General features: G+C 42.9%; 4 protein-coding genes and 1 long non-coding RNA gene across 14 annotated transcripts in view; 4 read left to right on the top strand and 1 right to left on the bottom strand.

The window, feature by feature from the left end:
• The window catches only part of rassf5 (Ras association domain family member 5), a 43,590-nt gene extending 3,914 nt beyond the window's left edge, over positions 1-39,676 (top strand). The window contains exons 1-6 of one of the 3 annotated variants that reach the window (XM_015959577.3): positions 5,560-6,116; positions 20,688-20,815; positions 34,413-34,526; positions 37,005-37,320; positions 39,232-39,347; positions 39,482-39,676. In XM_015959577.3, the coding sequence (XP_015815063.1) occupies positions 5,840-6,116; positions 20,688-20,815; positions 34,413-34,526; positions 37,005-37,320; positions 39,232-39,347; positions 39,482-39,625 (1,095 nt within the window). In that variant the 5' untranslated portion in view covers positions 5,560-5,839 and the 3' untranslated portion in view covers positions 39,626-39,676. Of the gene's footprint in view, positions 1-5,559; positions 6,117-20,687; positions 20,816-23,808; positions 24,092-34,412; positions 34,527-37,004; positions 37,321-39,231; positions 39,348-39,481 lie in introns of those variants that run through there. The other 2 variants (XM_015959576.3, XM_015959578.3) reach the window with 2 other exon arrangements.
• A 5,360-nt stretch (positions 39,677-45,036) lies between these two features.
• Positions 45,037-51,636, top strand: dyrk3 (dual specificity tyrosine phosphorylation regulated kinase 3). 8 transcript variants are annotated; one of them, XM_015959584.3, is made up of 7 exons: positions 45,181-45,310; positions 46,677-46,753; positions 46,874-46,983; positions 49,692-49,885; positions 49,970-50,273; positions 50,363-50,779; positions 50,866-51,636. In XM_015959584.3, exons 3-7 carry the CDS (start codon positions 46,906-46,908, stop codon positions 51,589-51,591), a joined length of 1,719 nt encoding a protein of 572 aa, XP_015815070.1. In that variant the 5' UTR covers positions 45,181-45,310; positions 46,677-46,753; positions 46,874-46,905; the 3' UTR covers positions 51,592-51,636. The 8 variants fall into 8 exon arrangements, with proteins under 8 accessions (XP_015815068.1, XP_015815067.1, XP_015815070.1 ...); XM_070549301.1 differs by lacking the exon at positions 45,181-45,310 and adding an exon at positions 45,618-45,635; XM_015959582.3 differs by lacking the exon at positions 46,677-46,753 and having other exon boundaries at positions 45,037-45,310; positions 49,973-50,273.
• Positions 51,637-69,904: 18,268 nt separating this feature from the next.
• On the top strand, positions 69,905-71,064 carry LOC139068930 (uncharacterized). Its single transcript, XR_011520179.1, has 2 exons — positions 69,905-70,320; positions 70,392-71,064. It is a non-coding gene; the product is annotated as an uncharacterized lncRNA (long non-coding RNA).
• Positions 71,065-79,792: 8,728 nt separating this feature from the next.
• Positions 79,793-131,389, top strand: mapkapk2a (MAPK activated protein kinase 2a). The gene is made up of 10 exons (XM_015959588.3): positions 79,793-80,270; positions 113,297-113,436; positions 126,622-126,686; positions 126,841-126,920; positions 127,019-127,145; positions 127,227-127,302; positions 127,385-127,509; positions 128,445-128,530; positions 128,611-128,691; positions 131,009-131,389. The coding sequence occupies exons 1-10, from the start codon at positions 80,025-80,027 to the stop codon at positions 131,156-131,158; spliced, it is 1,176 nt and encodes a 391-aa protein (XP_015815074.1). The 5' UTR covers positions 79,793-80,024; the 3' UTR covers positions 131,159-131,389.
• A 12,736-nt stretch (positions 131,390-144,125) lies between these two features.
• Positions 144,126-144,179, bottom strand: part of il10 (interleukin 10) — a 1,840-nt gene continuing 1,786 nt past the window's right edge. The window contains exon 5 of the mRNA XM_015960096.3: positions 144,126-144,179. This exon is cut by the window's right edge and continues 359 nt beyond it. The gene's annotated coding sequence lies outside the window, so the exon portion shown is untranslated.

Raw genomic sequence — 144,179 nt, 5'->3', positions numbered from 1 at the left:
GAATGAGCTACTTCTCGTTTCTTCAACAACCATGTGGAAAGACACATCTGGTGGTCATGGAAAAGATGTTAGTCTGTTTGAGAAGGGTCAGATCATGGGTATGCTTCAAGTAGAGAAAACATCTAAGGAGGTTGTAGAAATTACTGAAACTGGGTTAACCCTCCCATTGTCTTTATGGGTGACACCACGAGGAAAGTTGACCAGTGAGCAGGATTAATGGTTTATCCCTTGGGTCCATGTGGCAGGTGAGCACCACCTCACCCCAGCCACACCCATTAGGACAGTGGGAGGGTTAAGAATTGTCCAACACATTGCTAAGAACAGGTCTGATGGGTTCAGATGGACCCTGTTCCAGAGTGATGGTGCATCAAGGTAAGAAGAGAGACAGTAAGTCAGACTGGTTTCTGGCGAGAGTTGGACTCCACCAAGGCTGCCCTTTGTCACCGATTCTGTTCATAACTTTTATGGACAGGATTTCTCACATGCAAGGTGTTGAGGGGATCCTTTTTGTTGGCCTAAGGATCAGGTCTCTGCTTTTTGCAGATGATGTGGTCCTGTTGGCTTCATCAGAACGTGATCTCCGGCTCTCACTGGAGCGGTTCGCAGCCTAGTGTGAAGCAGCTGGGAAGGGAATCAGCTCCTCCAAATCTGAAACCACGGTCTTGAGTTAAAGCTTTCTCTGGGTCAGGGATGGGGTCCTGCCTCAAGTGGAGGAATTTCAGTATCTCGGGGTCTTGTTCATGAGTGAGGGAAAGATGGAGCGCAAGATTGACTGGCGGATTGGTGCTGCATATGCAGTGATGCGGGCGTTTTACTGGTCTGTCGTGGTGAAGAGAGAGAAGGTGATGCTCTCGATTTGCCGGTGGATCTATGTTCCTACCCTCACCTATGGTCACAAACTTTGGGTGGTGACCGGAGGGAATGAAATTGAGGATACAGGTGGCCAAAATAAATTTTCTCCACAGGGTGGGCTCTTCCTTAGAGATAGGGTGTGAGGCTTGGTCATCTGGGAGGGGCTTGGAGCAGACCCGCTGCTCTTTCACATTGAGAGGAGCCAGTTGAGGTGGCTCGGGCATCTGGTCAGGATGCCTCCTGGACGCCTCCCTGATGAGGTTTTCCTAGCACGTCCAACCGGGAGAAGAGCTAAAGGTAGACCCAGGACACACTGGAAGGACTATGTCTCTCGCTGGCCAGGGAATGTCTTGGGATTCCCCTGGAAGAGGTGGCCCAAGTGGCTGGGGAGAGGGAAGTGTGGGCCTCCCTGCTTAGGCCCAGACTCAACCCGACCCTGGATAAGCGGCCATAAATGGATGGATGTGTTTTTGGCCGGGCAGTGTATAAAACAACATTCCAAACAAAAGCAGGCTATTAGGCAAATATAATTAAGGTTATGAAAAGTTTTTAAACTGTAATTTAAAAACTACAGAGATTACTTTAAAATTTACAAATGAATTTTTCCGAGCAAAATCTCTGAAAAAATCTCTAAATTTGTCAAATTGTAAATGGATGGTGCTGATGCTAGAAATACCCATCTCTGTTATTAAATTATGATAGGATCTAATTAAAATGTTGTTCCCAAATATTTGTGTTGCTATGAAATGTAGCATGTGACTCTAATATTATTTAGACAGTAAAAGAACATTTGTATTAGTGTTTAAAACTTAAAGCTCCCTCTCCCATCCTCCTACTCCTCCCCTCCCATACATGATGTAAGCAGGGTTATGCAGATCCTCCTCATGGCAGAAGGAGGGGAGCCTGCAGAACTTTTCCTTTTAAATGACAGAGTCAGCTGTGTGGGAATTTTTTAGAATGGTAATTTTAGCATGTCAGTTGTTATTATACGTAAAAGCCTGATCAACTTTCTGCTTAGACTAATAATCTGGCTAATTTAGACACTAACATTAATAAATTAACCTCAATATGACAGAAAAGTAGCATTTTTCTGCAAAAATTTTTCTCTTTAGTAATAAATTATGACTTCACGTAATTATTCTATTATCTATTATTGTTCACAAATATAAAAAATGAAAAAATGATTTTAAAAGTGCCTTCCATTGCAGCTTTGCAAATTTATTTTAGTTCATGTTTCAAATAGTTTCTAGTTGTTGTGTAAAATTGGAACCGGTTGTTTGCACCCTACCCGCATTACTGTGTACTTTGTTGTGGGTCTGGTATTTTGTGTATTTCTGCTTCTTTTGTAGATGCTGTGTGTGACAAGGCGAGCACCTGAGGGGTCAGAGCCATTTGAAACATAATTTCACATAAAGAAAGTACTAGAGATTTAAGACAACATTCATACACTGAAATATCACAAAATGGAATGTTATGATACTGAATCTGTATTTAAAAGCAGTGGATTGATTTTATTTGAGAATTTATGTGCTGCAAGTCAAACTCCGACTGCTAGGTGGTAGCACTTGTTATCGCCCGTGTTCTGATGGAATAACGAGATCTCACGATAACGCTGGAGGTGTCTTGGAATTGTTTTGTCTGAGTTTTTGTCTGGCTTTTAGTATCGCAATTTGTTGTAACACCAGATTCTTTCCAGTAAATACATCTACACACAACAGTAAATTAGGTCAAAAAGGAATAGGATGAGGCATTTCTTATGTTTCCTTCCCTAAATTAAATTAAGACACCTACAGTATAGTAGTAGTAGTAGTAGTAGGAGTAGTAGGAGTAGTAGTAGTAGTAGTAGAGAGCATAAATCCAAAGTATCAGCAGGGTCTTAAAATGAAAATGATTTAACTAGTAGGTTTACAGATACCACTTTTACTAATATTTTTTTAAATAATTGATCACTTTGGATTTTTCATGCAGGCTGAACTTGAAAATAGTCTCCTACACCTATCTCCTGCATTATCTTCTGATAGAAATTAGATGATGAAACTAGGATTTGAAAACCCTCGCATATCCACGTCACACTGTCACTTAACATTCATCAACTCACCCATCTTGACTCTAGACATCTAGAGTCCAGTAATCAGCAGAGAACATCTCGACTAATAGAAGCTAATCGGTAGCATTAGCAACTCCACAACTGTGCATGTTATTTGTGGAGATAAAACATCAATGTTGCAAAGAAAACTTGAGTCAGAGGTAGAGTTGTGTTGCTGTTGTCCAATCAGAGTTGAGATGTCAAAATATCAGGAAAGAAGACTTCAAATTAAGTTATCTTCTAGTTCCTGAAACAGGAGCACCAGAGCTTTTTTCTCCTAGAAAGCAACTTACAAGGCATTGATTCCTACTAGAGGCCACTGCAGATGTAATAAAATATGGGTGAAGTTGACTTTTAAGTTAAATTAAGACCCTTAAAAAGTTTTGAAATGTCTTCAATACATTTTGTAAAGTGTTCCGTGTGGTTAGTTTCGAAATCTTGTCTGAATATGTCTATAAAAATAGATAAAATAAAGCATTGTTTTCTTTTATGCCAGATGTTTGGCTGGGGTTCAGTACTACATGACTTAATACCATACCACTTTATTTATATAGCATATATAAAATATTGTGTGAGCACTGACCAAAGTTCTGCACAGGCAGGTTCATGAAAAACCAACAGGTCAGTCTGACACCATGGTGCCAATAGGACGTGGCGCACCAGTTCATCTCATCCTATTGGCTCCACGGTGTCAGATTGACCTGTAGGGAGAAATAGTTCAGGCCTGCAAGTTAAAGGTTAACTTCTGGTCATTTTTGATGAATTACTTGGCCTTTTGGTACGCTACATATCAAAGTAAAACCGTCAGTGCAAAACAGTAAAATCAAGTAGAAGCAGTAAAAACAAAAATAGCAATAAGAGAAGACAATAAACGACGTCCTAAATCACTTCAGACATGGATCTGAATCACAAACTATAATTGTTTTTAAAACGGAACTAGGCAGTTTTGACTTGTTTTTGGCACCCTCTATTGACCATTTGTAGAACTGAAAGCAAAATTTATCTCCTCGCTGTTCGTTCATCTTTTTAACATCTTAATCTAACAGGTGAAATGCCTCCCCAGCCTTCATTAGTGTCTACAGGAGTGATTAATCATTAAATTAAATCAGCTGTGTCATCAGTGTTTATGATCTAAAACATGCAGGAAATGTGCTGGAAGCAGACCTCAGCTCCAACAGAGTGACCCGCCAGTCTGAAGTTGCAAGTGTGACATTCTGGCCACAGGGGACGAAAGGAGCTGGTTGGCCTTTCAAGAAAATGTTTTAAGTGTGAAAAAGTCACAAAGGATCCCTTTAAGGTTGCATTTTGAAGCATCTACTTCCAAAAAAATTCAGTCTTAAAAATTGCTCATATCATCGTATTGCAATACATCGTAAAATTCTTGCCAATGCACACCCCCAGAAATAACTTCAAGTAAAACACGGTGTGTCCCTGACAAATCAAAGCTCTGATTTTGTGCTCCTCACATCATCTTCTGCAGATCTTTGTGGTCTCTTTGTACCTCATGACATTCCCAGTGTCTCTTTAGGGAGTTTAAAGCCTCTAAATGTTTCACAAGCCATCTCAGCGGTTCACCTCATCCAGATCTCCATGGAAGATGTATAACTGACGCTTTTCTTCAACTGGTTTTCTTGTCCCAACAAACCGCATTGTCAGACCAACTAAGACTCTAAAAAGACGTTTCTTCAGACCTCGCGTGCCTTTGTGTGGATCAGCCACACATGAACTCAGTTGTGTTTTACCATAATTTAGCTACAGTGAGACGTTCCACAGTCACAGGAAATGCAGATATCTTGAAGATTGACAACCTGAATGTTATTTTTGGTCCTTTTCTTGGTGTTTCTCTGCAGCTCTGGTTGTTCCTGTGGAGATGTTTTATTGAGGCTATATTTAGTTTGGCCTTGGTACTGATCCCAGGGCTGCAGAGGCAGATGTGGTTCAGTACAGAAATGCACAATTCAGGACATTCTAGCAAAGAAATATCTGATGGTATTTGCTTTAGAAACAACAACATCAATAAAAAAATGCCTCTGTCACAGCCAGAACCTTCTTCTGACGGCATGTTTGTGAGTGAAGCAGGTGAGCACGTCCTGTTCTCCCAGCTGCCTCTGTTTCAGAAGTAGGACAGGAGAGGATCTCGCTGTAGCTCTTCATCTCTCTCTTTTTCTCAGAGCATATTAATAACCGACGTTTCATCGCGTCACTTCAACCCACACAGACTGGGGGTGATGCATCCTCTTCACACAGACCAGATATGTCTCCGCTGTGGGGTTAGAGATTGGCTGAGTCACTTCCCATCCTTAGAGGAGCCTTAAAACGGGGCTTAGAGGAGAGGATGCAGTGCTTGTCTGTGACAATGCCCTCCAAGTGAAAGTCAGCCACCGGGGAAGAGGAACAGAGGAAGGCTCCTGTTACAAAAAACAAAGAGGAGAAAAAGTGGTAGTTTTCGGGGTCTCTGTCTCTTTAAGCTGACTGGTTGTTGCTGCAGAGCGTGTGGGTGCTGCAGCAGACACACACACACACACACACAGAGGTAAGAGAGAAACAGCAGGGCGAGAGAGGAACGAGGCAAACCGCAGAGATTCCAGTCTCTGATCTGAGGCGTGAAACGTGTAGACCAGAGTAAAGACAGGACAGAGAAGAGGTGAGACTATAGGGGAGTGTGTGAGGAGAACAGGTGGAGGGGTGGCAGAGCGTCCGGAGAGGGGGCTGTTTACACGGAGCGTGGCACCGGTGGCAGAGTGGCTCCGCTGGGATGGGAAAGGGGGGCAGTGGGTGGGCTGGCGCTGGGGCAGTCCGCAGAGGGACAGGGGTGGCCGGCGACAGGACAGAAGGTCCAGCGACAGCTACGCACACAAGACCGTGCCAGTGGGATGGTGCCAACATGTGCCAACGCCATCCATGGCACAGATAGCACCTCTCTGCTCTGGGCAGGGGGAGGCCAAGGGGGCAACAGGGAGAGCTGACGGGGCGGGAAGGACATTCCTTGGCCAGGTGTCGCTGTGTCTGGAGGAGGTCAGGGGCGACTCGGAGGGCGAAGCCAGCAGCGCCTGCTTCGGTCAGGTGTCACGGCGGCTGGGGAGGCTGCTGAAGAGGCTGCCCAAGTCCCGCTCCTGGAGCGACAGCCTGAGAATCCTCCGGCGGTCGGCATCCAACGGATCTCTGCTCAACTCCTCAGGTAGGAACATGCCAAGGAGAGGTGCAGCAGGGATTGTAAAAAGCTACAGTTTGAGCTGCAGAAATACTGAGTTGTTGTGCAAAAGGAGAAAGATGATGAGTGGACAGGTTGAGCTGGGTTGGCCTCAACCTCCGGAGCCAAAATATCTGTGTATTGTGTCTGTCACTGAACAGCGTTGTCCCCGAGCTCTTTAGAGTTTGCCTACTGGCTCAGTTCTCTGGTCCCTTTGTGTGTGTGTGTGTGTGTGTGTGTGTGTGTGTGTGTGTGTGTGTGTGTGTGTGTGTGTGTGTGTGTGTGTGTGTGTGTGTGTGTGTGTGTGTGTGTGTGTGTGTGTGTGTGTGTGTGTGTGTGTGTGTGTGTAAGATTACGTGCAAATAAAAGAAAGTACATTAAACAAGTCAGAAGACAAACTGCAGCATCTAAAGTTTTTCTGCTGCTCCATAAAGTTTCCTCCCAAAGAAATCTTCATATAAAGAAACATTTTCAGATTGTTCCTAAAATCCTTCATAATTTAATGATCATATCGACTTTCTTATTTGTAGCTGAAACACGAGAAAGGAGGGAGCCTGCTCTATGATGCCCCAATTGATTTTTCCCCATTTTTTTCCTAATAAAGAACCGAGCTAATGCTTTTTTTCTCTTCTCATCGGGCGATGAATACATAATGTAACATTAGCACATAGTGTGGTGCCGGGGTGGGGGGCAAGAGGGCTGTCTGCTGCAGATTCATTGATTTACTCACACAGACAGAGACTGACGGGCGAGTTAAAAGCAAATGTGGCTCAGTTTTGTTTGTTTTTGTTAGTGTTTCTTTCTGTAAGAGCCTGATAAGGCTGGATCAAAACATAACTCAGAAATCACTTCATCAGGAGTTCTTCCATCAACCTGAGTGACGTCATGCTGCGGCCTTCAAAGCTGGAGAAGCAGCATCGGTGGTGCAGCTTGCTGCTGACTGATAAGGGCTATTTTTAGAAGGTGTTCCCTGTCATCAGCAAACCCAGCTAATCCTTTTAAAGAATAAACTGGGATAAAGTGTTTTTTCTTCTTGTTGTTTCTCACTGATAGAGCTGTTGCTGCAGTGTTTGTAGAAATGATCAAAGCGGATCTTCGTCAGCTCGAGTTTGTTATAACCTTTGATCAACATGAAGAAAGTCTGAGGCGCTTACATTTGAGAAGGTAATCCCAGTGATCTGATCAGCCTTACACGCGACTTTAAACATGGTGACAATGTTGGAGCCAGACAACCTGGCCTGAGGATTTCAGGAACTGTTGATCTTCTGGGACTTTAATCCACAACCCTCTCAAGGGGTTTGAATGGTCTGAAAAGGGGAGAGGAGGCTGTGTGGATAAAATGTCTCGTTGATGTCAGATATGTTTCAGGTGATCGAGACTCAACAGTAGGGCTGTCGCGATTGAGGAATTCCCCCTGCGGTGAATCAGGGCAGCTCAATATTGCGATATGCGATATTATTGCAGCCCGTTTTTATTTATGTACTTAGCAAATTTGTTTGTTAATTACTAAACTCATGGCAATATTTCCTTTGAAACATTGTGCTTACACATTTAAAAAATGTTAGAAAAAAATACATGGCCATTTTTAACACTTTATTGAAAGCAGATCAAAGGGCAGTAACGGCATTCTCTGACTGAACTTAAAAGCAACACATTCAGGAGGTTTAACTTTGAAATGCAAATTTGGCTGCAACATCTAACAGAAATTTAAAAAAAAGTGCCCTACTATCTCCTCGATCAGCGCGGACTTTACCTCTCAGCATGCGCTGTCGCGAGATTTAATCAAGTGCGGTAATTGCGGTGGCACCTCATGCAGCATGGTGGGTTTCTTAATATCGCAATATATTGTTCTTGCGATTATTGCGACAGCCCTACTCAACAGCAACCTAAAATACAACTGGTACCAACCAAGGAGATCACATCCTCTGAACCTCAACATGATGAGCCTCAAAGCTCCTGGTGTCTTGTCAGCCAAGAACAGGGATGTGATTCACACAAGATCATCAGAACTGGACCGCATGAGTCTCGATTTCTGCCTTTATTAGCGCCCTCAGTGACCAAAAGGTGCCCAAGATGCTGAACATAAAATGAGACAGCAGATGACCTGTAAAAGACGTTCATAAGAAACTTTTACAAGTTGCTAGAACAGAAGAGAAGCCAACTAAGATCATCAGGTGTCCACAAAAGCATCAATGAGTCTTCAGCCAGTTTGGCCAGTTTGGTGTCAACAGCATGAAGCGTGTGTTGTAAAGGTGTGCGTGTGTGTGTGTGTGGGGGGGGGGGGGGGTCATGGTCCACTTGGGACCCCCTAGTGCGACCTTTGCCTGGTTTCATGGTCTTGTTCACAAAGAAACCATAAAATACTTCTTGAAAATTCTTTTTGAAATATGATCAGTCCCTCTGAGTTGAAAATGCATGCTGAGCCTGAAAATTATCGCCCACATTAAGCATTAGTAAATGTCAAAATATTCCAGTTCCTTTAGGTGTTCTTATTTGTATCTGTTGATCGTGTTTTATTTTGTTTTATTGGTCTTTATTTGGTTTTGTAAAGACCCATTACTAGGAGCTGGCTTTCAGATAGAATCTTCATTTTATTTGATTTTTATCTTAATGCTCTTTTAGGTGTTTTATTTGTATTTATTGATAATGTTTTATTGGCCTTTGTATGGTTTTGTGGCGTACAGCGCTTTGGTCAGCTCACACTCTGTGTTTAGATGCGCTTTTAGAAATAAAGTTGGTATGGTATCAGTGTTTCCCCTAGGAATCTTTCCAGCTGTGGCGGTGGGGGCGGGGGGTGGGGGGTGCGGGGGTGCTTGGGGAGAAATTATGACACGTCTCTAAATAAAGTAAAAATTTCTAGTGCAGAGAGGAGACAACCCAAAGAAGCACTAATTTGATCTCATTTCAGAGAAAAATAGAACAGGTCAGATGCACCTAATAAATAAAATTACTAACAAACTCAGGAATCTGTTTCTTTGCTTCACTGTTCTGGTGCTGAAAATATCACTAATGCGGATCAAAGGAGATACACTGATGAATGCACCTCTTATTTATTATTTGGAGACTACATTTACTGCAGCTGGCAGAGGCAGAGATTTGATACACGGAATTTGCAGAATCATTATAAATTTTTATAGGGGAAGACTGCAGGAGGGAGCGGTAAAATACAGGGGGTCCCCAGCAAAAACAAGAAACTTTACGAGTGTGATGAATCCTGCTGGTTTTCTATCAGGCAGTCATGGGGCAGCTCCAACGACCCAGTGGCTGTGCTGGGTCAATGTTATCGAGCTCAGTCCGGTGTCGGTACAAGATCTGCTCGGTGCAAGATCGGCTCGGGGTCCGTCGACTGCCGATGACGTCAAAGTAGTTGATTGGCTGAACATGAACCTTACGGAATTACGTAATCACGTTACGTTGTTACCACGTTACGTTGGTCCAGGCAAATCTTTCTGTTGGAAGATGGACAACTTTTACAAAGCAATCCATCATTACCTCTTTGAAAATACACTTTTAGCATAGAGCTGCATGTATATTAGGGCTAAACGATTAACTGCATGTGCAATTAAATTGCGATGTGACAAAAGGAGATTTTTTAATCGCAAAGGCTGCAATTTGGCAGCGAGTGGTTAGCGTAATGCTAATATACATGGAAAAACCCATAGGAATGCTAATGATAATATCACCGATTACATTATTACAAATTATGAATTAGAAACGTGCCAAATGATTAAATTTGGAGTCTAATAGAAAGTAAAACTACCATCAATCAACTAAGTACAGACAGGTATTTAAGTAAAGCCAGAAAACTTTTAACTCCAGAGTTTTGGCTATAGCAGCTATGAGCGTAACTGAACTACGCATGGACAAGACGTCAAAAACTAAACACAAAATACTTCAATAAATGGGACACACTTCTTTCCTGCAAATACAATTTCACAGGTGTTGCTAATACCTATGATCCTTCAAGGGATGTGCTCAAAGAGGAGTTCAACATTATGAATACAATATAGTGTTTTATTTTACAAATACCATTATAAACACAAACTTACTTCTTAAGAAACATTATTTTAATAACGAAACTGCAAAATTCTTTCCAACAGTATAGATGTGTAGTGTATTTTGTCCAAGTGAGTTTGCCGTACTTTGACGTCATCGGCAGTCGAAGGACCCCGAGCCGATCTTGCACCCGAGCAGATCCTGTACCGACACCGGCTTGGCCGTGAACGAGCCGAGGCGACGTCGTGCTCTGCTTAAGTAGAGGTGTTATTTTCCCGCTTCAGAAGAAGCGTCCAACGTGTTTTTACGCTTTCTCCGAGACATGTCACGTCGCTAAGTTGTTAGCGCCACGCGCTAACACGTCAATAATGCAACTTAGCCTGCTGGAGGTTTTAAGGGTTCCGATGAAAACACCCGACCTCTCAGGCTGCTCACACATCGATCTTAAGTTGTCGCTGTTGCGCTCACGCCGTAATACAGTAATAGATGCGGTTAAAGTCAGACATGAAAAAATAAATACATTTTACATGAATAAGTGATGCTTAGCCTGGCGGGGGGAGGAAAACCTGGCCTAATAAGCACTGGAGGAAACCCTGTCAAGATCGTCAACACTCATTTATCTTAATGCTATTGAAACATGTAAACCAAAAAGCATTATATCCACTGCTACCGTTCTAATTTTAAACTCAGTAACTTATGCTGTAACTTCACCTTGCCCTGCCTGCTCCTCCATGATGCCTGCCCGGCTGTGATCACAAGCGACAACATAGTAGTTCCTGCTGCTTCTTTGGGAAACAGCGCAAAAAAAAAAAAAAACTTGGGATCTTGTAGGCGTGGCGGTGGGATTTCAGCCGTGGCGGGCCACCACAGCTACGCCTATGTAAGGGGAAACCCTGGGTATGGTGTTGTATGGTCAGAAAAAGCCAGTCTCTTTTACATCACAAGGACAGTTAGCAGTCATAAACTCACCGACATTGGCTTACGACCGGGAAAGGCTGTGTTGATTTTGCATCCAGGAGAGAGCAGAGCCAGTCTCCGCTGGTTGAGGCTAACCGTTAACCGGAATTAGCAATGCCAAAACATGGCGGAACACATTTAGGCTTGTGCTATTTGTGCAGATTACACTTTAATGTTGCATTTATACTAAAGAAAATATTTTAAGTGAATTTTGTTAATGAAGGCAGCAAAAGAGTCACATTGCTGTTAGCCAATCAGAGGTGAGACGTAATCATTCTTCACTGACAAAGTGGCAGCTATAAGCAAACAGTTTACTCAACTGTCCACTCCTGAACATTCGCTACCACAAACTCCTTCTAGCGCAACCATCTCAAGCCCTACTGCTTCATTTTTCTCTTTTTCCACTCTCACTGAGAACTGTGTACCCAAACTTCTCACGTGCAGCCGCCCTACTACATGCCCACTCGACCCCATTCCGACTAAGCTGCTCCAAGCTATTGCTCAGTAGCCACAGCAGTCACACATGTGATCAACGCTACACTGACATACGGTACATTTCCCTCCTCTCTCAAGCATGCTCAGGTTAAACCGTTGCTAAAAAAAAACCCATCTCTTCCTCCAAATCATGTGGAGAACTACTGACCTATCTCTCTCCTCCCTTTTCTGTCCAAAATCATTGAAAGGGTGGCTTTCAAGCAGATCACAGAATACCTCTCACAAAACTGTCTGCTTGACCCTTACCAATCTGGGTTCAAAAAGGGCCACTCCACTGAAACTGCTCTGTTAGTAGTTGCAATGACGGAATCCTTAAAAGAAGCTAGAGCGACTGCCAAATCCTCAGTGCTTATCCTGCTCGACTTATCAGCTGCATTTGACACTGTCAACCATGGCTTCCTTTTGTCCACACTCTCTAGCATGGGCATCACAGACAAAGCACACGCCTGGTTTGAACCGTACCTCACAGGACGATCATTCAGTGTATCTTGGCTTGGACAATCCTCTACCGTGCACCATCTTGCCACAGGAGTCCCCCAGGGCTTTGTACTAGGACCTCTTCTCTTTGCCATATACACCACCTCACTGGGTGAGATCATTCGATCACATGGCTTCTCCTACCACTGCTATGCAGACGACACCCAGCTCTATCTGTCATTTCCACCGGACGACCACACTGTTTCTGCACGAATATCAAACTGTCTCTCTGACATATCAAAATGCATGAAATCCCACCATCTCCAACTCAGCCTCTCTAAAACTGAACCACTTGTCATCCCAGCAAACCATCCATACAGCACAATATCTCAATCCAAAATGACTTCCTATCTCTGGCTCCTTCAAAGGCAGTTCGAAATCTGGGTGTTGTGATTGATGAACACCTGACCTTTAAAGATCATGTTGCCTCTGTTGCTCATCATGCCGCTTTGCGCTGTATAACATACGAAAGATCAGACCATACCTAACACAACATGCCACCCAGCTCCTGGTGCAATCTACTGTCATCTCCCGCCTCGATTACTGCAATGCCCTTCTACCTGGTCTTCCAGGCTGTACTGTGAGACCTCATCAAATGGTCTAGAACACAGCGGCGCATCTGGTCTTCAATCAGCCAAAAAGAGCACACGTCACCCCCCTGTTCATTGAGCTCCACTGGCTACCGCTAGCTGCACACATCTAATTCAAATTGCTAACACTAGCATACAAAGTCTGAGATGGTACGGCTCCCATCTACCTGAATCCTCTTGCAAAGGCTTACGTCTCGGCCCGGCCCGGCCGCTCCGGTCATCACAGGATCGTCGGCTAGCAGTGTCTACACCACGCTCAGGACAATCCAGACTCTTCTCATGCATCGTTCCACAAATGTGGAATGACCTTCCAAGCACTACCAGAACAGGTGCTTCCTTTTCAATTTTCAAGAAACTCCTGAAGACCCTGCTCTTCAGAGAGCATCTTCTTAACTAGCACCCTCCCTGCACCTGTCCCCCCTCTCTACTGTCCACTCCTTGTTCCCTCCTCTCCATGATTCATCATGCTGCCTCACTGCCACCTATGACTGACTGGAAATTGTTTGTTGTTGTTGTTGTTGCTGCTGTTATTGTTGTTGTTAGCCTCAAGGGCAACATGCCGATTATAACTTGTTAGTCGCTTTGGACAAAAGCGTCTGCTAAATACATTAACATAAACATATAATCCTGCCATTTTCGTCCCCCAGCCCTCAAAATTCTGCTTCCCAAAACAGGAGCACCAGAGCTCTTTTTCCAAAGAAAACAACTCACAAGTGCATTCATCATTACTAGAAACTACAGCAAATGCACTGAAAAAACAAGAGGAGACCTTTAAGTAGTGCAGTCAGACTGTCAGGCATGGCTCAGGTAGGCTGATTAATGCTGAGTGAACAGAGAGCAAGTTTGAGAACCTGAGCGAATAAACCAGACAGCCACAATCTGTTATTGCTCCCAAAAATGAATTCTAATGTAAACATCTAGATGAGGTGGCTTTTGGCTGTGTCTAAAGAGTCTTCTGCAGATATGGTTCTTTAATAGCACAGATGTAAAGATGAATTTACACCATGTTTTTTTTTTTTTTTTTTTTTTTTACTTCCTGAAGCTTTCACTGATGTTGTCGGTCCACAAAAACATTCTCACGAAGCAAACTAATTTTACCCAGCTGTGTTTGTTTGCAGACAGTAAATAAATCAAGATTTGCAGGATGTTTGTTTGGTTCGTTTAGGGAGCATCTGTAGCTGCACAGATGGAGCTCTAAAGAGAGGACGCAAGACTCTTCTGATGGAGATTAGCAGCGTCAAACGTAAAACACAAACACACACAGATTTGGGAGGGTGTGTGTGTGTGTAATCTTTTATGTATTTCTGGGATTAGACATGTTCAGTTCTGTCTAGTGGGTCAGAAGAATATTATCCTGGTGAGGATGGAAAGACTGAGTTAAAGGGTGTTCTTTCTTCCAAGGTTTACACAAAGGAGAGCAGATATAACTGCTCCAAATCAGCTGTGACAGGATCAGACGTGCTAAAGCCCCCAAAGACCCCCAAAGCTGCTTTAAACTCCTCCTTAGACCTGCGCAGCCTGCTTTAGGTTCATTAGAGACTGTGTTAATACATTTGCTCTCATGTTAAAGCTACCTAACCCCTCTATCCCAAACCAGACAGCCCCTCTCTATCTGCTGCCATACAGACATCCTCTGTGACCCGAGAAAGTCTCCTAATCAGTGTTTTCCACACTCTTCTGTCTGCCTCACACCCACTGTCTCAGAAATAAAAACAACCACCCATATCACCTATCTGGTCATTCCTGTCTTAGTACAGGTTGTGATTGCACACACAGGAACATCTCAGGTTACATTAAAATGAAGCTGATGAGAGAAAACATTCTGGCTTCATATAAAGACAATAATGAACAGAAATGAGAGGCAGTGTCCTTGAGTTGCTAAATATTTTCTTTCTGCAGCCGCTGCTGTTGATCTCTGCAGCAGTGGATGTTAAAGGGACCATATCGTGGAAAATCTACTTTTTTGTAGCTTTTTGCCATGTGATATTGTTATTTCCTCATGAAAACAATCCCCAAACCCATTTTTGACTGCATTCATGTATTTTCCTGTATCAGCTGCAAATTTGGAGTTTTCCTTAACTTCTGCATCGGGGGCAAAACACCACCATAAAGACTGTGCATCCTGTCTACTTAGATGCATGCAATGGCCAGCACAGGATGTCTGTGTTAGGCAGCTATTGTTTTATAAGATACATTATAGTCTAGTGGTTAAGATGCTGGTGATTTTTTTTTCTTTTGGGGTGGGACCATCGACATATACATATATGGACAATGGGTTTCCATAGACTCCAATAACACGTTTTTGAAGAAAAATGGGAGGTAGCTACCACCGCCATTTTGACCGTGTCACAGGTTCCGTCAAGCCCAGACAATTCCACAAAAGGGAAGAGAGGTGGAGCTGAGGGTGGGGCTGTAAGGCTGGGATCAACTGATGACACCCAGTCGAACTAGCTACAAGCTAACCTGAAGCTAACCCAAAGCTAACGCAGAGGTGGGAGCTAAGCTAACGGAGGTAGCAACCTAGCTACAACCGGAGTTAACTGTGCACAACACCAGAGCTTCTGAGTCAGAGATACGCCGGGCTGACCGCTGGGTAAAACCGGGTGGAACACAGAGGTCACCCGAGAGCTCAACAAGCCGGCAGCCGCACAGCAGACAAGCGCCGCTGCGATCTGAGATGCGCAGAGCTGCCGCTGGGGAGAACCGGGTGGAAAGGTTTCCATCCCAGAGCTCCACAAGCCGTCAGCCCGCGCAGCACACAGAAGCCGCGATCAGAGATGCGCCGAGCTGCGGGGAGGGGAGAACCGGGTGGAAAACATCTGTCTCCCGAGAGCTCCACAAGCCGATAGTCGGAACCCAGCTCCACCAACACGTTATATTTCAACCCATTTTCTAAAGTGCAGCATTATGTTAAATGCACTGGGTTTTACCCTATTACATTTAAATTTCATGGTTAAACAGTACATGTTAAAATCTAAGCTCAGCTCGGCAGTGACCTAAAATACATAAATATAATTTTACTTACTGAAATAAATGAAGTGGAGACTCCTTGGATGCTCTATTAGTGCAATTAATGCCACAACAAGTCATTTTGTCCAACAATTGCACAAAAAACATCCAAAAAAGGATACGCAAACGGCACAACTAATGGTCTAAGTTGAGAGACTGAAAATGACCGAACAGTTTTCAGGCGAGGCTGAGGCTCAGACTGAAGCCTTTCCCCGGAGCTAGCTCTGTGGTCACGTGGGTCGGATGCTCATTAATTGTACAGAATTTTAAGCTTTTAATACACTTAAACAGAAGAGTGAGAAAAAAATTCACCCCCCTCAGAGTTGTCATGAGTGTAAACTAGATCATTTAAACCAAAAACATGTTTTGGTACCAGGCTGTAAACGTGTTTATTTATGCTGTGAAATTGGTATTTTTAACATGGGAGTCAATGAGGATTAGCTCACTTCTGACACCAGCCCCCAGCGGATGAGGGTGGAACTGCAATTTATTTCACTTTCGCATTGGACTCAATTTCTGTCCCGCATTGTGGGGGCTTGGGTGGGACACACTTAGATGTTAGATGTGCTAACCACATATCGCCACTGGGGGTGCCAAATTATCATTCTTATGAATCGACAATGGCACCAAATTAAAAAGACTGAAAAAAGCAAAATACACATATCAAGAAAAACACACATTAGCAACAATGAAACATGATCCCATCCACAGAAGCAGCTATTTAAATTATAGCTTAGATTGTCCTCTTTACACTAATATGAGTACCATTACTCTACCTGCAAAACTCATAGAGCAACGCAAAGCAAACAAAACTAATGTCATGAAGTCAAAAGCATAAATTCAATGTTACATTTGCTGGTTTTTAGTCATAATAATCTGTGTTATTGTAAAAAAAAAAACTACTTGGTTCCTGTCATCCAATGTCCCAACGTCACACTAAGGTGATTCATGACGGTCTTGTGCTTTTTTTTTAACTGCTTTAGAGGGTTTACACATCTCTGATGCAGCATTCCATAATTTTCTGGTTTTTCATAATTAAAAAACTAGGGATGGACAGTATATCGGCATCAATATCGGTATCGGTCGATGTTAGTCATTTTTTTAACATATTGGTATCGGTTCGATAAATAAAACCGGGCCGATATTAACAACCAATATTTTTTCCATCTCGTCTCCATTTGATTGCCTGTTTCAGAGGGTGGGTGGGGGTGGGGGTGATGTGTAATTGTTTAGTCATGTCAACAGTGAATGAAATCTTCTCAGAAACGTAAATGTGTGTGGTGTGTGTACATAATAACATAAATTCAGTTTTAATAATTTTCATTCTATACAAAATCTGCTGATTTTAGAAGCATTGATGTCAGTATATTGGTATCGATATCGGCCATAACAGTGATCTTTATATCGGTTATCGGTATCGGCCCAAAAATGTCATCTCGGTGCATCATTAAAAAAAACTACACAAGGTGTACTCAGCTGTTCTAAAACAAAGAACAGTGAACAAAAAAAAAGATGAAGTGTGGAGAGCTTCCGGTTCAGGGTGAACATCCTGAACTGAGCTGAGCTGAGACTCCACCCGGTTTTGGTCACAAAACCTTTGCACCCAAAGGTTCTCCTATTCTTTGTAGTGGGGGGGATCCAGTGCACATGCACCAGTTAGCGTAGATCAGTGGTAGCGTTTGCTGCGCCAGAAAGTAACAGGAAATATGTCACAAGATGATTCGGTGAAATAACATTTTTAAACTACACTTAAATGCAGATTATACACAGCACTTATAGTCTGTATGATGTATCGATCACTTAGTTTATTTTTCATGTTTTTTTTTTTGTATCCATTTGTGATTCCTATCTTCTTCTTGTAAGACTAGTGGAGTGGCATCTTAGCGCCCCCCAATGGACCATTTCACCATTGATGAAAACCCATTTAACCTACCCCCGTTGAGGTCATTAGCATCTATTGTTTGGGAGTAGTATTGATTAGATGCTAGAGAGTGCGATCTAGTCCTATACTGAAACTTGGAATTAGGTTCAGAGCTGCATTATAGCTGCTGGAAAGGTGAAACCTGAGTCCTCCTCTTTTATTTAATGTCGGCTTTTCTCATTTGACATAGAAGTCTTCCTGTACTCCTCTCTCAAACCATCTGTCTTCTCTGTTCTGAATGTGTACCTTTCTCACCTTCAGTAGCATCAGTATTCCAGTCAGAATTGATTAAACTCCACCAGGAGTTGCGTCAGCAAATGGCAAAACAAGATGAAAGGCAGGTGCCTTTGACCAGCTGACTATCAAGGCCAAAACAACAGCAAGCTTGACTAACTTGTAGATGCGTTTTGTCGGAGTGGGCGGAGTTTCACTGAAACAAACGTTTAAATTCAGGCAGAATGACATCTCACAGTAATATATTCATATATTTTCCTACCTTTGCTTTCAACTATTTAAAATAGCATGATATGGCTCCTTTAATACAACCATCACAAAAAGATCTTTACATGCGTCTCCTCCATTGGACTGGTGGGAGGGACTTTTTCATCCGTCACTCTGCAACATCGTCCTGGATCTCTCTCTGTCTGGGAAATTTGGGTTATTGAATCTTTTGTGATCAAATGTGGGTACTCCAACCCATGTTTCAAAACAAACAAGTGGCAACCCCTCGTCTGTTTTCTTTCTTGACTAATGTGGACGATAGAGATTGAAGACTATTTTCATGCATTTGAAACTCAGAGTGACCAGTCGTTATTTGAATAGATCAAGTAATGTACTTTCTCTGTCAGCCTCCCTCTGAAGGTCATTCTTGTCCAAGTCTCTAGATGAGTTGGCTATTCTTTTGAGTTTTTTACATCGAAACCCCCGACATCTCCAGAAGTTGGATGTTCTAAATTAATCAACTTCTTCATCTGACAGCTTGTGAAGCAACGTACTTTCCAGAGAGGAGACAAGGGAAACTCCCCCAGCTGGTTCCAGTGAACTGTAAAGGTCCAACACTCCATTCAACAACATTAGACAGTTAAACCTGATTTTATCTCCACACTTTCTCTTTCACTCTTTCTTGTGTCGACATGCCCGAAGCTTGGCTCAAGTTTTACTTTTAACATTCAAAACGAATCCCACAACTCATCGACCTAAACAGACCGTAAATCCATGCTAATTAATTTCTTGAAAGGTGGCAAGATGAGCGTAAATCTGCCCCAAAGGTGGAGGCAATAAAAGTGTCTGTCCACATTATAGATGGATGGAAAGACAAGGACAGGAAAGGAGTTTCTCTTTTCCCATTCCCATGGTGGCTTCCTTTGCCTCTGTTTATCTGCAGTGACCTCTAAACTGTCCTGAGCGGAGCATCCCTTATCTGAAGCCTCTCCTGTTCTTGACACATCCCACCCTGTCATGGAGGTGATTCACCCTTTCCCTCTCACTCTGGATCTCTGCTAACCACTCAGTCAGACACACATCATTAACAGGAGCTTCACCACTAGCTCCCTCTGCCTTTACCCCTCTTTACCACAGAGTTGGAAAAGCTACAGTTTTTTTAATGATTTGAATAAAGACATACAGTAATCTAATCTTTTATTAATGTAGCATTCATTTCCAGGAGATCAGGTGTTTTTAGGGAGGCACTGGCCATCAAATTCCTCATTACCATGGTGACGGGAATGTAAGTAATGCATCAGTGCCTCCCATTCTTTCCAGAGCCACACTAAAATCAGCCAAAAATTACAAATATAATAAAAAACATCCCAGGAAAAACAATTCCAGAAGATCCTGTACAGCTCGCTCTCCTTCTGTTAGCATTAACCAGTGATTAGGTACTTCATTTCAGACTGGGTTTGAGTCTGAATTCAAGTCACGTTTGTGAGTTGACTCAAGGAGCATGGCGATGACTTGCACTTGGACCTGAACTTGGACTTAAGCTTGGACTCATACCCTAACATGTGGAAATGTGGCGCGACTTGTTTGAAGTATCCAACATAACAAGGGGAGTCCAGACGTGTGGTGCAATTTGCTTTAATAGATTTCTTCTCAGAGTGAGGAGAAATCTGCATCAGATGTATGAAATGCAGGAGGACAATAGAAGACAAGACTAGGACATCTGAATGTCCCTACATTACCACCAAGCTAACAAAGCAGCATGCAGCAAAATAATATAACATGCTTAACTGAAAACAATAATCAACATGCCACCTGTCCACTTAGGGTATGTGACATGTAACCAGAGTTGTCCAGTAATCTGACCTAAGCTAATGTTAGCATCGTTAGCATGCTAGAATTGACAATAGCAATTTCACTTAATTTTCTGGGTGTAAATGTAGCAAGTGGAGGTTAAACTGGAAATCTTTTGGGACTTGGATGTGAATTGTGAGACCAAGGGACTTGACTGAAACTCAACTTGGATTTCACTTGGACTCTAAAACTAGGGACTCAAGTGTGACTTGGACTCGAGATATGGCGACTTGACTACAAGACTGGCGTTAACATGCCACCAGCTGGGGAGAAAGGAGATCAGTGCGAAAGTCTGTGACCACAACTAGCTCTGAGAGGCGTAATGGGGAACTAGCTGGAAAATGTAGAACAACAGACTGGAACTAATTTGGTTTATTCCTGTATCTCTAAAGCAGGTGAGAGCTGAACCTGCCAACCTTTTTCCAGCTTTGAGTGTTTAAGTGGAGTCGATCTATTGCTGTGGGACATTATGTTTGTCAGCAGCCATTAGCTCCTTGATGTATCCATTATCGACCTTCTAATGCACCTGTACTTGAAGAGGCTTGAACAGAAAAGGCAGCTACATTAATGAGATCGCAATTTATAGATCTCCTAATACATTAATGGTCATTTAGCCGTGGTATCTCATTTTGTTTATTTGTGTATCTTCAGTGTGCAGGAATAAGTAATTTATGACTGATTTCTGCCACTAGATGGAGCCATTGTCTTAATTTCTAACTCACCCTCTTGCAAGTCACAAACCATCTTTATAGTCTCTTAGAAGGATAACTGTAGTGTATTTGTTATGATAAATACATTATATTGTTGTGTTTTGTTATGTAGACTGCAGCTACACCTGCCACCTGGAGTGTAAGAGTCATGTCCAGCTTGACTGCTACCAGAGGAACAGAGAGCCACAGGAAAGCCCACATCCTAGAAGCCCCTGCTCCTCCACGGCTCCTCCAATCAAGGTGAGTCCTCTGGAGACTGAGCATTTATTTAGAGAAAAGAATGGAAGTGAAGACCTTCCACACACTGAACTCAGTCCACTCATGTGCTATTTTAGTTGCTTCTGCCTCCACCCTCCTCCTCCTCATGTTTAGTCTTTCCATCATCTCTCTCTGCTGCAGGTTTATTTAGTTATTACCAGATCATAATACCCTGACTTCCTTGTGTGTTCCCAAATAGAGGAAAACCAATTAGGTTAATCTGTGATTTCTCCTGGGACCGTCATGGCAACGCATCTGTGGCTCAGCAATTTCTCTCTCTCTCTCTCTCTCTCTCTCTCTCTCTCTCTCTCTCTCTCTCTCTCTCTCTCTCTCTCTCTCTCTCTCTATCTCTCCATTCTCTGGAAACAACATTAAGACTGATTCGTAATTCTGCAAATTAACCACAATAATCTAGTGTTTCGTAAAGATGCATCATCTCCAAAAACCTACGCTTGGTTGAACCAACCTGCTTGAGCCTCTGAGGTATGGCTGCTTAGGTCAAATTTTGAAATGACTCGTCAGCGAAGACCTAGTTCACATGGCAGACATTTAACATTTGCGTACAAGAAACCACACACGTTATGACAAAAAAATCATGGAAGTGACAGTTTTGGTCATACTGTGTCCAGCCAAACGACAAAATCTGCACACAAATTGCGGTCAGACAGGAAATCTCACTAAAACCTCTCGATATCAAGCGTGAATTAAGAGTAAATAAACTTCAACGGGAAGCATGCTTGTTTGTCTTTAACACTGAGCAAACTACAGTTCAACATGTTCAATATCCCCAATTTATAATGTTAGCAGTCGCGGCGTGCTTCCCAGCAGACCAGATCGCTCCTAACACACCACACACGGCAGGATTATCTGAACTCCTAAAGACTGTTGGATGGGGAGAATCCTGGTGATTATCTTGTCATGTGACCCGGTCTTTACATGTTCAATGTGAGCCCAATAACGAATAAATTGACTGAGCCACATTCATATGTGTGCGGCGGCCATATTTAATGAGGTGAATTCCAAATATTATTCAGATTTAGATACAATGATTATTCTCTGACATATTCATTAGTACCTTGTGAATCATGAGATATTTTGCTAACAGACACACAAAACCATCACTTCCTGCCTTTTGTACTTTAGCAGTAAAACAACCCTGGTTTTATTACTTAATGAAAGTTAAAGAACCAACAAATAAAAGCTGGATGCTTACAAAATGAAACAGACAGCGAGAGGACTCTGTAATGAAAATAAACATGATGTATATGTTTTAAAGTGAACTCTTAGGTAAAGAACTTGTGTTCAGGGATGTAAAAAGACTCAAATGAATCTTATATTTGTGCAAACTGATCTCTGTGAGCAAAATCAGTGTTGACCTAATTACACACGAATCAGAATGCACGCCGTCTGTCCTGCAGGTATCTGAGCTCAGTGATTGAGGCTTGTATTCGTGCTCGCTGTGGCTTGGTTCATACTGTCTACCACAGCAGCTCTGCAGACCAAAGAGAAAAACATGACAGGTTATTTCCTGCAGTTCTGTTTTTCTGCCTTCGCTGTAATCTTTCAGTAGATGTGTGTGTGAGTGTTTCCCTCTATTCTTCTTTTGCTTACTGTGTATCTCAGCAAAAATTGATCCCCAAACTGCACAAGTCGATGCACCAGGCAGGTTTTATTGACCTGAAACCAGCAGGCACGGTCGTTTCCTATGCATGCGTGTTGATGTGTAGCACCCCGCCATGCATCGATAGGGCCTAGGAGAAAATCCGGAGATGGTCACTGAAGGCAACAGATTACAAGATCTTCCAAATCTAAGTTGTCCCTTTTTTCTGTGCCTGTGCAGATTATTTGACTCATTTCACAAAAGCAGCTTGTGCCATCGTTGTCATGGATGGCTGGGATGCTAGCTGCTTTAGGACAGGGGGAGGTGGCTGCCAGAGTGGAAGGGCAGATCATGTGGTCAATAAAAGGTCAGAGGTCGCTGTTAACCCACCTCTTCACCAATATCATGATAATTTTGAGTTGTTCTAGATTGTGTTTAATATACTAACCTCTGGTTCTGGTTTCCAGTCAAGCATGGCGTGCAGCCATGCCTCCCTCACCCCACTGCTGCTTCCTGTCTACATATTCAGTGTAAACGGCATCTTTGATCGGCTTCATGTCTCTAACTCATCGACGTTTCTCTTTCTGTTTATTCACGCCTCTCCCTCTCTCTTGCTTTCGTCTTCTGTGGGAGGAAGTGGCCGTGCTCTGCAGGGTGCAGTTGCCTGCAGGAAGAGAGACAGAGAGAGGAGGGAGAAGAGGGAGAAGGGGGAGGGTACTCTCAGCCTGATAACACACTCAACCACAGATGGTTGTGAGAGAGTGAGGGAGAGAAAACGGTTGCAGAGGCAGAGAGGAGCTTGTGTGGGAGGAATCACTTTCTTCTCGTCAAAGCAATGGAGAGAGGAGTCTTGTCGCTGCAGACAAAATAAACTCAGCCACTGCGTGCTGTTGACTCCAGACGTGGACGGATGCCCTAACAAACCAACGCTGCTTCTGAAACCTGGACTTGAGTTTATTCCTTTGCAGCCGTGCCGCTGGACCAAAGGAGGATGTGGTTTTGCATGAATGCCTTTACTTGTTTTGTGAGTAGAACAGGTGCTCTCAGGTGTGCAGGGCTAACCTAAAACCAGCCTGTAAACTGACTCCGCCACACTGACGTCTGCCTGCATGAAGGACGACCAAACTATGTGTGAATAAGTGCAAGTGAGCTGCAGACAGCCAGGTCCTCCTCGGCCTGTTTTTGACACCAGCATCAGAGCATTCTCGAGCACACGCTCATCAGGAGGAAGTGACACGTCTGTGCTCGTTCTCATATTTCCTGGTCTCCTCTCCAGTGGCACTCAAAGAGCCGATTTCAAGCCAATCTCACCTGCTTCACCCCTCGCAGGTGGAACTTTCTGAATGGCGTCGGCGGAGGAGCACTAAACCGCTTGTGGATGAGCAAAGGAAACTTTGTGTCACTTCATTCCGGGACAACCCATCAGACGCTTGCTCCAACCTGTCAACGCGCTGCCTGGGCGCTGTTCTGGTGCTATTCTGGTGCTGGTAGCTGTCCTCGTGGACTTCTCCATGACTGTCAGTACGGTGCTGACCACCTCCATGACCGGCAGTAACAGCATGAGCAGCGGGTACTGCAGCCTGGATGAGGAGAGCGAGGACTTCACCTTCTTTACCGCTAAGACCTCGTTCTTCCGCAAACCCAAGCATGCAGCCAAGGTAAAGATCAGAATTGCACCGATGGAGGATTTCATGACAACAAGGAAGCCTTAGATTGATGACAAGTGAATGTTTCAGTGAGAACAGGAGAGAAGCTGACATTTATTTCATAAAAAATTTAAAATAAGTAACATGTAGCTCGAAAGCAGAAGTCAGGAGAGGAAGTGGTGATGTTTGAGCAGGCCTTTAGGTGTGTGTGTGTGTGTGTGTGTGTGTGTGTGTGTGTGTGTGTGTGTGTGTGTGTGTGTGTGTGTGTGTGTGTGTGTGTGTGTGTGTTGTGAGAATGTAGGAGGAGGTTACCGTCAGACATCTGCATTGTGTAACTGGTTCATCAGCCTTAGTGCTTCAAGCTGCTCGTTTATCAATCAGACTCGCATAGATTCACTAGGACCAGATCACTTTGTGTGTGTGTGTGTGTGTGTGTGTGTGTGTGTGTGTGTGTGTGTGTGTGTGTGTGTGTGTGTGTGTGTGTGTGTGTGTGTGTGTGTGTGTGTAGGGGGTTGTTCACCTCTAAATGCAGCCTGCAGAGATAATGTGTGTGTTGGTTAATGATCTTAACTGCCAGACTCCATATTGGTTTCCTTTCTACATTGAGTGTGTGTGTGCATGCATGTGCACATGTGTGCAAGTGTGTGTGTGTGCACGCACGTGCATATTTGCAAAAATTGGTGTCTGCTTACCCATACTTTGTAGTTACCATAGCAACTCCTGGTTTGTTTTGCATTTTCAAAGATCTCTCTGATCTGCATTGACACATAATTTTGTAAAACACCACTAGCGGCCCTTTTAGATTGCTGATTGTTTACCAGAGAGGTTCAGTGCTTAACGGCTGATTGACTGTCAGTAAAACGGTGCAGTGGAAGGACAGGTGACGGCGGTCCTTTTGATGCGTGACATCCTTGTGCTGTCCCTGTCCTGCTCTCCCTACAGAGTCGGACTCGGAAAAGCTCTGATCTCTGAATAATTGACCAGCTGTGTTGTCAGCATGCAGAGTTAGGGTTGCTGCCATGCTGACACAAAGGGGTATAGAGGTTAGGCAGTGTGGCCTGTCAGCATCCAGGCTGATTACCCTGAAGCCAGAGACAATGGTGGGAGCTAAACATCTGACCTGTTAGCTAGAGAGTAGGAGTGTTTCAGCTGCTTCAGAAGGAAGCGTATTCTAATCAGCTCTCTGTTGTGGCTTTGTGTTTGAATATGATAAAGAGAAATTCAAATCTCTTCTCTGTGACTGGAAGAAGCATCACTGTAGTCTGTAAAACTCTAAATAAACGTGTTGCAGGGTCTTTAACTCACCGACAAAAGTGATCACATCCATCCAGGCAGTGGAGTTCAGATCCTCTGTTCTTCATGAATTATTTCCAGAGCTGAGCCTTTTGCTCCAGATTAGCCAGCTGGAGAGAGCACGTGTATGTGTGTTGTGTAGAGTGAATGAATTACATCCATGTCGACTTGAAACAAATGCAGAGTCGCATGTCATTTTTGGCTCGCAGTACACATCAGGCCAGATGTTGATGTCTGGTGCTACTTAGATGGACTAGCTCCTAGCTTAATATTTGTGTGGCACAATTTAAAATAAAGGTTATCCTGACAATCTGACACTTTTACTTAGTTGTCAAATAAGTTGGATTATTTTTTGTTTTAGTAATAAAAAGTTATTGGAGGTAGAAGAATGCTGGACCATTGAAATAATTAGCTTTAAATGTAAAAAAAAATAGTCACACTTAGGGGTATTAGCATAAATCTGGTGATACGATATATACCACGATACAGGAGAGACGATACAATATATCACGAATGTATTGCGATACACTAAGCCAGATGATATTTTTTAGACTGAATTTATTGTAGGAAATGTTCATAAAGAGTCCAAACTTAAACATAACATATTTAACATGAAATATCTGAACCATAATAGAGAATAAAATCCATTGCACACTGCTGCCAACTAGAGGTCAGAGTTTGAATTGCACAAAAAGAAAAAAAATGTGACGGGAAAAATAAAACAAAAATATGAGGATGTTTAAAAAAAAATTAAAATTATTCCAAGTCATTATTTTACCTTATTCGTCTCGTCTTCCTCCGCTTATCCGGGTCCGGGTCGCGGGGGCAGCATCCCAACTAGGGAGCTCCAGGCCGTCCTCTCCCCGGCCTTGTCCACCAGCTCCTCCGGCAGGACCCCAAGGCGTTCCCGGACCAGATTGGAGATATAACTTCTCCAACGTGTCCTGGGTCGACCCGGGGGCCTTCTGCCGGCAGGACATGCCCGAAACACCTCCCCAGGGAGGCGTCCAGGAGGCATCCTGACCAGATGCCCAAACCACCTCAACTGGCTCCTTTCGATCCGGAGGAGCAGCGGTTCTACTCCGAGTCCCTCCCGAATGTCCGAGCTCCTCACCCTATCTCTAAGGCTGAGCCCGGCCACCCTACGGAGGAAACTCATTTCGGCCGCTTGTATCCGCGATCTCGTTCTTTCGGTCATTACCCAAAGCTCATGACCATAGGTGAGGATTGGGACGTAGATCGACCGGTAAATCGAGAGCCTGGCTTTCTGGCTCAGCTCCCTCTTCCCCACGACAGATCGGCTCAGCGTCCGCATCACTGCAGACGCCGAACCAATCCGCCTGTCGATCTCCCGATCCCTCCTACCCTCACTCGTGAACAAGACCCCGAGATACTTAAACTCCTCCACTTGAGGTAGGACCTCTCCCCCGACCCGGAGGTGGCAAGCCACCCTTTTCCGGTCGAGAACCATGGTCTCAGATTTGGAGGTGCTGATCCTCATCCCAGCCGCTTCACATTCGGCCGCGAACCTACCCAGCAAGAGCTGAAGGTCAGAGCTGGATGAAGCTAGGAGGACCACATCATCCGCAAAAAGCAGAGACGAGATTCTCCTGCCACCAAACTCGACACACTCCACACCACGGCTGCGTCTAGAAATTCTGTCCATAAAAGTGATGAATGACCGTGTCCCCAGGGGCACCCTGTGGGGGACGCTCCAGGAGTATGGGGTGGGTGGCTTTCTGTTAAGGGCCATTCAGTCCCTTTACCAGAGGAGCGTGAGTTTGGTCCGCATAGCCGGTAGTAAGTCGGACCTGTTCCCAGTGAGGGTTGGACTCCGCCAGGGCTGCCCTTTGTCACCGGTTCTGTTCATCACTTTATTTTACCTTATTAATATTGTTATTCTAATGTTATTATTTTCATTGTTTTGTAGCTTCTAGTGCCTCAAATTATTTAAAAGCTGTAAAATAAAATATATTTCATTGCTTTTTTCTTGCTGTGGAAATTACAAAATATAAAAAAACACATCTGGTTTATTTTTCCTATATTAATACAGTATGTTTTGTCCAACCTTCCAGTGTCAAAGTTTTGCAGTAGTCCAGATTCTGATCTGTCACTTTTTTATTTTTGTCCAAAAGACAGTAAATAAATAGCTCCTTTTAGGTTTCTTGGACACACAAAAAATAAGCTCTTTTTTTATTATTATTTTCCATGGAACATTATGTATCAATGTATTTTCATGGCCATGATTGACTTCAGTTCTCACCTACAAAAATTCAAGAAACTGTATCAGTTCAAATCAAACATACGTGTTGTTATAATGTCTAGTCAGTTCAAGCCAAAATAAATAACAGGGAATGGCACCACGGTGGTTCAGTTGGTAGCTCTGTGGCCAAGCAGCAAGAAGGTTACAGGTTTGAATCCCAGTTGCATCCTTTCAGCATAAAGTTATTATGTTCTCCTCATGCATGCGTGGGTTCTCCGGGTTCCTCCCACAGAACAAAAACATGCAGGTTAGGTAATGTGTAGTTATTTATCTCTGAGTGCTCCTGTGATAAACTAGAGACCTGTCTGACTCGGTTTTAATGTGGCAGCCTGAGATCATCAGTGGTCCCCATCTGGCCACCCTTTTCTGGACGTGCCCCTGCAACAGCACTTCCTAGACTACATTCCATTCCATTACATTCCATTTATTTGATAAAGCACATTTAAAAACAGCATGTGAGCTGACCAAAGTGCTGTACAGGGGTAAAAACATATAGGGTTAAAAGAATAATATAAAAGAATGAAACAACTAGAGCAAAACACAAAGAACCATGAGAAGTCAATAAAATCAGTAAACGAACAGTGTAAATAAACCATCGATAAAATAGCTAGGTAGTAAAAGCAAGAGAATAAAAATAAGTCTTTAAGTGGGACTTAAAAACCCCAATGGAGGAGGAGATTCTGATATTCAGTGGGAGGTCATTCCAAAATTTTGGAGCGCAGACAGAAAAAGCTCGTTCACCACGGGTTTTGCAGCGTTGACGGGGAATCTGTAGTAGGTGTAGGTCACCTGAACGGAGAGTCCTGCCTGGCACATAAGGAGTGAGTAACTCGGATATGTAGGGTGGTGCTAAGCCATTCAGCGCCTTAAAAACAAACAATAAAATTTTTAAACGTATGCGGTAGTGCACAGGAAGCCAGTGAAGTCTTGATAAAATTGGAGTGATGTGCTGACGACGGCCAGTATTGGTCAGAAATCTTGCCGTCGTATTTTGTATCAGCTGAAGGCGAGATAATGCGGCCTTTGAAATACCAAACAGAATTGCGTTGGAGTAGTCCAACCTTGAGGTGATGAAAGCGTGAATGGTTGTCTCGAGGTGGCGCCGATTCAGAATGGGTTTTAGTTTGGAAAGACGTCTCAGCTGATAAAAACATTATTTAACCATGTGATTAACGTGAGAGTCCATTTTTAGAGCCACATCCATTTTAATTCCAAGATTAACAATTGTTTGACTAATTTTAAAAGGAAGAGCAGAAAAATCAGGAGCGGAGGAAGACGAGCCATTAGGAGTAAAAACAATAAACTCGGTCTTAAAATCATTCAGCAGCAAAAGATTTGCTGACAGCCAGTCTTTAACCTCACTCAGGCAATCAAGGAGCGGCTGGATGGAGGTAAAAGCCTTCAATGGAACATAAATCTGGCAGTCGTCCGCATAAAGATGAAAGTTAATTTTAAACTTCCTGAAGATTAGTCCCAGTGGAATAATATAAATGCTAAATAAAAGGGGGCCGAGGATAGACCCCTGTGGAACGCCCCAAGGAAGAGCAGCAGAGGGAGATGAACAGTCGTCCATTCTAACTCTAATAGACCTGTTGTCAAAGTAGGAGCAGAACCAGTCAAGCGCGGATCCCTTAATGCCGACCAAATTCTCAAGGCGGGACAATAAAATGTCATGGTCCACCGTGTCAAATGCAGCTGAGAGGTCCAACATCACCAGGGCAACATGGGAACCGGAATCAGTGGCTAAAATAATATCATTAAAAACCCTGATGTGAGCGGATTCTGTGCTGTGATATTGTCTAAAACCAGACTGAAATTTATCCAAGACCCCAAAGTTGTTCAGATGGGGCATGATTTGATTATAAACAGCCTTTTCCATCACTTTTGACAAGAAGGGGAGCTTTGAAATGGGGCGAAAGTTCCCGAGGTCAGTTGGGTCTAGGCCAGATTTTTTCAGTAGTGGTTGAAGCACGGCATGTTTAAAAACAGAGGGTATAATTCCCGAAACAAGGCTGGAGTTAATAATATTGAGCACATGAGGGGCTACCACTGGAAGAACCTCCTGGAAGAGTCTGGCTGGTACAATGTCATCAGGACATCCTGATGGCTTCATGGAAGATATTAATCTCTCCAGGGCAGGCAGTGTAATCGGCTCAAAATGGTCAAAGCATCCGGTACAAACTGATACGGGTAGCAGAACATCTGCAGGGGAAATGATTAGACTCCTAATATTGGAGACTTTGTCTAAGAAAAAACTTTAAAATTGGGAGCAGAGATCATCTGTGATTGCAACTGTAGGAGAGTAATCACTCGACAAAACTGCATTTAGCGTTTTATATAAAACCCTCTGGTTCCCAGAATGGGTAGTAATAATGCTGGCAAAGTATTTATTTCTAGAATTCCTGACTGCTTTCTGATATTCATCTAGTGCATTTCTAAAAAGTTCATGGGAAATGGGATACAGATTACATTTATGCTTTCTTTATCATTTCCTATTGATACCTAAGAAGAAGAAGAAGAAGAAGAAGAAGAAGAAGAAGAAAGTATCATTTCTATAGCGCCTCTCAAGATAAAAATCAAGAGGCACTTCATAAAAACAAAAAATGTAAAAATATAAAAAAGAATTTAAAAAATTATTAAAAATATATTTAAAATGAGCAAAAAATGGACAATTGTGATTCAAAATGTACAGAAAGAGAGAGAGAGTGAATAGGAAATAGGGAAATCAGTGGATCCAGAGGAAGGTGGAATAGGTAGGGAGAGCAGAACAAGGAGAGGGTGATGAAGATCATCAAAAGCCATCCTGAACAGGTGTCTTCAGCTGCTTTTTCAATTCAATTCAAAGATACTTTATTAATCCCAGACGGAAATTAGAGTTTCAGTACACACAATTCTGAGATCAGACATACATACATAGGCATAGACACATGACAAGAATCTGTGACTGTGGTCATTCGCAACCCGAGTTGCGCTACCTTAGTAGAGATCAGAGGGTTTATATGAGGATTGAGTCAGGTGGAGGAAAAAAAGGCACTTCAGAGTTACCCTCCACAGGGAGCACAGCTTTGCTATGCAAAAAAACACCTCAGACAGAAATGCAGCAGACTTCAGACATTACACAACATAAGTGTCCACTAGGTGGGGAGGTAGGGTTGGGGACTCTCCTCACATCAGTGCGTGCAGCCGTGATAAGCAGCGCTCTTCACCTCCATTTGGACAGGGGAAGGAGGTATTTGGGTTAGAGAGCACAGTGACTCCTGGAAACGATTCAACGGCCTTCACCAGTCGCAGTCCCGCCCAGGCTGGGATAGGGAGACAGAGTTACCATGGTGACGGCAGCTTTCTACATTTCTTCTGAGGGGGAGTAATCACTTCAGCCTCACAGGCTCAAGGGCACCAGATTCAGATAAGAACTTGTTTTGGGGACAGACAGAGATAATTTCCTCTCCGTCTTAAAGTTCTGTTGGTCTTCAACCCCTCTAGATCCAATAATGGCGTAATTAATCTATCCCAATCCGTGCTGATCCGTCAACTCGCTCCTTGATGGAATCCATCTTCTGTGCCAGAGCTGAATCCCAGCCAAAGTTCCAAGCTTACGACTCATCTCGACAATTATATGAGTTTGTGCGTTCACAGCACAGTGTAATCCATCCCTGAGCTCCGGGATTGAGCCAATATTCCTCGAAAGCTCGTTAATTTTCCGGTAAGCCAGGTAACCACTCAGGCCAAACAGCAGGAATCCCGACACCAAAACGATGAATATCCAAACATCTTCAGAATCCTCTACAGACATTTGAGAGAGGCAGATCAGGTTCTACTGTTTCCAGGAGTCAATGATATGCCCAACTGGCTCTGTCCCAGAGGGGCATCCGGGAACCCCTTCTCCCATTCTCATCGTTGAAAAAATGTTTTCAATCGTGTTGAGAGATCAACTGACCAGATCCATTTTTAATCATTTCCAGTTTCCAGCAAAAATGCAGAAGCGCCGTACACCCAAAGGCAGACAAAGAGCCTTGGGATAAGATAGGGAGGAGATGAGGAAAAAAGCGTCTGTACTCTCCAAGAGCCGGAAGAAGAATGAAAAGGAGACCACTGAGTCCTCTGATCTCAGGCTCAGGGGGAGAGAGTTCCAGAGTCTGGGGGCCACAGCAGCAAATGATCTGTCACCTTTGGTCTTTAGCCTGGTGCTGCACAACCAGTAGGCTTTGATCACTGGACCTCAGGGACCTGCTGGGGTTGTAGGGACTAAGAAGATCACCAATGTAAGGTGGTGCTTGTCCATGTAAGGTCCTATAAACCAGAACCAGGATCTTGAAATGAACCCTGAAGTTGACCGGAAACCAATGAAGCTGGAGGAGAAGCGGGGTGATGTGGGTGTGTTTGGAGGACTTGGTCAGAAGCCGAGCACAGGCATTCTGAACCACCTGTAGACGGTTCAGGGAGGTTCTGCTCAGACACGTGAAAAGAGAGTTACAGTAATCTAAGCGTGAGGAGATGAAGGTGTGGATAGCTGTCTCAAGTTCAGAGCGGGACAGAATGGAACTCAGCTTAGCAACGTTCCTGAGATGGAAGAAGGAAGAGCGAACAAGAGAACTGACATGAGAATCCAGGATGAGATCCGGGTCAAAGGTCACGCCAAGATTCCTGTCGGAAGGTTTGGTGTGAGAAGCAAGCTGACCAAGAGCAAGTGTTATGGAAAACACTTGAGTGGGCATCTGTGTGTGTGTGTGTGTGTGTGTGTGTGTGTGTGTGTGTGTGTGTGTGTGTGTGTGTGTGTGTGTGTGTGTGTGTGTGTGTGTGTGTGTGTGCGCGTGTGTGTGTGTGTGTGTGTGTGTGTGTGTGTGTGTGTGTGTGTGTGTGTGTGTGTGTGTGTGTGTGTGTGTGGAGGGGGGGGGGGGGTCTTGACTACCCAAGGCATTGTGTAATCCATGACATCATCAGTACAGTGGGTTGTGTTATCATGTTCTCACCCTTACTCAAAAACTTTAGCTTTTGCACACACAGATGGCGTGATATGGAGGGTTACAGGAAGGTAGTAAGGGAGAACACACAGACAAATTTTGGTTGGAACATTCAGAGCGTTATCATGACATTTTAAGGAGTCACATGACCTCTGCTGTCTGTTCCAATCAGAGTGAGAGAGAACCAGTTACCAGTCCCCCTGAGGTTTTGTGCACATCTGCAAGGTACTGATATCTGTGTGTGTGTGTGTGTGTGTGTGTGTGTGTGTGTGTGTGTGTGTGTGTGCGTGCGTGCGTGCGTGCGTGCGTGCGTGTGTGTGTGTGTGTGTGCGTGTGCGGCGTGTGTGTGTGTGTGTGTGTGTGTGAGAGAGAGAGACCTGTGCCTGGTGTTTCTCACCTGGAAATATGATTAGATCTCATCCAGCAAGCAGGTGTGTGCATATTGAAAACGTGAGCCTCAATAAAGGCTCAGCTGGGTTTTATTTGTTTTAGGTTTATCCAGAGCTAAGATCACCTGTCCAATCAGGTGTGTTGTTGGAGTGGATGGAAAAGATATCACTGCTGTAAGAGAGTAAATGGAACAAAAAAGGATCTGCAAAGTAAAACCAGAACATTGAAAAGTCAATGTTCAACCGAAGTTGATCCGTTATGAGAGGTGTGGAGTAGAATGATGAGTCATAAATGAGCTGTCAATACTAGTTTAGAAATCACAAGCTGGACTGAGGTGCAAACCCTTAGCAAGAGTGTGAGTATTTCTGCAGAATTCTTTTCCACCTGATCTGACCCCTTGTTGCAATGAAACGACTTTACAAACGCAGGAATTCCTGCAGGTTCCTTAGAAACCAGTCGACTCCTACGTCCTCCTCAGATTCATCTTGTCGCTGCACACGAGCACTTCTTGGGGACAGATCAGTAAATTCACTGCTTATGAGTCTTTTTATTCATTTATGATCATTTCAGTGTTTTTCTACAGCAACACGTCATTTACAAGCTTTTCTTTTTGTTGTTTACAATAAAATCAGGACTACGATTACATTTTAAAAAGCAATCAAATCTGCTCTAATAAGCCTCCGCATTCATCGCCCTCATTCATAATCTCCCCCTTTTTTCCTCGATGGTATCTAGAAGATCCCGTTTATGAACAACGGTTAATAATAATCAGCCTTGTGTTTCCCGTTGTCCTGCAGCTTGTTTTCAATAAAGATCGAAAAAGAAAAATCATGACTTCATCACACAATCTGAGAGGACTCCAGAAGAATCTTCCTGCCCTCTGTTTGCTTGCTCTTCCTCTCTCTCTCTCTCTCTCTCTCTCTCTCTCTCTCTCTCTCTCTCTCTCTCTCTCTCTCTCTCTCTCTCTCTCTCTCTCTCTCACTTTGTGCCTCAGAAAATGCAAACAAACCATGGAAGAGGAGGGAAAAGCTATTGTGAGAGGAAGGGACGGATCCCACTGTACTAAATATAACTCAGCCAAACTCTGTGTTGCTAAGGCTGGCTCCAGCTTTTCTTTCATCATTCCTCACCCTTTTTGTCAGTGCCTCCCACTCTATGACTCCCCCCTCCTCCTCCTCTCTCTATCAGAGAGATGAACAGCTAGGAATAGCTGTCACTAATCTAGATTAGCTCCATTCACATTTTCCTGACTCCGTGTGAAACGAGGAAGAGGAGATGGAGGAGACGGGCTGTTCTTGTTCACTTCTACTGAAGCTTTTGAGGTGGAGGAGTTTCTGAGATTATCTGGTTTTCGTTTGGCTGGTTGAAGCGGCGCCATCTGGTGGTTGAGATTAAAATAATTTTATCTTTCTTTTGCACTTTTCAGCAAACGGAGACGAAGGAGGAAGAGGTGGGAGGAACTAAAGACCTGTCAGAGGAAGAGGTGCAAGCCATGATTGATGAATATAATGGTCAAGTTTCAGAAAACGGAATGAAACTGGTGAGTTTGTTTTAAAGGAACCTTCAGGTGATCATCATCTCACACTGATCGTTACAAATGTCCAGTTTAAAGTGGTTTGATGGTTCTTCTGACAGTGGGAAATGTAACAAGAAAGGGAGAACAATATTATCAAGTGGTTTTAACAAGTCTAGCAGAAACAGGTAACATGATCATTAATAGATGCATGTTTCCTCCTAACTCATGAATAGACCTGGTAACCTCACAACAATGACTAGAGTTTAGGAAGTGAAGCGTTCTCACCAGATAAAAGCAACAATGTGTAATTCTGCATTTCACAGAACATTAGATGGCCTGGTTTGTGTTTTTCCATAATTATGGTAAATTTATGCTGAACTAGCAGAAGGTTATGTATACTGTATGTATGTATATATATATATATATATATATATATATATATATATATATATATACACTGAGCAAAAATATAAACGCAACACTTTTGTTTTTGCTCCCATTTTTCATGAGATGGACTTAAAGATCTAAAATTCATTCCAGATACACAATTTCACCATTTATCTCATACATTGTTCACAAATCAGTCTAAATGTGTGATAGTGAGCACCTGTGCTTTGCTGAGATAATCCATCCCACCTCACAGGTGTGCCACATCAAGATGCTGATCTGACATCATGAGTAGTGCACAGGTGTACCTTAGACTGCCCACAATAAAAGGCCACCATGGAATGTGCAGTTTTGTCTCACGGCGAAATGCCACAGATGCCTCAAGCATTGAGGGAGCGTGCAATTGGTATGCTGACAGCAGGAATGTCAACCAAATCTGTTGCTCGTGCATTGAATGTTCATTTCTCCACCATAAGCCGTCTCCAAAGGCATTTCAGAGAATATGGCCGTACATCCAACCGGCCTCACAACCGCAGATGACGTGTAACCACACCAGCCCAGGACCTCCACATCCAGCAGGTTCACCTCCAAGATCGTCTGAGACCAGCCAATCATACAGCTGCTGAAACAATAGGTTTGCATAACCAAACAATTTCTGCACAAACTGTCAGAAACCATCTCAGGGAAGCTCAACTGCATGCTCGTCATCCTCATCGGGCTCTTGACCTGACTCTAGCTCGTTGCCGTAACAGACTTGAGTGGGCAAATGCTCCCATTCAATGGCGTCTGGCACGTTGGAGAGGTGTTCTCTTCACGGATGAATCTTGGTTTACATTGTTCAGGGCAGATGGCAGACAGCGTGTGTGGTGTCGTGTGGGTGAGCACTGTGCTGATGTCAATGTTGTGGAGATCCTGAGGCCCATTGTTGTATCGTACATCCATGAACATCACCTCATGTTTCAGCAAGATAATGCACGGCCCCATGTTGCAAGGATCTGTACATAATTCTTGGAAGCTGAAAATGTCCCAGTTCTTGCATGGCCAGCATACTCACCGGACATGTCACCTGTTGAGCATGTTTGGGATGTGCTTGACCGGCGTATATGACAGCATGTACCAGTTCCCACTAATATCCAACAACTTCGCACAGCCATTGAAGAGGAGTGGACCAACATTCCACAGACCACAATTGACAATCTGATAAACTCTATGTGAAGAAGATGTGTTGCACTGCATGAGGCAAATGGTGGTCACACCAGATACTGACCGTTTCAGAGTCCCCAGACCCCCAATAAAGCAAAAAACTGCACATTCTAGGGTGGTCTTTTATTGTGGGCAGTCTAAGGTACACCTGTGCACTACTCATGATGTCAGATGAGGGTCTTGATGTGGCACACCTGTGAGGTGGGATGGATTATCTCAGCAACGCACAGGTGCTCACTATCACACATTTAGACTGATTTGTGAACAATGTTTGAGAGAAATGGTGAAATTGTGTATCTGGAATGAATTTTAGATCTTTAAGTCCATCTCATGAAAAATGGGAGCAAAAACAAAGGTGTTGCATTTATATTTTTGTTCAGTGTAAATATCTATATCTATCTATCTATCTATCTATCTATCTATCTATCTATCTATCTATCTATCTATCTATCTATCTATCTATCTATCTATCTATCTATCTATCATCTATCTATCTATCTATCTATCTATCTATCTATCTATCTATCTATATATCATCTATCTATCTATCTATCTATCTATCTATCTATCTATCTATCTATCTATCTATCTATCTATCTATCTATCTATCTATCTATCTATATATATATATATTTAGTACTTTTCTCTAAACCTTCTGCTATCTGGTGGACAATCTAAGTATTGCAGGAGCTTTTTCTTTTAACCCTCCTACTGTCTTCATGGGTGACCCCGCCAGGAAAGTTGACCATTGAGCAGAGTTGATGGTTTATCCCTTGAAGTCCACGTGGCAGGGGTGAGGAGTGAGCACCACCTCACCCCTGCCACGTTAAATATTTCATAATCACACCATAATGATTATAAATGCAATTGTATTTTTTTTTAAATAAGGTTTATATGAACTCCTTTTTCCAGGCTGAGGATGGATTTTACACAGGTTTCATTAAGGTCCACCTGCGGCTGCGTCGACCGGTGACGGTCCCTGCTTTGAAGGCTCTAGTGTCGGAAGGCGACCGCAGCCACACCCCGTCAGAGGACCAGGACGAAACGGACTCTGGGTACACGGAAAACAGGACATCCTTCTATTTACCATGTGACTGTGTGAAGCAGCTACACATAAGTTCTTCGACCACCACCAGAGAGGTCATTCAGGGGCTGCTGAAAAAGTTCTTGGTGCTGGACAATCCCCGCAAGTTTGCGTTGTACAGTCAGACGCACCGCGATGGGCAGGGTAAGGTCAACGCTCCTTGTTTTCTAATAATCATGTCTTACAGCAGGCACAACTTAGATGTGGAGTGGGGGCCGTTTGTGGCCATTGGAGGGATTTTATATGGCCCCCAGCTACATTCTTACATTTTTATGTTAGAGTTCCTTTGCTGAGAAACCATTTTCTACTTATTTGTTTTTCATGCAGGCTGAACATGAAAATAGTCTCCTTCACCTATCTCCTCCTTTAGATTCTGATATAAACTAGACGGGGAAACTCTAGGATTTGAAAATCCTGACAGATCTACGTCATGCTGTCACTTAACTTTCATCAACTCACCCATCTTGACTCGTGACAAGAAAGTCTGTTGTTGGTTTAGCGCCCAGAAAACAGCAGAGAATGTCCTGGGGTCTCATTTATCAAACATTGCGTAGAATCCTTACTAAAACCGTACTTAAGCTCAGCAAAAAAAAAGTACTCACGCCAAGTAGGATTGTGATCTATCAAACATGGAGGACGCACAGCTGCACGCAATCTCCGCTTCATAAATCGGAGAGTAACAAGAATGTTTCTCAGCTGCATTTTAGTCACATCCCGCTCTCACCATGCCCACTTACTGCCATAAATGGTCAACGCAAAGTGCCTTGTGGATCTCATGCATATACATAAGCCGGTTGTTGCAGCGCTCTGCCAATGACGATGGCGACCGTAGATCAAGGCAGATCAAGGAAGCGCAATTTCACAGAAGCAGAAATTGAGGTACTTGTGGGTGAGGTGGAAAAATGAAAGGAAGTGCTTTTGCAAAACAAATAAGAGAAAATCCACGGAGTGGCACACCATTGCTGAAGCCGTCAATGCTGAATTCTTCAGAGAGATCTGTGGCGGATATAAAAAATGGTCCAATCGGGATTCGATCCCCAGACTCCCAGGTGAAAGTCACACACGCTAGCCAGTCAGCCAAACAGAGATCTCTCTTGTCCAAGTAGCCAGGGCGCATGATCAATCGGGTCACAGTGACAGGACACACACTGTCACAGACGCATGACATTCTGTCTCAATCTGTCCCCCTGCTGATATTCTGCATTCCGTATTCTGCGCTTCAGGTTGTGCGTGTGTGTGTGTGTGAGTGTGCGCGCATGTGTGTGTACACGTACGTGTGTGTGCGTGTGGGGGGTCTTGTTCTGTGTGAAAACGAAGCAGTACAAATGATAATGCTGCAGGATTTCATTATTTTATTCTCAGCAGCAGCACTGTAGGTGCTCTCCATGTCCAAAATGTGCGTAAGCCAGGTCCTTAGTCAACTTAAAGTTGCACACATTTTTTCGCTAAGTTTTCTTTCATAAATCCCAAAGTTTGCATGGAAAGTTGCTTACTCAGTTTTCCAACCCTGTTTGGTGCGTAAGCAAGCTTGATAAACGAGGCCCTTGGCTATTAGAAGCTAAGCAGAACTCCTCCAGGCTTGTGTTATTTGTGGAGATAAAACATCAACATTGCAACGCAGAGTCAGTGGTAGAATCATGTTGCTCTTATCCAATCAGAAGCAAGTCTGAATATCAGGAAATAAGACTGAAACTCTCCTCTGATCCAGCAACATTCTAGATCTTGAAACAGGTGAGCCAGAGCTTTGTTTCCCCAGAGTGTGACTTAAAAGGCATTCATTTCTACTAGACCACTGCAAATGTTTTAAAAGCACAAGTGAATGACCTTTTTAAAATTTACACTAATAAGCTTGCATACCCTGAACCCATTTTAAGGAGTACACATAGGAAAAAATGACCATTAAACTTATTTTTCATTTGTTGCTTATTAAATAAATGACATTTCTGTGGACTGTGAGAACTGTTAACTTTACAAATTTTGGCTCTTGTCTTGACATGTTTGGACACCCCTGTCTTAATAAGATGATATTCTGAGTTAGTCTCTGTTTTTGTGCAGACTTGTTCCAGAAGCTTCCTCTGTCGGAGCGTCCTCTTCAGCTGAGGCTGATTGCTGGACCAGACGCGGAGCAGCTCACCTTTGTTCTTAAGGAAAATGAGACAGGAGAGGTAGAGGTGAGAAACCTACAGAAACAACACACACACGAACATAGCTATAGGAGCCAACAGAAACGTATTGAAGTGAGTAAATAAGAGGCTGTAATTGTAAAACAAACGTTGATCATGCGTTCCACTCTCTCTTCACACAGTGGCATGCCTTCTCTGTGCCCGAGCTCCAAAACTTCCTGGTCATCCTAGAGAAAGAAGAGACGGAGCGTGTCCGAGCGGTGCAACAAAAATACGCTATTTACCGAAATAAACTACAGCAGGCCCTACAAAAACAGGAGCCGTGACCCAGGGACGAATGGGTCGCTCGAACACTCGCCTAACCCCCAAAGATCCTGTGATCAGATCGGAGAGCGACGCTCAAACTGAACTCGTCTTTAAACACAAACAAGCAGATGTACATCGTTTCTCAGGACGTACACAAGCCCTCTTACACTCCTCACGTATACATCTGCTCCCCGAGGAGAGGATCTGGATCGCCAAGGACACACTCACACATACACACACACACACACACACACACACACACACACACTTGAGATCTTATTTGTGACAGATTTGATTCTGTGAGGTTTTCAAAGACGCCCTGCTCCCTTTCTGCTACTTCTGCTGCTGCTACTGCAAGTGTTACTTATGCATGAGTGTCTCAGCTCATCCGCCTGCACATAGAGTTAGGATTTAAGAAGGCATGAGTACTTTTTTCTGCATCAAACTGGGATGGAAGGACAATCACTGTATGTTTTTCCCTAGAAAATGATGCCTCAGCAGTCACTTGATGTTTTCATTTTCCTGCTGAATATGTGGATTTGTACGAGAAGCACTTAGGATCAAGTTTTGACTTCCAGTTCCATTCCTGAGGTGGAGTCCCATTCCCTTGTTTGTTGGATGAACGCACACCCGTTGTGAGACGTGATCCTCACATCTAACCCTTGTTTTCTTTTACTTTTCTGAAACACAATCCCACCCTCTGAGTGGCTGATAAATAACTGTGACATCATTCCTTTTTATCCCGATCTTACCAACCTTGTATGTGAGGTTGGGAGTTGCGGCTCGAGGACCTTTACCTGATCCACTGTTCCTGTATTTATCTTGTTTTTGAATGTGAGAGAACTTTTACACCAAATTTTATATTTACAGATTTATTTAGATAATCTAAATGGGATTAGAGACATTTAAGGGTTTGTTCAGTTAAAGAGTGCAAAAATAGAAACAGCTTCTGTTTTGCACAAATGGGTTCAGGCCACAGATCACTGACCTGGATTCTCTGGCAAGCCATTTGTGTATTTATTCAATATCTCTGATACCAAGCTTCATTTTGCTCTGCTAGTTCACCACTACACTGTAATGTTACAATATTTTGGTTGGCTAGTTGACATTTTTACGAGCACTAGTTAACTAGTAAAGTCAAAAAGCATTAATAAGTAAAGTAGTTAGCAATTAGGATTTGTTGACTTAAAAGACTTAAATTAGTTGCACTAGTCAATTAAAGCAGAAATCCAGAGTTTCTTTTTCTCAGAGGGCACCATCTAGAGGTGGAAAAATATATTACACCTCAGGGTTTCCCCAGAAATTGGAGTTAAGCCTGGTGGATTCGGCGGGGGGGGGTGGGGGGGGGTGACAAACGTTCTCAGCTGATGGAGGGCTCTAGTTCCGTTGCGCTGTTTGTGTCAGTGGACAGGTAGAGCCAGGGAGGGAGGCGGGGCATGACGCTTAGCATGGCGGGTGGCCAAGCAGGCCGCCAGGCTTACAAAGCCCTGGGGGAAACCCTGCACCTTAAGCCCGTCCTCCAGAGCTAATGCATCGTTCTACAACTATTATTATTACATAAGACTAAGCTTACAAGTTACAATTTTAGCTCCATTCGTTAAAGTAGCTGTTCTTTTATCTGATGGCACCATCTAGTGGTTGACAAGCGAATGACGTCATGACCTACTTTCATTTCCGTATTTAAGGCTGAAAGCAACTCCTCGTTCATTAATGCACTCCTCTAACCAACAAAACAGAGCTTAAAATGCATTGTTTTAATATTTTAATGTTCATGTTATTTTGTCTTTTCATATATTTCTATTTTAAATCCTTACTTGTCCATAAGAAAGGTCGCCAACCTGCATCAACTGAGGTATGTCCATTAAATGCTGGAGAACGCTCTGTGATTGACATCTGTACGTAAGCTGTAGTCTAACACTATTGGTCATCAGCGCTCACTTCATATTGCATTGAACTCTATGGAACAGGGGGTGGGCTTAGGGGAAAAAATACATATTTCTTAAATGATATCACAGAACATGATAAGACAATCACTTGTGTGTTTGTGAAAAATCATACATAACTCCTGAACGGGGAAAACTCTGGACAGCTGCTTTAACTCAAAAAGTCAAAACTGTTTGCACTGAAAGGCGCTTTTATGTTTACTAGTTAGCTTGTTTGACACAACCTTCTAGTAGTTTGGTACATAAAAACTAACTAGTTGGGATCTTTGGACAACCAGTGCATGAAAACAGCTGACTAATGTTAGACGAAAGTGCCACAAGTTGGCAGAATAGACCTACTTGTTAGTGGTTTTATTCAACTGAGGCAACCAAATGTTCCAGTTAGTGAAGTTTGTGAACTAGAACAAAACAAATATAATGGCGTCAGTGATGTCACAGACATGCACAAATAACTTTCCATAATGGCTTTTATTTGTTTTAGGTTTTTCCCATCAATATCCACTTTTATTCCACAAATAGAATAAGTAAAATTATATTGAAATATCCTGATTAAGGCTATGATGTACCAATGATGTGTGTGTGTGTGTGTGTGTGTGTGTGTGTGTGTGTGTGTGTGTGTGTGTGTGTGTGCGTGTGTGTGTGTTACATATACACTGGAAAAACAAAAGAGTGATGAGGTTTAACTGTTTTATATGAATATTATTTGTGATCCTTCCTGCTGGTGTGTGTGTGTGTGTGTGCGTGCGTGCGTGCGTGCGTACGTGTTTTATCAGTGCTCCTTCCTCAGGCCTCGCCTACTGAGTATTTAAACATGCTTTTGTAGCTTTGATTAAATTTGGAGTGTAAACCTGGGTGTGCATGTGTATTGAATCTCTTCAAATCTCACACATTTTTACGTGTTTTATTCTATTTATTTAAAATACTGGTAAGTGAGACCGGTAGACCATAAGCACATGCATTCTCTGTAATGTGTGTATTTATTACAACCACCTGCAGCTGTTCCTGCTGGCAGTGCCTTTTGTTTCCAGCGCCCTCTTCTGGCTCCACAGCAAGTGTGTCAGCACACACAGCTTCCTGAGGACAAACACACACACACACACACAGGTGCTTTTTTGCATCTGTGCAAGTTTCTGTTTCTTATGTGGTTCTGAATCTTTTTTGTCCACGTTTTAAAATAACTCCTCTCCTTTCTAATACACTTGGTATGGAAGTGTGTGTGTGTGTGTGTGTGTGTGTGTGTGTGTGTGTGTGTGTGTGTGTGTGTGTGTGTGTGTGTTTTATTTATTTTATGGTTCACAACCATCCATGTAAAATTATGTCTTGGAGATTATTGTAGTTGCTTTGTTTCTTAAAAATGTATTTTGTTTTATTTGTTGAAGTGTGAATAAACATGAGTAAATCTACAGAAAAGTTAAAGGGAATAAAGTTAACCTCTGTATCAAAATGCTGTTGTCTGAGTATATTTAACTTAAGATGTGTTATAAAGTAACAACACATCCGTTTAGATGTTCATTTTAATCCGGATATGATCAGATTATCTTGTTTAGCTTTGATCTGAGATGTTTTAGTCAACTTGTTATACCACCAAATCACCAGCAGGTGGAGACATTCCCTCAAAATCTTAGATACCCGCTGTGTGGAGAGCACATTAATTTTTATTTTATCTTCTACTTCCCTGCATACACTTAAGCATTTACTTTTTCACCATTTTACCTCTGAATCAGTAGCTTTATGGAGGATTTTGTGTTCAAAGTGTTTTCACTATTTGTTGCTATACCAATACACTCACATGTGGCACAGGGTTTAGGGTCAGTTTAGGGCCAAATGCACCCAGACCCCACTTGTGTAAACACACACACCTATAGGTGTAGCTTTACACCTGGTCCTGTGTCTTGCTGCAGCTGTAAAAGCACCATCTGTGACTAATCACACGCCTCCCATTATTTTTAGAGGAAAGTGCCAAAAGAACATCAGTTTATAGGCACTGCACCCTACTCTTGCCGTACACCATCAAATAAAAATCACTGGGTCTAAGTGCTGGCTTCAAGCCAGAGGGCAGCCTGAAACTGTGTCAGCACAATTATTTATGGCAGCAAATATAGACGGAACCCTCTTGTCACCTCTGAGAAAGAGCTAAGATTAGAGTTACCCTCTGTCCAGCATGTATCACCGCCTCAATTTAGCCCTGCTCCCCTTCTCATGCCGACCCGGTCCCTTACTCCGTCTGTCCTCTTTACCACCTCCAACTATTTCTAGCCCCGTTTGGATCTCCAGAAGCTCTCAAGTTTCAATCCACAGTTTTCCTCATAGGGTCTGTATACTGAGTGACCAATAGCGTGGTGCTGCCCTGAAGAAGCCTGCAGCTAATTTATGTTTCAAACATTTATACACATGCCAAGACAGCCATTTATTTGAAGTGTTATCTACACCAAACAGCAGTGAAAATGCTTATCAAACTGGAAAAGAGTTTAAGTGGTTTTAAGTGGTTCTACAGTTTAAGTTTAAATTAAAATTGTACAAAAACCTAATCTGGTTTAGCTTCAGGATCTATAGTCCATTTAGGTGCTTGTTTTAAATCCATTGTTTAAAGTAATATAGGAAATGAGGAGCATTTTCTTGGTTCTATCTGTAACCTGTACAAATGTCCATGTGATAAGTAGCATTCCATGTAAAATTCACTTGCGCATTTGTTTCATGTGTTCTACAGCATCAGTTCTCAAAAGCTGTGGTCAAGACCCAGCTGTGGTTTCCCATTAGTTGTCTTTGTATATTTAAAACAGAAATTGTCAGAGTCACGAGTTGCTGTGGTTTTATATCGAGGTTTAAAAGGCTAAAAAGTGTATTTATCATAGTCCTCTAATGTGTTGTGCAGTACTCCCGATAGCCGCGGGGAGGCGCTGTTTCCACACGTTTTCAGCAGGCCCTCCAAGCCCCGCCCTCCCTCCGCCTGCATGCTGACTCCAGGCTCACCGAAGACGCCCTTAGCAACAACACACAGCTCGGTCGAATAAGATACTTTCACCACTCAGAAGAGGGATTTAACAGCGCAGCATTACTGCTCTGACTCCAGCTGAAGATTCACGCAGAGAGGATCCTCCGTTTGCTTTCGCGGCAAACATGGGGCTTGTACACAACCTGTCTGCTTCTTTTAGGTAGCGGTCTTTGAAAACGAGTGAAGCTGTCCCGAAGGAGGACAAATCCTCGGGGCTCGACGAGTGGCAGCATAGCTGTTTGCTAACTACCGAGACGGGAATGGTGCTCTTGACCGACTCATTGTACCGCGAGAGAAAGGCGAGGGGTTCGAGGGCCAGGCCAGCTAGCTGTGATATTTGGACTCAAACTATTTTCAACAGAGGGAGCGGCTCCGGTCCGGACGGGTGTTTTTCTGCGGCTGTTCATGCTAGCTGGCTGGCTAGCTGAAGGAAACGACCCCCACTGCCTGTTGAGGGGTTTTTTTTTTCCGCACAGCAGCGGAGCGTGTGAAAACGTGGATGAATCTCATTTAAACCCAATAAATAACGCTGACAATAAAGAAGACTACTCGAATTGGTTCAACCAGACCCATTCAACGGTTGCTGAACTCTATAAACACACAGACTTTCAAAACAAGAAGTTTTAGATGTTATTAACCGAGTTTAAGTTTTAGCTGTGTTCTCTTTTTTTGTTTGTTTTATCCGGGATTTTGCCCCCACTTCGGATGTTGGAACTACATCTTAATTATGATGATCATAAGCAGAAAACCTGAGGGCCCAATAGCAACAGGTAACCACAAAACCAGCTCCTGCTTTGTGTTTATGGTGTGTTGTGCTTTTCATCCATGTCGATTGTCAAAGCAGGAAACATCTTGCTAGTTGAGAGTCACGTGGCGTCATATAACCCTTAAATAGTTTAGGTTCCCAGTTTTGTTGAAGGCTTGAAACGATTCCAACAGCCAGATGCAGCTGGTGTCACCGTGTACTGGGGTTTTCATAAAATGCGGGGTTTGTAAACATGTTTCACTTCGAGGCTACTTATCGATTGCGGAAGTGTGTGGATGTTTTGGAAGATAGTCAGGGAAGTGCAGCCTTGTTTTCACGTCTGATCTCCAGTAAGCACTGTTATTGTCTGGGATATTAGCTCGTTTAGACCTCACACTCGTTGTTATCAGTCTATAATGGATTTTCTGACTTTATTATGTAAAACCAGGAACTGTTGGAGCTCAATTTTTGTGAAACATGATCAGCTGTGGGTGTGTTTTACCTGGAGCGTTGCTCTCTAACTTGTATTACTAAAAAAGTCTGTTTGAGGTGGAAAACCAGCTGGGTGTAGGTTAGATGAGCTCTAGACTGCCTTGAAAAGTGTTGAGCGATGAAGAGTTTGCAGAGGGTTAATGGTGTGTGTGTGGTCATATTGCTGCTGGTTGCTGTGCTGTGCAGGTTTAATGCGTCTGTATCCAAGCAGCAGATAATCTGTCCAGGTCTGTTGATGAAGCAGCACAAGGGACAGGGGCTCTGACGCATCTTCTTATGGTTACAACACTCTCCGGGATCAGCCAGGTGGAACTACAGACAGGCCTAAAACTGGAGGCTTTAATGTAAAGAAACCAAACCAATGTCTCTACGGCCAGCAGTGACTGGCGGGGTTTTCAGCTTTAGTTTTGAGTTAACAGAGGTATTTTCCTTGTTATAGATGGCTGTTGAGATAGGGAGACAGCTGATGGGCGTTTGTAATTTTCCTAACTGGCTTCCGACTACCGTCCCAAATATCCCGCTCATCCATCTACCCCTTCCAGTATCATCTCACATTACTGTATTTGTCTTGATGCCAGCGAGGTGAGCGTGAAACTCGGCACTATTGAGTTGCAAGCCCCCACATCCATCTCTGCTGGCTCCCACTCCCAAGCACACCTGGTGTGTGTGCCTTAAATGACTTGGCCTGGATGGACAGATGGACAGATGGAAAGATGCTGTCGTCACAGAGGCATCTGTTACCCCCATTAGGCCAATAATACCACTTGCAATGCTAACGATCTGGGACCCTAAGCCCCATCTAAGCTGGTTGGGTCAGGGCCCTGGTCCTGGATACAATGTATTGAACACAATAGCTACAATGCTGTATCTGCTAATGATGGCCTCTTCACTGTAAACAGACATGCAGCTCATTCCTGCTGGCTGCTGAGGCTGGCCTGTACCAACCGTTAAAGTCGTTTTTGGAGCTGGTGATCAGGCAAGCTTTGTCCATTTGAGGTTCCACATGTATTCACTGCTGCTTTCATCCTCGGGTGTGTCTGTGTTGCAAATGGCCGCCACTCTGATGTATTTATTTGTCTGTTTGTCTTCCCCTCAGCACGCCACGGTGACGGCCTGTACGACTCTTACATGAGGACCGACCACATCCTAAAAAACGAAGCAGATACTAACAGTCCTTCAGGGCTGCCCCCGGTACCCAAACACACTGTGAGTAGAAACAAAGTCTCTCTCATACACACACACACACACACACACACACACACACACACACACACACACACACACACACACACACACACACAAGCCAGTTAAGCTCTGTTTCCTGTGCTGAGACTGCGTCTGTCTTGAGACATCCTGTTCCTCGGAGAGACATCCCCTCGTGTTTCTATTCATCATAAACCTCCTCCTCCCTCTGTTTCTGTGGCTTATCTCTTATCTCCAGTGTGATAAGTGCAGGCAGCAGTTTGATGGGAAAACTGTAATCACATGAGTGGCATTGATTGACTTCCTGAGGGCATGCAAGCATAATGGTTTTACTGGGCAGCTCTCTAGCTGTATACAAAGTAAGCAAAACATTCGACTGTTTTCTAGCAATAAAAGTGGTGATCCGAGAGCAGTTTAGTAGATGTTAAGGGGTTTCTAACAACTTGTGCTTTGAGCCTTTTATGGCAGATGAAACTTTGTCACATGGTTTGGGGTTAGAGTTAGGGTTAGGCTCCTGGGCTTTGTAACGGGCCCAGGAGCCCTCTTAAATGACTGGTTTGCACATCGTCATGTAAACAGCTTGCAGACAGAAATTATAGATTATAAAACATAAATAAATGTATAAATTATTTTGAAGAAATTACTTGACAGAAGAATAGGTCAGTGTGGAGAAAGTTCTCACAAATCAGAGGCAAATTTTAATCACCGGTAAGTCGTCCCTTTTATCGTCGCTGATAAGTGGATTTAGTTCAGATTAAAGTTGACCCATCCCTATGGGGAGTGGTGAGCTGCAGCTATGGCTGCGCTCGGGAACAATTTTGTGGTTTAACCCCCCCCCCCCCCCCCCCCCCCAGTCCAACCACTTTAAGCTGGGTGTCAAGTGAGGAGGCATTTTCTTTGGTGTGACCCGACCAGATTTGAACCCCAGCCTGCCAATCCCAGGGCGAACACTCGTACTACTAGTGAGAAGGTCGCTAAGGACCGACAAGAATTTACTATGAATGATCCTTTATTCTAATAAATAAGAGCATTAGAAAAATGATCCTGTAGTTTTTGAACTCCCCACTGCCGAGTGCCAATCCCTTCTAGCAATAACAGTAATGTTATGTTTAGACAAACATTTCTATTATCTGTAGATGAGTTCAGATCGGCCGAAACCAGCATCAGCGGCTCAGAGCTGTACAGAAAACCCGAATCGATGCATCTGTTCATCATTCATTAGCAAACACAGGAATGGTCAGTCGCTGTCCTTGCTAGGTTTCCCAGTTTGAGCTGATGTACGTGCACAAACGGTGACACACATCAGGGCAGAAAGGCTGCTTTGACACATTGTAAAGATTTATTGGGCTTGAAAATGTGACCCACAAACAAAATCACCAATCAGCATCCTCTTCGTCCCCGTCTCCTGTACTCGTATAATCCTCCCATCAGTGAGCTCACACCGAGGTTAGGCCTGGTTCTCTGTTCCCGTCAGGCTCACACTCCGCAAGGAGGAGAAAACGAGCTCTTTAGGTTCTTTTGTGAAACGCCGTGCGCGTCGGGAGAGAAGGAAGGAGTGCTTAGGAGTCTTACAGCAAACAGATTAGCTCCTCTCCATCTGTTGCAGTGATTTGCACACCACCCTCACCTGTGTTTATAGAAGCTCCACACACACACACACCACTTCCTGTTTCCATCCACGTATAGAACTGTTTCCTTCTGATTCCACCCAGTCAGCCCTTTACAGCGCAGCTCACGTGGAACACTTTGATTCTATGTGGGCACGCGAGGGGGGGGGGGGGCTGGATCGATGACATTTGCCGTGTTTGCTTTAGGACAACAGCTGCATGAGACCCTTGTTCAGCAGAAGGGCCCGTGATATGTTACGACTATATAATTACACTTATGGAAGCCAGTCCGCCTCTATTTTAGGGACTCAAACTTACGACACAAACACTTTGCCATCAGCTGAGTCCTCTTTCAAGGGAACGTGTCAACACCTACTTTTAAAGATCGAGTCCTTGTCGTGTGCTTCTTCAGAACTCCACTTCCAAACTGCTCAAACGTGCTGAGGGAAAACGTGTTCTAGTGCGTCCGAGTGCCGCGTCGGGAGGTCGCAATGGCTTCGACTCTGTCTGAACTGCTTCTCCAGAGTATAATCTCACTTTAATGACTATTCTTTCTTCCCTGCTCCATAATCTTGTGGAGGGTTTTTCCCCTGGAGGACAGACGGTGAGGAAGAATGTAGTCCTTGGGTTTACCGGAAAGACTCTATTTTTAGGCTCTTATATTTCTACCAGTTGTGTTTGTGAGCAGATTTGTGATCATGTGAGGTTACCGTGTTGCTTTGGATGATAGTTTATTCCCGATGCGTAATCGCGAACAGCTGTCAGACAAACGGGTAGGCGGTGGTTGTGCATGCGTTTCGGTTGGGTGTGGGTCTGTGGCTTTGGGGCATTTACAGTCAGACCTGATCTGGATCCAGTTGGGCCAGTTTACCAACACACACACACACGCTGCACTTGCACTGGAGACCTGAGGGTTGATGTTTACAGTCAGAACTGGATCTGCTGCTCTGCTGAGTTGATATTGATTTAAATTTGTGTTTTTGGTCACAGACAACTTGTTCAGCATCTCTGATTTGGTCCTTTAAGGGATGTAATTACTTTTATGCTTTAGAGTACTCTCCTCTTTTGGATTTCCTAATTTAATTTATTTTGTCTCTGTTCCAGGTTGTGAGCAACAAGACCATCATGAGGGATCAGGCGGCCACGCGAGGTGGCCAGCTGAAGGTCAAGTACTTGTACGAAGACTCGACAAATAACCGGAAAGTCAACACCATCACATCGATCACTCAGAACGGCGGGAGCACCAGCCAGACGCCCACCAAGTCTGTCCCTGTGTCCAGTCTGTCCAGCACGGACAGGTGGGGGAAAGACGCCAGTTATTAAATAAATGCTTAGAGACTCGTCTTTTTGAAGAGTTAAATAATCAGACTTCTTTCCCACAGCAGCGACTCTACTAAAGGCTCCAGTGAGTCTTCTGGGACACACGGAGCCGGAAACGGAGGGAGCAGCGGGAAGATGTGTGGCCCCCTGAGCCCTGACCAGGCCCTGAGACTCTACCGGTCTCAGCTCTCTGCCCTGGAGCAGACCGAGATCCACTCCTACCCAGACATTTACTTTGTGGGACCCAGCGCCAAGAAGCGGCCTGCTGTTGCTGGGGGCAACAACAACTGCGGCTACGACGACGATCAGGGCGGGTACATTAACGTTCCTCATGACCACCTGGCCTACCGATACGAGTTCCTCAAAGTAAGACACAAACCTTTTGTTTTTGCTCACCTCAAATGCTTTTTTTTTTTTTTTTCCCTCATCCCTCTGGTTTTCTGTTTTAATTTCAGATCATCGGCAAGGGCAGCTTTGGACAAGTGGCTAAAGTATACGACCACAAGCTGCAGCAGCACCTGGCTTTGAAGATGGTGCGTAATGAGAAGCGTTTCCATCGGCAGGCGCAGGAGGAAATCCGTATCCTGGAGCACCTGCGCAAGCAGGATCGTAACGGCGCCATGAACGTCGTGCACATGCTGGAAAACTTCACCTTCCGCAATCACATCTGCATGACCTTTGAGCTGCTGAGCATGAACCTGTACGAGCTCATCAAGCGCAACAAGTTCCAGGGCTTCAGCTTACCTCTGGTCAGGAAGTTTGCACACTCCATCCTGCAGTGCCTGGAGGCCCTGAACAGACACAGGATCATTCACTGTGACCTGAAGCCTGAAAACATCCTCCTCAAACAGCAAGGTCGCAGCGGCATCAAGGTAACGCTCCCGACTCCTTCATGTTCCTGACAATTCCCCCATTCCTTTTACTCTTTCAATAAACCCACGTCTCCTGTCCCTGCTAGGTGATTGACTTTGGCTCCAGCTGCTTTGAACACCAGCGAGTGTACACCTACATCCAGTCCCGGTTCTACCGAGCCCCAGAGGTGATCCTCGGTTCTCGTTACGGCCTTCCCATCGACATGTGGAGCTTCGGCTGCATTCTGGCCGAGCTGCTGACCGGCTACCCGTTGTTTCCTGGTGAGGATGAGGGCGACCAGCTGGCGTGTGTCATGGAGCTGCTGGGAATGCCTCCGCAGAAGGTGCTGGAGCAGGCCAAACGGGCTAAAAACTTCATCAGTTCCAAGGGCCACCCTCGCTACTGCGGGGTCAACACCCTGTCGAGCGGTGCCGCCGTGCTGACGGGGTCTCGTTCACGCCGCGGCAAGATGCGAGGCCCCCCGGGCAGCAAGGACTGGTGTGTCGCTCTAAAGGGCTGCGATGACCCCACGTTTACTGACTTCATAAAGAAGTGTTTGGATTGGGACCCCTCATCCCGCCTCACCCCCTCCCAGGCCCTCAGGCACCCCTGGATTTTTCGCCGGCTTCCCAAACCCTTATCCGGGCCCGAGAAGAGCCCGGGGGCAACTGTGAAACGACTCCCGGAGCACCACAGCACCTCTTTTCCCTCCATCTTGGCTAAGGGGGGGCCGGGCTTAGGCACCACAGCCGCCAGCAACAAACTGAAGAGCAACACGATGGGAGACGCGGGGGAGTCTCTTCGCACGGTCCTACCTAAACTTGTCTCATAATAAAGACTCCTCAGGAGGAGTCCAGATAAAGTGGTTTTAAAACTCGTTTGGTTGTTCTGTTATATGTTATAAACTGAGGGGTGTCGACACCCCCGGTTCTTGGTTTTATTACTAGTGAAGCAAACTCTATCGGGGGAGACGGCGCCCGTTTTTATACAGAGGCTGTAAAAGTTTCCGTTTACAGCCTGATGATGAGGTTTGATTTAGATAACGCTTTTAAAAAAAGAAACTTTTAATTGTTTGAGCTTCGTTAAGGAGGATGTGTTTTTATTCTGTGCTTGTTTTTAGCTAAAACACAGACACACTTGAGCACACCTGCACTGTCACTGTCCACACACACACACACACATGACGCTGCCATTTTCATACTTGTGAAACTTGAAAAGGGCTACAGAGATGAATCAGGTTAGTTACCTAGATCAATGTTAAGTTATTAGAAGAGACTGACATCTTTTATGCACAAAGTTTTTAAACAGGATCGGGTTATTTGTGTGGTGAAGAGCAACAAAATCTGCTGGCCGCCGCGTTTGCATGTCAGCTCAGTGTCTGATGTGTGAAGGAAAGGGCATGGGACAACCTATTTACAGCTGTCATCCTCCCCCTTTAGCTTCGCCACACTAGTGACAGAAATGGGGAGGGAGGTGAGGTTGGTGGAGGACAGTAGTCCTCCACAACCTCACCACAGAGAGACTTTTACGAGGCACGGCTAAACCGATAAATACGGGAGATTCAGAACATAAATGTTAGGGCGATTTTCTGGGGTGTTGTTTGACAATGTGTAGGATTGCGAGTAAGACGAGGAGAGGATCGAGTAGGTAGTTTTTTTTTGGGGGGGGGGGGGGGGGGGTTGTAGACGACAGGTCAGTGTTGGACAGTTTTAAGGTACTGAAGAGCGACGTGTTTCTCAGGGAAACATTCTTTAAATCGCTGCACTCCACATTTACAGGCATCTCCCCCACCTATGTGGATCAACGATCCACCAAACAGCCAACATTTCACTGCAGGGGGGGGGGGCATGCGCCACAGTCTGACCTAGATTCACTCCTCACCCCCCCCCCCCCCCCCACTCACTCCTCACTCACGCATGCAGGGAGCCTCTTCAGCTCACGTTTTGGGTTCATTATGGTGCTGTCCAAAAGAGAAACACGTCAGGTGCAACATGTTGATGTGGACCACACCTTTTTAAAGAGTGATCTCTCTCTCTCTAGTCCCTCGTTTTCTGAAGTGACACTGTCAGGGATTTCTACTTGGTTATGTATTTTTTTTAATAGAAGTGGTTTCTATCTGTTTCTATTTTCACTCCAGAACATCAAGAGGATGTTGGACACAAAACAGGAAGGAGAGGGCAGTGCATTAAAGTGTTGTGTTAAAGATAGTCGCGGGTGTTCAGCATGAAATAACCACCTGTTAATCAGCCTGAGTTGAAAAGGTGAAATGAGGTGAAAACGTTGTACAGTAACCAAATGAAGTTGTGATAGTTTCTTTTTCTACAAAAAAAATAAAACTTACTGTTAAGTGAAAAGTGCCGCTTTGGGGTGGTTTTTGTTTTAAATGTGCGTATATCCTCTTACCGACTTATGAATGAATGAATGAGCACACCTTCGTATCTGTTGGTAACCTGTGTTTTTGTCATTTGACACCTGCCGTCTGTTACGAAACCCAGATGGTGTCTGGTTCAGCTAATGTGTTCTTTTATTGGGTGGTTTGAATTCAGACTCATAGGTTTACGATCTGTGTGAAAACTCGGGATCCGATGAGTCAGCGAACGTCATCCTAATCCTTCCGTGTCGTGGGAAAAGTCATAAAAAGAACAAATGAAGAAAAGCTTGTTTTTTATTCTAACAGGTCAAATACACTGAACAAAAATATAAACGCAACACTTTTGTTTTTGCTCCCATTTTTCATGAGATGGACTTAAAGATCTAAAATTCATTCCAGATACACAATATCACCATTTCTCTCAAACATTGTTCACAAATCAGTCTAAATGTGTGATAGTGAGCACCTGTGCTTTGCTGAGAATCCATCCCACCTCACAGGTGTGCCACATCAAGATGCTGATCTGACATCATGAGTAGTGCACAGGTGTACCTTAGACTGCCCACAATAAAAGGCCACCCTGGAATGTGCAGTTTTTTTGCTTTATTGGGGATCTGGGGACTCAGAACCGGTCAGTATCTGGTGTGACCACCATTTGCCTCATGCAGTGCAATACATCTTCTTCGCATAGAGTTTATCAGATTGTCAATTGTGGCCTGTGGAATGTTGGTCCACTCCTCTTCAATGGCTGTGCGAAGTTGTTGGATATTAGTGGGAACTGGTACACGCTGTCATATACGCCGGTCAAGCACATCCCAAACATGCTCAATGGGTGACATGTCCGGTGAGTATGCTGGCCATGCAAGAACTGGGACATTTTCAGCTTGCAAGAATTGTGTACAGATCCTTGCAACATGGGGTCGTGCATTATCTTGCTGAAACATGAGGTGATGTTCATGGATGTACGATACAACAATGGGCCTCAGGATCTCATCACGGTTTCTCTTTGCATTCAAAATGCCATCAATAAAAGGCACCTGTGTTCTTCGTCCATAACAGATGCCTGCCTGCCATAACCCCACCACCACCATGGGCCACTCGATCCACAACATTGACATCAGCAAAGCACTCACCCACACGACGCCACACACGCTGTCTGCCATCTGCCCTGAACAATGTAAACCGAGATTCATCCGTGAAGAGAACACCTCTCCAACGTGCCAGACGCCATCGAATGTGAGCATTTGCCCACTCAAGTCTGTTACGGCAACAAGCTAGAGTCAGGTCAAGACCCTGATGAGGATGACGAGCATGCAGTTGAGCTTCCCTGAGACGGTTTCTGACAGTTTGTGCAGAAATTGTTTGGTTATGCAAACCAATTGTTTCAGCAGCTGTCTGAGTGGCTGGTCTCAGACGATCTTGGAGGTGAACCTGCTGGATGTGGAGGTCCTGGGCTGGTGTGGTTACACGTTCATCTGTGGTTGTGAGGCCGGCTGGATGTACTGCCATATTCTCTGAAATGCCTTTGGAGATGGCTTATGGTGGAGAAATGAATGTTCAATGCACGAGCAACAGATCTGGTTGACATTCTTGCTGTCAGCATGCCAATTGCACGCTCCCTCAATGCTTGAGGCATCTGTGGCATTTTGCCGTGAGACAAAACTGCACATTCCAGGGTGGCCTTTTATTGTGGGCAGTCTAAGGTACACCTGTGCATTACTCATGATGTCAGATCAGCTGTTGCCTGGCAGACCGAGAAGGCGGAGCTGCTAACATACACACACACACAGGCTCACGACAGCATTGTGACATCATAATGTACCAGTTTACATCATAGCTTACTAGCCAATAGCAGTGGCAGATTTAAATTAAAATACAGTGCAGAGTTTTTACCTGACAGCGGCACAAAACTGCCAGTTTTAGGCAGAATATTTAAATTTTAACTAAGATGCACTGAAGTGCCAAATTATTGACTACACATGTCTGCAGCACGATTAGACACTCGTTTATTTAGTTTATCAGCAAAAAAATGTTTATTTGGGGGTGACTTGCTCTTTAAATTATCTAGATCACTCTAAGACAAGGTTTATCTAAAAGCCTTTCAGGCTCTGTGCACACGGCAGAATTTTTAAATTGTTGAATGATGAATTTAACAGTTTTATTCCTGTAGTGTCCTACAGAAACTCTGTATAAACGTCAGGCCAAAACAAAAGTCGCCAACCTTCTCAGTCAGACAGGAAATCCCGTAAAACCTCTTTAGATCAAACATGACTTTGGCGGAATAAAACATGGCTGAGGAGAAGCGTACAGCGTGCTTCCATCTCCTTGCATTTAGATTGACTACATGTCACATTCAACACACAGTACACTTGTTTGTCTGTGAAGTCCGGCCAACATCCCCGATTTATGATCGGAACAGTCCCGGCATGCTCTGTTCTTAGTACACCACACATGGCAGGATTATCTGATAAGATTGTCCTTAGAGCCATTCTGGTAATCGGGAGCCTTAAGATTGTTGGAAGGGGAGAATCTGGTCAAAAAATCTGCAGAATTACTTTGGCATGTGAACTAGGCTTGGTTGATGACATAGGAGTATTTGTGCCACCATCTTGGTTTTGATCAACAGTTTTTATATAAACTTTGGCAGCTTTTTCCACTCATTAGGAGCTGAATGTTTGCACAGCACCTGATCATTATACTAAAAGCCTACTTGGCTACCAAAATCAATCACATTACCAAGGGCATTAATGATAATATTTATGATTTCATGGAAAAACTATTTTTTCCAACTGTAATGTTTACAAATCAGGTGCTCACCTTATGTTGCGCCTGCCTTTATTTTCATCGAGCCTCGAAGGTTAAGTCTGTATTTAGGATAGGTGTACAAAACAATGAATAAAGCTAGATTTTACACTTTCATCTGCAAAACAATCCCTTTGGTCTTCGAGCTCAAACCTACAAGTATAAACACTGTTTTCAATTTTATTGTTCAGTAAAATCAACTGATTTAACAAAAGAAGCTACAGGTTCCAGTTTCCTAAAATAACCAACACCATAGATTAACATTTAGGTTTACTTCTAGTTCCTCATATCCTCGTTGAAAGCATGAGGAGTGTTAATTACCCCTGAAACCACATCATCGTCTTTTTGAGTGTGATATTTCTATTTCCCCTGGCTAGTTAGGCTTTTGGACCCCATAGAGAAACACTGGGTATCTTTCATCCCCTTAGAAAAGATGAATTAAAACAAGAAATAGTTGAACCACCTTTTGCTTTAATAACAGACTTGAGTCTGTTGAGACACTTCTCCATCAGCTTTGCTCATCTAGATTGAGCCATATTTGCCCTCCCTTCTTTTACAGAATCAATCTGGGTCAAATTGGAGATGTTGGGGGATTGCAATCTTCAAATCTCTCCACAATGGGACCTTAGGTCTGGGCTTGGACTGGGCCGCATTACGACATTCACGTTTTCTTGCTGCAGATCTCGTTTCTATCAAAATTTGCCATAATTGAACCCAATCGGGGGACGAGGAGAAAAGCTGTATGACGTAAAAGGCTGTGTTTAGTAATCAGAGGAAGCACCAGTTTGTACTGGGCTCTGTGAGACCACAAAGCGCTGTGATGTACAGTATAGTAGGGGATCTTCAAGGCATTTTTTGCTGTTTTGAGTTTAGAAACGGTGATTTTAAAGCAGCATCAATGCTGCTAATTTTCCTTATCTTCAATTCCGCTTCACTAGTGACTTTCACAAAAGGTAGATGTTCGATGGCGTCTCCTAATGTCATTTTCTACTTCCAGAAGAGTCCATCAGAATAATTAAAAGGCTGGATCACTCAGTGAGCAGGTGATGTAATGTTTACCGTTAATCTGTAGCCTCATCTGACCCAAGGTGACACATGAAATGGGATCTAGTTTGTTAGAGAACACGCTCTGGAGCACTGTCATGAAGTTCTAAGAAATGGTTGTTCAAGGTGGACACCCCTCTGGGTCACAGAATGAGTCCGGTTTGGGATTTTTACCAGAAACGTGAACGCTGACTGGAAAACTAGACTGAATGATGGGAAATCCATTTACATTGTTTCCTTAAAGTAACTTAATCTCTACTTTTTGACATGAAATTAACTTTTGTCCTCGCCTTGTTGGAGAAAAAAAAGGATAAAAAAAATCCTTCCAGTCATACGGATAAAAAAAACTGTGTTTATGATTCATGGATGTTCTCACTTACAGGCAGGTGCCTGGAGGGAGGTAAAACTCAGGTGTACACACACACACACACACACACACACACACACACACACACACACACACACACACACACACACACACACACACACACACACACACACACACACATACAAAGACGAGGTAGAGAAAGGGGAAGAACCGGTTGAACGGCATTACCTCACGCTAAAAACAAGATACGGTTGTGTGTGTGGGGGGGGGGGGGGGGGGGGGGGGGGCAGGAAAAGAATTTGGCCCCAGTCTTAATGCCATCTGATCTGATAATTAAAAAAACTACTGTTGTTTTTGTTACCATACAGGGCGTGGCTAGCATCGGCGGTGCAAAAGTAGCTGATCAAACAACTGCAGGTAGAAGGATGTCTGATGAGCCTAATGGAATTTAAATATAAACAAGGTGCGTGCTTGCTGTGATCTAATCTGTGTTTAAACAAAAGGGGTTTCATTCTCAAAATGACTCTAATGCTTTGGGTGGAAGAGCTGATTAGATCAATCCTGTTAGACTTTGACCCAGTCACCTTCTGACCATGTGGCTCAAGTTTCCTCCTTTGACTTGACCGCTCACATCAAGCTACGCCCTCCTCCGTTAGGAAAACCTCCGTTTTCCGACTCTGCAGACCTCACGGAGCCTCGCAGGGTTTCTGGTCCCGGCGGTGGACCGGGAGGGGCAGAGGGATGACAGGTTTCTGATTACCGTGCAGGTTAAGAAATCTTGACCTGCCTGTTCCTTGGTGTTTGGCTTGATGAATAAACATGCGTCTCTGTCTCTCATCTATTCTTCCTGTTTTCTTCTCGGCTTTCATATATGTGCTGGAGAACATGCATCTCAATTACTTTAATGTCTCTTTTGTTTATACATTTTTTTCAAAGCAGCCAAACTTTTATGAAGAAAACTCAGAAAACAGTCCCAACTGTACCCACAGGAGTACCACTAGTTGTCACTGACTCTTGTTGGGAACCCTAGACTTTAAATAAAGAGAATAAACAGGGATCCTTAAAAATGTACAAAACCAAATTAGACTAGAATGCCTTTTGAGAGTCTTCTGAACCAGATATTTGTGCACATTTGAGTCTGAACAGCACAAATCAGAAATTTAAACTCTTACGCAGGTTATTTATGTGATCTTAGATGCATATCTGATGTTTTTCAGAGTGATCTGTTCAAAACAGTCTTATGGTGTTTACTGAAGTGGGACAAAAATCACAGTTCTGCTTCTGAAGAGGTTGGAGTTGATGAGACTGAATGTAAATGATGAGCTAAACAGGCTTCATTTTATCCGTTAGTTGTTATTTTGTCCTTGAGGTTCAATGCTGAGCCCTGGAGGTGTCCATATCGTGTCCTGGGTGCGGGGGGGGGGGGGGGGGGTGGGGGGGGGGGGTGGGGGGGGTTCTGAAAAAACATTAGAGGGGGCTGGCCTCTTTTAGAGAAGCATGTTTATAAAAAATACTACAAACATGCCTTTAATTGGCACAAGTGTTAGCGAGTTATTACAGCTATGAAGTAACAGCAGTTCAGTTACAGTTACTTTAGATACGACAGCTTTTCAGTTTCAAAATCAGACTATTTTACAAAAATGCATGATCTGAGTTTTCTATGTCAGTAACAACGTGGACGTTTAGGTATAACTGGTAAAACAGGGAACAGGCCCATTTCTTTCAGCAATTCAGCTTAGACTGAGAGACCATCTAAAGGTTCAGGAACCCTTTGCAGGTGTTTTGGATTCATTTGCTGATTAGAGTGTGACACTCTGAGTCAAGAATATTGAACCTTTTCATAATATTCTAATTGTCTGAGATTTTGAACGAGGGGTTTTCACAAGCTGTAAGCCATAATCATCACCATCATAACAAATAAAGGCTAGAAATATCTGGTTTTGCATGTAATGAGTTTATCTCATTTATTAGTTTTACTTTTTAAGCTGAATTTTTGCACCATTTTTACATTTTTTGAGTTTCACCTGCGTTTGTCTCAGCATCTCTTTTCAGTTTCAGACAAATGCATTCATGTGCTTTGGGTCCACATCTTGTGTTAGGCTAAGCTGTCAAAGACTAATGAATACTTATTAATGCTTAGGCTCCACCCCCAGCAGGGGGGCCACAAAGGGACTCCAAATACCCCATTCCCCCTCTCTAGAACCACCTCTGCTGGGGTGCAATAACATTCTTCTACATCCATTTTTATTTTTTAGTGTAACAAGTCTTTCTGGAGGATTCTCAAAAGTTTTCTTGTGTGGAGTGTGGAGGCGTGTTTTACTCCTTCTCAGCCCAATACCTGAATTTAGAGCTATTAAACTCAATCAGGCATGAAGAGGCTCCCAAACACATCATTTCCCCAGGCCGATCTGTGAATAATTCCAAAGATAACAGTGTCTGGCAGAATTTTGCATTTAGCTCCAAAAAGTTATTCCCAAACAGCCTCTTCAGATGAGCTGAGGGAAGATTAATCTCAGGTCCTGTTTCAGGTCTTTGATGAAGGTTTTCCTGTTAAAGATTTCCCAGACCCAGTTCTTGTGGATAGTTTTTATGGCCTGTACGGCTTTTTTCCCCCCCAATTCAGTTCAAGTTTATTTATATAGCGCCAAATCACGACAAGAGTCGTCTCAAGGCACTTCACACGGTAAACATTCCAATACAGGTCAGTTCAATAAGCTAGTCAGTAAAAAGTTTCTACTTTAGTCATCTGCTAGTTCATGAGACAGAAAATTAAGAAACTGCCACCAAAGGTATAATTTTATTCTCTAAAAAGTCATGTGATGTTCAGGGTGCAGGATCAAGCCTCAGGATCATTCCCCCTTATCTTCATGAGTGATGATAAGTACTGGTTCACATGTTTGTATGCATGTCCCATAAACACACTCAAACATATCTTTTAGTGGCTTTTTTTTTTTTTTTTTGGTGACCCACTAGAGAAACTCGTGCTGTCTGGACCTCAGCTGGAACAGCCCTGCACACCGGAGCGTCTGCTCATCTCTTCTCTGGTTACACGGTCCTTTTGTCTGGTTGATGTCAGGACGGACAAACACAATCAGACACACAGACGTGGGTCACAGAGTGCAGACACACACCCGAGCGATGAATGTCATCTGGCCTCGCTCCACTGGGACAGCTGAAGTACGAAGCTGGAGGCAGCAGGAGAATGCCCCCCCCCCCCCCCCCCCCCACACACACACACACACACATGTCTACACATGCACAAAAACAAGACTCTTTCTTAGTCATAATCTTGCAGTGACACTCACAGCTGAGCTCACACCAGTCACACACACACACACACACACACACACACACACACACACACACACACACAGAGCGAAGCACATGTCGATGCAGGCTGAACAGATGCAGATCGTGGGGAGAGGCTCTGAGAACATTACCCCACCAAGCCCATATCTGCATTCCGCTCAGGACCACCAATATGCGTGTTTTACTCCTGCAGCTGAGAGCTCTAACTCACCCCTGCAGGTTGAAACTTTACCTCCTATCTGTTGCAACAGATAATAAATTAGCCATCTATATGTGTAGCCCCCTTATTTAGGTTCTCGTCGCCCCGTCTTGTTTACATGACACGTCCAGGTCACAGCTGGTACTGGAATAGAGGATGACTCATCTTCAGCCTACAGCGTTTAATCCAACTCTGTCTGTCTGTATCTGAGCGTGTCTGAGAGTTTGCATGTGTTTTTCACCTCCGCTCTCTTATAGCCTTAAGGCAGCAGGTCTGCATGGCAACACACTGGGAAGAAGCTCCAGGAGCACATCAACACTATCATCTCACCGTGTCTGTAAAGTCACCCACTCAGAGCTCAGCAGAAGATATTTTCACACAGTCTGATCGCGCTCAGTCACATAAATCAGGGGGCAGATTGACGTAAGCCGTATTTTGTGAAACAGAGACAGCAGCACTTCATTGGAATTAAAAATTAGGGCAAAGCAGGTTTATTCGTCAACAAGTGCTCTGATGGAGACAGAGGAAAGACTGCCTGTCTTATTTCTAATATCTTATAAAATAAATGATGTGACATCCAAAAACACAGAAAGTTTTTCAAGCATCCTAACCCTCTGGAGGCAGGCGTTGCAGATTTGCATCAGTTAAAACCTACCTACCTGGTTACTCCACATACGTATTTCCTTATTTTGACTTAGAAGTACACCTGAAGGACTTAGTTGTTCATCCTTTAATCAAAACTCATTTTGAGCCTGAGAGGGTTAATAAAGGTAGCCTACTTAATTTTTATTTCAATTTTTATGTTTGAGTATCCCTAACAGGTATTAGTCAATCATCTCAATTTGTTACTATCACTGACAAAAGAGGGTTCTGATTGATTAAGTTGTTGACCATTTGGTTAAACGCATTTTAGTCCCTGCTCTGAGCTAAACTGAATACATCTCCACAAAAACTGACGAATTATATAAAAACAACACGGATGTTTAGAATAAGTGTGACATCGGGGACTACCATCGACAGTACTGGAGTGGGTTACATTACTTTTTCAAACCGGCGCCATTCCAACATTAAAACCACCCGATGGAGAGCCATAGCTAAGTATAACCAAAATGCTAAACACTAGCCGCTAGCTGAAGGGTTATAAAACTTGGTGGGTGAACGTCAAATAGGGACTGGGACAATGATTCAGGCTGGGATTCTGCTACCATCTCAGCTGCCTTTTCTACATGCAAGTGGTGTGTGTGTGTGTGTGTGTGCGCGCGCGCGCGCGTGCGCATGCATGGGAGGTGTGCTGAGTGGGACATGACAATTAATCTGCAGTAAGTGTAAATCTGCAGTCTTTGGGTCTGTAGCTGTGTACTATGGTGGAATTCACTGGAGATAGAGACTGGCTCACAAAAAGAACTTAAATTTCATGTCGAATGACATCTCAGTAGTGCCAGCGATAATATTTTATCATGCATTCTGCCAACCATTGCACTGGAAGGTGTAAAATAGCACGATACATGCAACAACAGAACAAATTTTCTAGCTGCAAGATGTTGGTTCACTGCCGATACGTGAAGGGACAAGCCAGCCAGCACCATGTCCAGTGAAGAATTGTAAAGGGTAAGGACTCATTTCTACCAATAAGTTTATTTTACAAGAGTATTTAACGTTAGATCATCTTCTGGGCTTAAAAGCAGCTGCTTGACTTGTCGAGTCGACCGTTTTACACAATCCCAGCCTCACCTTGCCGAGCTGAGCTTTTACTGCAGTGGTGCTCTCTATTGGCTGGTAAACCCAGTGGCGTGCTGTCAAAATATTTTGAATATTTTTTGTAAATATACCTTTTAAAGGAAATGCTCTACTCTTATTCTAAATGCCCTGTGGAAGTATTGTTTTTTTAAATAGCTTTTTATTAAATTATTCCACATTATACCTTTAAGTTGTGTCATCCATCTTTATTTATGTCGATGCTAAACTGTCACAAGAACATTTGCAGGACAGTAACGCAACTGGTTTGTTTGCTGTGACCCAGCCTTGAAGGAAATATCTAGCAAAGGTGTCGTACGTAAAAATCCAATTTTTCACCTAGTCGCTAAGAAGAAGTAGAAGAAAAGATCTTTCCTATCGCCTCTAAAGATAAAAATCATGAGGCAATTCACAAAAACAAAAAATGTAAAACATAAAAAAGAATTTAGAAAATGAATAAAAATATATTTTAAATGAGCAAAAAATAGACTATTGTGATTAAAAAATGTAACGAAAGAGAGAGAGTGAATAGGAAAGAGGGAAATCAGTGGATCCTGAGGAAGTTGGAAAAGGTAGGGAGAGCAGAACAAGGAGAGGGTGATGAAGGTCACACAAAAGCCAGCCTGATCAGGTGAGTCTTCAGCTGCTTTTTAAAGGAGACCACTGAGTCCTCTGATCTCAGGCTCAGGGAGAGAGTTCCAGAGTCTGCTAACAGCTGAGGCCTTGTGCGGGAGTTTCTCCTGGTGTTTGTCCTTCACCTCCTTTGTTTGCATCTCTATGGAGACAAATACAAAATGTGAAGACAGACACCAATCAGCAGGTGTTTAGTGTTCAGCAGAGGTGTGGACTCGAGTCACATGACTTGGACTCAAGTCATTATTTTAATGACTTCTGACTTGACTTGATAAAATCAATAAAGATTTACAACTTGACTCGGACTTGAACGCCAATGACTTGCGACTTGAATCGACTTGAGTGCAAATGTAGAATGGTATTACTACTCTGAGGTGGACTCAGTCATCTAATGATGCTGCAAGTGGTTTTTCCAAGCTTCAGCCTAACTTCTACAATAATGTTTACGTTTCATGTGATTTTCATGTTCTCATCCTGGTACCAATACCATGACCACCCAGTCCATCCACTTTAACCATCTCACTGCTCCTTACATGTTGTTCGGGTACTTATCTGCCGGTGGAGCACCAACACTCACATCTTTACGGTTGCCGGGTAAACTGGATATTTAGGGTTGGTTTGGGGTTTCCCAGAGATGACACAACAACCTTAGGCAGGGAAATGTTGGAGTTTAGGAGCCAAGTCATCTGTTAGTCTAAACTATCAGTAAGCCCCCCTCCTTATACTCAGGTGAGTTGACCTTAAATGACCTAAAGTTTGGCCGTATGATAAAATCATTGGGATGAAAACAGAGCAGACGCTGCCATGTCTGTATTTATGTAAATGTGACACAGACTCATGGACAAAGACATATCAGCTTCTGTCACATGTTTGATTTTTTTTCTCTTTCAACTAAAAATCAATTCAGGGCAGAGAGTTTCTGTGAAATTTTAATATTTGTGCTTCTGCTGGTCACTAAGTCCAAAGATTTAGCGGCTTTTAGTCAAGCACACAACCACGTCAGACAGGGATTCTTTGTAATGCTAACTCCGTTCAGTCATTAATTACAATAAATCACATTAAAGAAGAGTTATTCTGTTAGATCTACTGACACGCACCCCGAGGGTTGCAAACCAGACATTATGAGACAACATTTCCAGGACACAGTGTCACCAGCAGCCCACGTCTATGAGTTTGTTTACATGTTAGTGTTTGTCCCCATTTGCTCCATTCTTCCCATGTTTCCCTTTTCTCAGATCCATTGCTGTCTGCTCTGTGCCGGCCGTTCTGAGAATTGTTTTCCTAAGAAATGTTTCCATGGTGGAGCATGAGGCGCTGTAGGTTCCGCCTGCTTCTGACATGAAAAACACTGACCTACTGAAGAGAGGAGAGGAGAGAAGAGTTTCCCTCAGGAGGCTAAATGACAGTCACACTTTAAATTAATCTCTTTTTCTTCTGTTTTTGTCTAATAGAAGCAACGCCGATGGAGGCTGAAAACATGCATCAGCTGTGGGTTAATAATTCAAACATATGATAGGCTTTTAATGTTTGTGTTGCTCTGGTGGCTGCGCACACACACACACACACACACACACACACACACACACACACACACACACACACACACACTGCAGTGCTATTTTTAGACCTGGAGTGTAGTGTTTAGAAATGAAACTTTCAACACTGTAAAACATAAAAAAAAACAGCAAGAAAAGGTTTTAGATGCATTTAAAGAAAACACTGATGTGTTTTCCTTTTTATCAGTTTGACATTCAGACCTTCACTAATAAAGCACCAGTCTGACATTTTATAGCCAGATCAATGCTGCACTCGTATTTACCAGTAACTAGGTCAGCCAGCATGTGAACAGAGATCAGACCTCTACCTTGGTTCTGTCTCCCTGACAGTTCTGTCTACAGCTTCCTACTTAACGCACATAAATATTACATCTGACTTCATATAGGGAACATATGGAGATATTTAGGGTAGTAGGCTGAAGTTACAACTAGATCTAGTCTTAGTATAAACACTGTTTCAATAGTTTTTGTCCTGACAGAAAAGCGCTTGCATCACATTCATGACCACAAGGGATTTTTCTGACAATTTTTCGATGTTTTTGTGTAAAGTTATTATCATAAATATTATTAACTGTAGATTATTTCCTCAGGCCCAGTCCACACAGCAGAAATTTACAATTGACAGACAATTTTGAAAACAAGACCACAAAGATAAAAAATCACGGATGTAGATGTTTTGGTCCTACAATGTGTGGTGTGCAAAGAGCAAAAATTATACACCATATGCAAACTGATTTTACACACTAACATTGCCTGTCCGACAAGATCAAACGTGACTTTCAAGTAAACAAACATGGCGGAGGAGGAGCGTGCTGGTGTCACTCTGTTTTCTGATTGGCTACACATCACATTTAACAAAGCATGCATTTGTTTGTCCTGGAAAATTTGACCAAGACAACTCAAGACATTTGAAAGTTCAGATTATCATGAACTGTCACCTTATCGTGGTGGAGGAGTTTGAGTGCCCTAATGATCCTAGGAGCTATGTTGTCTGGGGCACTTTGTGCCCCTGGTAGGGTCTCCCATGACAAACTGGTCTTAGGTGAAGGGTGAGACAAAGAACGGTTCTCAGGATCTTTCATGGAAGTAAATTCAAAGACCCGGCCCGGAGGGTTACCGGGGTCCCACCCTGGAGCCAGGCCTGGGGTTGGGGCCCGTGAGTGAGCGCCTGGTGGCCGGGCTTTCGCCCATGGGGCCCGGCCGGGCCCAGCCCGAACCGGATACATGAGCTCATCCAACTGTGGACCCACCACCCGCAGGAGGAACATGAAGGGTCCGGTGCAATGTGGATCGGGTGGCAGACCAAGGTGGGAGCCTTGGCGATCCGATCCTCAGACAAGAAAACTGGTTTTTGGGACATGGAACGTCACCTCGCTGGTGGGGAAGGAGCAGGAGCTTGTGGCAGAGGTTGAGCGATGCCGGCTAGATATAGTCGGACTCACCTCGACACAATGCATTGGCTCTGGAACCCGAGACCTGGAGAGGGGTTGGACACTCTCCTTTGCTGGAGTTGCTCCGGGTGAGAGGCGGAGGGCTGGGGTTGTCTTTTTGTTAGCCCCGAGACTCTCTGCTTGTGTGTTGGGGTTTACCCCGGGGGACAAGAGGGTAGCTTCCTTGCGCCTTTGGGTCGGGGAACGGGTCCTGACTGTTGTTTGTGCTTATGCGCCAAATATCAGGTCAGATTACCCACCCTTTTTGGAGTCCCTGGGATGAATGCTAGATAGTGCTCCATCAGGGGACTCGATTGTCCTGCTGGGGGACTTCTATGCTCACGTGGGCAATGACAGCTTGACCTGGAGGGTTGTGATTGGGAGGAACGGCCCGCCTGATCTGAACTCAAGTGGTGTTTTGTTATTGGACTTCTGTGCAAGCCGCAGTTTGGCCATAACGAACACCATGTTCGAACATAAGGAGGCCCACCGGTACACTTGGTACCAGGGCAGCCTAGGTCACAGGTCGATGATAGACTTTGTAGTCGTATCATCTGACCTGCGGCCGTATGTTTTGGACACTCGAGTGAAGAGAGGAGCAGAGCTGTCAACTGATCACCACCTGGTGGTGAGTTGGATCAGATGGCAGGGGAAGATGCCGCGTAGACCTGGCAGACCCAAACGCATAGTGAGGGTCTGCTGGGAACGCCTGGCAGAAGAACCTGTTAAGACTGTCTTCAACTCCCACCTCCGGCAGAGCTTTGACCGCGTCCCGAGAGCAGTGGGGTACATTGACTCTGCGTGGGCCTTGTTCCACTCTGCGATTGTTGAGGCGGCTGTTACTAGCTGTGGTTGCAAGGTGGCCGGTGCCAGTCGTGGTGGAAACCCCCGTACCCACTGGTGGACACCAGAGGTTCGGGGAGCCGTCAGGCTGAAGAAGGAGGCCTACAGGGCGTGGCTGGTCTGTGGGTCTCCAGAGGCAGCAGACAGGTATAACCAAGCAGGGTGCAGCAGTGGCAGTTGCCAAGTCAAAATCTCGGGCATGGGAGGAGTTTGGTGAGGCCATGGAGAAAGACTATCGATCGGCTCCAAAGAGGTTCTGGCAACCTGTCCGGTGCCTCAGGAGAGGAAGGCAGCAACTCGCTCACACTGTTTACAGTGAGGATGTGGAGCTGCTGACGTCAACTGGGGCTATAGTCGGGCGGTGGAAGGAATACTTTGAGGAGCTCCTCAATTCCACCTACGTGCATTCCGAGGAGGAACCAGAGCCGGGAGACCTGGGGATGGACCGTCCAATCTCTGGGGCAGAAGTTGCTGAGGTAGTCAAACAACTACACAGCGGCGGAGCCCCGGGGGCGGACGAGGTTCGTCCTGGGTATCTCAAGGCTATGGATGTTGTAGGGCTGTCATGGTTGACATCTCTCTACAACATTGCGTGGTCATCGGGGGCAGTTCCTGTGGAGTGGCAGACCGGGGTGGTGGTCCCCATCTTTAAGAAGGATGACAGGAGGGTGTGTTCCAACTATAGGGGGATCACACTCCTCAGCCTCCCTGGAAAGGTCTACTCCAAGGTACTGGAGAGGAGGGTCCGATCGATAGTTGAATCTCAGATAGAGGAGGAGCAATGTGGTTTTCGTCCTGGCCGTGGAACTGTGGACCAGCTCTATACCCTTGCAAGGGTGATGGAGGGGGCATGGGAGTTTGCCCAACCAATCCACATGTGTTTTGTGGATTTGGAGAAGGCTTATGACCGTGTCCCCAGGGGCACCCACCCTGTGGGGGACGCTCCAGGAGTATGGGGTGGGTGGCTTTCTGTTAAGGGCCACTCAGTCCCTTTACCAGAGGAGCGTGAGTTTGGTCCGCATAGCCGGTAGTAAGTCGGACCTGTTCCCAGTGAGGGTTGGACTCCGCCAGGGCTGCCCTTTGTCACCGGTTCTATTCATTACCTTAATGGACAGAATTTCTAGGCGCAGCCGTGGTGTGGAGTGTGTCGAGTTTGGTGGCAGGAGAATCTCATCTCTGCTTTTTGTGGATGATGTGGTCCTCCTAGCTTCATCCAGCTCTGACCTTCAGCTCTTGCTGGGTGGGTTCACGGCCGACTGTGAAGCGGCTGGGATGAGGATCAGCACCTCCAAATCTGAGACCATGGTTCTTGACAGGAAAAGGATGGCTTGCCAACTCCGGGTCGGGGGAGAGGTCCTACTTCAAGTGGAGGAGTTTAAGTATCTTGGGGTGTTGTTCACGAGTGAGGGATCGGGAGATCGACAGGCGGATTGGTTCAGCATCTGCAGTGATGCGAATGCTGAGCCGATCTGTCGTGGTGAAGAGGGAGCTGAGCCAGAAATCCAGGCTCTCGATTTACCGGTCGATCTACGTCCTCACCTATGGTCATGAGCTTTGGGTAATGACCGAAAGAACGAGATCGCGGACACAAGCGGCCAAAATGAGTTTCCTCCATAGGGTGGCCGGGCTCAGCCTTAGAGATAGGGTGAGGAGCTCAGACATTCGGGAGGGACTCGGAGTAGAACCGCTGCTCCTCCGGATCGAAAGGAGCCAGTTGAGGTGGTTTGGGCATCTGGTCAGGATGCCTCCTGGATGCCTCCCCTGGGGAGGTGTTTCGGGCATGTCCTGCCGGCAGGAGGCCCCCGGGTCGACCCAGGACACGTTGGAGAGGTTACATCTCCAATCTGGTCCGGGAACGCCTTGAGGTCCTGCCGGAGGAGCTGGTGGAGAAGGCCGGGGAGAGAACAGTCTGGAGCTCCCTAGTTGGGATGCTGCCCCCGCGACCCGGACCCGGATAAGCGGAGGAAGACGACGACGACGAGATTTATGATCAGAGCAGTCCTGACGTCCTTCTGAGTGGACCCGAGTGCTCGTACACCACACATAGCATGAGCATCTCTTAACATTATCTGCCCCCCCCCCCCTTTTTAGCTACCCTTGCCAGAATTACGTTTTTAACCCTTTATTGGTGAACTGTTTAAAAAGTAAGGAATGATCTGTTTTTTTACTTTCTTTGTTTGTGTAGCCAGTGTGAGTCCTTGTGAGGTGAGCAGAGTAAATCAACTAAAATGCTGCTTAGAAATGACCAAATTCAAAGGCCTTTAGAGACACAAAATATTTTGCAGAAAATAATCAATAAAACTTAAATAAAAAAAATTTAAAAAAGAAATCTGCTTCAGCCAGCTAAATAAGTTACCGCCAACACCGGGAGTCAAACCGGTGTCGTGACATGGCAAAACAAGATGAAAGGCAGACACTTAAACCACTGGACTACTAAGACCAATAAAACTGAAGGCGTGTCTAAGACGCTGTTGTAGGTTTATTTTGTTAAAGCGGGTGTGGGCGGAGCTTCACTGAAATGAACTGTTTAATTTCTAGGAACAAATTTAGGCTGACGAAAATAACCCATATTTAAAATAAAAGGACATCTCAATAAGGCCATTGGTAATATTTGATTATTTTGTGCCTACCTTTGCGGTCAAAGGCTTAAAATATCACCACCTGGCTCCTGTAATATAATCTCCAACTTTTGCTAATAAACCCACTGTCTACACTGACCTAACAACCTGCTAGCTTTAGCTTCCATAAGCAGCTGTGGTATATTTTTGCTGTATTTGCAGCCATGCTGCCTGAGTATATTCAGCTCAGAGTTCAGAGCTCATTGCTACTGATCCTGTCAGTTGGTGAGTTTTACTCCAGATATTTGCATCAGGCAGTGTGGCATTGTGCACAAACAGCTCAGAGGACCAAGGGTCAAAATCATCCTATTATACTGCTTCTGTGAAAAAGATCCAGGACAAACATTAGCAAGCATGTGGCATGTGAACATATTGTACTTGTGTGGTGCGAGCAGAGTAGCCAGGGGTCATGAGGTGTGACAGGACATGATAATAGCTACGAGGAATATAAGAGCGGGCACCAAGAATGGAAAACGACATTAGTGGTGCACGCTGTTCTGTGGGTCAGGCAGCCATACAAGGACATCGAGGCAAGTCGTAGCCTTCCACATGCACTTGCACATACTACTGTATGTAGGTGTGTGCATCTGTGGTGTTAGCAAGGGGTGGAAGGAGTCAGAGTGCCAGCTGGGCAGTGTAAAAATAGTGCAGCGTAGAGGATTGTGACAGCACGGGACTTCAGGAACACATGATGGTTGGTGCTGTAGTAATTCACTGTAGATTTCTTTCAGCTTTGTGATGACTGATGAGATGTTGATTGGACAGAGCTGTGGCTAAGTCGCCCCAGACGGAGTCGTGATGTTTGCAAGTCAAGGAAGGTGACGGTGGATGACAGACGGGCCACGTCACTGATCTAATAAACTCAACAAAATGAAGTGGTGCCATCCAAACAGAGCTGCAGGGGCCGATGGGGCAGTAGGCTGAGGTGGAACATGATGAGGATCAGACTGACAGGATTTAAAGAGCATTGGAGTGACCCCTGCTAATGCACAGAGCACCGCAGAAGGATGAGGAACTGGAGGGAGGCTGAAGAAACAGCTGACCAAAGTCCCACTCCGCACATCAAACACTCACACAATCAGGTTAAGATCTGTGCAAGCGTCTCCATAAATACATCTCTCTCTCTCTCTCACACACACACACACACACACACACACACACACACACACACACACACACACACACACACACACACACACACACACACACACACACACACACACACACACACACACACACACACACACACACACACAGTGCAATATCCGCTATTTGACTGACACAGATCTAGTGCACAAAGTGGCTCTTTCAATTCATGTAATCTCAGTTTGGATTAAGTTGGATTATTGGATTACAAGGGCCTTCTGGGCGGGCGAGAGACACAGGCAGAGACAAAATGCAAAGTGCTGGGAAAATAAACAAATAAACAACAGTTGAATCATGTGGATTATATTTTTTCTCTATTTCCAGGCACAAATTATCTTGTTATGGTGATTCTGTAACACCTGTTTTGTAATCTGAACTAATTTTTTCAACATCGTTACATTTTTTTAAAATGTCAGTTTTCTTTTAAAAAGTAGGTCATTAATCTAGGAAATTAGAGTACATTTTGCTCTTTGCGGTAACCAACTTAATCTTTTTTACAGTAGTAATTAGGATTAGTCGGTTTCAAAGACACCCAAAGGTTTTGGTCAAATGTATGAAAACAGAAAGTTCAATCATTGATGTTCAAGTGATTTTCAGGATTACGAAAATATTTTTCCTCTATTAGAAGCTTAACTTTGCAAACTCAGCAGTTAAGCATGACGTTTTCATCTTTGTGGCCTCAGGGAAATGTTTCTAATTGTTTCTCACGAATTCCCGCCCTCCTTTTTCTGGTTTTCTTCAGCTCTAAAATCAAAAACTGAACCACAAAACACAACTTACAAGTTGTTCCCGGATGTTTGGTTGACTCGAGTGTGGGATAATTAACCACTATGGGGTCTTAAATGATGCAGTGTTCCAAAAATTCCAGGATTCTTGGACTCATTTGAACACAATTCCTGGATATTTTGCTAAATCACAGAACAGACCTGTCTTTGTGAAACACGGGACGGCTCGTGTACTGTCACACAGGCCTTTTACTTTCTATAGAAAATATTTTTTGGGCCATTTTGTACTCAAAACGATAGAAAATGTTGGAGATTGAAGCTTTTTTGAAGATGGCTCCATTTAACTTCTCAATTGCGATTCGACTAGCTGTTAGCTTATCAGTCCTCTTGATTGTGATCTCTATTTTTCCAAACTGAACACTGAGGAAGCTGTCCAAGTGGGAAAGGTAATAATTGACCATTTTCACACAGAAGCTCACTTGAACATGGATAAAACATCCATCAGAAACAGATGACGCCGTCCTTCCTGTTCAAGTCAGCTTTTTATAAATGTTTGAGGATGGTGACAAGTTTTATGTTCGCCTCGAAGAAAGAGCTCATCGTTTTTTTCCTGCATCCATTTGATTTGTTTTTTAAACAATTCAAAATTCAAAATTTTTTAAACCAAAGGTTCAATCATTGAAACACATCATTATATGCATTTCTCAGAGTTTGTTGTTTTGCATATCTTCTTCTAGATCAACATTTTTAATGAATTGATTTGAAAACATCTCTTTATGCTTGTCAGTTTTCTCCACACATCTGCATGTCATACAGGCTACAAAGTTATATTATCGACTTCATTTGAAATTTTTAACAATTATCCAAACTGCACTAAACTCTTAATGAAATACATCTCAGGTTGCGTGATTCTCTTTGCCCACCTGCTTCCCAAAAACACATCCAACTTCTCGTATAACTGATGTTACAGTATCTCCAGCTCAGTGGCCCAGAGAGAATCCCTGAGAAAGAAAAAGAAAAGGCAGCCCGACATTCCTGTGTCTGTTTGGAAACCGGCCATCCGGCCAGAAGCTCCGATGACTGCAGAAACTCTCTCTGTGCAGGTTAACTGGAGCATCCTGCAGCCACGTGCCACTGGGTCAGTAGAATCAAACCTGCGGATTTGAGTAAAAGTGAGACAGAAATGAGAGGTAGCTGCGGGTAGATGAGCAACACGGCTAAACGAGAGTGTAGTTGTTTGTTAGTGGAAATTGGGGCATGCTTCACAGCTGAGTAGCATTAAAGAGGAGCTGGCATCAGAAGTGGGCTAAATGATCGTCTCCAATCATCAAACAGTCTCTTTGTTTATTAAAGGGACGAGAAAGAGGGGGGGAAACAGAACTGGCCATGTGACTAAAACGTGACAGCAACTGCACACACACAAGCAGACAAGTTGTTGTCCCACTAACCTCAAAAAATGACAAGACAGATAGAGAGCATGTGTTTTGTGGTTTAAATTCATTTGTCCGTTTAAAAAGTTTAACGTTATGTTCTCTTGTTATTTGTCCTTCCTGGTCTTTGTTTCTGCTCTTTCTTTTTACAGTGATTTGAAAAGACAACCCACAGCACTGAGGGTTCTCATCCCTCTGTACAGACGGATGTGATTCCATCTCTGTTTGTGGATAAAGGGGGCATTCCAGCGGAGGTCACATGTGTCCTGCAGAGCTGCAGAAGAGGACAAATGGTTTATGAATAACAAGCCATACATGGTTGTCCTTTGTGTCCTCTGCATGTGCAGCCACGCTTTGTGCAGCTTCTCTGTTCAAACGCTGGCATGATGGAGGCCTTTTCATGCTTTGTGTGTTTGTGTGTGTGCGTGCGTGCATGTGTGCATCCGTGTGTGTGTGTGTGAGGTGTGTGTGCGGTTGTCAGAGTGCACAGGTGTGTGTGTGTGTGTGTGTGTGCGTGCGTGCGTGCGTGCATGCGTGTGTGTGTGTGTGTGTGTGTGTGTTTATGGAACAATATGGGAGAGAGGTGAAACTGTTTGATGTTGCTCCTACATCCATCCATTTTCGGCCGCTTATTCAGAGTCGGATTATGGAGGCAGCAGCTTAAGCCAAGACACCTAGAAAGTCCAACCCCTCTCAAGGAAACTGAGTCTTGGGTTGAGGTGAGTCCAACCATATCTAGCTGGTACCTCTCAACCTCACACACCAACTTCGGCTCTTTCCACACCAGAGAGGTGACATTCCACATCAGCTTCCACACAGCTTTTGTAGCCGAGGATCAGACCGCCAACGTCCCTGCCTTTGGCTACCACCCAATACACAATGCACCCGGCCCCTTTAGACCCTCCCACGAGTGGTGAGCTCACGGAAAGGGGGACCCAGGTCTCCTCTTCAGGCTGTGCCTGACCGGGCTCCATGGGTAAAAGCGTGGCCACCAGGCGCTGAACCAACACGCCCCAACTCCAGGCCTTTTCACTACTCTAAAATGTAGTGTGATTAATGATTGACATTATCACTACAAAGAGCAACATGATCACCTCATCTTGCTCCTCAGTGCCTCTAAATGGAATGTAAACACACATACACACCTATCATCTCGTGAAGATCACTGCAGACTTTCACATCCAGAAACCTTTTTCTGCAGTGGAAGTGAATTTGTGCTCACTATGTCCATCTCTCTACTGAAAAACTAGACAGAGGGTTTTATAAAATTCAAAAATGTTAGAAGGTGGATTTAAAACAAATACTGTAGACAGTCAATAGTGTAATGTATGCTTGTGTTTAACACATGTTTTAGGGTAAACTGGGTCTGGGGGTAAATCCTGGTGCAAATAATCTGTCCAATAGACGGAGTGAAAAAGTGCTTTTGCTTTAAATCTAAATTGACCAAATTGTGTGGTAACAAGTTCAGTATGGTGGCTCAAGGATGAGAAGAAGGAAGATGAATAAGGCTGATACAGTATAAACTGATAAGATACAAAACGATTCATTATGATGTGATATGATACAATGAGGTGATACAATGTAATATGTAGGAAAATGATACATCATGTATCATGTTAATAAAATAATGATACAATTAAAAAATCAGATGCATTAAATACAATAAAAATACAAAATGATATTGTATATAAAAGTAGAGATGGGAAAAAGCTTTTTTGCTTTGCTGTGTCAACACCACACAGCTTATTTCCACCTTGGAAGTAGTTTTGATTCTTCATCCATTAATTTTACAGACACAAAGAGAAATGAGAGGATCACAGAGGCCATTATGGGGGTGCTTGGGTGTGTGTGTCTGTTTCCAGCAGCGAGGTGAGTCGGTTCAACGGGTCCCATGTTGGGCAGGAGGCTTGTGAGGATTCAGGTGCTAGAATCCTATATCAGAGCCAGTGCTGACCATGGGTCTATATCAAGAGTCGGCTAGGGTTTCAGTCCAGGGCAGAGGATTATTCTGAGAAAGAGGGGTTCTGTCCCGCCTGAAATAACTGCTCCAAACTTATGCATGCTAATGAAGAACAGGGGGTGGAAAAGAATGCCACGATGAGATGTACCTCATGCACCCGACATTTTTGTCCTGGAACAAAACTTTAAACGAACAGGACAGAGTGTAAGTGGGGAGAGTTCTGGGAAGAAGCAGAGAAAGGGGGAATGTCAGAGGGCCAAACTGTGTAGCTCTGTGTGCAAGCCACACATTCCTGATCCATGTAGAACAACACAAACTTTGTGTCAACGACACATAACTCAGAGTCGGGAACAGAAACCCTCCTTGCATTTAATTTTGTGAAGTTGAAATGAGGCAAAATTGTCTTTTTTTATTTGTTTTGAAATGTTTGTGTAAGCAGAGAAAAAATTTTCCCTGCCATACCATACCATACCAGACCATACCATACCATACCAGACCAGACCATACCAGACCAGACCAGACCAGACCAGACCATACCATACCATACCATACCATACCATACCGTACCATACCATACCATACCATATCAGACCAGACCAGACCAGACCAGATCATACCGTACCGTACCGTACCGTACCGTGCCGTGCCGTGCCATGCCATACCATACCATGCCATACCAGACCATACCATACCATACCATACCAGACCAGACCAGACCAAACCGTACCGTACCGTACCGTGCCGTGCCATGCCATACCAGACCATACCATACCATACCAGACCATACCATACCATACCATACCATACCATACCATACCAGACCAGACCAGACCATGCCATACCATACCATACCATACCATACCATACCATACCATACCAGACCAGACCATACCATACCATACCATACCATACCATACCATACCATACCATACCAAACCATACCATACCATACCATATCAGACCAGACCAGACCAGACCAGATCATACCATACCATACCGTACTGTACCGTGCTGTGCCATGCCATACCAGACCATACCATACCATGCCATACCAGACCATACCATACCATACCAGACCAGACCAGACCAGACCAAACCATACCATACCATACCATACCATACCATACCATACCATACCATACCATACCATATCATACCACACCACACCATACAGTTATTAATAAAGCACTTTTAAAAAGTTCACACTTGTCAAAGTGCTGTCCAGACAATATGGATGATAAATTAATCCGTGCAAATTAACAAAACCCAATATACGCAATAACCCAATAAAAACAACTAAATCAATAATCTATAAAAACACAACAATGTCACCCCCCATTTACATTGAGAGAATGACCACTTGCGGCAGGACCTCATCCCTGACCCGGAGAAGGTATTCTACCCTTTTGCGAATCAAGACCATGGTCTCGGATTTAGAGGAGCTGATTCTCATCCCAGCTGTTTCACACTCGGCTGCGAACTGCTCCAGCAAAAGCCGAAGATCACGTTCTGATGAAGCCGAAATGCACATCTTTTTGTTAATTGAGACACACACAAAAAAAAAAACAATGATATTAAGCTGCAATGAGGAGTTCAATCCTAAACATGTTCTGTTCACTGATGCAGGTCTGTTCCACTTCTGCAAAGTATGATCCATCTCCACTTCAGTATGAAAGTTGTCACATCAGTAATAATAATAATAAAATTCCAATCTTCACACCAGAAGACACTTAGCCTCAGTCTAGCTCAGATGATAAAACACATTTGCCACTGGTGTGATAAAACCACACTGCGTGGGCCTATGACGCATTTTCTTGTAATGCCTGTGGAGAAGTCGTCAGAACACACTCTGTCCCTAACAAACCTGTTAAAACTCCCTTCTCTGGTGTATTCAATGTGCGTGTCTATATTTATACATGTGTAGATATGTAGAAAGCATCTGCAACTGTACTGCGTGTGTACGTATGGTGATCTTGAGGGCATGTGTGCCACTCCTCTTACATAACTCAAGGTAATTGCAGTGAAATGCATTCTTAACAAAAGTACAGGGTTCTCTCTGTGCCAGCCACATTTTTCTATATGGAGAAGCTGTCCTTGTACTTTGAATTAAGCACATGACTTATTATATATCCTGTGGTAATAAGGTGCTTGGTGAAATCCTTAAATTTGTTTATTTATTTTTTTAGGATCTTTTTAGAAGCTTAAAAATTGAGAGATAGCCTGAAAAGCCATCCTATAAATGTAAATATATTGTCCGGCCATTAACCATGGAAAGAACCTAATCCTCACCCCGATGGAGTCCAATGGACTTGACGTGTTTTTTCGATTTTTGTTGAATGAGCCCCACCTCACCACTGCAACATGGACCCCATGGGACAAACCACCAACCCTGCTCAACAATCCTCTGTCCTTGAAGAGCCACTCAAAAGGACAGTGGGTCATGGGGCATAATCTATGGTTGTCTGTCAAACTGTAACTACACACAATTAGGCAGTGCTATGACCAGTTGAAGAAACAAACAACCTGATGTGTTTATTTGTTTGGAAATCAGTCAGTGGTGCAGTCCGCCTTACATCGTCAAAGAAGTCGAAAGTTGATGCCAAAGCCATTTCAAACAAGCCTCATTCCTGAGTCAATACCATCGCTGTAGTTTATCGGTTGCAGCTATGGTGCTAAGCCAGATCCAACAAACATGGAGCACTGTGATTGGCAAGAAACAAAACTGCTCAGACAAATAGTTGATCTGCTGCTGAGACTACCATGAAGCATGGCCTGACCAACCTGCTGAGCAAATCTTTTGCAACTGTTGGTTTGTCTAGGTTTCTAGGCTAGTTGAAAAACGTAATCAGCCAAAATTTGTCCTTTATTGCAGGGCCTCCTTAAAGAAAACTACAACACCTTAGACTCATAGATAAAACATACAGATTATAACCTTTTGTCTATTTTAAAGAATTCTAAAACGTTACTTCATTAATAAATAGACTAAAATGTGTGAGATAAGTCCCAGTCTCTCTAATCCATTAATAAATAACTTCGTTCAAGAGTGTGTAAATGTACAATTTATTCACAATTCTTTGTTATCGTTTTTGAATAACTTGGAAAATGTGCACTGGAGCACATCACATGCATACAAGGCAAAACAAACAAACAAATGTCAGGTTTGTACATTCAAAGTTCAACCTACAGAAACTTTACCTGACACACTGAATCATTTCAGTTGGGAACACAGGACACTTTTCATGCCTCAGCACTTCTGTTGCGGAAATAAAAATGCCCAACGACAAGGTTGCCTATTGAATATCAAGATTATGCTGCCATCTAGTGGTGAAATGAGGTTCTGCAAATACATTTAAACAATCAAGACGAAAATACAAAGCTAAGAGTTTATAATGAATTCATTGGTGATTCAAACATGTTTTTAATTCTCTGTTAATATAATTGTGTTTTATGCTTATTGTTATAAATTAATGTTTTTAGAGTTTAGACTTGACAAGCACTAACTATTCAAACATCTGTTTATCAATGAGAAAAAAAGAACAGTTTATTAAATCAGATTAGATAGGGACTGGATGAGGGAAAATAAAAAAGTCTTATTGTGTTGATGAGATAATTACTTTATAAGCTGGAAGTCCCACCAGTACTGGAATTGTACGCTTCATTTTAGCACTTAGTGTGATTATGAGGACACACACACACACACACGCACACACACGCGCGCGCGCGCACACACACACACACACAGACACACCTACATTTGTGTAAATGTTTTACTAATATATCTGATCAGTTCATTTCGTGTTCTCTTTATCCTAAAGTGTAATTTCATGAAGAGGAATCTAAATGAAAAATACTGAATGATCTAAGTGCAATTCTAAACGACACTGCTACACGTCCCAAACTCTCATTTAAAAACTGAATCAAACTATTGACTTTAAATGAATATTATTTAAGTACCACAAATCAAACAATCTTGTCTTCAGGACAATTTACTTTAAGAAAAACATGTTTATCAATTAAGTTTTGACACCAATAATCTCCCAGTGGAGATAATAAAAGTAAGAAATGTTTGTCATGTATGCGTGTGGTTTTAAATCGACTGTTAAAAAATAAAAAAGAAAAAATATATAAAATTATAAATGAGTGTTCAGTGCCTAATTCCTTATTGGGCCGATCCTTTATTTGGGTCTACCCTAAATGCTCATTCCCACTTCAGAGGGCTTAAATTATCCCATTAACATTTGTTTGGTAGCAGTGCGTCTTCCCAACTAGAAAACTGAAACCGGATTAATGAGTTGAATTCATTTTGATGTGAAACAGTGATGTGGAAACAGAAAAGCCCTAACCTTGAGGTAACCTGTTCCTCTCCTCTCACAGACTAGTCTGCGTCTATTTTGGTCCCTCGCTGTTGCTCTTTAAACGCTGTTAGTGGCCGTGTGGACGTCCCCTTGTTTATGTACTGAATACAATCCAAACAATCAAACTCAACAAACATATAAAACGTGGTTTACTTTATGATTCTCTGGCGATTATCAGCGAGCCAGATAATCCGGTCATTTCCTCTGTGGTACTTCTCCTTTAAGAACAACACAAAAAAAAAACTGCCATGACGTCATGAGTAAACCCTGTCCACCGAAAAGTGAAGTGTGTTTGTCGCGTTAGCTTGGTCGGACTTTTCCTCTCATTTCACGTTATTTTACTAGGTGGTTTTGGTATTTTCAAAGCCGAATTGTGAGATTTCTTGATTTTAGTAGCGTAACACAACATTTTAAGCGACTTGAAGGGTGTTTTAATAAGTTCCTGAAGCGTTTTCGTCTCTTCGATTTTTTGAGGAACCGGTGGAAGGCGGACACTACCGGAGATGGATAAGCTAACAGTTAGCTTAGTTGTTAGCCGGGAATCATAGGTCATAGAATAGGCTCGAGCTAGCATGCTAAAAATAGCTTATCTGATATTTTTCGGATTACCAAGTAACTTTGTTAATCTGTAATTTTAATATTACTGTCGGCTTGTCTCCGGGCCTTAGTCTCTTACGGTGTTCGGTCACCAGCTAAGTCGGGAAGACCCAATTTGTGTTCAAAGGGAAACGACGGAGCGGTGTTGTTGAGTGGTGGCGACTGATTATCTCTAAGCCCAGAACATGAACATGCTAAGTAACCCTCAGAACCAGCCACGGTTTCCGAACCCAGCGGGCCAGCAGAACCCAAGCGGGCAACAGAACCCTCCGGGTCAGTTTGCCCCCTTCATTTCGAAATCCAACCTACAAATCAAGAAGAACGCCATCACAGAAGACTACAAGATAACCAACCAGGTGTTGGGGCTGGGCATCAATGGAAAGGTGTTGGAAATCTACCAGAAGAGCACCGGTGATAAATACGCCCTAAAGGTGAGTTACAGCTGGAAACAACAGTGTGCATGAACTGGTTATTGAAGGTAACACCACTTGAAGTGGCAGTAGAGGATACAGATTTAGAAAATAACACATAAACACACCCTAATCCAGTGGTGTCCAACTCTGGTTCTTGCAGCCCAACTATCTAGCATGTCTTACACTTTTGTGTGCTCCAGATGGTAATCATTGACTGATTAACAAGATTCTACAGAACTTGAAGACATGCTTAACAAATAATTCAAACACTGAGTCGGATGTGTTGATGCAGGAAAATGGCAAACATGAGTAGGAGTTGCCCTTATGAACAGCACTGTTCCCTTTGAGAAGACCTCCCATTTTGGTATATTTTTATAAATTTTGCTACAAATGTGTTAACATTAATATAATTTAATTATATAAAATAGCATTTCCACCTAGCTGTGACGGATAATGGCGAACTTAAAAAAAATAAAACGTAGATATTTAGTAGTGCTGGGTATCGATTCAAATTTCCAGAATCGAGTCGACTCCGATTCTTGAGATTTAGAATCGATTATCACTATGTAACCTGATCGATTCTGATCCGATATCGATTCGATTCGGGTCATCAATTTAAAAACATTTTTGCAGTTACCTTAATTCCATGACTGCATAGTTGTGCAGTGTATTGATAATATTGACATTCAGTGATAAATTAATGAAATATTGGCCATTAAACATGGTTGTAAAGATCAGTCCCTCTCACAGAATGTAATAATAATAATAAATAAATAATAAAGTCCCATTAGTTGTCACACACACAGGTGTGTGTGCAAAATTTGTTCTCCGCATTTGACCCATCCCCTGGGGGATGGGGTGAGCTGCAGACACAGCCGCGCTCGGGAACTATTTGGTGGTTTAACCCCCCAATCCAATCCCTTAATGCTGAGTGTCAAGCAGGGAGGCATTGGGTCTCATTTTTTCAAAGTCTTTGGTATGACCCGACCTGGAATCGAACCCCTGATCTCCCAGTCTCAGGGCGGACCCTCTACCACTAGGCCACTGAGAAAGGTAATTAATGATGTCAAGTGTTTCCAGTGTTTTCTAGGACATTATTAAATTCAGACGTTAGGAATTCAGCCAAAAGATATTGCTGTTGAAAGCAAATGCCATTTTTATTCAAATAAGTTTTACCATATGACAAAAGACATTATTTGCCAGTGCAAATGTAAACAGAAACAGAAAGCTCAAAATTAACTGCTTTCGTTTTACTTTGTGCAAATAGAAATTAAAAGGTACAGAACCTTAAACAACTGTTTCACAGTCTTGTGCAAAAACTTAAACACTTCAGGTATCCAGAAACATTCAAATGCCGATAAAGTACAAAAATGTAAACTTGTGAAAACTGAAAGGCATTCCATATTGATGTACAAACAAAATAGAACAGGAACATAAACTTGACTAAAGACAGACTGTGTAAACTGTCCTTATGTACATCACTTGCGAATGGTAAGATTCTTCTGCAGGAAAAGTAACTGATTCACATGACCAGGGGTGAGACAGCTTCTTTTTGCAGTAATTATATCACCTGCAGTTGAAAAAACCCTCTCAGATACGACACTGGTCCCAAAGACACAGAGATATCGCTTAGCCATGCGAGCCAAAAGAGGATACTTTTTCATTCTCTCTCCACCAGACCAGAGGATTGTCCTGCAGTCCTGCAGGTTTCCTCGCCCTGTACCTCTTGATCTCATCTTCTGCCACCTCTGCACAAGTTTTCTTTGCATGCCCCCTCTCCTCTCTTGGTCTGTAGTCTTCCCCAAGGAGAGACTCCAAAGCACTGGATTGCTTGGGGTTAGGTGCAGGGGGGTTGTTTTCCTCCTCTTCCTCCATTTCATCAACTTCATCTTGCTGCGTGAGAGAGAAGAAATACTTATATGTGGTGTTGTGCAACAATAGGCTTTGGTTTGGCAATGAATAACTTAACATAACATAAATCTGTCATTTTGATCTATAAAGTCAGACAACCACTTGGATATCAGGAAAAGTGTTCAGTCTTGGCTATAACAGAAGGTGCATCCTCACACCTGTAACCATCATCTCATCTGGCAGGAGAACAATGATGAATACATTTCAGTTAAGAAAAAGAAAAACAGAGTTGTGCAGTTGACTGCAATCTATTTTATTGCACACGAACACAGTCAGCAGTGTAAAATGAGCTAAACAGTGCAAAATATCAGTCCAGAATAATTTTTTGGCATCAAAATATAAGAGGTAAATTCCATAAAAAATAATGTAGAATCTAGAATAGAGTTTGTAAGTGGTATGCATTGCTGGGGGGTGAGTGTCTTGTTCCCCATGTAGTTGTCCATCGTTGCTTGTTTTTTTTTCTGCATGAGAAACACAAATAGACTGAAATAAGTACACATATAAAATAAAGCAGCACACACACTACAACACTAAATCAATATTATATTATTTGAATTAACAATATACAGTGATCATTTATTTTGACAAAAATGTGTTGTGAGGCGTTTTACAGTGTTAGATAGTAAAACAGCCTTTTAATAGTAAAAAAAAAAGACTTTCTGAATTTCTCCTGTATTTAAAAATTGAAAACGTACAACTATGCCGCGTTATATTCACCTGGACACAGCTCGTCTGCATATTTTTCACCGCGGAGTTGACCATTTTAGAATGAGGAACATAGTTATGGGTTTGTGCCGTTTTTCTCTTAACGAGAACATTCTTATAAACAGACGTGCTAAATTTGGCAAGCGCATGATTCACAACACGGAGGAGATTCACGATTGCATCTAGTCAATCAGAAGTAGAACACCGTAGACTGACACAGCAAAAAAAACATGTTTAACATCCACTATAACGAACTCAGCTAAAGCACTAAGTCCCAAATTTGATCTGCGTGTAGTGATGGACCACTATATTTAGCTTGTTTATTTTCTGTTACTTACCGGGCTGGCGTTTCCTCTGCTGCATTTGCCCCCACGTTTTCGTCTCCAATGTTCACTTAGGGACGTCGTGCTTCCGTGCCATGCTAGATGGTTTTTGCATATTTTGCAGGTCACCCGTCTTTTCATAGCATCTAGAGTGAAGTGCTCCCATACTCGTGAGGTATTTGTCCAGGGTTTCTCTTCAGTATTGTCGCTTCTATTTTTCTTCCGTATTTCTTCTTGTTCCGCCATCTCTCACAGCAAGATGCGCGTCAGTAACGTGTTACGTCATGAACACCGAGGGCACTTATTGGCTCGTTTCTTCTTTTACGGCTCCACTGGTAGATCAGTGGCTCATTACTGCCACACACTTGCGGCAAATTGAACAGATTGTAACCGATGTCAGATTGTGGTAAAAATAGACTTGATGCGGTAAAATGTGATTATTAAACAACTAATCAATGACTAAAAAAGTTGTTAACTATTTTAATAATCGATTATAATCGATTAAATTGATTAGTTGTTTCAGCTCTAAAGCAGAGCAAATATTGAAGGCACTCAAAGGAAGGGAAAACCAGGAAAAAAGAGGAGGACTAATAAAAAGGGAAAGTAACTCATGTCAGAAGAGGGGGGAGTTTCGCAAATCCAGTTAAAGGTAAGATTGTTGAAAATTTAGTGTAAGGGGCCCCATGTCTGTGTTCGCCTTGGGCCCCCAAATTGCTAAATCCGCCCCTGCACAGGTCCAGGTCTTAAAGTGCACATAAGGTGAGCTACACAACAAGAAATTGTAATTATTAGTTAGTATTCTACTCTGTGTGGTTTTTCCTTCTCTCCTCCTCAGCCAGGCTGCACTCCTCTAATGTGGCTATAACAGAAGGTGCATCCTCACACCTGTAACCATCATCTCATCTGGCAGGAGAACAAAAACAGCTGGTGGCCAGTCACTCATCTATTTTGTTTTTCAATAAAGAATGACAAATTATTTAAGTTTATGGTTTTTTTTACCACACAATTATCTATTTGTAAAAATATCTACAAAGCTAATATTTACATAACAAGTATGATTGGGTTTTGTAATACGGCACTCTTTTTATTTTAGTAAGATTTTTAAACCAAGTAAAGTTAGTAAAGAACACCTTTACCTATGTCCTTTACTGCTAAGAAACTGTTGGACTTAAAATGGGCCTGTTGTAGAAACAACTTGGCATAAATGATTCTTCCTTCCTTTTTTGTCTTCACCAAAGAAATTCCAGTAATTGAGCAAAACCATTTTTTACATCACATTTTATAAAATAACAGGACACAAAGTGTCGGGACATTTAAAAAATACTTAAAATAATAAAAGGGGCCCAGAGAGCTGCAGAGTGAGTGGAACATTGGGTTGTGAAGGAAGAACAGTTCTCAACAGTGTGATATGAGGGTGTAGAAGGTGAGGCCGGTGCAGGTCCTCCTTCATGTTCACCAGCTTCACACTGCTGACCACCCCCATGTCATTGCCGACACAGTGGATGAGAAGGACATCAGCCATGCATGGAGTTGAAAAAGAAGGGGAGAAGGTCATTCCATCTCAGTCCGCCCCAACCGAACCAGGAGACACAGACGTCAGGGAGGCCAAGGTTGTCTCAGAGGGTCTCTGCAGCTCTCTGGGCACCACGGCTCACGTAGCTGTCACCAATGAGCCAAATGGCTATGGAGAAAAAAAAAACAGGTTTGGCCTAGCTGTTTAAAGTACAAAACCCTACATGAAGTGGTCAAGACAGGTATTTGGAATTTACACTTGCTGCGTTGTGTAGCTGATGTTGGAGACCCAGGCTGCCATGGTGACCTTTTAACACATCTAAGAAAAAAATGTAATAAAAGAATGAAACCTAAAAACTCCCAGACCTCATTTCATGATTGCTAATCAGCTATGGCTGATTTTTTGTTTGGATCACTGAGTTACACTAATTCTAATATATTTTTATTTCTATTATACATACATACTTTTTAATTATTATTTTCACATGACTGTTATCAGGCTGTCTTGTTCTGGTTCTCATGATAATACTTCTGTTTCTTCCAGTAAGTTATCTTGTGCGTACTTCATCTGTATAATGTCTCTTTACTTTTGGTGAATTGTACTGAGTCCAGAATAAAGGCTACTTGGCTGTACAAGATACAAACAAGTATTACGTTTTGGAAATATATGAAATGTATTTAGCCTGCTAATTTATCTCAAATACTAATAACTACCGTATTTTCCGGACTATAAATCACACTTTTTTTCATAGTCTGGCCGGTCCTGCTACACCGGAGCGACTTATATAACAAAATATGTAGGCTACACCACGCTGCTGCGGGTCGACTCCGACCCAAGAATTAGATCCCCTGTCCCGCTGGGAGGGTTTCAAACACCGCCTTCCTCTGCTAGAGACCGTGACGCGCTGCTGCGGCGCATTATTCGGTTATTGTTACTGGTACTTGTCTTGCAATGTGAAATGCTTGGTCTCAGATTTTGTAAGAAAAATAATAAAATTTCCCCCCAAAATACGACTTATATATGTTTTTTTTCTTCTTCGTTATACATTTAATGGCTGATGCGACTCAGGAGCGACTTATAGTCCGGAAAATACGGTACGTTAAAAATAGTGAAAACTTGCTCAAGTTACGGGAATAACTTATAAACTTACCGATTTTATATTTTTTTATTCACAGAAAGGTACTTTTCATGAAAAAGCGCCGCAAACCTCCACCTGAACTCCATGCGGTCGATGGGTGTTCCACAGAGTTAGCTCTGGTTGTATCTAGGTGGCTACATCCGTTAGCTTGGCTCCCACCTCCGCGTTAGCTCTGGGTTTGCCAGGGTTAGCTTCAGATTAGCTTGTAGCTAGTTAGACAGGGTGTCGTCAGTTGATCCCAGCCTTACAGCCCCACCCTCAGCTCCACCTCTCTTCCCTTTTTTGGAATTGTCTGGGCTTGACGGAACCTGTGACACGGTCAAAATGGCGGTGGTGGCCACCTCCCATTTTAGTACAAAAACGTGTTATTGGAGCCTAAGGAAAGGAGATGTCCAGTATATTTATGTCGATGGTTTAGACACTCAAGAGGGTGTTGGCAGTGCATTTGAGGAATTCATTTATAACAGATATTCCTCCAGCATTTCCATAATTACCATGATTATCACTAGAGCTTCACAACAGACCTTTTTTTCACAAAAAATTAGTTCCGTTTCCTTCACCCAACTCATAAAGTACCTTGTGTTAATCTGCAATGTGACACTGCTGTATAAAGAACACCTAGATATCACTTTCTACTCTGGTCGATGATTAGTAAAGGGCAAACGTCTCAACAGATATCCTCACACAGGTGACTGATAAGCCTGCATAAAACTTAGATTTATGGGCAGATTACACTATTCCCATTCAAACGAGAGTGGGATATAAAGTTGTCTAGTGGGGTTAAAGTGTGGGAACATCTTTGGCAGGATAATCACATGTATCTAATTAGTTTATGTAAACACACTGTCATTTGGTGTGTTCTTTGTCGATAAAAGATGTATAACTAGTATTAACATGGAAATTAATGTTACACCAGCTTCACAACAGCAGCAGTGCGCATAAACTACGTGGGCATTGACCTGAAGATAAAACCAGTGACCTGCAGCTCCCCAACTTAAAAAAAAAGTAAATTTAACATGTCGGAAGCATACTTATTCACAAATACCATTGAAACAAGGTCAAGGTGATAATCTACAAATGTTTTAGTTTTGTGAAAGAATTTTCGAATACTTAAGTCAGGTGTGAGAAATACTCACTAGTGAGTAAGTTCACAGATCAAGTAGGGTCTGATGATTTTTGCTTTGAGGAAAAGGTACAATTTGTTTTAGAATTAAAATTTAAAAGTAAAATTTTATGTAAAACAAGGGAAGCAGCTGAATCTGGTTGTGATTTAACAAATGAGACTGTTTGGGTCGGTGCTGCTTCTGCTGTCTCACATCACATCTTGGAGAAAAACCTTTCAGTAATTTTTGTTAGTGCTGCCATATCAGAACCAAGAAAACTCTTAGCATCCAGTAAGCCATCAGAACACAGGAAGAAAGCTAGCATTAGCATATTTTTGCTAACTCTTCTTAAAAACACAAGAGAAATACGAGTTTATTAAACATTCAGTTGCTGTAGATTGAGCTTTTCTGTTCAAAAGAACAAAAAAGCAATTTATTTTTCGGTGAAATGTTTGCACTAAATTTCACCCATAGTTGGGCTTAAGCCAGGTAAACGAGTGTTGCAAAAGCTGAACCTCCAGAGGATAAAAAAAAAACACAGAACAAAACAGCAGATATTTGGATATCCTGAACATCACTGGTTGAGAGGTAAATAGGACACAGTTATAATATGTAACAATTAGGGCTGTAGCAAAGCGTCGATGACGTCAATGGCTCGATTCTAAAAATTCGTCGACGTCAGATCCGGTAGTCCACGCCCACTTGTTGCATCCGCAGGAGTTTGTAAATAGAGGAGGAATCAGCCTGTTTTTCCTCTAGTTCGCCCTCTTCTCCGCCTTCATTAACATCTCCACCAAATACCGAAGACCCGGAACAATGTCCGTCCGCTACTAGATTCCTTTCCTGTTTTGCCCGCCTTCGTCTCCCGGCAACGGACAACAACTTCCGGGGTCAGACGCGCTGCTCCGTCTCTATCGCAGATGTAGAAAATCACCGGGAGTGTTTCTCCCTTCATAAAGGAGCTTCTTTCAGACATTAGGAGAGCTGTTTTTGTGGTAGCAGTCTCTCCTCCGTGCTGGTCTGTTTGCTGGGTATTTTTGGTTTATTTAAACTTGGTAACTTGAATTTAACGTTGGTAAAGCTACTGTTAGCATTTTTGCTAACAGCTTCTTGCGTTTCGATAAGCTGTTAAGTTTTGGTTTAGAGTTCATCTTTTTTGTTGTGTAGATCTCCCTTTTATTACATTTAGAGTGTTGTGGGTTTTCGGTTTGGTTTAAAATATCACCTTGAGTTTGGTTTAACCACCCAGTTTAGAGTTTGGACCTTTGGAGATCCTTATTTTGTTCCAGAACCCTGTAATCTTTGCCCAGTGGGACATCCCTAGTTATTTGTACTTTTGTTTTAATTCCCCTCAGGCAGAATTAGTTGAATTATTTCCAACCTGTGGATGGAAAGATTTATGTTTTTTTGTAGTTGTAAATAAACCTGATCATCATTTTAACTTTTAAATCCCGTGTTATTGTCCCTTCCTTTTTGCACACGAGCTGAACTCCCCAGGAATGGTCGTAACACCACTCGCCTCACACACATAAGTGACCAAAACAAAGCAGCATGGAGACACTCCGTCTCCAACCACCTCTCAGGCAGCAGCCTGCACTCCCAAGTTCTACATGTCACCAGAACATAACCAACCGCAACACAATAAAAGCAGTGTTATACAAAATGGAAGGCCTGTAGTGTTTATTCTCTTACAGTAACAATTTATCGATTTTTGAGGAATTTATTTGAGATATTTTGGTTTTTAACTGCAATAGAAAAATAATCAGATTAATTGTCTAAATAGTCATTAGAATAGTCGACTATTCGATAAAATCGTCAGAATAATCATTTTAAAAATAATCGTTTACCCCCAGCCCTAGTAACAATAATGTTACACGAAACAAAAATTAAATGCAGTATAAGCAGTGTTTTGTTTGCTTTGATATGTCAACATGACATAAGCTTTCTTGCGCCTTCGGGTCGGGGAACAGGTCCTGACTGTTGTTTGTGCTTATGGGCCAAATATCAGTTCAGAGTACCCACCCTTTCTGGAGTCCCTGGGACGAGTGCTAGATAGTGCTCCATCAGGGGACTCCATTGTCCTGCTGAGGGACTTCAATGCTCACGTGGGCAATGACAGCTTGACCTGGAGGGGTGTGATTGGGAGGAACGGCCCGCCTGATCTGAACTCGAGTGGTGTTTCGTTATTGGACTTCTGTGCAAGCCGCAGTTTGGCAATAATGAACACCATGTTCGAACATAAGGATGCCCATTGGTACACTCGGTACCAGGGCAGCCTAGGTCGCAGGTCGATGTTAGACTTTGTAGTCGTATCAGCTGACCTGCGGCCGTATGTTTTGGACACCCGAGTGAAGAGAGGAGCGGAGCTGTCCACTGATCACCACCTGGTGGTGAGTTGGATCAGATGGCAGGGGAAGATGCCGCGTAGACCTGGCAGACCCAAACACATAGTGAGGGTCTGCTGGGAACGACTGGCAGAAGAACCTGTTAAGACGGTCTTCAACTCCCACCTCCGGCAGAGCTTCGACCGCGTCCCGAGAGCAGTGGGGGACATTGACTCCGAGTGGGCCTCGTTCCACTCTGCGATTGTTGAGGCGGCTGTTGCTAGCTGTGGTTGCAAGGTGGCCGGTGCCAGTCGTGGTGGCAACCCCCGTACCCTCTGGTGGACACCAGAGGTTCGGGGAGCCGTCAGGCTGAAGAAGGAGGCCTGCAGGGCGTGGCTGGTCTGTGGGTCTCCGGAGGCAGCAGACAGGTACCGTATAGTCAAGCGGGGTGCAGCAGTGGCAGTTGCCAAGGCAAAATCTCAGGCGTGGGAGGAGTTTGGTGAGGCCATGGAGAAAGACTATCGATCAGCTCCAAAGAGGTTCTGGCAAACTGTCCGGCGCCTCAGGAGAGGAAGGCAGCAACTCGCTCACACTGTTTACAGTGGAGATGGGGAGCTGCTGACGTCATCTGGGGCTATAGTTGTACGGTGGAAGGAATACTTTGAGGAGCTCCTCAATCCCACCTATGTGCATTCCGAGGAAGAACCAGAGCCGGGAGACCTGGGGATGGACTGTCCAATCTCTGGGGCAGAAGTTGCTGAGGTAGTTAAACAACTACACAGCGACGGAGCCCCGGGGGCGGATGAGGTTCGTCCTGGGTATCTCAAGGCTATGGATGTTGTAGGGCTGTCATGGTTGACACGTCTCTGCAACATTGTGTGGTCATCGGGGGCAGTTCCTGTGGAGTGGCAGACCGGGGTGATGGTCCCCATCTTTGAGAAGGGTGACCTGAGGGTGTGTTCCAACTATAGGGGGATTACATTCCTCAGCCTCCCTGGAAAGGTCTACTCCAAGGTACTGGAGAGGAGGGTCTGATCGATAGTTGAATCTCAGATTGAGGAGGAGCAATGTGGTTTTCGTCGTGGCTGTGGAACTGTGGACCAGCTCTATACCCTTGCAAAGGTGATGGAGGGGGCATGGGAGTTTGCCCAACCAATCCACATGTGTTTTGTAGATTTGGAGAAGGCTTATGACCGTGTCCCCAGGGGCACCCTGTGGGGGACGCCCCAGGCGTATGGGGTGGGTGGCTTTCTGTTGTGGGCCATTCAATCCCTTTACCAGAGGAGCGTGAGTTTGGTCCGCATAGTCGGTAGTAAGTCGGACCTGTTTAGGTGAGGGTTGGACTCCGCCAGGGCTGCCCTTTGTCACCTGTACTGTTCATTACCTTTATGGACAGAATTTCTAGGGCCAGCCGTGGTGCGGAGTGTGTCGAGTTTGGTGGCAGGAGAATCTCGTCTCTGCTTTTTGCGGATGATGTGGTCCTCCTCGCTTCATCCAGCTCTGACCTTCAGCTCTTGCTGGGTAGGTTCGCGGCCGAGTGTGAAGCGGCTGGGATGAGGATCAGCACCTCCAAATCTGAGACCATGGTTCTCGACCGGAAAAGGGTGGCTTGCCAACTCCGGGTCGGGGGAGAGGTCCTACCTCAAGTGGAGGAGTTCATGTATCTCGGGGTCTTGTTCACGAGTGAGGGTAGGAGGGATCGAGAGATCGACAGGCGGATTGGTTCGGCGTCTGCAGTGATGCGGACGCTGAGCCGATCTGTCGTGGTGAAGAGGGAGCTGAGCCAGACAGTCAGGCTCTCGATTTACCGGTCGATCTACATCCCAATCCTCACCTATGGTCATGAGCTTTGGGTAGTGACCGAAAGAACGAGATCGCGGATACAAGCGGCCGAAATGAGTTTCCTCCGTAGGGTGGCCGGGCTCAGCCTTAGAGATAGGGTGAGGAGCTCGGACATTCGGGAGGGACTCGGAGTAGAACCGCTGCTCCTCCGGATCGAAAGGAGCCAGTTGAGGTGGTTTGGGCATCTGGTCAGGATGCCTCTTGGATGCCTCCCCGGGGAGGTGTTTTGGGCATATTCTGCCGGCAGGAGGCCCCCGGGTCGACCCAGGACATGTTGGAGAGGTTACATCTCCAATCTGGTCCGGGAACGCCTTCGGGTCCTGCCGGCGGAGCTGGTGGAGAAGGCCGGGGACTAGGGCTGCAACAACGAATCGATAAATTCAATGAAAATCGATTACTAAAAGCGTTGGCAACGAATTGCGTCATCGATTCGTTGTGTCGCACAACTCTTCCAAAAGCGCCCCGCCTTCCCGCCCGCCGTTGCGCGCAGACCAGAGCAAGTCTGATCAGCGCGAGGGAGAGCCGCAGATCAGTGCGAGGGAGAGCCGCAGATCAGCGCGAGGGAGAGCCGCAGATCAGCGCGAGGGGGAGCCGGCAGATCAGGGCAAGGGAGAGCCGGCAGATCAGCTCGAGGGAGAGCCGCAGATCAGCGTGAGGGAGAGCCGGTACCGGCAGATCAGCGCGAGGGAGAGCCGCAGATCAGTGTGAGGGAGAGCCGGTACCGGCAGATCAGCGCGAGGGAGAGCCGGCAGACTTGCGCTGCTGCGAACCGGTTCCACATTGTTGCACAGCGATCCAGGCAGCTGCTTCCAGCGCACGGTCCATTCTCAAAGTGGCGCAACCAAAAAACTATAATTAGCATACGATCGTTCATGTCCGCACATGTTCTCTATTTTCTGTCTTATTTGTGCCTGAAGCTCGCTACTGCGGAGCTCATCACCTGTGCTGTGGTGATGTCACCTCACTGACGCAGCATCGAAAACGCGCTCTGCGCTTTTCGGTCAGGAGATACCTTTGATCTGCTCAAAAGTAACTGATGAGGTGAAAAGGTAAGAATACAGGCAACAGATTTTCTGGAGAATTAAGAGGAGATGCAGGAAGATGAGAGACAGACAGGACAGGAAAATAGTTTAAAAAAAAAACAAGAAAACAAAACAAAGTGTTGAAAAGTAAAATGTAGGTAGATTTATCTCCACTACACGTTTTTACCAGTAAAAAACAATAAGTTCTATTCATGTCATATTTATACATCTGATACAATTCAGATCACCTTCAAAACTCAGTCACACACCCAGGGCCGTTTCAAGACATTTTGGGGGCCAAGGCAAAATGCCCCCCCCCCCCCCCCCCCCCCCCCAAATAACTGGGCTCCCCAGAAGCCTCTGTGTAATTCATGCCCTCTCCAGTAGTGTTAGTTATATGGTGTTTATAAAAGCCCCTCAGACATTACTGACATGTTCTAATATTATCAGATGAAAAACTAAATTATCAGACATGCTGTCTCATCTGCTTCTTTTATAAACTTGCAAAAAGTAACAAAACCATTTGAAAGCCACTATCTGTGGATTCTCTGAAAGTTTCCATGGAGTGTGTGACAACTTATTTTTTCATTGATCCTATCGTCTAATCTCACAGCTGAAACAAGCATCCTTAATAATTTGTGCACAGGAAGCTTACCGATGCTGTAGTAAAACAAAAGGTATAATAATTTATTATTAATAAAACCTTGTTGCAGCACTAAAGCAGAAAAATTAGATTTTGCATTAAATATGCAAAATATTTACATATGAGTTGTTTTAGAGCCCTTTTATTGGCAGAATCTGATATTAATTTAGTTCTTACAAAAAATGGGTCCCAACATGGTTTGTGTGGCGTTGCCATAGTGTGATGTCATAGGCACAGATCACCTGTCCTCTTGTTTGGAAATGGAAATATGGTCACCCTACATTAAACAAACTGTCCAACCGGGCTTTTGCACTGCACAGAGACGCTTCGCTGCCTACGACTGAACGTCAGTTGAGAGTCAGTCTCATGCAGACTGACCAATGAAGAGAGGGCCTCAAGTTAAGACCCCCTCCTCATTGGTCAGTCCACACGAGGTGGGTCAAAGGTTACTCTGGGCGGGTTACGTGTTGTCAGGCATTAAAGTATTGAGTATATTTACTGCATATTACAGTAAACTATTCTGTATGTGACCACATTATGGTGATCCTTGGGTCGTGATGATGGAGCCCTTGAACATTGTTGCCCAGGGTACAACAAAGTGTTAATCTGGCCCTGGTTCCGCCGTCACATTCCCGCAGAAACTGGTTGATCACACCGGGGCCAGACTACTAGCATGTGGCTTTACAGCCACAATGTCCTCAGAAGCAAAAATGCTTTTCAAAGGGAGGGAGGAGTCCTAACTGTTGCTGCAGGCGTGTTGTGTGAGAGTGCAGTTATATACTGGTTAATATATTTTTGGGTTCAGTTGCTTTCATGTGGCCTAATGTGAGTCTATTTGGGATCATTGGAATGATCAGCAGCATTTCTTGATGTGACTTTATGGCAGTTGCCCAGGGCATCATCGCAAGGAGGATGGCATTCATTTACTTTTGTTTTATTTGGTATTTTTTCAGTCATTTTTGGAAATAGTGATCAATTTTGATTAATTCACAGCCTATGTTTAATTACATTTAAAATAAATGTCAACAGATGAGATCAAACAAAACAGATGAAAATTGCCCTTAAGCTGTTTAACTTGGACCAAGCATTTTAGGTCACAGATAGATGTAGCTTAGGGTCTCTGTCTATACACCTTATAAGACAATTTAGGTGATGGCATGTTGTTTTTCTGCTATTGAACTGTTTTCTAATAATGTTGTGTTAAATAAAGTGAAGGAAGGAGAGAAATAACATTTCCCTAGCAGTTTTTAAACATTTCCCCATGTAATCCGATTAATCGATTAATCGTGTCGAGACCCCATCCGATTAATCGATTATCCAAATAATCGTTTGTTGCAGCCCTACCGGGGACAGGACGGTCTGGAGCTCCCTAGTTGGGATGCTGCCCCCGCGACCCGGACCCGGATAAGCGAAGGAAGACAACGACGATGATGTTAACATGAGGGTCAAAATGGAAACTGCAATTTTCCTAATATGTATTTATCACAGCATACCTTAATAACAAAGCCACCATTAAACTCCATCTGAATGCTTGTCATTGTTATACAAGGTTGTCCATTTCAAAGCACAAATACCTGACATGCATCTTGATGGAGAAAACTGATATGACCTTCATAAAATTCTTATTTGAAGATGCAAACCAAAAGGTATTTCCTGTGAAGTGTGTGTACACATACCATGCTTTGGGGTTTTCCGGTTGTAATATTCAGAGTTTCTGACACAAATTGTTTTATTTTTGATTGGGAAACAGTTATGTGTGTGATATCACTCAGCAATGTGTGAATGTACAAGTTTGTGAATAATGGAAAGTGCCTTGAGTGCCTAGAAAAGCGCTATATAAATCGAATCCATTATTACTATTACTAGTGTTGCTGTCGGTGCTTGCCTATTGGTATGCCCACCAAAAGATGCATGTTAAATGGGGAGGTAGTATTTCTGACCCCTTTAGTGTGTCCAATGGGGTAAGGCAGGGGGGACATTTATCTCATGTTTTGTTCAACTTATACATTGATGAGTTATCTGGGTGCCTGAGAGCTTGTAACAAAGGCTGTTTGATAAGTGATGTTTTGATTAATCACCTTATGTATGAGGATGACCTCGTAGTTTTTAGTCCAATTAGTGCAGGACTGCAGCAGCTCCTAGATGTTAGTACTGGGAATGGAATGGAATATGATTTAAAATATAACTCGAGCAAAATTGCTGTTCTAATCTACAGAACCTCTCAGGATAAAAGGCTTAATTTTCCTGTGTTTAAGTTGTCCAGCAACAGTCTTGCAGTCTGTGAAAAGATAAAATATTTTGGTCACTTTATCACAGCCAATATGAGCGACGCTGCAGGCAGTGCTGCAAGCTATCTGTGCAAGCAAACACCATTGCACGGAAATTCAGCTGTTGTTCCACACCTGTTAAAGTGGCATTATTTAAAGCATACTGCACACCACTATATGCTGCACATCTGTGGTCATCCTATAAAAAGTCTAGCTTGCACAGGTTACAAGTGGCATACAATGATGCAATGAGAATCCTCAAAATTCCTAGGGGAGGAAGAGCCAGTCAAATGTTCATTTCTGTGAGAGTGTGCACATATAAGGCACTTCTAAGAAATTTAATGTTCAAGTTTATGAGACGGCTGGAAGAATCTTCCAAGAGTGTTATAGTTGCACTCTCAAATCCCACAGTGAGCTGCTCTCATTATATGTCTAGGCTGAGAATGCACTGGTTAAAATGTTTGGGTAGATTTATCTCAACTAGTTAGTTTTGTTGTCCCTTACTCCTGCTGCAGTTGTATTCTGTGATTTTATATAAGATCTTATTGTTATTAATGTTAATTGGTATTTTTTCTTTTTGTGTTTTTTTTGCATTGTTTCTTTTATCTGTATATTATTTTTTTTAATGGACTTTAAGTCTGGCAATAAACTTATAAGTATTTTATTGACATTTCCATTTAAATGTAAAGCTGTTGGCACAGTTTTTAATTGTAGCAGCTTTACATATTTCAGTCTGATTTTGGACACATAATTCAAAGAACAGCATGATTCTGGGGGGTGAAAGCTGTTCATCGCTGTATCACTTTGAGCACCGACGAACATTTAACATTGTTTATAAGACAGGAAAGCAAAAATGCGGATGGCTAAAATCAGCAACTTTCAAGATGTAGCAGCTGTGCTACCGTGGCACTTATGTCGCAGATGCAGGTGATGACCCTCTCCAGAGCCCGTCGCTGTGAGGCGGTGCAGATGGTGTGCCCTGTCATAATGCATAATTAGGGTAAGGATTTTCTGATCATTACAACGAAGCTTAATGGCACTTTTATCCCACGTATTTCCAAGTGGACACTTAGAAAATTAACATTATGTTAAATCATTTTGGAATGCACAGACTAAAACAGCTGGTATCCATATCATAGCTTTTTTCCAAAACCTGTCTTTCAAGACTGGAAATAAATGCATATTATGTCCCCTGACTGGCACGTGTATTGGATTCATTATGAAATCAAGAGGACAGTCCAGTTACCTAGCCCTGCAAAATGGTCCTCTACATTAACGGTCCGGTCTTCAGTAGTTGTTTCTCTTTGGGACACTAAAAGCATTAAACACAGAACTAAGAACTAAATCCAGGGTTTGTGGATCAGATTGGTCATGAGCAAAATGTCCTCTGAGTGAAACTGATGTAGTAACTAATGCAACTGGCTGTTAAAGGGTCTATATATTTTTGTCTCACCACATGACCTGTGACAGCATTGGACTTCATTGGTGGGCCAGTTAAGCTGAGGTGCAGAAGAAGGAACTGCTCTGGTCTGAATTTGGATTGCTGTGTGTGCCATTTTGAATTGTGAAACAGGATACTGTTGACTCTTAAGAGACAAGAAATCAAGCGTGTTAGTACTCTCTCTAAAATCATCTGCACAGGAAGGAGACAGTATGTAGTAACCCAGTCCTGTTTTTTAACGCGTATGTTCAATAATTTTATTGGAACCTTAGAGAAAAATGTCTTGTGAAAAGGAAGCATATTACCTCCTCTGTAAGTACAGATGCCTCAATATCGAATACCATCACCTGGTATCAGTCCGCAGCTGTGACCGTGTTCTCATAAAAGTATTCTGATATCATTGAACTGATACTAGTTTGGAAAGACAAGAAACAAAACAATCTTCTGTACAGCACCTCTCTAGATAAAAATCACATGGCACTTCACAAGAAAAACATTGTAAAAAAATAATTTAAAAAATCATAAAAATGAGAAAATAAAATTTATGTGATTGCGATCGAAGGAAAGGGAATGAGAAAATTAATAAGAGAGTGAAATCATTGGATCCTGAGAAGGGCAGAATTGGTAGAAAGAGTAGAATAAGGAGAGGGTGATGATGAAGGTCACACAAAAGCCAGCCTGAACAGACGAGTCTTCAGCTGCTTTTTAAAGGAGACCACCTCCTTAGGCTTAGGAGGAGAGAGTTCCAGAGTCTGAAGGCTACAGCAGCAAATGATCTGTCACATTTGGTCTTTAGCCTGGTGCACTGCACAACCAGTAGACTTTGGTCACTGGATCTCAGGGACCTGCTGGGGGTGTAGGACCTGAGAAGATCACCAATGTATGATGGTACTCGTTCAGAGCAGGATAGAATGGGACTAAGCTTAGCAATGTTCCTGAGATGGAAGAAGGAAGAGCAAACAAAAGAACTGACATGAGAATCCAGGGTGAGAGTTGGGTCAAAGGTCACACCAATATTCCTGGCATAGGGCTTGGTGTGAAAAGCAAGGTGACCATTAGTCTCTGACTTTAAGAACCAGCTTGTCTGGGACACAGATGAGGATCTCAGTCTTATCTTCATTCAGCTGTAGAAAATTCCCAGCTGTCCAGGTTTTAATAGTCTAAGCAGGTGTGTAACAGCTGCAGCTCATGAGGCTTGAAGAAGATGTACAGTTGGATGTCATCTGCATAAAGATGGTAGGAAATTTATTTAAAAGAGCTCAGGATGTGCCAACGAGGAAGCAGATAAAGGAGGAACAGTAGAGCCCCCAGCACAGAACCTTGTGGGACACCTGGTTGGTGAGGGAGGTGGTGGAGGACCTAAACTTGGAGACGGCCACAAAGAATGAATGCTCAAAAAGATACGAGGAGAACCACTCCAGAGCAGTTCCTGATAGGCCTACCCAGTCTCTCAGCCTCTCCAGTAGCACGTGATGGTCAACAGTGTCAAAGGCTGCGGTCAGGTCCAGCAGGACCAGAACAGAACAGTCCCCTGCATCACTGTGAGTCAGAAGGTCACTAGAGACCCTAAGAAGAGCGGTTTCAGTAAAATGAGCTCTACAAAAACCTGAATGGAAGCTATCATAGATGTTATGTTCATCAAGAGCAGCTGTGAGTTGTTTAGCCACAACCTTTTCCAAGATCTTGGAGATGAAAGGAAGTTTAGAGATGGGTTTGAAGCTGCTATGGAGAGAGGGGTGAAAACTTTGTTTTTTAAAGATGCGGTGTAGATTATCGTGTTCCTAAATTAGGCAGGAACCTGACCAGAAACCCTAACACAGACTGGGACAGATAGATTGAAAAGCACTTTTAAACAGGGGTGGACATTAACTTCAAAACCAACCGGCCAGCCGGGCCGGTAACTCTGATTATTTACCGGCCCTGCCAAGAATCTACCGGCCCCGCTGGTCAGCAGCCAAAACGAGTCAAAATAACAACTGAACCGTTTTAAATGTAATAAACCTTTATTTTGTACACATTCACAAACATAATAACGTATTCAAGTTTGAATTTGTTTGTTCCCTCAACAAAACTCGATTTTGTCGTCACATACTTCTGGCATACAACGCAGTACATCACCAACGCCGCTTTGCTGTACTTGAGCCATTGACTGTGTTCGAGATGAGCCAGTTCTGCGCAGATTAGATCACCGGTGATCGGCGAGCGGTGCATGCCGGTTAGATTTGTGTCCGACTTGACACCGACTTGCTCTGACGTCATGCATACGTAGGCAACGATAACCTCGTGAGATCAAGGCGGCCGGAGATTTTGGAGCAAGGCGCTGCAGTTGCTCTCTACCGGCTGCATAACCTAGAGGATGACGGGAAACGCCTGGCTCTCACCTGATCTAAGATCTGATTGGTTCACATTTTGATCCAAACATCCGGTGGTAGAACATGAAATGTTAGTTGGTCACATGTGTTCTGTAAATCATGTTATGTTGATGATAACAACTATATAGGCCATAAGGAGAAATGTGTTTTGTGTTCTTTTGTCACGTTTCCTATGAGCACACTGAAGCTACAGCTGCTAACCTTTACTTATTATTACAGTCATGTTTTCATATACAATACATGATATCCACAAGCACGTGAGGATGTGTTTCAGCTGCTAACAGGCACCAGAATTAACATAAATAATTTAACAAGTATGAACTCTAACGGGATATCTTCATCCATCGTCACCCGCGAGCTACACATGCAGGGAAATCCAAGAGATTCAACTGGCAGAAACAACTGGTTCACACACACACACACACACACACACACACACACACACACACACACACACACACACACACACACACACACACACACACACACACACACACACACACACACACAGAGGAAAAGAGCTGAGGAAATGGAGGACAACAAGTAATTAAAAGAAAAACTACAGCTGAGCCGAGGCGCGCCTCGAATGGGGCGCGTCTGATCTGAACTGAGGAGCGGCGAGCAGCGGCCGGACTTCGTGAGCGATTCGCTTCGGGCGCTTCCGCGGCCGGTGTGTCCCCGGCGTTAAACGCCGGCTTTCAGCCACTCCCCCTGCTGCTTCCGTCTGCTCTCGTCTGTGTTCCAGGCGAGCCGCTACTCAACTCAAATACGGCCATTCTCCGCGCCTCCCGTCTTCTTTAAACCTCCAAGAATCATTCCTCCTACGCACACGCTTCTCTGCTTCATACCGTTTCGAACTGTCTCGCTTCTCCTCACCAGTTTTAAAGCGTTTTGCCGGAGATTTCATCAAGAAATCCCATCCCTGTGGAGGCGCGATCTTCCTGCGTGCTTGTGTGTTTCTAGCGTGGTTCCACTTCGTCTTTAATAGTGAACTTATAGTTCACGTGACAATAACTAGAATCGTGCAGGACGTGCACGAATCGTACAAGTGCAGTACGTGGCTAGAGGCGCGCAGGTTCACGCGCGCGAAACGAAAACAGTGGCTTCCTACAGGGCGGGGCCATGACGTAGGTGAAAGCCGGTGTGTAAATGACAAATAAGGCTTGGGCGCCACCCGGGCGGTAAGTCGTCAAGTATTTACCGCCCGACGAGAAAATTTAGCGCCATTGGCGCTCGGGCGCTTTAACGGTCCACCCCTGTTTAAACAAAGATGAGGGTAAGATGTCGAGGCGGCATGCAGAGGTTTTCATACAGTTAACTAGTTTGGTTAGCTTGGGCAAAGAAACATGAACAAAACTATCTAGGATGACCGGCCGGGTTGAGTTGGGAGAGGCAGAGATAAGGCTGAAAGAGAGAAGCTAGATCTAACCATACTGACTTTGTCCACAAAGAAAGACGGTATGTTTTCACGGTCTGTATCGGAGTAGATGGAGGCTGCAGGATGGACAATGCTGCTGATGTTGTTAAACAACACCATGGGAGTTTACATAGTGTTAAGAGTCTGGACTTTCCTTGTTATCTTGAAGATGTTTCAATGTTCATCCAAGAAGCTTATTCAGTTCTCTTTGGAATGAGGCACTTGTGACCTGTATCTGCCACAAATCAATTGATCAATTTCCCTCTGGGATTAATAAAGTATTTTTGAATTGAATTGAACTGAATGTAGCTCTGTATGTCACACAAAAACACAACACAGCGAAAAAATGACGGTAACATTGAACATTCTGCTCAGTCTGTGCTTTTATCAGACACTGAACCTGGAAACGACAGCAGGCAGTGAGTTAACTGTGAGTGACTCCTGTAACCAATCAGTGGTTGACAGTTGATGACATCATGTTTTTGGCACAGCTCGATTCGCTTGGAACCACAACGAAGGAGGTACTGAAACGCTGGGGTAAAATACCAAACTGTGTAGTTGAAATAGGCTTTCCAACTGGACTGAACCTCTCTGAGCCATGCAAAGTAGTGATGTTGTAAAACGGTCATAAGATGCCATCATTGCAATTGTGCTTTATTTGTAAAGATTATTTAAATATTCTTTATTAAAATGATTTAAAGGCTTCAATGACCTAATGGCAGTCTATAGCTGGTGTGTCAAACTCAAATTCACACTGGGCCGAAATTAAAGTCTGGGACGAAGTCGCGGGCCAAACTTAATATTTTTTGAAAAAGTGACGGTAAATTTGCACATTTTCTTTATCAACATATATGCAATTTTGAACCTTTTAATTCGGAAACAAACTTATTTTTGCATTAACACCGAATGTGGAATAACCAAATTACACACGAGCAAGTCAATTTTAAGTAAAATGCATCAGTGGTATTCATTACTTGTGGTTTATTCAGCATTTTTAAAATCTATTCAGGATTTCTGTTTTCTTTTTGTTTAATAATTTTTCTTATTTTTTATTCTCCTTTTTTTCTCCTGTAATACGTGTCATCGCTGCTGCGACATCTAGCTTTCCCCACTGAAGAACAATAAAGGGATTTTCTATTCTATTCATCTGCAGCCTTCCAGTTCCTGTTTTACTGTAGGTTAATTCTTTTCTCACGGGCCAACAACAAAGTAAAAATATAATTTTATCTTAAATGAAAATGCAATATCTCACCTGTTTCATGTTTTGGAGCAGAAAAAGAGCATAAAACCAAAATATTGAAAGCTCCGTTTGCTCCACTGATTTACTGTGATGCTCACCTGTTCCAGCCAGATACCTGCATCATGGGGTTGATCTGAGCTGAGGAGGAGACTCCTGTTGTTTTGTTCATCTTCATCATAATAATGACAACATTAGATGACAACAGGTGCTCACATAGGTTTATGCTGCTGAACATGGAGAACGGCTCAGCAGCTTGACCACGTTGTTGCGTCTCGGGGAGGAAAAATAAAAACTACAGCAGCCACATAGTCATGCTGATTTGAGCATGTCGCTGCTTGCTGGAGTTATGTCAGCTCTGGAAGTTAGTTGGAAAACTTTCTCTTTCAGTCATGAACACATTACTGAGCGGTTAAAATCTCAGTTTCTGGGCTTCAACCTCGGCAAATAGCTGAGTAAACTCGGCGCTGAGTGAGAGGAGTGTTTAGTTTGTCCGAGACAGCGGAGCTGCAGACACCAGCAGCAGACGCTGGAAAAAACACAAAGGAGGGGGCGCTTCGGCTCCGCGCTAATGCTGTAAAGCATTATGGGAGTTGTAGTCTTTGCAGTAAATTCAGCCAGTGGGTGTCAGTTTTAATATATTTTTGATATTTATTTCGCGGACCACTAAAAATGGCCTTGTGTCTGACACATGTAGTCTATAGAATGTTGTATTTGTCTCCAAGAACTTTTGAGTTTGTAAAAAATATAATAAAATCAAAGACATGAAAACATAGCTAGATCGTTTTTATTTTCTTATTAGTGACAAGTATAATGCAAATCTTTATGCCTGGAATAAAATAAACTAAAAACTTCTGGTTTTGCTTAAATAATAACACTAGTTGTGTCTTTACAAAACAAACTACCCACATGATAAATCCCTCTGATTTGTCATTATGCCAAGTTAAACATTAACATGAATTGAGGAAGACATCTGACCCATGTTTCAGTCACAAAAGGAAGGAAAAGAAAAGGGAAGTAAGAAGAGATTGTTTGACCCTATGAATAAATCCTTCACCTTTTTTCGCTTGGGTGTTACATTTTGTTTTTAGTTTGTTGTTAAGGCTCTGCCACTGGTTGCTTGCATGAGCAAGAGAGAAATCTCCAGCTTTTAGGCAGAACTTGTTAGTGTTGTGAAGCACCTTTTTTTTGGTTTTTGTTTTGCTTTTTATCCTTGGCACTGTTTCTTAATCATTTGTTATCCTTGAAGGAGTTTTTGTGATGGCTGACTTAAGATATGTTTCTATAGCGAATGTGGGTTCACTGTATTTAATAAGAAAATGTATTTATGTATTTATGATCTCGATATAACTAAAGCAATGATCTGTATTTCTATTTTCTGATATTTTATTGTCAGACATTCATTGTGAAGAAAAGTTGGACCAACTAAGTCTGGAAAAAATGATTCTCTAAACATTGCAGCACCTTTCCCCCCCTTTCCTTCTGTCCCCAAACCCTCCATCATGGTCATCTTAAAATAAATTAGTCTTTAGTCTAATCCTGGGTGCCATTTGTTCCAAATCTGATATGTTTACCTTTGTGTGTTACTCTGAGGACTTTTTACTTGTCCTGCAGCTACAACGTTGGGGGTGGGGGTGTTTAGGAGGTTTAAAGGCACACATTCTCTTGTTCTCTTTGTGCTTCATGCATTTGGTTTTAATGACCAGCAGACATAAGGGGTTTAGTATTTAGTTTGCTGTGCATCTCTATTATTTTTGTATTGTATGTGATGACTGGAGTAGCCTCCTACTTATACTTGGACCTCATCTTTTACTTTCTGTTGAGGGAATTGCTCTTGAGAGGATGTGGTACTGTGGTTTCTGTTGCTACATAAAGAACCAGTTACCAGCTCTAAGATTGATTTGTGAAATTAGTTTTTTCCTAGTAATACTTTTAAACCCTTGTTTATTAATATTTGTTTAGCATGGACTTTATGAAGAAATCTTTTGATGTAAAATTTCATTCACATTTCTTTAACCATGCAAGGCGTGCCTGCTATTTTTAGTCTGGGTTTTGTGATTTAGTTCCTTACAAGGAACAAGTGTGTTTAAATTGAGCTGATATTAACGGGAAAAAGAAGTGATTTCTCGTTCTCTCTCCCTCATAGATTAAAGCCCTCTTGTATTAGAAGCTAAATACTTCATATTTAAACCAACAAAGCATTACTTACTAATTTGAGGAAATGTTTTTTTCTTAATACCGTATTTTCCGCACCATAAGGCGCTATTAAAAACCTTTCATCTTCCCCTGAACTGGCAGTGCGCCTTTTAATACGGATGCTCCTTTTATACATGTATTAAGGTAACTCTGGCCCAGCGCGGTACCCCCAGCGCCGTCCTTATCACCCTCACCAAATAAAAGGCGTAGCACTGCTCCACACAGCTATACCGGTAACCAGCCATGGCACCAGCGAAGAGACATGCTTACGAGGCAGAGTTCAAGCTCAAAGCTATCGCTCACTCCGTTGAGCGTGGAAACAGAACAGCAGCGAGAGAATACAAGATTAACGAGTTGACGGTTCGCAAGTGGAGAAAGCTGGAAGACCAGCTGCTGCAGGTTAAGAAAACACAGCGTAGCTTCAGAGGCAACAAGGCAAGATAGCCACTGCTTGAAGACCGAGTTGAGCATTGGGTCGCAGAGCAGCAAGCAGCGAGCAGAAGCGTCTACCATCTCCATTCGTCTCAAAGCTGCAGCATTAGCACGAGAGATGGACCATGCAGACTTCATAGGAGGCCCTTCCTGGTGTTTTCTCTTCATGCGGAGGTGAGCGCTTTCTATCCACACCAGAACTACCGTCTCGCAGCAGCTACCCGCCGACTATGCTGAGAAGCTAGAGTTGTTCCGCTCCTATTGCACTAAGAAGATGGCAGACAAAAACATCCAGCCTCAGCACATCATCAACATGGAAGAGGTCCCGCTTACCTTTGACATCCCGGTGAACCAGACCGTGGAGAAAATGGGGACCAGCACGGTGTCTCTGTGGACGACCGGCTACGAGAAGTCCTGCTTCACCGTCGTGCTTGCCTGCCAGGTTGATGGCCAGAAACTGCCGCCGATGGTCATCTTCAAGCGGAAAACTTTACCCAAAGAAAAGTTTCCTGCCGGCGTGATCATCTAGGCGAACCCGAAGGGCTGGATGGCGGCATGGCTGCGGGTGGTGTACACCAAAAGATGGGATGGCTTCTTCTCCAGCCATGCTGATCTGCGACTCCATGCGGGCCCATCTCACCGATGCCGTTAAAATCCATGTGAAGAGGATGAACACGGAGCTCGCCATCATACCGGATGGATTAACCAAAGAACTCCAGCCGCTGGACATCAGGGTGAACTGGTTCTTCAAAGCGAAAGTCCGAGCAGCGTGGGAGCACTGGATGACTGATGGCAAACACACGTTCACCAAGATGGGCAGGCAACGGCGAGCGACTTATGCCACCATCTGTGAGTGGATCGCTGATGCCTGGGCCAACGTTTCCGTCCAGACTTGTTTGAGCTTTTACCAAGGCAGGGATCACAATGGGAGAGCCGAGCAATGACAGTGACATTGACGGCGATGAGCCGGACACGTCGGAGCCGAGCGCGCTGGGTTCAGTGCTGGGTCAGTTCTTCATGTCAGACACGGAGGACGAGGATTTTGAGGGATTTATGGACGAGGAATGAAAAAGAAGCACCCTGCGTGAAACTGGGACTTTAAATATGTTTATATTAAACATATTTAAACAGTTGTGTTGCTGCTGTCTGAATGTGCATCTTTGCTCCAGCCGTGCCTGCACGTAAAAATGGGACTTTTGTTTGTTAAACAGCCATACGTCTGATTGTTAATTCTGTCCTGCTGCTGTTCCTGAGTCAAGTTTTTATTTATCGCAAGTAATATAGTCATCACAATATTAATCACTGTTATCGAATATCACAGGTTTTCCTAATATTGTGCAGCCCTAGTGAACAGAAGTGACAAGTTACAGTGAAGCCACTTTCAAGCAACTGCATCGGTATCGGTTCCTGGTATAGGCTAACTTTTACAGATACTGTTATCAAATCAAAAGATTTCTTCATAAAGTCCATGCTAAATAATTATTAAACAAGTATTAATAAACAAAGATTTAAAAGTACTACTAAGAAAAAATACAAATTTCACAATCAGTTTTAAAGCTGGTAACTGGTTGTGTAGCGATCAAAACCACAGTGCCACATCCTCAAGTGCAATTCACTCAATGAAAAGTAAAAGATGACCAATACTGGTATCGGTATTGGTGCATCCCTAGAAACAGGTGTTGGGATTTCTATTCAAAGCAGGATGAATCAAATTGAAAGACAAATTTTAAACATCCATCACTGCATTTTATACCATGTACTTTGTTGTATCATAAAATCTCTGCCAGCCAAAACAACAGCAGACACTCATTTTTGTGGAGAATTTGCTTACACATTACACATTGAAATTTAGATTACAGCTTCAAAACAAAAAGTTTACATAAATTCAAAAACTTTCTGATATAACAAGTACAGTCAACAGAATCCTGTGGGATAATAAAGTGCTTGCAATAATTTCCCAGTGAAACAAAAATCAATTGGGCTGTACCTTCTGTTTCCCCACAAAGGAATCTGCCACATTTGTCAGATGCCTGAGATGAATTCTGCATGATTCAAACATTGGCAACAAAACATAGTGTGATAGGGTAAGACCGCGGATAGGATAGAATGATGAAGTTTCATTTTGATCCAGAAAATGGGGTTGATGTAGAGTAGGGTTGAAGAAGACTGCTTTATAAGGGTGGAGAAAGTATGTTTTGTGTCAAAACATCTGGTGTCTTATACTTGAATAAAAATATAATTTATTTTCTCAAACTACCACTCACCTACCTGCATTTCATCTTCAAATACTTAACTTTATTTCCAGTAACTTAAGTTTTTATCTGTAGATGGGAGCAGAAAGTACAAGCCAAACACAAATATGACCAAACACTCATACTATTAACCCATGTGTGACTGGCAGGCTGGGGGTTGGAGCTGATGCAGCACTTGTACATCTCTGAGCTGTTAGTGAGGTGGTCAAAGAGATAGTCAGGTACATAAATATTGGGACATCGACACAATGCTAACATTTTGGCTCTATGCACCACCACAATGGATATCAAATGAAACAAACAAGATATGCTTTAACTGCAGACTGTCAGCTTTTATTTGAGGGTATTTACATCCAAATCCGGTGAACAGTGTAGGAATTACAACAGTTTACATTTGTGCCTCCCACTTGTTAAGGGACTAAAAGTAATGGGACAATTGGCTTCTCAGCTGTTCCATGGCCAGGTGTGGGTTATTCCCTCATTATCCCAATTACAATGAGCAGATAACAGGTCTAGAGTTCATTTCAAGTGTGCTATTTGCATTTGGAATCTGTTGCTGTCAACTGTCAAGATGAGATCCAAAGAGCTGTCACTATCAGTGAAGCAAGCCATCATTAGGCTGAAAAAACAAAAGAAACCTATCAGAGAGATAGCAAAAACATTAGGCGTGGCCAAAACAACAGTTTGGAACATTCTCAGAAAGAAGGAACGCACCGCTGAGCTCAGCAACACCAAAAGACCCGGAAGACCACGGAAAACAACTGTGGTGGATGACCGAAGAATCCTTTAGCTGGTGAAGAAAACACCCTTCACAACAGTTGGCCAGATCAAGAACACTCTCCAGGAGGTAGGTGTATCTGTGTCAAAGCCAACAATCAAGAGAAGACTCCACCAGTGTGAATACAGAGGGTTCACCGCAAGATGTAAACCATTGGTGAGCCCCAAAAACAGGAAGGTCAGTTAAGAGTTTGCCAAACAACATCTAAAAAAGCCTTCACAGTTCTGGAACAACATCCTATGGACAGATGAGACCAAGATCAACTTGTACCAGAGTGATGGGAAGAGAAGAGTATGGAGACGGAAAGGAACTGCTCATGGTCCTAAGCATACCACCTCATCAGTGAAGCATGGTGCTGGAAGTGTTGTGGCGTGGGCATGTATGGCTGCCAGTGGAACTGGTTCTCTTGTATTTATTGAGGATTTGACTGCTGACAAAAGCAGCACGATGAATTCTGAAGTGTTTCGGGCAACATTATCTGCTCACATTCAGCCAAATGCCTCAGAACTCATTGGACTGCGCTTCATTGTGCAGATGGACAATGACCCAAAGCATACTGCAAAAGCAACCAAAGAGTTTTTGAAGGGAAAGAAGTGGACTGTTTTGCAATGGTCAAGTCAGTCACCTGACCTGAATCTGACTGAGCATGCATTTCACTTGCTGAAGACAAAACTGAAGGGAAAATGCCACAGGAACAAGCAGGAACTGAAGACTGTTGCAGTAGAGGCTTGGCAGAGCATCACCAGGGATGAACCCCAACGTCTGGTGATGTCATGTGTTCCAGACTTCAGGCTGTAATTGACTGCAAAGGATTTGCAATCAAGTATTGAAATGTATAAGTCTGATTTATGGTTCTTATTCTGTCCCATTATTTTTGGTCCCTTAACAAGTGGGAGGCACATATGTAAACTGTTGTAATTCCTACACCGTTCACCGGATTTGGATGTAAATACCCTCAAATAAAAGCTGACAGTCTGCAGTTAAAGCACATCTCGTTCGTTTCATTTGATATCCAATGTGGTGGTGTACAGAGCCAAAAATGTTAGCATTGTGTCGATGTCCCAATATTTATGGACCTGACTGTAGATTGGTGTGTGTGTGTGTTACTAATGCTGTCACTGGTTTCAGTAGAGCTGATGAAACTAATCTATTTATCAATGCATCGAGATGTGGGCATAAATACTTATGAATCATTGAAGATGCACTCCATAATCGATAATTGTGGAATATTGACGTTTGTTGTTGTGCTGCAGTATAAATATTTGATTCTAAAACTGCTCCAAAGATGTTAAAAGGTAATATATGGACCCATTATGGATTAATCAACTAAATGGAAGGCAAGATTCCATTTATCCGTCCCGCAGCGCTCCTCTGTGAAAGCGAGGGTGGGGTGGTTGCACACGTTCTGCTGCAGCTTCTCACCAGTATCAGCTGATGGAGGGCTCTAGTTGTACTGCGCCGTTCGTGCCAGCGGACACGGTAGGGTCGGGGAGGGCGGCGGGGCATGACACTTCGCCTGGCAGGTGGGCAAGCAAAGCCTGGCGTGGTGCCAGGCTTATAAAGCGCTGGGGGAAACCCTGCAAACAAACATCATTTTAAAACATATTATGCATTAATAGTACTTTTGCTTGTTTTGATTCTAAGGCTATTATGTCAACAAAAGATATTAAGGACATTACCAGCTGCCAGGGTAGAACCATAAATCCTGGAGAATTGGCAAGCAACAGTTCTGGTTCTGCTGCTGATAAAAGAGCAATAAACAAAGTATAACTGTGGAAGCACTTATTTCCCAGTAAAGCTCTAAATACATGATGCACAAGCAGTTTATTTTTTGTTTTGACTAAAGAAAACACAATGGCTCTGAAAATAACTGACACAAAAGAACTCTGCAAATTTGAATACCTCTTTAATGGGATTTAGCATGTGAGTGTCATTGTGACTTGGTCCATGCTAATCTATTACAGACGTCACATTGATTCTCAGCGAATTCTTGATCTGGTTTCCTCCCAGCAGGAATAATGCACAAGTATTGATTTCTGTTGGCCTCTGAATAAACAGTGGCTGCTCCCATTCATGTCAGAGACAAATACATGCTTTTAAATTTAAGAGTGAGTGTTGCAAGTCTTTCACAATATAGTATGTGGTTATTAACCACATACTATATTGTAACCACTGGTTACCTCTAGAATATACGTAACGTAATAAAATGCTTTGGATATTAGGAATGGATGCACATCTTTTAAACAGTTTCCAGCTGGCTCATCTGCCATACTAGTAGACTGAGAAGTGTAACTCAAGCTTAATTTATACTTTTCCATATGCGTCAGTATGGAGATTTGCAACGCCATAATGTGTCGGCGCAAGGGCTCTCCGACAGGCTTGCAGAGAAAGACGGAGACGTGCCCAAATTTGTAACTATCCGTCAAAAGTGACAGAGACCACAAGCATGTGATTGGTCAGGACACCATTTCCTTTAAATTCGTCAATAGCACTGCCAATGCCCCTCAAAAAATCAAAGATATTTAGCAGCAAACACAAAACAGATTAAAGAATGCCTCGTGGGATAAGTCAGAAAATATTAACGTTTATTCTCCCGTGACTCAAGGAATACAAAGATACGCAACAAGTGTTTAATTTGTGAATGGAAATGATGAGAAATAGGGATTTAGAGGTACTGATTGCATGAAAAGGTGGGGGACAATGAGGGACAATTTTGTTTGTTATAAAAGTCTCTGAAATGCATTAAAACAGTGTAACCGCAATAGTAATTAAGTCATTTTAAAAATTAATAGTAATTTATAAAGTATCTTAAGTTAATTAAAACACTGTAAACAAAATAGTCGTTACTCTCTATTGGACCGCATACGTGACTGTGGTGGTGCCAGAATACCCCAGAAAAGTGCTACGCCTTCTGTTGTCTGGGTGGGGAATTGCTTTGCCACTTTCCCCAGGTGATGGAGAAGTCTGAAGAAAAAACCTCTTTGTCAATGTGTTTGTGTGACTCCACACTTGAGCTGATGGAGAAATATAAATTTGACTCGATACAAATTTTTTTTGCATATTTACAAACCAAAAGTGAAAGGCCAGTTATATTACAAATGTATACACATATATTACAGGATCATGCTCCAATATACCATCATTATCTTCTGGTTTGAAGTGTGATCAGCTATGTGCCATCTAATAATAAAGGCAAGATGATAGTTTATCAAACAAGTTTTAATTAACTTTGTAACCTGTTAATCCAAATGTTACTGTCAAATGGAGGTAGGCACATAAAACCGAAAATAAATTGTACACAAAAATGACTTGTGTTCACAAGAGGCATGGTGACAAGGTTGAACTGCTTCATCTTCCAATCTTAACTCAGGAAATGGCAGGACACACCTAGATACGCCTCTGTACTACGGCTGGTCCACACATCAGGGGATCATTGACAGCCCTGAGGGTCTGTTTTATCATAAAGATAAAATATATTAAAGTTAGTATATTTACTAGATTAATAATTCTGTTTAATAGAGTAAGTTATGCTTTAAAATGTTTAAGTTTCTTGATTGTTCAGTTAGCAACATTTTTATGTAATCATAAAATGCATTTTATTCTTTATATTCTATTTGTGTCCAGAGAGAAACAGACAAAAACGTGGCGCGCGCGCGCGCGCACACACACACACACACACACACACACACACACACACACACACACACACACACCTTAAAGGTTGTTTCATATTTTTTTTCCATCATGGTGGTAAAATGGGATCGGCCCGGTAGATGGTTGTCGTGGTATCCTGGGTTTAGCTGCTTGATGATCTCTTTGAAACCTTGATACCGACAATGGGCAGGGGTCTAATGACCAACATGCTCACAATGGCCTCGGTCAGGACATTAGCTTGCTGAGGTGTGAACGTAACAAAGTCGTCCATTGAAGAGGAGCACTTTTATTAATGTAGCGGGATGAAATAAATCATTAGCGTTTGTAATTAGAGCAAAAATACATGACATACAAACGTGTTCTAAAGGTAATAAAATCACCACTGCTACTGGTGTTGCTACGCCTATGTTAGCAGCTAACAAGAGGTAAACTTACCGAGGCTACTTTTCATTCTCCGCCGTGACTGGCTTCCTTTTAAGACTCATGCATCATCAATGTGCTCCCATGAAAGAAGAGTTTCACTTAGCAGAGTTTGCACTCTACGGGTCTTTCTTTGTATATTGCTCCCAAACTTCTTAGCTACGTTGCCGACTCGCCATGTTTTCTTTCTCTGGTGACGAATGCTGATCTGGATGGCCACTACTGCGTATGCGCCTCGAAGCTAAAGCGGCGTCTGAGCAAAAATGCGGAAGCAAACGTGCCGCAGCAGGCGAGATAAAAATTTTTTTTATAAAATAAACAACGCCTGATACCACTGATGACACTGTGTAGGGGACTTGGTGAATGGCTGAATTGTGAAGCACAATAAGAGGAGCCTCCTGGTGGGCAGTGGAGACTAGAGGCTATGCTGTTGCACATCATGGTTTTTAGTTTATTCAATATGCTATCGCACTTTGTCCATTAGATCACAAATCCCAACACATGTTCATAAAATACAACACTGGCAATCTCAGTGTTAAAACTATGCAACAGCACTGAATATTTTTAGTATGGTAGCAAAAATTATTATAGGTTGTTCCTTTGCTGGAAATGTTTGACAAAACTAAATTTTAACCATGTAACAAACATTTAGTGAAGGACTTTAAACTCACATTTTGGTTGTAGTCATGGTACTCTGGCACCTAATGATACTGACATCTAACAAAAAGCAGCTAAAACAAAACTTTCAATAAAATATGAACACTGAGAAGGATTCAAACCTCAGACATAAATGGTGAATGGCTGCAGTCATTTTCATAAACCAGTAGCATTGTCATGTAAAATGCATTTATCAATTAGCATAGTATTGAGTCATTGTTTTAGCTTTTAGTCTAATTGCACACCTCCTTTTTTCATACCATCAAATGATGATGGTATGAAACTTTGGTTTCTGGGAATCAGCCTAATAAAACTAAACTATTTTGACACTACTGAAGTGACCTCTGGAGGCTTGCATGTTGCACCAACCCTCACAGGGGCCACTCCTTCAGGTTTTGCTGGTACATGACCCAGACAAGACAGTTGTTGTGGTCTGTCGTTTCCTTTACGGCACAGTTCGTGTTACTTGTGTCACCTGTTATCTCACTGTTAACCAAGTGTGTTCGTGAGAATGTAAACACTCTTGTGTGTTAAACCAGAAAACAAACTGGACATGTGTTGCATCACAGAATAAAGACCATTGTCATGTTATGATAGTAGGCTGGTCTGGAATGTAAGACCGCTCGCCGTCAGAGCTACGTTGTTGATGTTTTCCTCTCTTACTGACGAACATAAATTAACACTCATCCAGTATTCATTTGCCTCCATTTTGCTTTTTATATTCTAAACAGCTTTGCAGCTGGTTAGAAAGTGTATCAGTCACTGAAAACAATTTCTTGGTCCACACTGCTGAATATGCAGAGATTCAAGCTTTTTAAAAACATGCGAGAAGCTCATATGTGACTTTAGCATTCAACTCAAATAATAATAATAGTGTCCAGAAAGCCAGGCTTTTGTTTGGCCTTTTTAAATGTCATTTACTTTTAGGTTAGCAGAACCTCAAACTCAAACAAAATGGCTTGTTTATTAAGCAAATAATAGAAAAGAAAATACTAGTTAATTATTATAAATAAAAAAAAATGTAGATGTAAAACATTGATACCAAATAAATTACCACACCAATTTCCCAAAAGAGCATCTAATAACACAAATCATTTCTGGTGCAATAAAATAGTGTTACAGGCAGAGGGGGCCACTTCCTCATGTAGCTGATTAAATCTAACCACCTTCAGAACTCTGCCATCTGATGGCAGCGTTTCACTTCTGTGTTTTATGTTTGCTTTTCTTGTAAATTAGTTCTGAAATCCAGTATTTTGGGATTTTCTTTAGCTTCAATAACACAGATTTTTTTTTACTTTTGAGCAATTCTATTGCAGTGCTTCTTTTCCCCCTACATAGCATTCATGTCAAGCTTGTGTTTAGGATAGTCACCTTTCTGTCTTTGTCCTTTTGGCCAGATGCTGCAGGACTGTCCCAAGGCCCGCAGAGAGGTGGATCTCCACTGGAGGGCATCACTTTGTTCCAACATTGTGCGTATCGTTGATGTTTATGAGAACCTCTACCAGAGCAGGAGGTGTCTGCTTATTGTCATGGAGCAGTGAGTATACAGCACTTTCTCTGTTGCTCTCTCTCTCTCTTTCACCTGTCCACATATGTGAATATTTATTTCAGGTATGCATTATATTACTTTATATATATTATATTACGTCTCTGCTTGAAAAAAATGTTTCATGTATTTTAAATGGGAAGACTTTAAAAATAACCTGTTCACATCTAGTTCTTACCTTTAAAGAGACAATGTGTATTTTTTACTGTTGATCTCTGGAAACATCCATCAAAATTTGTTAAATGAATTAAATGATGCCGAGTTGTTGAAAAATACTGGCATATTTTTATCTATAACCATAATAATCTGGTCTAAAATACGAGGGAGTGGGTGTAAGTCTCTGGGCAATGCCATACTAGTTGCCATGTTTCGCTCGTTATTTAATACGAGTTTTAAAGAAGAAACTCTGGGCGGTGTGAGGTGAGTTTTTAAGAAATAAAGACACGTCAAACACAACACTCGTCTGTATGAGAGTGTGCTGCGCAAATCAAAGACATAAATACGTAGATGCCCCATTGGGCGCTGGAGACTGTAACTGCGACACCGCCATGTTGGATGGGTCTCCTCACTCTCCAAAGCCAATGCAGAGTGAGCAACTGTGCCTGTTTCTGTGCAGCCTACGGTATGGTTACATCAACCAGCGTACAATTGAAAAGAGATCACATGGGATTACTAGTGACTTTTCTGCCCTACCTGATAGGATTTGATATTTAATATTTATTTAATTAAATTATATTTATCTTGTGTTTGATTTTGTGAAAAATCCTAATGTACTTATTAGTTGGGTAAGCACCTCCCTCAGCAGAAACGATGCACTGGGGGCTAATCTATCTAAAATGGCAGTCGGCCACTACGGCGTCTCCAATAGACAGCGACAGTCGACGGGGCATCTATGTATATATGTCTGTGGCGTAAATACCCTGTGAAATAATTGTATACATTATGCTAGATCAGCAGCCTGTGATGGCACCTGGTTCTGCTCACTATAGGAGCCGCTTCAGATATTAAATAAATAATTAATATACTGAAAATTAATCGAATCGAGCCCTTCAAAACACTGAACCGAACCAAATAAGAGTTTAACCTAGTTACACCCCTATATAATAGTAATAACAGTAATTGTGGGAATAATAATTATTATAAAACTACTACTACTACTTGTAGTAAAGTGGTCATTTGACAAGGTGGTTGTTAGATTTAATTTTTTCCAGTTTTGTTCAAATCAGATATTTATTTACGTGTTGAAAATATATAAATGTCTCATAATGGGATTTTTTTTTTAGAAACAAGAAATCTTTATATAGAAAGCTGTGTTACTGAAGCTAAATAATACCAGTTTTTCTTTCTCTAAAAAAATCAAACAAGCAAACCCAGTTCATACATTTTTAATAAATATTTTGTTTTAATACATAGGATTAAATCATATAATTTATTTGTGATTAAATGTTTTTCCTCACTTTATTCTCATACCTGTCCTCAGATCTTTGTATTGTCCCAAAAGTGAGAATTTAAACCATACTATTAACACGAGAGATGCTGTTTATTTAAATGAAAATCTTTGTTTTTTAAATAAATGTGAGCTACTTTTTTATTTTATTTATTCAGTTCTGGAATTGTAATTAGAGTTTTTAAATGGAACATGGAATATTATTACACATACAATAAGACTTTCAGTCCAGCTTCTGCTTGTTAAACAAAACAATTCAGTGAATTATTCAAATTTCTATTTATTACTGACCACAGTTATTGGGGAGGCGAGTAAGTGAGTTTTGCTTTCTGAACCAATGATTTGCTCTGAGTACCTTAGCAGGTAAATTATTGTAACTCAGCTCTGGATGGTCCTATTTCTTCTAAATGAGCTTTGTGTTATTTCCTTAGCTTACTATTTCCATCTTGTAGCATTTTAACTCCCTCCCCCGTTAACTCCTTACACGTGCACACACTTGATGTGTGGTTATGATTGCGCTACAGAGGAAGACGTGTGTGCTGACACGCTCACATGTTGTGGTGATGATTAACTTCCTTGATCTAATAAGCTCAACATAAAGGGCTTAAATGTTCTTCTTATGAAATCAAAACACTTCCTAGAATATAACACTAATAGAAGTAGTACTGCACACATCTTTGTCCTACTTGCACTGACTCATAGAGCGAGTCTGACCTATATTCTACTGGTTGTCCCACGTTGTGTAAAGGGTCACATTGCCACAATGTCAAATAAACACCATCGTGTAGGAATTTCAGCTTGACAGTCACCTGCCTTATAGGTGAAATAAAATGTTGCCTAAAGCATTTAATTACAAATAACAGAAGGTGATGTGATCAGTGTTGAGGTAAATACTTTGTAAAAGTAGTCACAAAATACTGAAAGCTTGCTTTAAATTCCCACTGAAATGAAAATCATGTCTTTTCTGCTTTTAACATGTTTGAGACATTTTTCTTGTGCTACAGGACATATCTAAAGAAATGTAAGCTCAAAATTGCATTTCTGAGTATTTCTGCGTTCAAATAGCCGTGAATCAGTGGCAGATGAAGAAATTCAGTCTAAAACTTGTGTCAATTATAATTGTTTTTTACAGTAAAACAGTAAAATGTATTACTGTGTATACTGTATTATTGTACACTAACTAATACAGTAATAAGATGCCCACTAACAGCCATTAAACATCCAAATAAGACACATGGGCACGTTGCTAACGCATTTCTTCAATGATTTTATCGATTATTTTTTTGTTGCAGCCCTAGTGATTAGCTCACATTGTTAGTAATTCAGGAGCATGCGGAGACGGTTTAAAAGACAACCGTAGATCCTGGCCCACGACTGAGTCATCAATGGACTGTGGCCAGACTGTATATTCTACACAGCGCGGGGACACGCATTGACCGAAGTTTTTCTGTATTCATCTTTCGGGTGGAAAGTGGAAAACACACAAATATTCAAATGGTACTACGAAAGTAACTGCATTCTAAAGACCGTGTTTAAAAATAGTACCTTAAACAAAATACAGTTACTCATAATTGGTACTCTAAATACTTAACAGCAGTACATGTAATCCATTACTCCCCAACACAGTGTGTTAGAATGTAATTCAGGATGTTAGATGACCAACAACTGCTGGTTTACATTTAAGTAAAAGATGACAACGTTCTTTAAAAACAAAATGTGGAACATTTGATCAAACACAAGATGTGCTTACAAAGAGTTTTAGTGTCTTTGTTTCATTATCCTTGTAGATAAGGCATCTTCACACCTCAGGTTGCACGTTAGACGACGTGGGTTGATGCGTGTTAGGACGTTAAGATTTTCTGCTGTTTTAGTGTAACCACGTGCACCTTGATCAAAATCATCACTTTTCATAAATAATCCATGCGTTGACATTTTTCAGAAACCGATCAAGTGGGTTGGGTTGAGAGGCTTTAAGAATAGCTCCTACCACATTTAAAGGGTGTAAAGTGCATTAACCAGGGATTGCCTTTCTGCGTCGAGCCTCTGGTGTCTCTTTTCTCAGTAAGCAAAAATGTGGAGACGTTTGTGTGGCTGTGGTTTGGCAGGGGTGTCTCTTGGTTCTGAGTTCTGCTCTCCTGTAACCAGCTGCAGGGCTGAAGAACCGCTCTTTGGTCTCATGAGACATTCAACACAGCTATTAGAAAATGTAACTGATGATTTGTCCTGAAACTTGCAATCATTTACTGAAAAAACCCAAACTTAAATGAAACTTAAAAGTGAGGATAAGTTTGGTAAACTCAACTGAGGTAACTAATCATTAGTTTAACACTTGTCTTTGTTAAGACCTGCTACCTTTTCTCTTATTCAGCCTTTTCTAAAGCGAGCTGTGGAAGTCCTCTTAGTTTCTGTGGTTATTATACTGATTAGCTATGCTAGTTTCAGTACCTTAGCTCTGGGCATCGGAGTACATTTTGTCCTTACAATCCAACAAAATACTGTCCCTAACAAGCTTTGACCTAATAAATGCAGAACAAATACAGTACTTTCACAGTACTGGAGGAATAATGCATGAAACACCTACCCCTAACCCTAATATAGAATTATTTTTCCAAATCTGGAAAAAACAAAAAGAAATAACACCTTTGTCATGTGAATGAAAAGATTTTATGATTTGTTTAAAATGACACCAGAATTGAACTTTCTCTGCTTATTTTGCGATCAAGTGGAATTGAATTCACTCACTAGGCTGTGTTTTGTTTAAAATATGAATTACTTGATAATATTTGTAGCTGCAACCTTTGCTGACTCTTGGCCGGGACTCCCTTGAAAATTAGGTTTTCAATCTCAATGGGACCTTCCTGGTTAAATAAAGAGTAAATAAAATAAAGTAAAATTTCTGAGGTGTTTTATACATTATGCGCATGCATTTGTCTTCTGTGAAAAACTTAAGCCATAAGCTATAAATCTATAATCTAAAATTTAATGCCCAATACTAAATTTCTTAAAAATAAAACTAATTCTGAATGAATCTGCAATTGAACTCACTGTTCAGTGTTTGAACGAAAAATGTTTTTTTGCTTACTCTAAAAAAGTGCTGCTTTCAAACATCATCATTACCTTCTCAGTGGCCTAGTAGTAGTGTGAGTTCTGTTTGAATCGGTCTTGTTGCAGCATTATTTATAGTAGTCAGAAATGATGGTTAACACCTAGAGAAATGTATTCCAGTTTGTTCTAAAATAAAATGTTTTATTTTATTTTAATTACCTTAAAAGACTCAAAGTCTCTTTTTACACTTTATATTTATTTAATCAGGATCGTTTGTCAAGTCGACGCCAGAAACAATGAAACACAACTTGAATATTAGAGGAACAACAAGGCTTTATTCAACCAGCATTCATACAAGTTATCAATCATGAACAAAACATTTCTCTTACCGTTGCTTATGGGTGGAGAGCTGAACACCCCAGTTAGAAAACGTAATCCATGAACCTCGTCAAATAGAATCCTTCAAACAGCTCTAACAGCTCTGAGCTCTGCTCTGCTCCTTATACATTCCCTGATGTGCGTGCAAAGCTGCACACCTCCACCAGGATTACCTTGATTACATCCTCATGATCACATTATGTTCGGCTCTCCTTGATTACATCCTCATGATAAGTGTGATTGACAAACAGTAGTGATCAATAACTTGTATAAAGCAATTATACAACAGATGACAAGTTCATTTTTATTACATTCCACTCTTGAACTTTTCATCTAATTTATGTAACATATCCATCACCATTTCCCCATCAAAACCAACGTCATTTATAACATACCTTGTAGTTCCACTTTAATTTTCATCGTAGTCTTTGCATTATTACCCAATTTATTTCTCTTCTTAATCGAATAACATACCAACAAATAATAAGATTACACAATGTTAGAATGCTGATTATAATTAATGCTGCAATCATAGGTGGAATTAGCACTTTATTAGCGGTACTCGACATGCCTGTAAATATATCCCACCAATGATGAGCGGAAGCCTGTTCAATCAATGTAGCAACATGTTTTATTTCCCCTTGTGCCACAAGAGTAGACACCATGAGCCTGGAAAGGTTGGACCTATGAGAGTCAATCAATTTTGCCACTTCAGTGGAACCATCCAATGCGCATTTGAATCGTTCCAGTGAGAGTGTCCAAGGGGAGTGTAAAACCTCCCATTGTATCTTAGTCAGCCGACTAGATACAGTGTAATTACTCAACCAATAGGTCACGTTATTCCATTCCCACATATGTATACCCTTGAGACAACCTGAAAAGGGAACTGAAGGTACCTGTGGGGAATTGGTCATTGTAGCCACGCATAAGGTGTTAGGACCCACCTGCCAAAACTGTTCCTCTGGGGGTGTGACCGTCCAATCACAGAGTACGACCCTTGAATCAGTGAAACATGGATTGCTATGTCCTTTTACCAATGGGCAGGCTAAACCCTTATCAGTCTCATCACAGTGTTTTACTTCATATGTTCGATTTGTTTTAACATCCCACCACTCTCCACTAACATGGAGATACCAAAACCCTTTAGTGGTTATCACCGGCAGTATCTGATATCTACACACAGTCATTACTGATGTCATATTATACTGATCCCAGTATCCAGTACACATAGATTTATTACAAATCGTCATTTCTGCATGTAGCTGTAGCCATAATGAACTACTGATGTTCCATAATGTTCGCCATGCATGATAGTTATTACTCATTACCTGTATTTGAAACCTATTTCTCTGTGTCTCAGCATGAATAGTCTGCAAGGAACAGACTGTCCAATTACCTATGTGTGACAAATTATGCAATGCATCATAAGTTTCATTCCAAAGCTTTAGATTCCATTTAAATACACTTTTCCACACATCACTTCCTTCTAGCTGACTAGATACAGTCGAAGGCATCCATCTTGCAGTCTTGGTGACAGCTTGTGCGGTGTATTCTCCAGTGTTGGACAGCATAGTTCGTGTTACCTCATTGTTTGCTGTGTTAGCCAGACCATACAAAGTTCCAGTTCCTCCTAGCACGGTGTCATACCATGCTCGCCTCCTCCTGTTGCAAGGCGGAATAGGAGGGAATTTCACAGTCCATCGCACATATTCGGCTACCCTTATTTGTCCCATTTGTTGACAAGTGTGAACCAGGGGAGCTACAGCTGTCTGCGTAGCTCTAGCTGTGTCGGGCAGCACCCAGAATATGTACAAATAGGCGCGTCCTCCTGTGATTACAGTTCCATTCCTGATCCGGAAATCGCGATCAACCTTCATACTCCAATTTGTGCCATTTTGTATGCAAGTACCATTCCCCTGATGGTATGCACAGATGCACGCTGCAGAATTAAAGGTTACTGTTGATCCTTGAACCAACACCCCCGGGCTGATCACCCTTCCTCGGATTTTAAGACATCCTCTGCACCGGTACATCTTACCGGTAGATGTTAGGTTTCCCAAGTAGCAAGCGTCATTTGCTCTGCATGTGAATGTGCCTTGAGTGCGGTTGGACATACTGCTAACCAATTCCAGATGGCCCATGACCCCTTCTTCCAACACTTGTCCTTCCGTGAGCCCCCAACAGAAATGTGCCCTCAGTGCGATGACAGCGAGGACATGGAGGACGATGACCAAACATCCGACACCACCAGGTCCGCGGAGCCCATCCATCGCCTCGACAAAGGTTCAATCCTTTTGTAGGGGAAGGGGACCCAGTCAACCACCGTCACTCAGACACCCGCCTATGGGATACATACAAAACTGCAGATAGAATGACAAGCATTAATTTTCTCTCCTGTAACATTTGTTTATCGGAATATTAATCCATTTTTCCTCTCCGGGGAACAATACACTTACCACAGCATCTTTTCCCTGTGCAATAATCTCTCCAGCTCTGGGAGGACCATTGAGCTGCTCCACCCACACTTTTGCCCCCGCAGTAAAGTCTGATGATTCAAACCCAATTTCACCCCTCTGAGTGATAGTGGTAGGTTTAGTAATCTCTTCAACTTTGGACATTACACACCGTTTGATTACTAACTGAGCTATCTTGTCTCCTTTTTCCAGTACCAACGGTTCTTTACCTGTATGCTGACACACCACACCTATTTCCCCTTGATAGTCTGAGTCTATTACCCCAGCTAAAATGGTTAGACCCCTCAAAGCTAAACCACTTCTTGGACACACATGAGCATAAGTTCCTGGTGGACATTGTATTCCCAATCCTGTTTTTACCACTGTCACTTTATTGGTTACTAAAGTGATGCTTTCCAAGATTTTAAGATCTAATCCCACAGAGCCCGCAGTTGCTCTAACAGGGAGTTCTGCCTCAGAAGTTAGTTTCCACATTCGTATAGGAGGGTCAGTAGAAGTTGTTTCCCTTCCTGCCCTGGCAACCATTAGCATCAGTGGAGTAACTCCATCCCCCACGGGTCTGTTATTTAACTGATGTACTGCCCTAGTCAGATTTTCTCTCCATTTGTCCAAAGAATTAATAACCGATAGTTTCCTTAGTTTCTCTTTCAGTAACCCATTCATTCTCTCAATGAGTCCACTAGCTTTCGGGTGATATGCTACATGATAGATCCATTCTACCGCGTTGTTCTCTGCCCATTCTTTGACCTTATTTCCAGTGAAATGGGTACCATTATCAGTCTGAACCTGCAAAGGTAGTCCATAATAGGTCTCTATTAATGACAGACATTTCAATGTAGCCTCCTGATTGGCGTTATGACACGGATGCACCACCAGTACCCCTGACACCGTATCCACGGCTGTGCATGCATACTTACAGTTTTTACTTTTTGGCAATGGTCCAATGAAATCAATCTGCCAACACTGTCCCGCTTGTTTACCTTGATGTATCTGTCCCTGTATATGTCGAGGGATTCTCTTTTTCTGATGTTGACAAGGTTCACAATCTTCTATGGCAGTTTTAATATCATCAATGATGAGATCTATTCCTCTGTCCCTCGCCCATTTCAATGTTCCCTGCACACCCCAATGTCCAGCAGTAACGTGAGCCCATTTGGCTAATCCAGGACTTGATTGTCTTACAGCCTGAATTTTCACTATCTTATCTACAGTCTGATTATGCAGGGATTCAGGATCATTGTTATTAGTATGAGCATCCACATGTAATACTGACACAGGAATATTTTGGCATTTCTCCCAAATGTCCTTCCATAGGTCAGCTCCCCAAACCTCTTTTGAATGTATCTTCCATTGTGTAGCATGCCAAGTTGGCATCCAAGTTAACATTCCTTGGGCTACTGACCAGGAGTCAGTATAAATACTTACTCCCTGCACCCCAGCCGTCATTATTACCATGTGTACTACTTTCAACTCCGCCCATTGACTACTCTTTCCTGTCCCTGTGAGTTCCATAACTTGTTGTGTACCAGGGTTAAATGCCCCAGCCTTCCATTTCCTGGTTCCTGCCACATATTGACAGGAACCATCAGTGAACCAGGCTCGCTCCTGCTGCTCTGGGGTGAGTTCGCTCCATCTTACCCCCAGTTTCACAGGAGAATCCTGGATTGGTTTTACCTCAAAAGGCACTTCATCCATTTCTGGAACGTCTGCCACTTGCTCGTGGAGCATTGATACTCCTTTTTCTACAATGTTTCCCTTTATTTTATCAGGATTGCCATGAATTACCGAGGCCTCCGCCCCAGTGTCAACCAATGCCATTACTGTCTGTACTGATTTTTTCCAATAAATCTGTAATTCCACATGTGGTCTGATATCATTTATTGACCATCCTGAGGCACTGGCAACAACCTGAGCTTGACCTTCATCCTATTCATCATCATGTTCCCTTCGGTGCTGTTTTTTCTTTCTACGCTTCACTGCCGCCACCTGATAACACTCATCTGAACTCTCCTCCTCTGAAGATTCCTTGGGAGGGGCGGAAGGTTCAGCAGGCTTCGACGCCACCTCCCTGATCACATTCTGCAACATTCCAACCAATTCTGACACAGACATCCTGTCGTCCTTTTCAGGACAATGTCTGAACTGACAATGGACCTTCAGTCCCATTTGGCTGCATTTCTCCATCAATGCATTAGTGGGCAATCCATCAATCTCCTCAAACGGCACTCCCGCTTGTCGCAGTGCCCTCCACAGATCTGTTCTAGAGGGGCCCATTGCCCCCCCTTTACGACCCCTTGAATGTGGATCAATCCTGGGTTTATTTTCAGTTCTAGCTCCCTCTCTCCTCGTCTCAGACCAATCACCCAGCGTGGTGAGTTCGCCAAGACGATCTTTTATCGCGGCAAAAGTCTGGTCTGCCGCGCCAAACAACAAGCTGGTCACCATGGGTTTATAATGTGGTGGGGCATGTCTGATGAGGTGATCTCTAGTTGCCTTAGAGATGTTACAGTCCACCACTCCAGCTCCCCCGTTTTGAGCCACTTGCTCTCTAATAGTGAGTCTGGTGAGCCGCTGAATGGCATCTCTCACTGTCTGCCATTGCCCTTTAATCTCAGACCAGTCCGCCGTGGTAGGATAGATTACATGACATGCCAGAGCATATGCATCCCCCACATTGAAATCTTCATCAGCTGGCAATGCCCGGACTGTAGCCCGGTATTCAGCATTTATCTGTGCATCAGTACTTAATCCTGAAAATCTCATGGCATCACCGGCATCTATGGCTATATCACACGCGCCATCCTCCATAAGGCGATTAAGCCAGGAGTCAGTTGGTTCGCCTGGGCGCTGTTTCAGCTTCCCATTCATGTGATTTAACTCATCTTGTGAATAATCCTCTAGCGTTGTTAGCAGCCTAGGGGCGGGTTGTGGCTGCTGTTGTAACATCCTTCTTATATTACCCGCCTCATCGAGTTCCGGCCGTCCCTGATCATCCACCATATCTACCAGTATTGGTGGAATAATTTGCTGTTCTCGCCGACGCCTAGTAATAGGTCTTTGTTCTGACATCTTTATCCCCTGTAATGATGGATACAAGGGCTGAGGTGGTGGGTCAGGTTTAATCGCCCACTCCTCCTCCTCATCATCCCCCCAAAGATCCCCGTTCCATTTCTCTGGGTTCCAATCTTCACCAACATTCTTTACAAACGCCCGGATCTGAGCAGGACCTGCTCTACGAGGTCGCTTCTTTTCCTTCCTTTGCGCTCGAGACACAAAAGTCAGCGTTTTATCCAAAACATTCTGAGCATGCTTTAGCTCTTTCCCCATCACACACACTCTCTGCTCAAACTCTGAGCATGATTTTTCAACTTCTTCAGCATGGATTTTCTCCTGCGCCGCTCGCTCTCTACAACTGCTCAATTCTAACTCCTGTTTTTTCCATGCTTCTGCAAAAAGCCACATCATATCTCTCACTCCTGCCAGCGGCGCTTTTTTTTTTACTTCTATCCGCGTCAAACGGTCCAGCACCACGGCGGGGCTGACCACTCCATTTAACTCTCCCCACGGCCCAGGGCGTCCACCGCGCTGCCTTAACATATCACCAATGGATCGGAACTCCTCCGTTTCCCAGCCGGGAATCGGCACGGGAATCGGCGTTCCCTCCCCAGAAGCACTCGGCTCCTTTTTGCTTCTCCAAAAACACTTCATTGTTGCTGGAATAGCTTGACTGATCCTGTTCGTGACGCCAAAAATGTTCTAAAATAAAATGTTTTATTTTATTTTAATTACCTTAAAAGACTCAAAGTCTCTTTTTACACTTTATATTTATTTAATCAGGATCGTTTGTCAAGTCGACGCCAGAAACAATGAAACACAACTTGAATATTAGAGGAACAACAAGGCTTTATTCAACCAGCATTCATACAAGTTATCAATCATGAACAAAACATTTCTCTTACCGTTGCTTATGGGTGGAGAGCTGAACACCCCAGTTAGAAAACGTAATCCATGAACCTCGTCAAATAGAATCCTTCAAACAGCTCTAACAGCTCTGAGCTCTGCTCTGCTCCTTATACATTCCCTGATGTGCGTGCAAAGCTGCACACCTCCACCAGGATTACCTTGATTACATCCTCATGATCACATTATGTTCGGCTCTCCTTGATTACATCCTCATGATAAGTGTGATTGACAAACAGTAGTGATCAATAACTTGTATAAAGCAATTATACAACAGATGACAAGTTCATTTTTATTACACAGTTATGAAGTAGCTTGCTATCTAGAGACTTTAGATGTCTTGTCTGACAGATTTTATATCAGTTTACAAATAATGAACCAACATGTCTTTGTCCTGGCCTCCCAGGAAACCACAGAGCACCTTAAAGACAGTGGGGGGAGAAAAAATCCATTGCATAGTAGGTCTGAACGATTTTAGGAAAAGATTGATTTGCTATTTTTCCCAGCAGAAAATGCGATTTCGGTTCAATTCACAATTTTCTGCAAACAAAGGTCCAACGCTATCCTGCCAAGCCATCCTGTAGATTAGGTGAAAATATGGTCTAGATTCTAATCTAGTACAACAAATCATTCACATTAATATTTACTGTTTAATCATACAATAAAACAGTTAAAGCTATTAATATTTTCTCCCATTATCGTTTTTTTAATGTGTTTGTGAAGCAACTTGTATTTGTGATTTTTATCTAGAGAGGAGCTTTCTAAAAACATGTTCTACTCCAAAATGCATGGAGGAAATCTGTAGGTAGAAATAGCTTTTAAATGTATTAAATAACAAAAAATGCACAGTTTCCCTGCATTACCAAGGCTGACTGGCTGCACGTTTTTCACAGCCGTCTGATAGTTTTTCCTCACTAAAACATCAGTCCCGGGAGAGAGACGCACGCATTCTGACACCTTAGCTTGTTTGAACTAACGTGTGCCATCGGAAACATTCAAGCCAGTTTTAAAAGAGAAGTTGAGCTTTCAAGTTAACTAAAGTGAGCGACTCCGCACTCGCGCTGATGAAGCATAAACCAAGCTTTTAGAAATCAGCCTGAATCTGCTCCGATGTGGGAGGAGTCTCTCTCTCTCCCTTGCTCAACTACGTTCTCTCTCTCTGTCCCGGGCTCACCTACGGTGCCGTTATTATCGGCTCTAGCAGCGCTGTGTGTGGGAACATAAAACAGGGAAAATAACCTGAATATGCAGCTCTGACAGCTGTGGAGTTGGGCTCGGCTCTGGACGGTACACCCCACCCCCCTCCCGTGCGCTGGCTTTTGCCGCCGCCATAACACGGGGAAAACCCTGGATGTAAAAAAAAATTACACAACTGATCCCCGATCAGTCAAAACCGCTAAAACCGCAGCTTTGACGGTCACGTGATCGTGCTGTTTGAAATCGCAATTTCAGTCCAAAAACGATAGATCGTTCAGCCCTACTGCATAGTCATCGAATCAACTATTGGGATCATTTTGATAAAGTGATGCACCCTAGGATTAAATCTTTAAACCTTAAAGGCCTGTCCTTATTTATTTTATTATAAAGCGTAAAGTTTTTCTTAGGAATTCTATCCAGCTTCCATTGGGTTCCTCACCAGTAAAGAAGGTTTCTGCTGCACCCCGTCCTTTTGGGAATAGTTAGTCACATTAAAACCTGCTTGTGTTTCTCTAGTAGGAAATCAATCCCAAAGCACCAGTGTGGAACCATTTTATTGGCTTTGTTCCAATGTGCCAGCTGTAATACTTGATAGAATTGACCTTTGCATGAAACAAAAGGTTTTTTATTTTTTAACTAAACGGCATGTTAAGTCGTGTGTTTCTGTGTTTACAGTATGGATGGTGGCGAGCTTTTTAGTAGAATTCAGGACAGAGGAGACCAGGCCTTCACAGAGAAAGGTAACAAGCCCTGGCCGGACCTAAAATCTGCAGCTACATGAAGTACTAATATGTGAAAAAAGTGCACCTTCTAATAGTTGTGACATTTGTCATGTTTGTGTCGGCCACAATCCATTAGTGAATGATTTTAAACAAACTTTGTGTGTCATTGTAGAGGCTTCTGATATTATGAAGAACATAGGAGAGGCTATCCAGTTCCTACATTCAATCAATATTGCTCACAGAGACGTCAAGGTTTGTGTTTAATTAATGTGGTTTTATATTAAATGACCCATGTCTCCAGTTACTGACCTGTTTCTGTTGATTTTGTCGTGGGTTTCTGAATGCAACAGCCAGAGAACCTGCTGTATTCTACAAAGAGGCCGAGCGCTATGCTCAAACTCACCGACTTTGGCTTTGCTAAGGAGACGACCTCACACAACTCTTTAGATACTCCCTGCTACACGCCCTACTATGTTGGTAAGAATGCCCATTCTGATCTGTTCTGTTGGGTTTTGTCATTAGCTCACTCTGTGTTCATGCTCCAATCTCTGTTTGCAGCTCCAGAGGTTCTCGGCCCGGAGAAATATGACAAGTCATGTGACATGTGGTCGCTGGGCGTCATTATGTATATCTTGTATGTCTGCCTTTGTGTGATTTACAGCATGGTTGATTATTCAGTGCCATAGCTGATGTTATCGTTCTTAATATTTTAACAGGTTGTGTGGGTACCCTCCATTTTATTCTAACCACGGGCTGGCTATCTCTCCTGGGATGAAGAAGAGGATCAGGATGGGCCAGTATGAATTTCCCAACCCCGAATGGTCCGATGTATCAGAAGAAGGTACAGAGCTCTCCCTAATGCCAGCTCACCGTAGCCTCCATCCTTCCCAGATGTTTAGGACCCCCATAGCCCTTGTGCGATTTATCAAAAAGGATCAGAAGACACATTTCTTTCTTCATAATACACACCTGCTGAGGGCTGGTTGAGAAGGACTGTTCAGGGAAGATTCACATGACTTCAAAGCATTAAAAAAATCAGAAATGGTTTCAGCAAAACTCATAGAAAGTCCTGTAATTTCATGTTATTTCATAAATTATAGATCGTAATAAAACTTTGTTCTAATAATGTCATTTTTAAGTGAACACATCCAGTGCTAACGGGGGGAGTTTTACTTGATTTCAGTCTTTAATATGGATATTCTCACTTTCCTAAAATATTTGATTACCTCCGTATCGATTTTGTAAACATCTTATGTAAACACAACTTCGAAGCTGATCTTAAGTCAGATCCAGGAATTGAAACCGATTCAGAGGTTTCCCTGCGTTTTTACTGCTGAAAGTTAGTTTCTGTTTTCTGACTAATTTGATGGTTTTAAAAAGAAATGAAAATTGGAGCTTTGATATCTAATTTCTCTCTAAATGATGCCTGCAGTAGTGAAACGAAAACATCGACAACGTTTTCTAACTTCACTGCATAAGTTGGAGTTGGATAATCCTGTTCATCGTAGATCTAGGCCCCGGAAAATCTGGTGAGGGAAAAACAGAAGAAAAAGGCATCTAGCAGCTTCCTTCAAGGCACCTCCAGCTTTAGATATAAGACGTCACTAAGAGAGTTATTAATCTTTTATGTTAATGTAGTTTAAACTATTGGAAAACAAATTATATTTACGGTTTTATCCTTTATTGCTACTCTCCTGTGTTTGATCCGGGAAGTAACTCTAGAACAGAGCTCAGAAAATGAAGTTTAACATTTAAAATCCCATCTTGTGTCCGCAGCTAAACAGCTGATCAGGACCCTCCTGAAGACCGAGCCCACCCAAAGGATGACTATTGCAGAGTTTATGAATCATCCATGGATCAATGTAGGATTCATGAAACTTTTAGTTCACATCACTGTTATTGCTCTAGAGTGAGTTTGAGTTGTGTTTGTTTTCATTTAAAGCAATCAATGGAGGTCCCTCAGACCCCCCTTCACACCAGCCGGGTTTTAAATGAGGAGAGAGATGCCTGGGAAGATGTCAAGGTGAGTTTTCTAATGACTAAAGTAAATCTCACAAAGTTTCTTTATTCTTCTTGGTTGCTGTAGATTCTCATTCAACCAGGTCATGTTAGTCCTAAAGGGAAAAATATTACAACAGATCTGTTGAATGAAAACCTTTCAGATCTTTAGTTGTGTAGATTTCTAAAGACTTTAACAGCTGACATGACTTTCTATCAATTTGGATGTTTTCACACTACATCCTTATGTGAAGGATGTAAACACCTGCCCCTGGTGTGTGTGTGTGTGTGTGGGGGGGGGGGGGGGGTATACAGTGGTCCCTCGTTAATCGCTGGAGTTATGATAAAAAATAACTCACGATAGGTCCCCCCCCCCCCCCCCCCTCTCTCTCTCTAGTATGGGTAAACAGTTTTATTTGCACACACTAGGATTGGGCAATAAATTGAAAATGTATCTATTGAAATATCTGACTCTTATTCAGATGATTTTTTTTCCATGTCAAATTTAATGAAAAAATGAAAATATGTGTGTAGGTTGGCAACCATGGCCCTTGAAGAAGCTGTACCACCTTGAGTCACAAGAATTCACGTGACAGCCCCATCTAGTGGACAACTTTAGTTTCTGCGCACACCTGTAGTTATTGTCCATTTATGGTTATCGAGGTGAAATCCTCAATATATCGTGATATTGATTTTGGGCCATATCACCCAGCCCTAGCACACCCACTCCAGCATTTCCTCGTCTTGTAGAGAATCAAGTCTTCTCCTCCTGTAAAGACACGAGCGCAGATTACTAACGTACTCCAGTTGTAACACGATGTGCTTCTGCTGACATAGCCACTCTCCTCTGCAGACGTGCTCATCCCAGCGCATGGCCACAAGGTTTAGACTGTAATACCCCTCACTACACACTTTATGCACTTTTCTCAGACAGACATTAATATTTTCACACCTTTCTGTCTTGTTTAAACACTCTCAAAGTTCAAACCTTTGTACCTTTGGACGCAGAACTCAGTATGCAAGAAAAAAAAGTGGGAAACTACGAGGGGGCGAAAGGTGATTTGCGTTATAGTGAGGGACCACTGTATATACACTCACCTAAAGGATTATTAGGAAAACCTGTTCAGCTTCTCCTTTATCCAATTATGTAATCAACCAATCACATGGCAGTTGCTTCAATGCATTTAGGGGTGTGGTCCTGGTGAAGACAACCTCCTGAACTCCAAACTGAATGTCAGAATGGGAAAGGAAGGTGATTTTAGCTATTTTGAGCGTGGCATGGTTGTTGGTGCCAGACGGGCCGGTCTGAATATTTCCCAATCTGCTCAGTTACTGGGATTTTCACACACAACCATTTCTAGGGTTTACAAAGAATGGTGTGAAAAGGGAAAAACATCCAGTATGCGGCAGTCCTGTGGGTGAAAATGCTTTGTTGATGCTAGAGGTCAGAGGAGAATGGGCCAAGTGATTCAAGCTGATAGAAGAGCATGTGGTGGAACGGGAGCTTTGTTCCCTGGATGTGCGTCCCACAAATCTCCATCAACGGCAAGATCATATCTTATCAATATGGGCCAACATTTCTAAAGAATGCTTTCAGCACCTTGTTGAACATGACTCTAAAGAGCAGTGTGGTGAGAAAATCAAATGATGGAGCTAAGTTTTCATAGCCTAGCTACCCATCCTATGTATGTAGTCTGGCTGCGAACTATTGTAACGGCTCAAATGGGCAGAATCTATGGTTGTCCATCAAATTGTCTCTGTACGTAATTCAACATAGGACCAATCAGAGCAATGAACGTGACACACTCATATCGATGGAAAACTGTCAACGGGGCAGTTTGCACCGTGGAAGAACGGAGTGGTCATGGCTTCCAACAACAACCTCAATGGTTTCTGTCGTTTAATAAATTGTTAATTCTGGAAGATTTGTTCAATTTAATGCCAAAACCAGTTAAAACGTATTCCATTCCTGAGCCAATGGCATCGTTGTTTTTCTCTGTCGCAGCTCTAGCGTTAAGCCTGACCAACAAACATAGAGCGCTGTGATTGGCCAGACACAAAAATGTTGGTGCCAGTGGTAGACTTGCTGAGGCTAGAATGGAGCGTGGCTATACTGACCTGCAGAGCAGAACCTTTTGTGTTTGAGTCTACACCACAGAGCGCTGTGGTCAAAGTTCAACCTTAAGACATTGAATAAATAAAATAAATAATTTTATTAAATAAAGTAAAAAGTGAAAGGCTAATATTTACATTAGAACATCTGCATTTATGTTTCCATAGAAACCACAGGCTTTGAGGGGTGAGTTAAACCATCTAATGACTTTATTTTCCTTGTTCCCCAGGAGGAAATGACCAGTGCCTTGGCAACAATGAGAGTCGACTATGAGCAAATCAAAATCAAAACCATCGAAGACTCGACCAATCCCCTGCTAGCTAAAAGGAGGAAGAAAGCCAGTAATGCCATGAAAGAGCCAAAGTCAGCCACCCACTGAGAGATGCACGCTTGCATGCACTTACAACACCGGTTTTGAACAGGAAGCAATAATTAGTTGACAAGTTGCATTGCATGGTTTTTTTTTTCATCAGTGTTTCTTTTTTGGGCAAATTTTGTTTTTATAAAAGTGTTTTTCTCCTGTTTGTTACTGTATCATTATATCAAGTTCATCATTCTGTTCTGATGGCACGATGATGAGCTGATTTGTGTTTTTACACCAGAGAAGAGATTATATAATACAGACAAAGAGGAAGTATCCATCTCTCCTCCTATTTTCAGTATATATCAGGTTGTGTACTCAGAGGGACTTGAATGTTGGAATAAAGCCTTAGTATTAGTAGTAGTTGTCCTCTAGCCCACTGCCCAGCTCCAGTTTCAGCACTCTAACCTGTGAATGTTCTATCACACGGCTAAACCCCAAAAATGGAAACAAGGGAAGGTTTCTCTCTTAGTGAACATGAAACACGAGCAGATGTATGTTTAACTGACAGGAGGAATGTAAGTACTATGTCGCCGTATGTTGGAATTAGTCGCAAATAGACGCCGATGTGTGTGGTTCGGATGGGGAGTGTCTTTCAAGTCCTGTTTTGTGTTTATGAATGTTAAACTGAGGCCTATGCACTCTCACCAGGACAGTGTGCCACTCTGACGGAGCACCTCACTCACTGCCCCCCTCTCCAACCCAAATCCTTCTTCAGGTTGAGTAGTTTAGCAGAGTAAGAAGCAGTTTAAAAACTGCTCTTCCTCTGGCATGTAGCTCAGTGGAGAGCAGGGGGCAGACTAGACTGTATTTTTTCATGTATTTTATGAACATTTTAGTGTAGGCCTTAATGAGTATTGCTTATCAGCAAATGGCTTTTAACTCCTTTCTACCTTTTTTGGTTCCAGCTTTTACCAGTTATACCCAACAGCATCTAAAATATCAAAAGATTATATAATATATATATATATCATTATATATATTATATAGTTAATGCTATGCAGGTTTGTCAGCTTGAAATTGTGTTTATATGTTTTCTTTTTATTTGTCCAGTTTGCTACTGTGTTGGGACGATGTTGAGCAACATTAGAGGGTGTTTGTGTGTGTTCCTGTGAGCAGCATCACCCTGTACGGTGTCGATTTACCATTTAGATGCGCTGTAAGTTGCATCAGCTGAACTTCCAGGAGCTTCTGTTTCAACTAATCTGACCTGATGCAATTCTACCCACTTCCTGGAGCACTGAGCGGACTTTGTCCTTGGTTATGGTGCACAGTCTGACATACCACCAGCAAGCTGGCATTACTCTGAGGGCATATAAAGCTTTCTTACTCATATTCTTGTTATTGGGTTAACACATCCCAGCTCTCCTGGGATCATAGAAAATGATTTTGTAAGTTTGGGCGTCTTCACTTTGTAAAATCACATCCACTTTGATTAAGATCACCGAGAAATGGCTCACCAGTGAACATGTTATTTGAATGTTTGTGACTTTTTTTTTTTGGCTCGTCACAATTTTGTAGTAGAAGCACGTGTGTGTGTGTGTGTGTGTGTGTGTGTGTGTGTGTGTGTGTGTGTGTGTGTGTGTGTGTGTGTGTGTGTGTCGTCTTTGCATACGTTCACCTCCACCTGCTGTACTTTGGGTCTGCTTCAGCTTTGGAATAAAAAAATAAAACATGGAAAACAAACTTGTGTCTTACTCTAAATCATAAAATCAAAATAAGCTTTAAATCTCAAGTTAGAATTTTTTCCATTCAAATGTGTAAAATTTAAGGATATAAGTGTCTAAAGGATAGGAAAGTGGAAAAATTCCTGTTGCAATAGATGACTACAAATCTTTGGATTTGTCCCTTTGGCTTCGGTCGTGATTCAGAATGTGCACACATTTTAGATTGTATAATGAACAGATGAAAACTAGTAGTTTTTATGTAATGTATATAATTAGCATATTTTCTTTAGTTGGATCACATCTCCAGTTATGACTCGGGTTTTTGTGTCTGGGATTTGTAGCTTAGACCTGGGCTGCCCAGAATCGACCTATGACACACTAGTCTCATCCCTGCCGACATGAGTGACTCCTGGAGTATACACATTTGCGTAGCAGTGAGTCAACACACACTTTTGCCAACACTGGGGTGTTGCGATTTCCCGCTAGTGCGCAAAGCGGTTTCTCCTCAGGTGAGGGGCAGCTGGAGCTTCTGAGCCTCCAGCTCTGAATGTAATGAAACCTACAGTCATCTCTGTCAGAAGTCAGATAAAAAGGAGTTAAGGGGGCTGCAGGGGAGTCCCGGTCGTAGCCCCGTGGATGTTCTACACCTACAATATGCACACAACCAACCGCAGGACACCCAGTCCGATTTGCACAAAAACAGCTGGCGCCCTGCACTGCTGTAGCTGTCTGAGAGAGGAGGCCAGGATAAGATGTTGGCTACTAAAGTCTTATGAAACGTGATGTAAGTGATAACTTTTATTAAATGATCAATAAAATGATATTCCATATAAATATGAATGATCAATTATTGATCTTTAGAAATTTGATCTAAGATTAATCCAGGTCTTTTTAGTTCTTCAGGGAAATCACACCTTCGTAAGAATTTGAGGCAGATGCAAAAATATAGTTTTGTAAAAATCTATTTCTCATCTCTTCTTCCGCCTATCTAGGTCCGGGTCGCAGGGGCAGCATCCTAACTAGAGAGTTCCAGATCGTCCTCTCCCCGGCCACCTCCACCAGCTCCTCCGGTAGGACCCTAAGGCGTTTCTGGGCCAGTTCGGAAAAATACTTTTTCCAACGTGTCCTGGGTCGACCAGGGGGCCTCCGGCCGGCAGGACATGCCTGAAAAACCACCCTGGGGAGGCATCCAGGAGGCATCCTAACAAGATGCCCAAACCACCTCAACTACTCCTCTCCATATGGAGGAGCAGCGGCTCTACTCCGAGTCTCTCCCGAATGTCTGAGCTCCTCACCCTATCCTAGGGCTGAGCCCAGCCACTTGTATCTTTCTGTCCTTACCCAGAGCTCATGACCATAGGTGAGGACTGGGCGGTAGATGGACTGATGAATCGAGAGCCTTGCTTTCTGGCTCAGCTCCTCCTTCACCACAACAGACCGGTTCAGCGTCTGCATCACTGCAGGCACTCCTCCAATCCGCCTGTTGATCTCCCGCTCCCTCCTACCCTCACTCGTGAACAAGACCCCGAGATACTTGAACTCCTCCACTTGAGGCAGGACCTCTCTCCTGACTCGGAGTTGGCAAGTCACCCTTTTCCAGTCGAGAACCATGGTCTCAGACTTGGAGGTGCTGATCCTCATCCCAGCCGCTTCACACTCAGCTGCGAACTTCCCCAGCAAGAGCTGTAGGTCAGAGCCTGATCGAGCTAGGAGGACCACATCTTCCGCATAAAGCAGAGATGAGATTGTCCTGCCACCAAACTCCACACCGTCAACACCACGGCTGCGCCTAGAAATCCTTTCCATAAACGTTATGAACAGGACCGGTGACAAAAAGCAGCCCTGGCGGAGTCCAACCCTCACTGGGAACAGGTTTGACTTACTGCCGGCTATGCGGACCAAACTCACACTCCTCTGGAACAGGGACTTGATGGCCCTTAGCAAAAGACCATCCACCCCATACTCCTGGAGCGTCCCCCACAGGATGCCTCTGGGCACACAGTCATAAGCCTTCTCCAAATCCACAAACCACATGTGGATTGGTTGGGCAAACTCCCATGCCCCCTCCATCACCCCAGCAAGGGTAAAGAGTTGGTCCACAGTTCCACGGCCAGGACGAAAACCACATTGCTCCTCCATAGAGACTAAACTATCAACCGGATCCTCCTCTCCAGTACCTTGGGGTAGACCTTTCCCAGGAGGCTGAGGAGTGTGATCCCCCTATAGTTTGAACACACCCTCTGGTCCCCCTTTATAAAAATTGGGACCACCACCCCGGTCTGCCACTCCACAGGAACTGCCCCTGATGACCATGCAATGTTGCAGAGACGTGTCAACCAAGAGAGTCCTACAACATCCAAAAACTTGAGATACCCAGGTCTGATCTCATCCACCCTAGGGGCTCCGCCGCTGCGCAGTTGTTTGCCTACCTCACCAACTTCTGCCCCAGAAACTGGACAGTCCATCCCCAGGTCTCCCGGCTCTGGCTACTCCTCGGAATACGTGCCGGTGGGATAGAGGAGGTCTTCAAAGTACTCCTTCCACGCCCGACTATAGCCCCAGTTGACATCAACAGCTCCCCAAAATCAATTTAATACTACATTTCTACTGCTAATGATGACACTGAACAAATTATGATGAATGATGGTTGCAACAAGATAACTGAGACAGTGAATGAGATGATGGAATGTAAGCTTAGAGGTTATGTAGCAAAAACTAATTAAGTGCCTTAGAAAATTGTTATGTCTGGGTTGTAAAATCAGCCAGACTGTATGGTTTAACAAGCTATCAATTAATAAAACCATTCCACGCCAATTGTGCAGAATCGGCGAACCCTTGTGTTTGAAGACTCCCGGCGATCCAGGGGTCCGGAGAAGTCATTACGGGCAAACTGCCGTTGGGACTGACTTCTGTGGTATTTGGAGCATTTAGTTCCACCCCAAATACGAACTGTCTGGTCTGAGATACCTTCCGGGTGAATGCTGGTGGTCAGATCAAGTTTGCATCTGACGCAGCTCTGCAGAATTGCAAAGAAGGTTTGACCTTGAGGTGAAAAGGAGGATGGTTCAACGCTTACTTGCTCAGCTTGGCCAGTGCCGAGCAGATGGCAGAACTGCCTTTAGAGGAAGTGTCAACTCTTTTTAATAACTGTTGTTTATCAACTTGGACAAATCTGCATTTGAAAAAATGTAAGTGGGCGTTATCAAAAGGACCTCAGACACCACTCCTTTCTCAAACACTTAGAAAGTTTATTTCACCTAATGTGGAATAAATCCTATTAAACATTAATGTGAAGTAAAAATGTTAAACATTCATAATAATATTATTAACAGTGATGCACTGATATCAAATTTTTGGGCTGATACCGATGTCCGACATTAATATCACTGTTATGTCTGATAACCAATATTTGCCGATACTGATAAATTGACATTATTGCTTCTAAAATCAGCAGAATTTGTCTAGAGTGAAAATTATTGAGGCTGATTTTACGTTATTATGTAGACACAAGACACACATTTAGCATTCTGAGAATGTTACAGTCACTGTCACATGACTCAACAAATACCCCCCTCCCCCAGTCACCTTCTGAAACATAAACAAATGGAAACAAGATAGAAAAAATATTGGTTGTTAATATCGACCCAGTTTTATTTATCGGACCGATACCAATATGTTAAAAAACGACTAACATCGGCCGATACTGATGGCGATATATTGTGCATCCCTGATTATTAATGTGTGAATATACCAACAAACAAATCATTATTAATTTCAACAAACAGACTAATCTGCCGTAAGTTAAGATCTGGAACAAATCATTATAGGAATGAACATTTGTTAACTCATCATTCAGTACTGTAGAGCATTCAACGTAATTAAAACACTTCAGATTTCAAAACATATTGCAGGTACCACAGAATAAGATTGGAACAACCTGTTAAGTTAAAAAGTCATTTTATGAGCCAGAAAATATATTATTAAAGGGATTTAGATAAAAAGAGTCTTGTGTCTTCACAGGCGTAGTGTGATATGGAACAGGATAAGTTAAAGATACTCCTCCAGTGTCAGGTTGGCATGACCTGTATGAAGAACTTAACTTTTGGCCATTTGATGAAATACAGGCCTTGAGCTACGCTACACTTAACAAGAACCAAGAGAACTGAGCACGTCATTCCTACTCTTAAAAGGTTTGCCTTAATAAAGTTAATCAGGTAATCGTAATACCAACAGGTATCCGTTTTGCAGAGCAAATGTGTCCTAGGACATCCACCTTCTTCATCTTCTGGGATGCTGAGGTAGGTAAATGACCTGTTGAGCTGCCGCTCACACACAAACACAAATCCTCTCACCGGGGGTGCTGCTGACCCTCTGCATAAGAAAGGCTCTGAACTGTTGATCTCATGAAGGTTTTTTCTAATGGAAACTGTCACATGATGAACAACAAAAAGCTTATCTTTTACTCATTCTGGAAATGTAATTGTGTTTACTGTCAGGTGCACCTTTATGTACAGGTTGTGGTTAGTGTGGCTGCATTGGTTGGCTGGTTATTTTAAAAACAGGCCTCTTATAGGAACTTGCTCTGCTCTGACTGCCAAGAATAACTTTCTGGATCTCTTCAGTACAAAGAAAGTGAAAATGTTTTAAAATGTTTGATCTATAAAGCTCACTATGTCTTGGAAAATTGTTTTTATTTTTAATGTGTGGCTTTAATTTTGTGTTTTTGAGAATTTTTATAGACCTTCAGCTGTAAGCAGACAATAACCTTAGAGATCTATATTCTCTGAATTGCTGCAGAACGTTTTATAATGATCAGATTCTCTTTTTCAATAAAAATAATCTAAACATTTAAAATCCTTTAACTAAAATCTGGAATGATTATGCAACGTGCATAAAGACTCATGTTGTGTTTTGATGTTCATTTTAAAAAAACAAGCTCAGGGTCAATTGATGCTCAGGACAACCTGTAATTACACATGTTATGTAAAACAGAAGATCGTGCATGCGGATTGAGAGATGTCTGCAGTCAGGAAGTACCCAGAATTCCACTTGTTGCAAAACAATGTAGTGGACGACCTCTGGGTGCTGACCTCTATCTGTGAGTGACTCATTGTGTGAAACACAGCTTCATCAGTCATTGATCAGCTCCTCATTTTCCTTGGAAAGTTAACAGGAAAAACGTCTCTTGCTATCATCACATGCCTACATAGTATTTTTCACTCTGTGATTTTTATTCATCTGGATGTGAAGCTGAACTGATGACACACTTTTCTGGTTTATTGGAGGCTGACTGACATTCTGTAATGGATCTCCTCACAAAGACTTTTGTTATTTTGTACAAAGAGAAAGAGAGAGAAAGCAACACAGAGAACATACCGTAATGGTATCTTGATCTTATTTTTGACTCATAAGATGAACTTAAAAATTTATCTCAGTGCAGTGAATCATGGCGGATACCGCTGAACTCTTTTGTAGAAATCAGTATCCCTTTCTGCTCATGAGTTTGATTGCCTTGTGTGCACGGTGGTTATTTAGAGAAGATGCTTCCACAAAAGAAAAACCTTCTTCAGCAGAAGTCACAAACAGACACACATGGACGTAATTTTGGGGCGGGGGGGGGGGGGGGGGGGGGACATGTCCCCCCCACTTTTTCCAAAGTCAAGTTTTGACCCCTGCACTTTTTACCATCCAAAAACAATATTACGCTATATTAAATTGACACTGGTTGAGCTCTAGGACCAAGCGGAAAACAACCGTTTGTGTTGAAGCCCGTTTCCCATTAGAACATACTGTAAAGATACCCCCCCCCACACACACACACACACTTCTAAAGTGAAAATTACGCCCTTGCAGACACACTTGTATTTTTAGATTTATGCAGACAGCATATAAGAATCGTTGCAATTGCTGCAGTCTGTGTTTTGGAAAAACAAGTCAGCTTTTTTTTTTAATTCCATACCCGCCCGAGGAGTAGAATCTGAATTTCAGCTGACTGTAAAAGTATTTTTACCACAGGAACCATTTTTTTCTCACTCACACACAAGGAAGGGAAACATTTCAGTGATGGCGCTTTTCTTTTAAATTCTCTTTTTGCACTTTGTGGTGAGCTGCTGTTCATAAATGCATCTGCACAACAGTTAAAGATGGTAATCATTGTGCTTGTAGGGTTTGAGAACTGAGTGCTTTAAGAGCTCAATATATATATTACCTCTACTTATGACCAATAAGCTGTGATGCTCTATCTAAATATAGAATATCAATCCTGCTTGGTCTTTGTGTGTTTAATCAGAAGATCTAGGATTCTTGCTTTATCAGGGGATTGTACACACTTCGTTTTGATTCAGAAAAGAGTCAGCTTTATAAAAGTAAGAATTTATTTGACCAACAATGAAAACATGACAAGTTAACTAATATTTACTGTGATGGATGGAACTAAATTTGATGTATGAACATGTGTCAATGCGATGTTAGTCAGAACTTTATCATCTAGGAGAGCTGAGTTCTGGATGTAAAATAATTTGGTTTGCGTTAAACTATGAAGTTGGTTCTTATCAAAACACATCAGATGCAGTCTGTCATGTCTACATACCCACTCGAAGACCCTCGTGATAGATCCGGAATGTCGAAGTCCTCGGACTTCCAGGCACCGAGGTTCGTAAAAGAACTGCGGCCCCACTAAACCGGTCTTAGAGTTGTCTCCGGGTCACAACAGTCGGATGGAACTGCGCGTCTGGCGGACTCTTTAAGGAGCCCAAGCAATATCAGCTTTGTTCTGCAGGAACTGTTTCTGTATCAGCTTCCCAGGTGCAAAAAGGTTTTGACGACGTGTCAAAAGCTTTGATGGTTAAAGAGGGTTTTGCTTCAGGTGGCCGGTCTGAAACTTTCTCCAGAACTGAGAGATCACTCGAGAGTGATCCAGTTTTGATGTTCTCATGTTATGATTTGTGTAGCCAACCAAAGGCTGACCAGTTTGAGAAATATTACCAAGACAACCCAGAAACACACCTTCTTTGATACAGAGGCTCTGACTGGGGTAAAAGACTATGTGTCAGAGTTTAACTTGACCTTTCTTGTTCTTGTGTGAGTGCAAATGGTGATGACCTTGCCGAACATGCTGAAACATATTTCAATCACTGTAATCATAACATAACATCAGGCACGTGCGGGGGTGGGGGGTGGGGTGGGGGGTGGGGGTGCTTGAGCACCTCCCTCTTTTGCCCGAAGTGCCCAAAGTGCCCTTTTCCCGGTCGTTCGTCAGATTTTACCGTACAAAACCGTTATACTGTGATACATATCGGGCACTAGGACCATGAGGAGGCAGCCGCCTCAAGCTGAAGCCTATTTTCCCTTAGACCCGCCTAGAAGCTCACTGATTGGCTCTGCCGCATCATACTAACGTGTGATTGGTTGTCCCTGCTGTTGCTCTACCTTGTAGCCATGGAGACGACAGGCTGGTGTTTTGCCTGCGGGCAGGAGTCTGCGTTCATCTACCTGTAAGTTTTTTCTGCCTGCTTCACGTCAGCTGGATAGATTTTAATATCAGAGCTTTTGTTTACGTGTGTTTGAGTCCGTGGTTAGTGTGTGTCGAGCAGAGTCAGGTAGCTGCATGTCTGGGACAGAAAATGAGACAAGAGAGAGACTTCTCCTGCAGTGTTGAAGAAACACAACAAAGAATGACAGATGTTGATATTTCTCACTCTAGATTCTCCGGGTCATAACTTCTGAATTTCTAACCGAATAAAAATAATTCAAAAGGTTTCTAAAAGTACATAAAACGAGCTTTCCAACGAGGTATTACATGATGTAATTCACGTTACTCCAAAAAATCGCTATTAGAGGGAAACCAGCTTTGCAGCGTCACAGAAAGAAACGAAGCTAAACGCGACGGGAGAGCAGAGAACCAAAGGGAGGAGACAGTGTGATCATCTTCATCAGCAGCTTTTATAAAGTTATGGAAATGTCACAAATAAAATCCACCTGGTTGGTCAGGTGTCCCAGAAGGCTGTTTCTGTAGATGGTGACATGAGGAAGGACAGATTACAGTCACACTGGTTTTTATTTGAACACTCAGCTGTTTACTAAATGATTCAGCTTCATTCCAGCATTATTTATACTTAAGATACATATTTATTTAGCTGAAAATATAATTTTATCAGTGCAGAATTTTATTAGTTGACTTTTTGTAATGAAACGTTTAGATTTAACCTTTTATCTGCTTATTGATCTTCATAATGCTGGTAGAAATGTAGCTACAGCTGTGAAGTAGCCCATGAGTGTTGTTTTATGATACCTAGTATTTATTTTACTGTATCCCGTTCTCTGGACCAGAGCATAGACCTGTGGTCACAGACAGGCTGCAGTCATTAAACTGGTTAACATGAGGTCAGGGGTCACTGTTTTCTGAGTGTTTGCAACACAGTTCTGAGTTTAAATAGTTCTTTTGACATAGTTTGCTCAAGTCATTTTGAAGTTTCTGTTTAGTAATAAATGTAAAGAAAATTCAAATCTGTTTTTTTTTTTCATTTAAGCTGCAGTTTTACAGACTTTAATAAACATAAACACTAAATACAAACCAGACACTGAAAGCTGAGGTTGTTCGGGAAAAAGGAGCAGAGTTACAAACATTTTACACTTTTATTACAATTTTAAAGCCATAAAACAAAACAAAAAATACCAGTTATATTCATGGTCATAAGAGGGTTAATCGTGATAAATTTTCTGCCTCCCACAAAGAGATGGTAAAAGTGAATGTGGGCATAATTACATTTTATTACTGTATTATGTATTTTTTATTAATGACTATTACTCCAAAGCAGTGGTTCCCAAACTTATTTAGCCACGCACCCCCTTCTGTGTCCCGACCATGTCGACGCTCCCCCCAGCCCCCCACATCAGGGCATGGATATATATATGTATATATCTATCTATATATCTATATATATATATATATATATATATATATATATATATAGCTATATATTGCTGCTGGGGGGGGGGGGGGGGGGGCATTCCTCTGCAGAGTGAAATCCCATTTGCACACTATTCTCTAGTACCCTGCTTTGAAACCACTGCTGTCTAAACATACTCATCCGGTAACAACCAGATATGACGTTATTCGATTCACACAGAAACAAGCCAAACCACCAACAGCCAAGTTGGAGATGTTTAACGTATAGTTTCTTTAAAAGAGTGCAGAAAAGATAGAATAGTGCAATTTATGCATAAGAAACCTACTGTTACCACAACTAACTAATTAATTATTGTTGTAAATTATATCTTTTTGTAAGCACTGTCATTGCAGGAATGGTACTATTCAAATAGTCCCACGCTGACTAAGCATGTGGCTAACAAAGTGCCTTAGAGTAGTGAAAATAGAAAAAATGCTGCAAGTGCTGCAGGGGTGTAAGAAATTTTATCTGGTGCTCTCACTGGTGCTCTTCAGCCAAGGGATCCACGTAAATGTTGGCAAAAGGAGATGTGCGGCACTCAGGAGATACAAAATAAAAAACGTAAGTGCAGACGCGTCAGCATTTATGTTTTTTACTATTTAAGCCATGTACTAACAAAGGCTTTTTATTTTGTATCTCCTGACTGCCTCAGATCTCCTTTTGCCTTAGAGTAGTTTCAGTGTCTAATGTTGAGTCAATTCAGGATCGAGCCAAGTCAGACCCTTCTGTCAGAGCAATGCTGCTACTTTATTTAGTAAAAATGTCTCTAAAGGACGCTCTAAACTCTTGTTTTATGATGCAAACCTGCACTTATCCTCTTCAGGATTAGGTGACGTCAGTGCAGCCTGCATCTTCTCAAGTTTCAGTTTAAGGTTGTTATGCCACAGTTGTGTTCTATAGGAGTGTGACCAAGCATTTCTGCACACTTTTCGTTTGTGCAAGAGCGTGTTCGCCCCGAGGGTGAGGCTGGCTTGTTACAGTAAGTTTACGCGCAGCAGATCTGCTGCTGGTAAGTGATGTATATGGGTCACGTTTGAGGTTAGAGCCTGTTGAGTTGACACTGTCTAGATTTTCTGCAGGATGTAATGCAGCGTGTACTTACAATCAACACAGTCACATGATCACAGCTATGGAACGTCTTATTCAATCAAATATACAAAAGGAATCTTAAAAATGTTTATTTTTATGTCACAGTAGAAAAATATGGAATAAATACAAACAATACATTCGATGTGTAACGTCCAGCAATGGTCAGTTTAGGTACTGTTTGACTATTCAACATCTGGTCAAAAAGGAGACATGAGACTGCACGTGTTCCCTTTAAATCAGCCTGCCTTCCTCACACCAGCTGGAGCTCAGAGCCTGCAGCTCTGACAGAGATAACGAAATCATAACATTGACTTCCTGTTCTTTCCAAAGTCCCTCACAGAGCACCTCTTTTATCTAAGTCTCCTTGCTCACAGAAGAACAGAAGAAAGAAATTTTTAAAATTAAATATGAACTTCTAAAATTCACGAGCTAGATAATCATTAAATAAACGTTTGTTTATTGCTACTTATAATAATTGTAAAATAATGAAATGTTCATTAATCTGTGCTCAGTGATGTTTGTTTCAGCATATTTACTTGACAAGGTCATAACATTTGCACTCACACAAGAACAAAGTAAGGTAAAGTTAAATCCATGACACATAATTAGCCTTTGCCCCAGATCAGAGAAGGTCAAAGATCAAAGAAGGCGTGTTTCTGAGATTCTTGGTAATATCCTCAGACTTGTCAACCTCTGGTTGGCTACACAATCATAACATGAGAACATTAAAACTGGATCACTCTGGTGATTCTTCAGTTCTAGAGAAGCTTCAGGATGGCCACCTGAAGCAAAAACCTCTTTAACCCACCAAAGCTTTTGACATGTCCTCAAAACCTTTTTGCACCTGCGAAGCTGATGCAACAAAATAGTTCCTGCTGATTTGTTCAACTCCTTGAGAGTTATTCCTGAAACGTAAACTAGTTCCAACTGTCGTTACCTGGAGATGACGCCTGGGCTGACCTGGCTGTGTCTGGATGTGGTTTTGATAACAATCAACCTCATAGCTTAACGCAAACCAAAGTCTTTTACATCCAGAACGCAGCTCTCCTAGATACGGAAGTTCTGACTAACATCACATTCACACATAGGGTCCATACATCACATCTAGTTCCATCCATCACAGTAAATGCTTAGTTAACTTGTCACTTTTTAATTATTTGTAAAATAAATTCTTACTTTTATGAACCTGACTGTTTTCTGAACCAAAACGAAGTGTGTACAATCCCCTAATAAATAAAGAATCCTAGAATCTTCTGATTAAAGCACAATAAAAAACAGGCAGGGTGATATTCTATATTTAGATTGAGTATCCCAGCTTATTGGTCATAATAAGTA

This window comes from Nothobranchius furzeri, chromosome 3 (genome assembly GCF_043380555.1).
Source record: "Nothobranchius furzeri strain GRZ-AD chromosome 3, NfurGRZ-RIMD1, whole genome shotgun sequence".
NCBI classification, from domain to species: domain Eukaryota; kingdom Metazoa; phylum Chordata; class Actinopteri; order Cyprinodontiformes; family Nothobranchiidae; genus Nothobranchius; species Nothobranchius furzeri.
This window is presented reverse-complemented; position numbering and strand designations above follow the sequence as displayed.

Bases quoted from the DNA above. Each gene is read 5' to 3' on its own strand.
- mapkapk2a (XM_015959588.3), top strand. From the start codon at position 80,025: ATGAACATGCTAAGTAACCCTCAGAACCAGCCACGGTTTCCGAACCCA. The intron at 127,146-127,226 runs GTAAGAATGCCC...CTCTGTTTGCAG, and splicing joins CTACACGCCCTACTATGTTG to CTCCAGAGGTTCTCGGCCCG. The intron at 128,531-128,610 runs GTAGGATTCATG...TTTCATTTAAAG, and splicing joins TGAATCATCCATGGATCAAT to CAATCAATGGAGGTCCCTCA.
- dyrk3 (XM_015959579.3), top strand. From the start codon at position 45,539: ATGTTTCACTTCGAGGCTACTTATCGATTGCGGAAGTGTGTGGATGTT. The intron at 50,274-50,362 runs GTAAGACACAAA...TTTTAATTTCAG, and splicing joins ACCGATACGAGTTCCTCAAA to ATCATCGGCAAGGGCAGCTT. The intron at 50,780-50,865 runs GTAACGCTCCCG...TGTCCCTGCTAG, and splicing joins AAGGTCGCAGCGGCATCAAG to GTGATTGACTTTGGCTCCAG.